General features: G+C 33.4%; 1 protein-coding gene across 2 annotated transcripts; it reads left to right on the top strand.

The window, feature by feature from the left end:
• The first annotated feature begins 28,643 nt into the window (after nucleotides 1-28,643).
• On the top strand, nucleotides 28,644-113,122 carry LOC143249409 (protein madd-4-like). 2 transcript variants are annotated; one of them, XM_076499209.1, is made up of 19 exons: nucleotides 28,644-29,303; nucleotides 65,815-65,907; nucleotides 69,784-69,942; nucleotides 82,661-82,891; nucleotides 83,220-83,364; nucleotides 86,532-86,661; nucleotides 90,963-91,164; nucleotides 97,161-97,314; nucleotides 98,105-98,207; nucleotides 98,318-98,448; nucleotides 99,923-100,165; nucleotides 100,673-100,802; nucleotides 101,895-102,105; nucleotides 102,586-103,489; nucleotides 105,087-105,739; nucleotides 106,933-107,145; nucleotides 107,832-108,014; nucleotides 109,564-109,711; nucleotides 110,115-113,122. In XM_076499209.1, exons 1-19 carry the CDS (start codon nucleotides 29,250-29,252, stop codon nucleotides 110,222-110,224), a joined length of 4,197 nt encoding a protein of 1,398 aa, XP_076355324.1. In that variant the 5' UTR covers nucleotides 28,644-29,249; the 3' UTR covers nucleotides 110,225-113,122. The 2 variants fall into 2 exon arrangements, with proteins under 2 accessions (XP_076355324.1, XP_076355325.1); XM_076499210.1 differs by having other exon boundaries at nucleotides 106,933-107,085; nucleotides 110,115-110,368.
• Nucleotides 113,123-122,423: the final 9,301 nt, after the last annotated feature.

Here is a 122,423-nt window from a genome sequence, read left to right as displayed (position 1 = left end):
CTGATGCGTTAGAGGAACTGACAATTAACTTTAATGCTGTTTTTGGTTATTATCTTAGTTTAACTGATACGCTTGAACAACAGACAGTATTTTTCTAAAGATAAGATTCATTCGGAGTCCCCTTCAAAATGTTCTCCTTTAAGTGTTTGCTATTTTTACAACTAATTAAATTGTTTTACTGCTTTTACTGTCAATGTTAAAAAGTGGGGTTAATTGAATCTTTTCTTATTTATGTCGCGCATTTCCTATAATGTACTAAGCTTTGTGTTAAGTTGATTTTTTTACAATTTCTATATACCATATAAAATTTTAGATAACATATGAAGAAACACTGAAATAATATAAGTATAGAGTATCAACCATTCGAAGACTATCAGTGTCTGGCACGAGCATTCCAACGCCTGACTTGTGTAAGACAATCGCTACAGACATTTTTTTTTTTCTGACGACTAATAATTCTTGCCGGGGAAGCCCAATCGATGGGAAGGTTGTGGTGAGTCAGGTCAGATTGATGCCCAGACATTCAGTAGTAGGCCGGGCACAAACATTTGGCGCCATTCTGTCGGCTTGGCAACAAAGACGAGTCTGGTCGCGTGTGCAGCATTGCAGAGAAGCTGAGAGTGCAGGCGTAATAACTATAAGAACATTAGCCTTTCTTCCTCCTTCACATGTCTTTTAATAGTAGCTTCAATTAATTGAGTTTCTCTCCAACGTCTGGTTGAACAAGCACTAAAGTTTTAAAATATTATTTTGTTTACCTTCGTTAAAACCTCTTGAACTGTAGTATTTTTCTATTAGTGTTTAATACATCTTACATTTATGTTTGTTTCTTGGTTCGTACAGAATAAATCATACAAACTACAATTTATAAATATTTTCCGTTTAGAAACTGATGTCTTTTATTTACTTATATACATTTATTTTTTGCCAAAACGAAAGGTAATTTTGTGTTTGTTTTTAACGAGGTGGGTCTGTTACGATTAGGTTGAAAACTAGGACTAAATGACTTTACATATAAAATATATATACGTGATTATAGAATGTAGTTGCTGGGCAGATAATAAACTAACGCTTTAAGAAACAGAAGAAAGATGATTTAATTCTACTTTTTTGTCAAAGTGCAGGGTATTTCAATATCGCATGTTTAAAACACTTTGAACAATACAATATTAGTGTCTGAATATTTCATTGAATTGAAGTGTTAAAATATATTTAGAATTGAGGAAGACAAAGATTATTATAGGTTTCATAAATATTTCATTATTATGATCATCATTTCACCTTTGAAAGAGTCATCAAAGCGAAACCATGGTTGTAATAAGGAGAATATTTGTAAGATGTATAGTTGTTTTTAAGTTCCTCAAATTTGTAATTACGAAATTTCATCAAATACAACGATTTGAAAATATTAGTTATATAAAGTGTATTAATCAGGGTTTTACTAGCGATTGACAATACATGAAAAGTTCTTTGCTGGTCAGGTAAGATTACAACTGCTGAGTATGATACTTAATACTGGCTAGATTAGTTTACGTCTATTCAGTACTGACCAGGTGAGGTTACGTCTGCCTAGTATTGGTCAGGGAAGACTACGTCTAGTCATTAATACACTTCTTTACACTGAAGAAAGGAGGTTTCATTTGATTGAACTTTGTGATATAATTTTTAATACGAAGTGACAGAGAAATCTGTTTGCTGACATGATGAAAAAGCAAACAAACTATCTGCATATGGAATAACAATCATTTAAATATACAGTGAATACAGTGCATTCAAGTCCAGCCTTGTACTGTTTAAAATTTTCTGAAGCAAACAGGTCAAGGCTGGACTTGAATGCACTGTATTCACTGTATATTTAAATGATTGTTATTCCATATGCAGATAGTTTGTTTGCTTTTTCATCATGTCAGCAAACAGATTTCTCTGTCACTTCGTATTAAAAATTATATCACAAAGTTCAATCAAATGAAACCTCCTTTCTTATAGAATAGTAACGTATTCATAACAACGTTAACAAAACTTAAATTATGAATACGTTACTAAACTTATTAGATAAACGCATATTTTGGTAAAGGTGAAAAAACAGTTTTCCCAATGAGTATTTTAAATAAAATTACTTTCAAAAGAACACGTTTCTTGAATCTAAGCCTAGTTTTAATCTAGAGCACAGAGATGAATGCACATTTCAGTTGTTCAGTGGGAATTAACTCCAAACTCTAATATTATGAACCGTCAAGCTTATCCTTGAGTCACTAGAGACCTTCGAGGCATTGCATCTGTTATTCGGTTTAATTGAACTCTTATGTTAGAATACATATAATTGTATTATCAAAATGTGTATCTTCATCCAAAACTTTATTTAGTCAGATGTGATTTTACGATATTACCGTTTTGTTTGTCTCGATTATTAAGAAGATTAAGTGTTTATTTTGTTCATTCTGAATTGTGAGTACCGAATTAAAATGTCTGATTCTAGTCAATTACCTAACATTAAAGGTATATCGTTCAGTACACTGCCCAAAGTGTTTGTTTACATATTCATGTTTCTCAAACTCAAATACTATTCTCGAACACTCTGGTTCTTTCAGTTGCACTTACAAACGTTGATCTTATGTTTGTTTAGACAAATGAATACATGTATGTATATAGCTACGTATATAATGATTCTTTCAACCAGGCATACAAATCATGTAAAACATTTGAATAATTGATTTCATGAAAAACAATCTTGCAATTTCAAATATCCTTGATGGAAACCCTGATGACTTTAATTATAATATCATTTACATTGTAAGATATATTCTTTATACACTTGGAAAAACTTAACAATTTGCATCTTTAGAAATAACTTTCTATCTAAAAGACTTTAATATTTTAAATGCATTTTCCTTCCTTCATTATATCCACCTGCTAGTACAGCGGTATGTCTACGGATTTACAACACTAAAATTAGGGGTTCTATTCACCTTTGTGAGCTCAGCAGATAGCCCGATGTGGCTTTGTTACAAGAAAACAATCACATTCTTCATTCATTATGCTTATAGTCAAATACCATAAACCATTTGCTATTCTGGAACTCTCCGAGTTACGTATTTTAAAATTGCTCATAACAAAATAAATTTTACTGTATTGTTATTTAAACTTCAGCAATAACGTAAAATACATTAAATTTACAACCATTATTACAATTGATATCTTAATTCACTTCTATGTTTTCTCTCAAAGCTTGGATAACACCTTGGGTAATAATAGTATGAACGATTTAAACATACCAACCTTTAGTAACAGTAAGAAAATAATTAAACACGAACTTTTAACAATAAGATAAACAATATTAAATATATCAATTTGGGTTAACAGAAAGAACAATAACACTATGTAACACAAATTTTGTTCCTGGATAGTATGTGTAATTTCTTAATTGCTTATGTTGTAAAAGGACAGAAAATGACCATTATTCTTTTCAAACTTTGCTTTTGTGACCTGTATAATGAAATTTAGAAATTAACCTATTTTCTATGTAAAAACGGGCAAATTTGCACATTTTCATTTACATAAGGTCTAAATAAAACAACATATGAATCAAGATTTACATGTATTTATACTAACGTTATACAAAAATGTTTAGAAGTGAGTGGTTTTTTTGAGATTTACGACTGTAATGTAAATCACTTTCACGTATCAGCCCCCAAATGTAGTCTCCCATCATGCTTTCGTTATACGCTCCTTGGTAGCGGCGTTCAAAGTCCAGTATATCTTGGTAGAAGCACTCGCCCTGCTCCTCTGAGTCTGATTCCATGTTATCCTTGAATTTATCAAGATAATAAGGATATGGACTTTTAGGGACGTCCTGCAGTATATTTTACCGTATTTCTTTACCAGAGTCTCAACCAGTTCCACATAATTTTCGTCCATGTGATTGCCCAAGAAGCCCCGAACCACTGTAACAAAGCTGCCCAAACATTTTGTCCTTCTCACTAAGCTTCTTGGGGAATTTTGTGTACTCCAGGATCTTCTTTATTTGTGGTCCAACGAAGACACCAGCTTTGACCTTTGCCTCAGACAGCTTAGGGAAGAAGTCTCGAAGGTACTTGAAGGCTGCAGAGTCCTTATCAAGAGCTGTGACAAATTGTTTCATAAGACCTAATTGTATGTGCAATGGTGGGAATAACACCTTCTGAAGGTCCACTAGTGGCTCACACTTGACATTGTGCCTCCCCACAGAGAACTCGGTCCGTTTTGGCCAGTGCTTCCTATTGTAGTGCGCTTTGTTGTCCCAAAGGCAAATATAACAGGGAAACTCGCTAAAGCTTCCTTGGATAGGTCTATCTATTCACTTAGGCAGCTAGAACTAAATTAAAATGGTGAGTGGTGAGCCCCTGTATATATATATATATTACTATAGAAAGTTCTATAGTAAAATTCTGGTAAATTCTACAACATTCTAGAAAGTTCTTGAAAATTCTACTAAGATCGAGAAAATTCTCTATCAGCTACTCAGCACTGAATCTATCTGGAATGTTTTGGAAAATGGGTAAATTTGAAAATTTCATTACTCAGGTCACAAAAGCAAAGTTTGAAGAGAAAAATAGGTCTTTTCCGTTTACTTTAGACATAAGCAATTGGGAAATAACCACTTTCTGCCCAGGAACAAGAAAAAGTAAAAATTTTGTTACATAGTGTAATCAACATACTGTGATATGTTTCCATCGATTGACATTCTTTTTTCTATTATTCAGTAAAATTTAGAATGAAAAGATTAGTTCACGAGTTATGACCAGATCGTCTTATTCCTTTTATCATGAATTGTTACGACTTTCTCTGTTGTTTTTTTCGAAAATAATATTTGTTGATCAGAGTAGATATTAACACAACAATTTTACTTTCTTGTTAATTCACTTACTATACAAAGCTTATGGCATACCTTCTTTTACTTATACCGAAACAGAAATCTAATAATTACCACAATATTAAACTCACAAACTTATGCAGATTCGATGTAACTTACTAATAGACTCAATAATAAACAATAACCTACTTAGCCTAACTTGTGTATTACACTACCAAAATTGTTCAAAACTTTGGACAAAATTCCAGACGTTCAGCCACACTCTCGTAAAGTGACACTAAACCTCACTCTGGCTATATAGCAACAACAACAAAACAACTCTAAATTACAAAACAAACGCAAAAGTCCTAAAAGAATACCAACTATGCGTAAGAGTAAGAGCAGTATTAAAAACATACCAGTCTTGGTTAACAGTAAAAACAGTGATAAAACTTCCAAAAAATAAGAACGAATTATAGTTTCAGAAAGCTGTGTTATGAACTTAGTTTTGCTCTGTTTTTGATAAATTGGCTCAAGGCAGTTTTTAATACATTTTTGATATAGAGAAGATTATTAATGACGGTATTTACTGTTTTCTATTTTCTTGAGAAACATATCTCCGCTTCTTTCATTCGAAATGTCAAATGAGTCATTCTTTTGTATTCCACCCCACAGCTTTGAATTACAGGAGAAAGAGGTTGACCATTTGAATTATTACAATATTTATTACAAACTAAAGTAGTTTTTCGCTATACAATACTAGCTGACGATGACCTACAAGATTAGAAAATGGTACATTCTGAAAACGTCAGAAAATTGTTTATTTTCACAGTTGGTATTATATTGCTTAAGTAAAGAGGCCAAATAAAACAAACGAAAACAATCAAATAAATAAAGACTTCGATATTTCTCTCATCGAATTAATTTCATGTCACATTCTGTTTGATAAAACAAAGACTAGTTAAACTTTTTGGATGTTATCAAAGAGTTTTTGTTTTCGAAATTAAAAACGATATACAAGTTTCATTAAACATAAAACTTGGATACCAGCAGTCTGTTTTTGTTTTCGATGCGTAAGACAACACACAAGTTTGTTTATGTCATAGTCGTAAGCGACAGGGTATGGCCTAGTTGGTATCATGTCCAAATTCTGAATCAGAGAATTCAAGGTTCGCGAATCGTCACTGTAAAACCACGCTCTGCATTTGGAGACTACATACTGATTAAATTTGTGTTTTTCACTGTTGCAGTGTTCATTTCAAAGAAATGTAAAAATAACGGGTGTGAAATCTTATTTTATTTATGTTAAATATACAGAAACCCTCGCAGCAATTTTTGAGAACAATTACAGTATTTTCAGATGTATGTCATTACGGACTCTAAAACCAATAAAGCCATAGACTCACAAACAATTTGTGCATAACTAGTCGAAAAAAGTTTAAAAAGCTAACGGAATCCATATAGATGGACATCACAGGTAATTAATTTTAAAGTTAAGCGTTTGATGTTTTATTACTGGGCATTAATATTCAAAACTGGAAGGTCGTATGGATAAGTATTGGCAAATACCAGGCTCAAGTTTTTGTACTTTGGTGTTTTAAATATAGTTTTATTAAATATGCTCAAAGTAAACATGTATTTTCTCAGCTTCTCCCATCATCTCAGATCCACATATTCAGCATTTCTTCCTTTCCATTAAATCACCCGTTATAGACTATAATGGCAGACCCATCGAAAAGCTAAGTTCAACATTGTTCTAAAATAGTTTATGTCAACCTGTTCTAAAATAGTTTAGTATTTTCTAACAGAGAAAACTAACTGTGACTAAATTATTTATTTTTCTTTTAATATCAAACAATTTGAAACATGATTTTGAAACGAAAGAAAAGACAAAAATCTGAAAATATGTAAAAAAGACAAGTCCCTTACTATTTTTAACCTACTCGCACATATAACCTCTGGCATGTCCTGGTGGTTTGGACACTCGACTTAAAAGCTTCGAGCTCGAATCCCATCACCGAACATACTCTTCCTTTCAGCTCGTAGGGGCGTTATAACATAACTGTCAATGCAGTTATTAATTGTTAAGAGTGTGTGAAGTTGACAAGTTGTCTTTCCTCTGTTTTGCCAGTTCTAGATTAGGGACTGCTTGTTCAGATTGTCTTAATGAAGTTTTGCACGAAAGTCCACAAACAAACAAACTGCTACTTCTGAGTGAACTGAAAAACAACAGCAAATTATCGTGTGTTTTTTAGGTTTAATTTTATAAAATCTTTATTTCCCATTGTTAAATGACGCAGACAAAAACAGAGTAACTTATCTAGGAGATATAATTATATTAGGCTTTTAAAAATGATGTAAAAACCTTTTTTTTACGGTTTCTGTCATTAATTCTTTTGGTCATTTGTCTTCATCAAAGCTATCACTTCAGGAGAAATTAAATTCTTGGACGAATTACTGAGGAAAAGAAGTGAAAACAACTTTCGTTGTTATTTTGTTTTGTGTTCAGGCATCTTATTAGTTTCAAATGGTTTTTCCAGAATTGATTTCAATGATGAAAACATAACTATATTTATTTATTTATTTTTAATATATCTATTAGTTTGTGTATTTCAAACAGTTGGTCGAATACAAAACTTGAATAAACGTAACATTCAAGAACTGAAGGATAACAAAAAATTAATGTTTTAAAATAACGTTTCAGAAAAGATTCGTTCACATATACTTATGCTATTGATTATCTTATCTTCTTGAAGATAAGTCGTGTCTCCAGCATAAAGGCTATTGATAAATGACACTTTGGTTCATTGAACTCTGAAGTTTGTTCTCTTTTCAGATTTGACAGAAGATTAAAACAGATCCATAAATTTAATATATTTAAACACAAGTCGGACCACAATTATTTTCAAAGAGACTTTGTAATTGCGTCACATCTCACAAACATATGAATTGTGTGATTTAAAAAAAAAAAAACTTTGGGATGTTTCGCTGAAACAGTACTATTATACTTATAATAATAATAGCACAGAAGGCGGGTGGCTCTCCACCCCAACACACTTTTCAGCTCTCTCAGTAACAGTTCATCAAAATCAGAAAAATTGCTCTCAAGGAGCATAAAATTTAATTAAGAATCCAAGAGTTTCCGGTGCCATAAGGTGAGCCCTTGGCCCTGGTCGTAATGAGGGGGCGTACGTGTTGCGCACATTATTCCGTTTCTCCTGGTTAAACAAACCTTGGCCTTCTCCTTGCCCTTGATTTGCCTCCTATATCTCTAAATAATGTGCTTATACTATGAAAAGGTAAGATATTTATTGTCACACGGATACACCAAAAAATTAAACTTCCAAATACAAACGAATTCCGAACGTTGATTTGTTTTCACCCTCTAGATACAAATACAGAAATAATATCTTTGTATGAATTTTCAATGCTGATACGCGGACACTGAGACCTGACGTTTACTGTCTGTGTTTCGTCCATCTGGTTTTAGAACGAATTTTAGAAGGGTTTAATTTTGTTTCTTTGGCAATTTAAGCAGTGTAGGGTTGATATTTGTATTGGATTGTTCGTGCCTTGTTTTTGAATGGGGCAATTTCTATGTTTCAAAGCTATTGAAATGTTGTTCTACACCAAGAATCAAGAAATAAAAATCCATTACTAATCCCAAACCTGTAAGAATGACCATTACTTTTGTTATTTTGAAGGTCATCTGGTTATCTGAGCTGAGAACTTTGACGCTACTTTAAAATATGAATATTTTCGAAGTAGCAAAAATGTCAAATTTTGAAGGTCCTGAACGTATAAAGTAATTGAGCAAAATAAGGTTTGAGTATGATCGAATTTAAATCTAAAGTCACGATTAGGAAATTGTTTAATTATTAAGTATGATGAGATCTTTGTAGCGATATCTGTTTTATAAGGTAAATTAGAATGAAAATTAAAAAAGCAATTTAAAACAAGAACATGCACCATTATATATATGTATATATATATATAAACATTCATGTATGTTATAGTAATTAATTGTGTGTTTGTGAACTTGCTTGTTTGTTCGCAAATTTCTCCCTCTGGTTTGAAACTAGTGAAGCCAAACTTGGTGTGTAAGCTCGAAGTGGCTTTAGATTAGTTCTTATCTGTATGACATAGTCATACACAATAAATATGTTTATGCGGAGTGCGAGGTGGGGGCTAAATACGTCCGAAAGGATAGTCAAGCATTGTAAGAGGTCTCTGTGGTCGCTGAACCCAAACCTTATGTATGATTTTGTGTTCCTTGCCACCCTCGAGATCCTGATGGTATCATGCTTGTCGTTGTGTTCGTACGCCTACTCACAAACTAGCTTAACCAAAGATGGCAGATGTGTTAAGCTACCATAAGATACCCCAGTGGTACCGCAACATGTCTACGGACTTCGAACTCTATAAACAGGGTTTCGATACTCGGTGGTAGGTAAAGCACAGATAACCCATTGTGTAACTTTGTGCTCAGCTTCAAACAATGAACAATGGGCCACATTCCTTCGGGAAGGTATAGAAACAACTGAGTTAATATGGAATTTGATATGAATCATAATGAGAGAATTGAACCTTGTAGAAACTCGAGTATTTTATATTAGTGTATGTTTTCAAGAAATGAAATCGCAAATGTGTATTCTAATTTGTGTTGAATAATTAGTTATTATAGGATGCTATAATGAGAAAATGTTTTTATTAATTTTAATTAGCTACTGTTCATGCTTTAGCAATATCGACTATTAGCCATTTACTCAAAGGGCTAGCACTGGCCAGGTGTTTAAGGAACTCCACTCGCAAGCCAAGGGTGGCGAGTTTGAATCCCCGTCGCATTAAACATACTCGCCCTTTTAGCGGTGGGGGCGTTGTAACGTGATGGTCAGTTCCATTTTTAGTTGGTGAAAGAGTAGCCCAAGAGTTGGCAGTGGGTGGTGATGACTAGTTACCTTCCCTGTAGTTTTAGACTGCTAAATTAGGGACGGCTAGCACAGATAGTCCTCGTGTAGTTTTGCGCAAAATTCAAAACAAACCAATTTACTAAAATGCTGCATCGGAAAGCTACGGATGGGTTTATATAAAAAAACTTAAATTTTGTTTTCTGTTTTATTTATAGTCTGGATTCCGAGCATGCATGAGTTATATCTTTTTTGTTTATTTCAAGACATTTTGCAGAATATAGTTCAATAAAGTTAAGTTAATGTATCAAAAAATATTAGAATATTCATACTATACTGTGGCGTGCTATTTTAGTCTTTATGGCGCTTAAAGTTTTGTTTAAGAAAGTATTTTGATTTATTATGTCTGCAACTTATCAGAGAGCCACAGAAGTAAGACATAAAGAACATTGGTGTTTTTACGCAATCGATTTTTACCATTTTTTATAATATCCATTTATAAAAAGTAAAGTCCTAGTAGATAAATCTTTATTGAACGTCATGTAAGTTTATTTCTAGCTTAGAACCACAGGAAATAAGCATATAACTTTTATAAAATGTATTTAAGAATTCTGCTTATAATACTTTCATATGAAGTGCTGTGTGCTTAATTATTTAAAACTTTCGTACGTACTTATAATTATTTTAGTGTTTTTAGGCATAAAAGTTTAAAAAACATGTTCAGTGTTACCTTTTAATTTTTAGTACTCAGTACAGATATCATTGTAACAGCGCCATATAGTGGCCATTGTTTTTCACATAAAACACTATTCAGTAGCACAAAAACAAGTAGTTAAATAATACTCACAACGAAACACATTTTTCTTAGCCTAACAAAACTATGTGACGAGAAAAATATTTTCTTAGGTAGAAAGCTGGGCCTGGCATGGCCAAGCGCGTAAGGCGTGCGACTCGTAATCCGAGGGTCGCGGGTTCGCGCCCGCGTCGCGCTAAACATGCTCGCCCTCCCAGCCGTGGGGGCGTATAATGTGACGGTCAATCCCACTATTCGTTGGTAAAAGAGTAGCCCAAGAGTTGGCGGTGGGTGGTGATGACTAGCTGCCTTCCCTCTAGTCTTACACTGCTAAATTAGGGACGGCTAGCACAGATACCCCTCGAGTAGCTTTGTGCGAAATTCCAAAACAAACAAACAAACAAGGTAGAAAGCTATCGCCCCCTGGTGGGATAGCTCTATGTCTGCAGACTTGCACCGCTAGAAAACGGCGCTTTCTACACTCGTGTCGGGCAGAGTACACATAACTAACTGTGCTGTGTAGATGTGTGCTTAACTTCAAACAAAAACCGTTCTAAGTTAAATAAACCAACACTAAGCACAGTAAGCCAAACAAATCGACGAAAGCATTTGTTGTTCGAAAATCAGAAAGTAACAAAATTTTTATATGTATTCACGTTACAAACTTTACTTCATTACTGATCAAATACTTTAATTTTAAATACTTTCACCTGTAATAATGGTGTTTCTTTTGTATCGTGCATTTCTAGATACATGACGAAATTGGGATTTAATCTTTTGACATTTATCATGGTATTTTCAGTATTACTTTTTTAAGTAAGTTTGAAACACTAATAATATAGTAATATAATATATATTGGATACACCCCTAACATTTACTGGATTATGTTAAGTTTTAAATAGGTTTGTAGGTGTATTCAAAAGAAATTGGAGTTTAGGTTACTTGTGTATACACTTATTTTATAGGTCTGAAGTTCATAGAAAAATTGTTTTATAAAACTACTTTTATAAAATATTCGAATGATGCATATGTGTGTGTGTTAAGCGTTTAAATAATATATATATATAAATGCTTACATTTTCCTAAGAAAATGGCTCAGATACCTCATGCAGTCATTATGTTTCCTTTTTTTTTAGCATGTAGGGGCGCCCCCAACCTTTTATTATTGGCACAATTCAAGCTCAGATGGATTGATTTACGAAGAGGGCCACGGTTATCTATATAAAATAGAAGTCCATAAAGATACTAAGAATACTAATACTGTTGTATTTAGTACGACTCTTTCGTGTGGGGATGGATGTTTACGTGATCAAGTGTACAACATTAACTCATCCAATTCAGATTTCCCTTAAGAAAGGATCAGGCTGACATTTTAGACTCTGCCTCTCAACGCTAGAAAATTATGCACGTCAGTTTGAGTTAAATGTTTCACACTCATGTGTTGATAAAGGTAGTGGACGTTTTAAACACTTGTAACGTAAGATTGGTTCACTTCGATACAATTAATCTTAATCAATTTACTAAATTAATACACAGGTTAAACAGCAAAAATAGGAGAACACAAGCCGTCATGTTTCACGATCTTTAACAGAAATAATAAAATTTATAATCATGATTTTTATTCATCGTTCAACTTTAATACCATACAATAAACCAAACATTTACTTTTGTAAGCCTCCTTAAGCAATGTGGTTATATTTTATTGACTAAAGTTTAAACAAAGTAAAGATACTGAAGACTAAACAAGCTGAGCATGAAAACATTGGAATCTTTTAAGATTTATAATATTTCATACATTAATATCATTGCAAGTTTCCACTGACCAGTCAAGATTAATAAACGTGTCGATACGATGATTTCTCATCCACTGTAATGTTCAACGCCATGTATGGTATTGAAATAAACATGAAGTTCCTGATCTAGTGGTTCCATTTGTATTTTTCTTTTTTGTTAAAATACATTTTAGGTGAAACTCACGACTTTATAAATTTTTCTCTGTACGGTTATCAATAAACAACAAAAAGATTGTTACCTGGAAAGATAGGCTGGAGCAACAATGTTGATTAAAAAACAGTTAAAAACTTGGAAATGTTACACAACTAAAAAGTGTTTTTAATAAAAGTACATTAATGAATTAATAAATGAGTACTGAGTTTCTATTCATGAGCAGCAGACATGAAATTGCAATTGTAACCGAAGAAAAATAATTTTAAATTGAAAATGAGATATTGGATTTCTTTTGAACAATTACCAAAAAAATTCAATTTGCAAACTTGGTTTTTCCTAAATAGAATCAATGAAGATTTCTCTTACGACCATTTCTCGTTAAAGTCGCTCATGGCGGCTGGTTTTATTTTGGAATAATATTAGAAAACTACGGTTGTCCTTCATACATCCAATAACTCTAGTGAGTGAACTACGTACTTTCTAAGTGAGGGATAGCTGTGGAATTCAATATAATGTTTATGTATGGGTACTATACACACACTTCAAAAGGATGTTGTATAATTGCTCTTATGAAGCTATAAAGTGGATGAAGATGGCGCTTATAGAAATATTAGAAAAATATTCGCAAAAAAATATTACAATGACATTAGAAGTATTCTAAGCGTAACTTTGGTAATATTAGGTTAATTTCATAAACGTTATGCTGTTGTTGTTCTCTATTTTCAGTTTAATACAGGATAGTTATGAGATAATTCACACTTGATAGGTTAATTTATATATATCTTCTCTTCTACCATTCAATATGGGTCTCGTTTTGTCCTGGTCATTCTGCCAGTCTGAATCTTCTATCCTGCACGATAGCGCAAACAATTTACAGCACGGTTCAATTCCAACTTTTATATTAAGACGTCGGTATAGAGGAATAAAAATAATAATTATAGGCTAAAAATAAAATTTGATTATACTGAAAAAAAGATGTACGAAGGTTTCAGCATTATTGTTATTATTATTATTATTATTATCATTATTATTATTGTCATTATTATTATTATTGTTCTTATTGTTATTGTTCTTATTGTTATTATTAATATTGTTCTTATTGTTATCATTATTTTTGTTCTTATTGTTATTATTATTATTGTTCTTCTTGTTATTATTATTATTATTGTTATTATTATTATTGTTATTATTATTATTATTATTATTATTATTATTGTTCTTATTGTTATTGTTATTATTGTTCGATTCGATTTTTTCTCAGGAAAGACAAAAATATAATTGACCTAATACAATTATTTTATGACAAGTATAATTAATTGTAATCATACTTTACCAGCTTGAAAAATAATATATGGCTGTTACGATGAATATATGTTTGTAACATAAAGTGCAATTCCTTTAATATGGGATAAGATTCCTTCCTGATATACCGCACGGCTCTTTGATATCTTGCATGATCCATGTTTTGTGATAGGATGACGAGTCGAGTGCTTTATTCATCTGACCATGCCGGGCGTCTCAGGTTCGAATCCCTGTCGCACCAAACATGCCCGCCCTTTTAGCTGTGGAGGCATTATAATATGCCATAGTTTTCCTTTCGATTTGCTAAAGGAATCATTTATGATATATTAAATGATTTTGTTATGTTTGAAACAATCGTTATCATTGTTCATGTTGAGGCGTGCGACTAGTAATCTGAGGGTCGCGGGTTGGCATCCCCGTCGCGCCAAACATGTTCGCCCTTTCAGCCGTGGGAGCGTTATTATGTGACGCTCAATCTCACTATTCGTTGGTAAAAGAGTAGCCCAAGAGTTGGCGGTGGGTGATGATGACTAGCTGCCTTCCCTCTAGTCTTACACTACTAAATTAGTGACGGCTAGCACAGATAGCCCTCGAGTAGCTTTGTGTGAAATTCAAAAAAACAAACAAACAAAATTTTGCTGTTATATTTAAATGAATAAAACTTGTGATTCTTTGTAAGTAAGGCGTTACCTTTGGATACAGTTGATTTAGTTCCACGTATAAAATATTTAATTACTAGTTGGCATATCCATTTAATGTACAAGGAGGAACAGAACTCCCGCAGGCGATGTAAAGGAAACGGATACAAGCGCTGATACCTTTTGTCATTCCCCAGGAGGTCTCAAGGATACATACAAGTTTGGTGACAATCAGTCCAGCTGTTAGTTATGATCAGACACAAATATACTTTTGTTGAATAATGGTTTAAATACATAACAAGCTTATCGGCAATTAATTTTTTTTAATGTGATGTAAACTATATAAAACAGTAGAAGATTCACGATACTCAAATATTTCGGAAAAAAAACCGTTTTAGTTAGTCTTGTATCGGATATTTTCGTCAAAAAATAAAGGACAGTGTAGTTATGAAAACAGTAAATTATGAATGTTTCGATTCATAATTTATTGTGGTTTTTTTAGATGCGTTTCATTTCATAATAATTTTGAGAAATAAAAACTTGGATGTATTCTCACGCTGATTTTGTAACTGTTACCAAGGCTTTATCTTTGCTGGTTTTGGTTTCTGTTATAAAAGGCTCATCTTTGTTAGCTTGTGAGTCTAGTTTCTGTTGGTTTAATTCTGAGACTTTTTGAGCACACAGTTAATGTCCATTTTGCTTTAAAATAAGGGATTACCTTATTTAAAAAGGTCATTCGAAAAGTGTTGTAACTTCTGGAGCCACTACTTCTATAACAAGATTTCAAAATATGTGGATTTGAGAAAATTATTGAAGTCTTAGTACATTGTTTTCGTTATGTATTCCTCAGTATATAATATGTTATTCAAAAATAGGGTCCTTCGTAGGTTAGAAAAGTATATTTCTTTTTCCTTCAAATATAAAGTTTGTCTTCGCCAGAATTCACCCTACAAACATTCATGGATGCTTTACAAAAACTACTCAACGTCCGTTTGCTTCGCTCACTTCATGTTCTTGTCCCCTGTCGGGAAGAGAAGATGTTATTATTGTATTCGCTATAGATAGGTCTACAATTAATATAAGGTCGTTTCGAGGTACAGGAACCCTCGTGAAGCAATTAATCTAGGTGGTTTGGACTGAAAATGGTTACTACGTCCATTCGGTTGGTCGCAACACCATTAGGTTTCCCATCTTTCATGCCGTTTTGACGATGCAAAATCTTTCATCCTAGTACTGGCTCTTAGATTGTGCTATTACGCTCGAAGTTCAATTTATTAGGTTATGTGTGGGTGCTTCGTTAATGGACGTGAGGGTGAATTTAAAGAGCTCTAGCACTCAACTACATTCGCTAATAGAACTTGAAAGATTTTTCTTCTTTATTAATATTCATTGATTTCTCTAAGCCGTACGTTCAATATTGCTTGAGAAAATAAAGCCGTCTTCTTTGGTTGATATGAATAACAAAATAACTTTTTTATTTTGGTTAACAGAAACCATTTTATTTTAAAGTCACAGGAATTAAAAATACGATAATGAATTTTTAAAAACGAGAAGTTAAAAAAAAGCACTATGGGGTGATATGCAAAGTTAAGATCATATGTTTATTGATATTCAGTGAGTGTAAATGTCAAATACACTCTTTTAAGCCCCGGCATGAGCAGGTGGTTAAGGCACTCGACTCGTAGTCCAAAGGTCGCGGGTTCTAATCCTCGTAATGCCAAACATGCTTGCTCTTTCAGTGGTGGGGGCGTTATGATGTGATGGTCAATCCACTATTCATTGGTAAAAGAGTAGCCCAAGAGTTGGCGGTGGGTGGTGATGACTACTTGCCTTCCCTTTAGTTTTACACTACTAAATTAGGGACGGCTAGTGCAGATAGCCCTCGAGTAAGTTTGCACGAAATTCAAACCAAACCAAATCACTCTTTTAGTTTAATTTTGCATAGATATTTTGTTGGTAAAGGTAAATTCTTCTCAAGTAAAGATTTATTTCAAGACTCATGAAAGGATAATATTTAATTAATATCTACAATAATATTCTTACCTTTTTAGAAGACGATCGAAGAATAAACTTATATTTTTAAAAGTTAATTTGGTATTTGATTTATACCACAGTAAAAATATTGACGTGTTTAAAACGACATATGCTTCTTTTATAGTATTGCTTTTACAAGACCCGGCATGGCCAGGTAGGTTAAGACGTGCGACTTGTAATCTGAGGCTCGCGGGTTCTCATCCCCATCGCACAAAATATGCTCGTCCTTTCAGCCGTGGGGGTGTTATAATGTGGCTGTCAATCCCACTATTCGTTGGTAAAAGAATAGCCCAAGAGTTGGTGGTGGGTGGTGATGACTAGCTGCTAAATTAGGAACGGTTCGCGCAGATATCCCTCAAGTAGCTTTGCGCGAAATTCAGAAAACAAACAAACAAAGCCTTTACAAAACAATACAAAATGTAAAATGTAAAATGCATGTTATTTTACTGATATTATATAGTTAAAAATGAATCATACAAAACAAAATATAAAAAATGGTAAACAAATCTTCTCATTTAGAAGTTTTAAGTGAATTCTGGTATTATCCAGTATTTAGGCTAACTTTTCCAATAAGTTAATTTCTTAAAGGTTATTTTATCATGTACAAAAATACCACATTATTGTAAATTCATATTAAGTCCTGAACATAACAAACTATTTATTGAGACAAACACTGAAAATCAACTCTGTAGCAAGCATAGATAATTACATATACTTTTCTTTAGTTCTTACTTGTAACAGTTATACAACAATAGGAGCAGAAAGCCGATAAGAATTTGTTAGATATCAAGATAATAAATAATTCATAGACCTTTATCTGGTATTGTTTGTTGTCTCCATTGAAAATGGTTTCCATCCTTCAGTCAGCATTGGAAACTTTTAAAAAGAAACAAAAACAGTTAACTCAGGAAACGAATTTAATTTATATTCGACGCGTAATAATAAAATTAAAATCTACCTGGATTTAATATAACGAGAGTAAACGAGTGTTACCATGGCGAAAAATGAGCCACGTAGCTGGAAAGAAAGAACTAACTTTTGAAGGCCCTGAATGCAATTATTTATGTTTAGTTGGCGAACCGCAGAAAATAACAGAGACAATTAACCGGAACGAGGGCGGAGAAAATCCAACCTTTGTTCGCATCTCAACGGCAGTACTCGTCATAATAGAAGCTTGTGTGCCTGCTGGGACTTTATCTACCTGTAACAGCAGTAGCGTGAAGCTGTCCTTATAGGCTCCTCCTGTGCCACACATCTAGAATGGAACAACCTAGAGGTCTGGTGGAGTAATAAATGTACTTATGTCTGTCGTTTCAGAAACAGTTTCACAGCCAAAGTTACATCCTCTCACACAAACTAAGCACCAATGGACACGTTAACTGCTCTGAATCATTAAGGTGAAGGGGACTATACCTCCACAAACTCGTGGAACTCCGTGAATCAATTGAGCCGCTGTCACGCTTAAGCCTATCTAACAGTAAATAAGATAAAAAATAGGTACTATGTCTTTGTATTCCTGAGTTTTGTTTGCTGGAAATCTATTCGTAAACGCATGGACTGGAATCATAAAAATAAAGAACGAAGAGGAGTTTACTTAGGTGACAGTCTTCGCGTAATCAGTTGTGTTTTAACTGCTTTTTTATCTTAGAATGTTTCAGTCTCAGAACTCATAAATCACTAGACCATTTACAGACATCTTAAGGTCGCCAAATTTCCATATAATTAATGATAAAAGTAATTGAAAAATCTCGTTCAAATATGTCACGAAATAATTAATGGCAAATGTAAATATATGACGTCAAAAGTGTTTGTTTGTTTGTTTATTTGTGAATTTCGCGCAAACCTACTCGAGGGCTATTGGCGCTAGCCGTCCCTAATTTAGCAGTGTAAGACTAGAGAAAAGGCAGCTAGTCATCATCACCCACCGCTTACTCTTGGGCTACTCTTTTGCCAACTAAGAGTGGGATTGATCGTACAATTATAAGAAGAGAAGAGACAGAAGAAAATAATTTTTTGTCTGAAAAAATACACATCAAAACAAATTTAGCACTTTCAAAACTTATCAGTAATTGAAGAAACAATAGAGCAAACGTTTGCATATATCTTCTTAGTAATTTTTGTTGTTGTTCATTATTTGTTCTTTTTCCAGGCTTAAACCCGAAAAATATTTTTTGAGTTATCACGTGTAACATAGTTAAGGATCATTTCGTGTTATTGAATGTGGTATTTTGTTTTATACAATTATTGTATGTGCATAGAGAAAGGCTCTATCGATATTCATACAGAAACAATGGTAAACACAATCCTATACTTTACAAAAGTAAACGTAGATACAGTTGCGTATGTTTCATCAAGTTCTCTTTATCACGCTTTAATATATTTTTGGTAGAATATCATTTGATATAGTCTCCATTTTTCAGTTCTTACATTAGCATGGATATTGTTTTTTAATATGTGCATTTCACCATTTTCTTTGCTAAGAGATAAATTTTGAATACAGTTTTCTTGGCCTGATTTCAAGCACACCCTATTCAGTTGAGTGTTAGTTATATGTAATAAGTGAAACAGAACGGTAAGTCTCGTATAAATATTGAATAGATAATGAAAATAAAACAATGATTTTGTGTTTGTCTGTTTTAGCGCATAGCCACACATTGACCTGTCTTATATCTGGCTACTATGAGAAATTTAGCCGGATTTTAGAGTTTTAAGCCCGTAAATTTACCACTGACCCACTGCGAGACACTACTTAACGGAGATTTAATCAAGTGTTATCAATGAATAGTAGTTTTGATTTGGTTTGAATTTCGCAAAAAGCTACACGAAGTATCGAAACAGACTCAACATACTAGCTCTAATGCTGAACACATGAGTTAGTCTTACTTTATCTGAACAGGGACTGGTAATTAAAAATAATCACGTGATGTTTGCAGCGGCCATTTGTATGAAACACTTACTTCAAAATATTTTAGTAAACATAAGAAAATGCTCGTAAACTTCACATTTGTAGGTGGAGCACAAAGTTTTCACATTCTACATTATATCACTGTCTTTTTATTAAAAAACTATATAAAACCTAAAAGAACTAATTTGAAGCAAAGTTAAACACATATTGATTGTGTACCAATAACCAACTTATTTTCTTACCAGTGGATCAGCGTTTCGTGAGTATGCTTATAACACTAAAAGTCAGGCTTCTATACCCGAAGCTTGCGCTTTAAAACGTAGAGTCAGAGAAAACTAATAGACTTACTTTTGTGAACTAAAATTTTCATATTTCGAAAAGAAAAAGTTAAAAATAAATAAAGAGAACACTGACGAAAGGAACTGGAGCTATCAACTCGAACAATATCTTATACATATTTGGCTTAAGTGACAGACCAGAAACATTCGGGTATAGTGAGCCATGAATTTGAACTACTGGTGAAAGTGAAGCCACCAACCAGCAGCACTCGTCGCTACAAGAACCTTCTTCTTCACATTTGTAATAAGCTCACAACTGAAAGGACAGAGTCTACACAGCAACATCACATTTCGAACCCCAAACGCTTTTCTATGCTGACTGAGCCATTCCAGGCTCAAAAGTAAAGGGAAATAACTTGCACTTTAATATAGCGCATTGATGTTTGAATTGAATTTAAAATGATGTATAATTGACATCTAAGTACAAAGAAAGTCTTAATACAAATTTTAGAACAAAAAAGTGTAAAGCAAAAAAGATTATTGCAGAGCTTGAATAACCATACAACAAAAATGGTTATTTTAAAATTAACCAGAAATAGTAATTCTGAGTTAAATGATATCAAAATTATATTTTGGTAAGGTTAAAGCTCACAGTTCCACCCAAACCCGGAATTTCGCCCAAAGCTACATGAGGGCTGTCTGCGCTAGTCGTCCCTAATTTAACAATGTAAGACTAGAGGAAAGGCAGCTAGTCATCACCACCCACCGCCAACTCTTGGGCTACTCTTTTACCAACGAATAGTGAGATTGACCGTAACATTATAACGCCCCCACGGCTAACAGAGCGAGCATTTCTGGTGCGACGGATATTCGAACCCTCGACCCTCAGATTACGAGTCGAATGGGCCTATGGTATTACTATTTAACAGTTTGCTTAATATATTTTCATTCACAATCTAACTTTTATTAACAGAACTCTTCCTCATCTATGTTATGAATCCTGGTTCAACTCCATAAAACACATTCTTTCCGTGTGTATATCATCTGCCAGATTAACAGACTATTTAAAAACATAATAATCTGTACTTTATATTTTCACAGGACGTTCCATGTTCTTCTGCCCCTTTTCCAGCTATCTTCCTACAAGATGCTTTAAGTATTTGTGTTAATTAAGGTTTGAAAGCTCTGTTTATCCCAAATAATGTGTGAAAACTTTCACGACCCTGTTTCACTTCTTTCATGCGGAAACAATCCCCATTACCCATTATGGGATTTTTTCATTTTGTTTCTGTTCGTACGATTCTTGAAAGAGATAAGGCTAATTATTCATAATAACATTCAAGCTCTTTAGAACAGTCACAGTGACAGATGTTTAATTTTTTATGTTGCTGTAATACCCAGACTTATGGATGAAAAAATGTACTTGTGGTTATTTTCATAGTATCAACTTTCATTGTTTAATTAAGATTATTTTCAGCTTACAGATTTCTAACGTTTTTCTTCGCCTTCTGTATTTTATCTGAATGCACTGGTGAAGAAAGTTTTCTTAAGTAAGGGGCTGTTTCCAATACGTCTTTTACTAGTCTTTTAAGAATATGCTGGTTTAGGCTGTACAACTTATTCTTACCTATCCGAGTAATCTCAAATATCACATCGCACTGAAATGCAATATTAAATCTAAAAAACTCATTTCAATTAGTCATTGGGCTTATCACCATCAGCAGTTGAACTTCAGTCAGGACAATTCAAATATTTTTCCTTTTTTACATTAAATTCAGATAATATAATATGGAATACAGAAGAACCTAGTTTTGTAATCTCCTATGGTAAAAGGCCATAAACGTCCTGTTTAAAGAGCTTGGGATATTTCTTACACTTTTTGGTTTATATTTGCGATGTGTTGTCTCTGCTTTTCAAATGACCATTTTTAAACTACCCAAACTGAAAAACTTGAACTTACACTGACATTTTATGTAAAACATTCTTTCTTTAACATCAACCACGTTCCCTTGACGTATTAAGAATTCTCTTCTGATTGTTTTAATTCATTCTTTATATTTGCTACACTCGCTGGTAATAATCACTAATGACATACAACTTCCGGAAACTACCTTGTTACTTGTCTAATATTATCAAATAAAAACGAATACTTTATTTTTCTACCTTGTTACTTGTCCAATATTATCAAATGAAAACAAATACTTTATTTTTCTAGAACTTGTTTTACACTAGTTGAATTACTGATATACTTATTTATGTATAGGTTCATGTTGACACAATTACTATTTTGAAGTTATCAATCATTTCTAAATCTTTCACACACTAACCTACTTCCTGCATCATTAAAAGCTACTAATACATGACAAATGCCAGGTAAATGCGGTTTACCTGGCATTTGCATTATACTGTTACCATGTACAAAAATATTTTGAGCGAGGATATGTATAACAGTAAGGAAATAGTTTTGGCCATAATTATTCCTCACGTGGACAGAGACCCCAAAACTGCTTGGTGATATCCAAGAGCCTTCTACAACGCTGTGGCTAACAAGGTAGTTATTGTTGTCTTTCTTGATATGCATTTTATTCTGTGTGGATTAATAACTTATAAAAGACGAATTTTGTTCCATTAAAAAGCTTTCGTCTTTGCCTTACCTCCATCTTCACGATTCTCTTAGAGGTCTGAACTGAACCTTTTTTTTTAATGTCATGCTATCCAACTCGGAAGGTATCTCAGAGAATAAAGATTCCGCTGGTGTTTTTGCTGATAATGTTTCTATCTAGTATAACGAAGTAACTTCAGTTTTGGTGTTTTCAGATTTTTAGAAATGCTTAAACAATTTAATGAAATGGCTCTCTGAATAAGGGTTTCAACTTTGCCCAACTAAAGTGCAGTTATCTAGATTTTCTCAACCCTAAATTTAAAACTTGTACAAGATTCCTTTGCTATTATCCATCTTCTCACTCAAAACATTTATGGACATCACCATTATTAAGAGTAATTTGAATCTCATCACCGGTTGTGAGTAACATTGAAACTTTCTAGATGCTTTTCTGAACGCTATTAAAGAACCGATTGATTCACTTTTCCTCTTCATTATTGATCTATTGTTTCACTATAATTGAGAATATGGTTTCATTTTTTATTGTACATTTTTTACTCTCTTGCTTAGATTTTTTTTAATATTTAGTATAGTATTTGTACTTCTTTAGCTGCAATGGACACTATATTTATGTTCTAGATTGTGGGCTATGAGCCTTTTCTTGAAATTCATTGCAATTTATTCGGAGGCAGGTTGGAATTCAGGGCCTTATAACAGTACAGTGACTCCATCTCTAACTTTATCCATTACTAGAGAAATAAACACATTCTTATTTACACTATATGTGCCTTTTTGTCATCTCTTGCTTCTGTTGATCCTACCTGTTGTGGATTTTTAACCTACTGTGCTTATCAACGATATTCAGTTGGACCTGTCCCTACGTCCTCCAGTCCATGACTACTATAAGCTCTTTTGCCTTCGTTTTTGTAAGTTATTTAAATGTCTCTGCTGATAGATCTTCTAACTGTTTACAGGGTCGGATTGCATGTAATTTTTTTGTCTTATAAGTTTTGCCTTTTGGACTTCACGTGACTTTTTTCATTGGTTAATAGTTTTAATTTTTTTATTCTTCTATATAGTAACTGATTCACATAACAGTCTCCAAATATCATTGTTTTCTTCTTCTGTCCAGGTTTAATACAAGAATGTCAATTTTTACTTATTCATTTCTATTCCTTAGGATGCTTTGTTAGTTGTTTTTTTATTACTGAGCATGAAGGACTTTTAATAGCTAAATTTTCCGCTAGAAAATTCAAGAACTAACTCCTACAAGAACTTTCTGTTGATAGTCCTCTTCTTCTTATAATTTGGTTTTATTGATTTTTCATTCTTTTCATAAATGTGATTCATTCTTGGGTACACGAGTACTATTGAACTTTTATTTAATATATTCTACCCATCTTGCTTCGCAGACTCCCTCACCTTATTCACAGGAAGCTTGTCATCTCTCTCATTTCTCTGGTTTGGCCCTGTATGGTCAAGTGGTTAAGGCATTCGACTCTTAATCCAAGGATCGCGGGTTCGAATTCCCATCACACCAAACATGCTCGCCCTTCCAGCCGTAGAGACGTTATAATGTTGCGGTCAATCCCACTATTCGTTGGTATAAGAGTATCCCAACAGTTGGCGGTGGGTGGTAATGACTAATTTCCTTCTCTCTAGTCTTACACTGCTAAAGTATGGACGACTAGCGCAGGTAGCCTTCGTGTAGCTTTGCGCGAAATTAAAAACAAACCAAATCACATCTGGTTTAATTCACTTTGCTCACCTCCTTCACGTGATAAGAGCCATGGTTTGGTTGTTAGTCAGCTCCTTCATGTGGTAAGAGCCATGGTTTGGTTGTTAGTCAGTTCCTTCTTGATTGTTTCAGCTATTCTACTTCCCATATCACATTTAAGCTTCTGAAAGATTACCACCTTTCTGTTACACTGAAGTCTTTCTATAGGTATAAAACTAGTGTCTTCATGATTCACCCTCTCTGTAATCTTTAATTGCTTTCCATATTGTATGATTTCCAATTTTTCTTTATATAAATTCATTATTTCGTTTTACATTTTGTAACCACTTATATTCTCAGTTTCTTTTTTTATTTTGCTAAGACGATGCTTGCTTTATAAACTTTGGAGATTGTGTTTTCGGACTTCTTTCGCTTTCACTTTGCGTTTTCAATTTATTTTATGTTTACATGCTTTCATATTTTATGAGTATTGAGATGAATTGTTATTTCGTGTCGTGAATGAGCCAGGAGGTTCGTTATACGTCAGCATCTCAGGGAAAAAGAAAAGGCATCTCCACTCACATCGAAGTGCTACAAGAAGGCTGTATGTTCACATGAAAGAACAGCAGCAATTCGACATTTACTCAAAGTCGGGCATATGAAAACATATGCTGGAAGACTTATAGAAAAAATAACGTTTCAAAACACTAGTAACAGCTCCTGAAGGGTAAACACTTTTAATAAAAGGGAACATCTTTATTTATAAGTTTAAAACCCAAATTTGAATAACGTTACCTATCAAAACCGTTTAAATGAAGAGGTTTATAGTTTAGAGAAAATTTTAATAAATAACTTATCAGGAGGTCGCAAACACAGTAAAACAATGTGTCATAAGTGTTTTTCACTATTTTACTGAAATTTAAACTTCATGTTTTATGACCTAGGAATAAAACTTTGAAATTTAAAAGTGAGCTCGGATTACCCGGATTTTAGATTCCAACACAGCAAGAGACAAGATACAGTATGTATAGAAATTTATTTCGTATGAAGTTCAATCAAATAAATTAAAGTATAAGAGACGTTACATTTGCATAACAGTAGACAGTAATTCCTACGGTGTAATCTAACACTGTATTCAGAACAAGTAATTTTAATGTTCTTCTTTACTACTCGGACAAATATTAGTTTAATGAAACTTATCACAAAGAACGATTGTTGGTACTATTTTAAAACTACATAATATTTGTTGTTTTATTTTAGTTCTTTTGTCAACAGAAGGTGAAAGATAGAGGCTTATTATAACTATGATTGTCTGTTTGTTTTTTGAATTTCGCGCAAAGCTACTCAAGGGCTATCTGCGCTAGTCGTCCCTAATTTAGCAGTGTATGACTAGAGAGAAGCAGCTAGTCATCACCACCCACCGCCAACTCTTAAGCTACTCTTTTACAAACGAATAGTGGGATTGATCATCACTTTATAATGCCCACAGGGCTGTAAAAGCCGGGCATGTTTGGTACGACCGGGATTAGAACCCGTGACCCTCAGATTACGAGTTGAACGCCTTAACCCACCTGGCCATGCCGGACCTTTATAACTATGAGCGCTGTTGGCAAGTGTTGATTTCATTGAAATGGTTAGGAAGATATAATTTTAATTGGGTTTTGATTGCATAGAAATGATTAGGGCGAGATAATAATATGATTTATATTATATTGCACAGAAATAGTTAGTGATGTGTATTATATTTTCTTTTCTCACCCATGATGACCACATCTATATGATTTTGATACGTCGAGTTTGGATCACTGATCATTGTGTCAGACATTATTAACAGAGATGGTCATATCGGACATGAACAAGGTAACAGCGAATAAGCTTTCCTGTCTATAACTGGGGAAATTATTTTTGTAGTCTTCGGCTGCAGCATTAATAATCTTAAAACGAGAAGTAACCATATTTTAACCGAAATTATCAGACATGGATAACACTCATTTGTCCTAAGTTCGTTGAGCAGTGGTCATCAATATTTTGAGATTGAATAACTTCTGTTAAAAAATATTAATTATATTATTATGACAAGTAATAGATATATAAGCCAACTTTTACTAACGATTAACCTTTCAAGTAAAATTAAAACTAGTACCGGTTCAGTTAATACATCTATCTGTCTATCTTTTGACCTGTCATGTAGTATGCAGTTCACATATTTTGTTGAACTTTATGCTTGGCTCTAGAAAATAGATAAGCACGATTCTACACTTTCAGTTTTGAAAGCAGATAGTTATAGTTACAGAATGTAATATAAGTGAGAGAGTCTGGTTAGAAGCTGTTTAGCAATAAGTCTAATGAGTCAGAGACAAATTAGACGGCAATTGAATAATGTCGTCATAAACAGGGACCCAAGGATGCATGGAAATGGGACACACTCAATGTCGTGTCGTTTACTTATTAAATGTGTGCCCCCAAATCTGGTCTTCCTTATGAAGAGTCGCTGTCAAAGCTACGGTAAAAATGTATTTTCCTTTGTTAACCTGAAGATGACCTAAGAAAGTCGAAGCATTGCTCTGTACTTTAGTTAAATTAAAGTTTTAATACCCATACCAGCAGTCTTGAGAATACAGTTTTACTTCAAGTGGGTTTTTCGTCATCACGGAAAGCTATGGTAAATTTATAAGATAACACAACGGAGGAGAAAGAATAATTACATTCTCTATGAAAAAAACAAACTCCATATTAAAACTGAGTCATGTTTTTAACCTGCCGTAACGGTAAGCAATTAAAAAATGAACTAGAAGGTGTAACGGAGCTAACATTTCTACACAGATAAACTAAAGGGTTATAAGAGCCTTAGTCCATGTTGTTCTGATACCTTGGTACATTCAGGACGTTTGAGATGGACTATCAATTATTATGTCAGGTGGAATATTAGTGATTGAACCAGTTTTTGTCAGTAACGCATTTGGATTCTGTCTTAGGTATACTGACAGGAATCTAGAAGACAACGTGACGATTGTTTCTTACCGAATCAAGTTGTTAAAAATAATGTATATACACAGGGGTCGACAAGAAAGTGCCCCATTGAAAATGTTGTTAATTTGTTATATATTTTATTAGAAACTGAAAAAATATTTAAAATTGTATGTTTTACTTCTTTAGTCATTTAGTAGGCTAGTTGGAATAAAAAGTTTTAAGAAAGTATAGCAGGTGCGCAATACTTGATATGATAAAATGTAACTAAAATCATGAAAAGTTCAGGTTTTTACGAAAGCCAGTGTTAATATCAGGATTTGAGATCATTTATGAACATATCTCGTCAACTGCGTTCTAAAGAGTATACAGTTTCACATATCTTTTTCTGTTGTCGAACAAACGATATATTGAATATAACGATATAACTCCCATGAGAAGTTGTCTCTTTCTTTATACAATCTAAAGAAATATTAGTAACGGTATCGGTACTACACTATTCTTCCACCGACGTGGAAAATCAACAATACATCGAAAATAACATGAACAACCTCTCTGAGGAACAAACCCCAGTTCGCTGCATAATAATCCTTTGGTCTTGTCAGCAATGGCATGTCCCTCACAGCGGTTGTCAAATGAGTTAGCCGGAGTGCGTCTTCTCGTACAAACAGAGAATTATCGTAAACTTTATCTCTGTTGGTAGCTCGGGACAGTTCGGATAGTATCCATAGTCTCGTTGTCATAAATTTAATTCAACAAGAACAAAATGTGACATCTCGTATGACTTTCAGTCGGTTATTTCACGAATAACGTTAAACATTATATGTCTACACATTATATGCTGGTAGCTGTTTTTTACGAAAAAAGCTCAAACATTAAGATGTATCGTAATCTACTTATCTAACTAAAGAAAAGGGCAGATTCCCAGAATAATTTGTTTAACATCCCACGAAGGGCGGACAAATATAGAATAACCACCCAGTGACACAGCGGTTTGTCTACTGACTTACAATGCTCGAGTCAGGTTTTCAATACCCGTGGTGAGTATAGCACAGATAGCCCATCTTGAAGCTTTGTGTTTAGCTTTAATCAATAAAAAGATTATACGGAATAACTTATTTCCATGATATTATATACAAATATAGACCATCAGAGTGGGTGAAGAAACTTTATTTAATAAACGTTATGTGCAGATTATGTTTTCAAAATATCATAATTTAATTCTAAGTTTAAATTTGAAGACATAGTTTCAAGCTTTCTCCTGTTACATCTTAATTTTCATTGGTGTTTTACTTTTATGTGTGTTTTTAATCCAGTATACAATATATATTTACTAGGTGCTAGCTCGAATTTTTTTACATTCTTACTAGAACATTTTCTGAAATTATTTTATATGATTTGTATTTTTGTTAAAAGTTGGGCTAAAAAAGATTACTGTTTATCGATGTATAGAGAAATATAAGTCACATCTGACAAACAATTCTAAAGGAGATATTCGTGTATAAAAATGTCAACTGGGCTCTGTGTTCTAACATGAAAAATCTCTTTAACATACAGATTGTCTCAATCTCATCTTCTTCATTGGAGAGACAATATTTTGAAATAAATCGATTTCTGCTGCTCTGCACTTTACATCAGTTTGTAAACGGGCAACTTGCCACGCATGCGTATGAAAAGCATTAGCGACAGGGTGGGTATAGAACCCGCCTGCTAGGCCCATATCTAGATGAAGTGGAGCAAAGCGAGCGGTAACAGTGGTCCCCACTTTACTTAGTTTCAAAAGTTCTTTCGTAGTAAGGTTTAGTGTCTTGACTGCGTTAGACCTTTAAGATCCCGTTACTTCAAGATAACTTGACTAAACACATATTTAGCTCACTCAAAGAACCGGAGAATGACCATTGTTAATCTCATACTTGTAGAATTCTTTAAGACAACTTGCCGATTCTTATGTCTGTAAATCACTTTTTTCTTTAAATATTTAAAGCTTTTATCAGCGCTGATCTTAAATTAAAATTAAACTCTACACAAATGTAGGTAGTATAAGCTCTGTTTTGTAAACTGACCAATTCTTTTAAGGGGGAATATAAATTCTCTTGATGTAAGTGTCAAGATCTTTACTTTTTAGTCACAAAAATCTTACAGAATATCGGAGAAAACTCAATAAAGCCTTTGATTCGTTATTGAAGGAATGGTTTGTAACTGAAACCAAGCACCTCTGAATCAAAATCACTATAACAATCAAGGTGTCTGACTCAAAACTACAAAAAAAAAATAAAACTTCACTCTGGCCTTCTCTGACTATAGTAGCAGGTGCAAGGAAGGTGACAGCCATGGTTTTGGAACAACCCGGAGCTTATCACGTTTGCCTTATCAGGACTTTATCAGTAAGTATACGTTCCTTTTACTTGTTATCTTAAACATCTTCGTATACAGATCATGTAGAGAGACAAAATTAAGTGTCTTAGATGCCATCAACGTGTGGGGAGAGGACTTTAAAATGTAAGTCAAAACTAGTGGAACTTGTTCAAATAGCACTGAGAATAAAAACAAGACCAGTGTCTGTCACTTTGATTGGTGAATGAATATTTTTAAACAACAGTATCTACCACTTGAAATACACATAGGTTGTGTGTCTCGAGTTTACTGGCATGTTTTTTGTTGTGTAAAGATTACTGAATGCGCCAAAAAATTGGAGGTTAAAGGTAAAAGCAAAAAGTAAAATGGAAAAGTAATCATTAACATGTCGTCATGTATATTACTCTTGATCATACACACAGTGTTTTTGTTAACATATTATGTGCATATCCAGATTTGTTAAGTTATGATTGGATCACTTAGTTACGTCACATATAACTTGTTATTTGCCGTATACTGTTGCTTAATGATGCTGGGGTAAACTTAATAAAACTAGATGTATATGAATAGCGTTTTTATGTTTTATTTCAAGTTTATAATTAAACCTTAACAGGAAAAATTTTGGGTATTTATTTCCACAAAGTTTATTTAATGTTAAGTTTGCTAAAACTGGTGTAACGTTTTTGATAAGGTTCACCATATCTTTAACCTAAACGTATTATACCTGCATGTGGTACACTTTGAGCCTTATTCAATCATGGTTTTTAAAATTATTTGATCCTACACCGTCTTCACTTGGGTACATTTTATTCATTAAATGTACTATAATTGGGGATATATTTTCACTAAACTTTCTAGGGTAAAAACCTTTAGATAAAGCAATGATAAATGCTATTTTTAGCTTTAGATACATTTTTAACAACTTATTGTGTAAATAATAATTTATTTATATGTGCTTGCATAATTATAACGCTAAACATTGGAGTTGTATATGCGTAACGGGCATATTGCAGATAGCCAGTTGTATGGTTTTGCGCTTAAAAATAAACAAAATCAATTACTTTAACGAATAAGTTGTAATATGGTTTGTTCTTTACTATGAAACAGTATTTGACGTACATTTATGTTATAAAGCGGTTTGGTAAAATTTATAACAAGTTTATGTGTATATAGATTTTGTTAAATTTATTTATGCTTAATTTTGTTAATAAAATTGTGGATAGATTTAACCCAAAGGAGTGTGTGTTTTCTTATAGCAAAGCCACATCGGAATATCTGATGAGATCCCCGGGAAGAATCGAACCCCTGATTTTAGCGTTGTAAATTCGGAGACATACCTCTGTACTAGTAGGGGGGCTTAAACCAAATGAACCAACAGTATGTGCAAGTTATCTTATTAGTAACATTTCTCCTGAAATAACACAGTTCAACTGTTATATAGTGTTCCACATGCCCAAAGCACGTAAATATTGGCCAAACAATGGTAAGAAATTATGAAAATCAAATGAGCATGGCAAGTGTCCTAGGAATAATGGTAATTGACTTTATTTTAGTTACAAATGACAGACCGTATGAGTAGTCTGATGATACCAGGAATAATGGAGGCGACTGTTTTTAATTTAGCCAAGCCTTTATCCCGAGGAAGGCTGTTGCGTATTATAATTTATCTCGGACGAGCCTCCAATTTATTATATCACATATTACGATTTCAAATAGCCCGACACTGAATTATTTTTGAATTTGAATTTAGAAGTTAATTAAATGTAGAGTTGTATCAAATCTATGATATTTGCCAACAAGATTGATACGCACAGTTAACGGTTATTACAAATAATGATTTATATATGACAGTTTTATAAACTTACAGAATATTGAGTCTTTATCCAATCTGGAACTCCCTTGATATCCTATTGAGGGTTCACGATGAGCGAATTAATTTCGAGTTGATATCAGTGCAATTCATTTCACAGGGAGCTAACGAGCACTTCATTAATCACTCGCGAGTTTCTTTTACAGACGAAATTATATAATGCCTTCGTAAAACAAATACTAATATCTGATGTTAAACTGCCAAAGTTAAACCGTTTGTAATGTTCGAAATCTATAAACTTTCCTGGTCAAATTCTGTAGTTTCTCGATTAATAAGCGTTAGTCACAATTATAACTTTCGTGGTTTATAGTATACCAACTGTAGCAATCCAACAATATATACTGTCTTTTGTCGCCTTGTGTTGGCTAATTTTATGAGCTTCAGAGGAGAGTTTCTAGAAATTTGAGGTCAGGCAACAATATTACTGGAATTTAGATACACACAGTACATTGTTGATTCTTACACTCAAGAATCTTCTACAACTTTAGTGAATAGGCGGAAATTTCGCAACACAGATTTAACAGTATAAGTTATATAAATTTTTAAATATATATTTAATTGAAACAAACATCGAGATTAAAATAAATATAAAACAGTAAATCGGTCATAGGTCAAATCTAAATGTCTTTCCTTGGAGTCGAGATTACTTTTAATAACACAAGACTAAGTTTAGAAGAATTTTATGTCGAAATTATTTCATAAGGCGTAAGTTACATGTATCTGGAGGTGATGTTTTTTATTCATATAAAAATTAAACATAAAAGACGGCGAAACTATCTTATTTTCATTAAGACGAGATGAAACATCACAGTTGTCAGAATTATCTTTTAATAAACAGAAATAGGTGTATATGAAGTGTTTTTGTTTTATTTTTTCACTGAGACGAAACGCAAGTTCAAAATTAGCCTTTGTTGACATTATTCCAGTAAGCAAATTTGAGATAAACAGAAACGGTGGTACCGTTTTCTTATTGATTAATGGCTCGACATGGCCACGTGGGTTAAGGCGTTTGACTCGTAATCCGAGAGTCGCGGGTTCGAATCCCGGTCGCACCAAACATACTCACCCTTTCAGCCGTGGAGGCGTTATAATGTGACGGTCAATCCCACTATTCGCTGGTAAAGGAATAGCCCAAGAGTTGACGGTGTGTAGTAATGACTAGCTGCCTTCCCTCTAGTCTTACACTGCTAAATTAGAGACGGCTAGCGCAGATAATCCTCGAGAAGCTTTGCGCGAAATTCAAAAACAAAAAACAAACAAACTTATTGATTAGAGATTTTCTAATTATATATAAGAAAGGCGGGTACCTCATTTTCGGTTTATCTTTATGGATCTAAGAAATGACACCTGGTTTTGATTTTGTTTAAAATCTAAGGATAGAAACATTGTAATCAAGTTTAAGATTAGCTCGCCTGCTTTACAAGTTAAATGTTTAACTTTATTATTCTCCTCCAATCTACATCCAAGATAATAGCCTCAGTATCGTTTATATTATCTCCTAAAGATCAAAATCCATTCCAACAAGGAAATTAAACAATGAGAAAAATCAATGCACATGACATACAATCTGTATAACGTAAATAAATCTACGTGAGTACAAAAGAAACGTCTAGTAAATAGACATTTCTGTTTTTGATACTGGGACATCACTTATATATTAACGTTTTTCCATCGAAGGGAATCGAACCGGTAATTTTAGCGTTGCAAATCCGTACAATTACCCCTGTACCAGCGGGAAACTTATAATCCCTTCTTTTAACTCAGTTTCCAACATTTTCTGTTCATCGTGAGTTCTAAGATGAACATATATCAGTGTATGTATGCTTGCAGTTAAAACAACTCGTAAGTCTTTGGTGTAAGTGATATATAGCAAAGATCTCATCTAAAAACATACCACGTAAGAAGGATTTATACAAGTTTATAGTTGCGATTTTTCTATACCACAGACGACAAGATAAATGACCAAATGGGAAAATCAGGTAACTCAATAACATTATATTGGTATCGCTACATGTACAATCATAGTTATGGACGCCATTTTTGTCTATAATGAAAAAGGTTTGTCCATTTTATTGCAAGACTATACATTGGGCTATTTGCACTATGCATACCAAAGGGAATCAAATCATGTATTTTATACTTATAAGCTTGTAAACTCACCTGGGAACAACGCAGATGCTAAAGATAACATACAAAGACGTGATCTAAGATACTCCTAAAATGTATTTGTTATCTAATTTAAAATGAAAATTATTCAGTTTATCCATTTTTTCTGACTTACAAATAATATTAATTTTTGTAATGTAACATATTAAAAACGATTTGGAAAATGGAAGGGGGCAATATGGTTTCGGCAAGAAATAAATACGACTAAATGAGAGGGGTTGCTAAAGGGATATAATTCATCATGATAAAGCTTTTTTACAAAACGTCCGTCTGCAAACGAATGTATCTGGTTACAGTTTCGACATCCTTCCAATAATTTATGACAATCTCGTTAAACTTGTAAAGAGAGTCGTTTGGTGAACAGTACCCTCCCCCCCCCCTGCAGAAGTGAGGGGCCCTGAAACCCTCCTTTTCCAACTATTCGATTAGGTGAAAAAAAAAAAAACGGAAGGGGACGTATATCGAAGTGCGTGCGGGCAAACTAGTTGAAACAAACATTTCAATTAACGCCAAACAATCACGCCAGAGCAAGTCGATTATGAGTGCTCTGTGCCACGCCTTAAGATTTTGATTCTGCGATTAGTAAAGAAAAATTATAAAATTATTTAGTTTATGACTAAAATAAGATAAGACTTTTAACGGTAAATTCCTGAGCATTATATAGACTAACAGTTTGTTATGTTGCCATACTAGTGACCATTCTCTTATGAAAGACTATGCAATGATTATTTATATAGAAATATTACGTGTTGAACCATAAAATAACATTTTCATAAAAGAAATAAAACTTTCAGTTATTGTGATTTCGTGCTATCTCTTATCGATTTTGCAAGTGGCGCCTAAATACTGTGATAGCTGAGGCTCTTGGCGTCATAAAAGCATTTAATAATTTCTATCCTTTCTGCCAGTACATTTTAAAATAAGTAGGAAGAATGTTACTCGCGGGTAGGGACATAATTTGTTTGCGTAACAAGTTGGATGTCAAGACCGGCTTATTCTTCATCCATTTGCTTGTTTCTCATGCTGTACATCTTTCTTAATCTCGGAATATCATGCGACAACCAAACAAACCTAAAACGCAAACCTTGAACGTCAGGTGGACATTTTGAAAACTAGTTGATAAGTTAACATACGAAACTACAAATATCTATAGAGCCAGAATTAGCAGTCTGATCACTTGTTCTTCCTACTTTACAGCCTAAAGAACTCGAAGGCGACAGACGTCACTGACTTTTTAGATCTGATGCCGTGAGATCAATCATTTTTCTGAATTGCTTCTTGTTCACTACGTCTTCTGCAGTCAGCGATCGTTGCCCTGTTCCATAACTGTTGTTTTATCTAGTTCTTCGCTGAAAAAGAACCGCATCGTTACATATACATCCAGATGAAGTTGTCGTTCTGTGTCCCTAAGGCATAACTTTTAAGGCTTGAATTTATTCAGTTGTTAAAATTTATTTTCTAATACAATTACTAGCATGAACAACGCCGTGGAACGTATTATAGTGTGAAGTAAATTAAGCTGTTGTAGTTTTTTTTCAAATTTGTTAAAATTATTATGATTTGAAGTAGTTTAAACTCTGTTTTTTAACAGTTGTAGTTTTGTCTTTTCATATTTGTTAAAATTCGAATCAGAGTATCTGACATCCTTTCCCATAACAAAAGGCCCAGCATGGCTGGATGGTTAGGACACTCGACTCGTAATCTGAGGGTTACGGGTTCGAATACCTGTCGCACCAAACATGCACGCCCTTTCAGTCGTGGGGGCGTTATAATGGGACGGTCAATCCCACTGTTCGCTGGTAAAAGAGTAGCCCAAGAGTTGGCGGTGGGTGGTGATAACTAGCTGCCTCCCCTCGAGTCTTACACTGCTAAATTAGGGACGGCTAGCGCAGATAGCCCTTGAGTAGCTTTGCGCGAAACTCAAAACAAACCAAACCAAACCATAACTAAAATTGGAGAAAGTATTTGGCGAGTGGTGTCCAAATGACGTAAGTCTACGCTCAGAGATTTCTTAATGGATATCAGTCAGCGAAGATATTAGCCTACGTCATTATTAATGAGTTTTATATGTATTTATTTTTCCAACTGTTTCTTCGTGGGTGTTATCAATAGCTCAGAAAGCGATGACAGTTTTCGACGTAATTGGTTGTGTTTTCAACTCTACGTGATCGTAGTAGTTTAAAGCAGACAAAAAAATCCGTCCATGATTTTTTCTCTTCCCACCGCTGGTTTAGCAGTAAGTCTACGGATTTACAACACTAAAATCAGAGGTTCGATTCCCCTCGCTAGACTCAGCAAATACCCTGATGTGTGGCTTTGCTATACGAAAACACACACAAATTTTTTTTTCTCTGACGATAAACAATAAAAAGTTCAATCCAGCTGAAATTATCTGTCTCTTAAACGCTTTTATCTTACTTTTATTATAATCATATTTGTATAAACCAACACATTATGCTATTGTATAGGAAGTTACGTGATAAATTGTATAACAGAAGTTATTTTGTATTTGAAAGTACAATTAAACAAAATTTATCTGCTGCTGACAGTTTGTTCAAGGTACGAGTCCCTATTATGATGTCACTATAAAGTATTGCAAGTGATATTTGGGGTGATGTGGGATCGCACAGGAAATTTGTGCTTCAATGTTCTGCCGGCGAGCACTTCTGTAGTTTTTAGTGCATTAATTGGAAATTACCACGTGAAAGGATGCCAAATTTGCTACAGGACTTACAAGTTTTTGTAGAGTTTAAATATGGATTCGTAGATTGAGTAAATAATGTAAACACTGTTTCCAGCCTTGTTTGTTTAACGTTTTTTTAGAATTCCTAATTGTAGGTTTGAAAGTACAATATTTACTTTTTGATTCACTTGTTTCTGTATCTTTCGATGATACTTATTTCCCCTTTTTAAACTAAATATTTTTTTCTGATCTTGTATATTGATTCATGACGGATTTCTGATCATTTATCGCATGCCATGTGGTTATGGCGCTCGACTCGTAATCTGAGAGTCACTGGTTCGAATCTGCGTCACACCAAACATTCTCGTTCATTTGGTCTTGAGGTGTTATAATGGTTATTCGTTGGTAAAAGAGTATTCCAAGAGTTGGCGGTGGGTAGTCTTACCTTAATTTTATAGCTAAGGCAGATAGCTGTCGTGTAGCTTTACGCAAAATTCAAACCAAATCGTCAACGTTACATTTATGGCTGGGAAATATTGTTAAAGACAGTATTTCCAAGAAAAATGTTAGTATAGTTAAATTATTAAACAATATAGCGTCAAATAACGTAATATTTTGAAGAAGCGAGCTTTCAGTGCTCTCCATAGAAGAGGGGAAAATTGTACAAGAAGTTTGTGACAGCACTCAACTCCAAAACTACATCCCAAGCCCATTCGGAACAACGCCTCAGGAACAAAATGAAGACTATGATTCCGAAAAAGAAACCTTATACACAACCAAGACATTTATACAAAGCTGAGTGTATCTCTTAAAAATATAATAAATAAGTTAGGGTTTCAAGTTGATGAGGGACTCACAAGTCAAAACTTTCCAAGTTTCGAGTTGTACCTTGAAACTAATTGTTGATAAATCACGAGAAAGATGGCTGAGGGAAAAACTGACAGCAATCATAATCTGTCACATACACGCTAAAGCTTTCGATAGGTTATCAATAAACTTTTGTGTTTTCCATTTGATATGCAGAATTAAAACCTGATTTTAACTTACAATGGAGCATCTATGGAAAGAAAGTTTGTCACATTGTGTTTGGTAAGAGTGTCCTTGCCATTCCATGTAGTAACTTGTTAGAATGATGTTTGTGGTATCCACTACTACAGTGTTGTAACCATGCATCCTCGACGATAAAAGTGATTCGAATGGCAGCATGAGACCTATAACACCGTTGCTTTTTATGAAATGTTATTAACCCTTACTACTGTTTACGACAGTATAATAGTCATTACACGTTACATTTATTTCTTAACTTTTTCATATGATGTTTTTTCATTCTCCATAAAAAGTGCCTGTTGATATGTTGTTAATTTCTCTGTTTGAGATAAATAGTGTTTTAAGTAAACAGAGGTGCTGAGCTCAAAGAATGATTGCAAAATTGACAATGCATAAATCTAATACTTATATATACACCGCTGGCCAAAATGAACATAAAAAATGACCAATGAACATAAAGAAAAAATATGCATTTTGCGTTGTTAGACTCAACCACTTATCTGAGTAGAGCTTCGAAAGACGAAAATAAGAAAAAATAAAAATAAAAAACTTTTTATCATTTAATAGGAAAATGTGAACACTATGAAATTAGCCTAAATACTAGCTGGTCAAAAGTTTAAGACCATACTGAAACGAAGTCCTAAACAGGGTAGGAAATGACCAACAAGAGGTTTCAGTAGTAAATTGCACGGTCGTCATTGCGAATAACTGCAAACATTCGCTTTGGCATGGCCGATATAAGCGTTTGCAGAAGGCTGGCTAGAATGTTATTTCAAGTGGTGAAGATGGCTTCACGAAGATCATGCACTGTTTGGAATTGACGTTCATTTCTATAGACTTCCCTTGCCATATACACCTAAACATTTTCAATGGGATTCCGTTCAGGCGAACAAGCTGGGTGGTCCAAAAGAATCACGTTATTCGCCATAAAAAAAGTCCTTTGTCCTGTGGGGGCTTTGTGGATTGCAGCGTTGTGCTGCTGAAAGATCCAGTCATTTCCACACAAGCGAGAGCCTTCAGTCAATAAGGATGCTCTCTCCAACATGTCAATGTAGCCAGCTGCTGTTTGACTACCCTGTATAACCTGAAGCTCCATTGTTCCATGGAAGGGAAAATCACTCCAGATCACGATGGAACCTCTTCCACTGTGTCGTGTATCTCCGGTGGGATATCCTTATCGTGCCAGTAACGTTGGAAGTCATCTGGACCATCCAGGTTAAATTTTTTCTCATCAGAGAACAAAACCTTTGTTCACTTTTCTACGTCCCATTTTTGGTGCTTCTCAACAAAGTTTAACCGAGCTGTTTCATTGTGTGAAAGGAGGTGTGGCCTTTGAAAACGTTTACAGTTTTTAAAGCCTTTCTCTCGTAGATGCCGTCTTATTGTTCTTGAGCTACATTCTGCGTCCGTAAGTGCCTTAATCTGGTTTGACGATCTACTGATGTCTTGCCGGACAACCCCTCGAATCCTCCTACTCAATGCCGGCAAAATTTTCTTAGGCCGACCACTTGAAATTCTCGTTCCGTATCCCTCAGGGTCTATTAAGAAATTTCTAACAGCAGTTTTACTATGCCCAGTCTCCATCAATGGCACGTTGAGAGAGACCTTGCTTTTGCAGCTCGACAATTCTGCCACGTTCAAACTCTGTCGACTTTTTAGCCTTTGCCGTGTTTTTACCTAATGTAACACAGGAGATGTCAGTGGGAGATGTTGAGAACGCTAATGCTTGAACACAAATGATTAAATTTCGTTACGTGTTTACCGATTAACGCTTCGTTTTAGTATGGTCTTAAACTTTTGACCAGCTGGTATTTAGGTTAATTTCATAGTGTTGACTTTTCCCTATTAAATGCTATAAAGGTTTTTATTTTTATTTTCCTTTTTCTTATTTTTATCTTTTGAAGCTCTACTAAAATAAGTGGTTGAGTCTAATAACGCAAAATGCGTATTTTTTCTTTATGTTCATTGGTCTTAAGATTTTGGCCAACAGTGTATATATAAATATATATATTAAAATACATAATGGAGGATTTAGCATTTTAGTTTGATGTTTTTGTGTTTTATCTGTGATTTGGTATGTGATGTGTTTATTATTTAATTTTCTGTTTTAGAACAAAAATTTTGCAAAGAAAAGACATAAAAAACGTTGTTCTTCACAAATTGATTTTTTGTATATTATCACAAAAAATATTTTAGGGAGTAAAATTACGATTGCAAGAATATATTTTTCGATTCTTAAAACAAGTATTTAAAATCATATCATAAATTATTGGTAAAATATATTGAAATATAATTTATAAAATACCATCTTTAGGCACTTCTAGAAAATGAGCAAAACAGTGTATGAATTCTTCGCAAATTGAATTTTTATTAACGCAGCTAATTTTGTTAGGTTCCTTCTTTATTTATTTGTGTTAATCACAAAGCTGCTCAGTGAACTATCGGTGTCGCACCTTTCATGGATATCCATTACTGGTTTGTAGCGTTGTAAGCTTTAAGAATAACCACTGAGGTACTAGAGGTATCCATGGCTATTATTAAGGAGAATACGAGTTTACATGGAAACAAAAAAAAAACAACAACAAAAATACTTATACCGTTTCTTAGGGCCTGTCTGTCGAACTGGATATATTGTAATTTAGAAACATTTCTTACTAGATACTTATGATATTTTGTGTATTTTAGTAAGTAATTATCCAGTTTCCAGTTTCTTGATTAGCATTTTTATTCCTCAAATATTAGAGAAAGAAGCTCCAGTCTTTTCAGTAACATTGTAGCAACAACTATCTTAACATGGCGACTGTTACTGGGAGTAGCTTTAATCTTTATATTGATATTGATGAAAAAAAAACTATATTCATATAACGAATATTAATGGAAGTAACTTGTATTGACATTGTAGCACTAGTCATTTTCTTGTGGTACCTGTTAGGGGTTTGGGTGGCTTCACTCTATATTAATATTAAAAGTTTAAAGGGGGAAGCGTCAGAAGATCTTTGTTGTTTCAGAATAGATTAAGGCTACTGAAGTTTGAACAACTATCTCATTTGTTTAATTTCATTAACTTCCCGTGTTTTTGTCTTACTATTATTGTATGACTAAGTGTCTACTTGAAAAAAAAAACAATAACAACGCGTCATTGCTGTAATTGACTTAAGGACATTTTAAACTACCTCTTTAAGTAATAACCAGTTCTTGGAACGAATTGTGAAATTTGATCTTTCTTAAGAGAACCTATATTGATCATAAACTATACATGATATTAAGAAAAGACACTACGCTTTATTAAAGCACCAAATGTCATGATAAATAAGTATAGTTTACAACCTTAGAATATAGAGACCATTAAACATTTCTGAACACTGTTGTAAGCTGTTTATGTGCCATTGCTTATAATTTCATTATTGTGTTGGTAAGAAGCGTCTGCTGATAACATATAAATCAAAATAAAATATGTAAATATATCTCTTAATGTCAAAATTAATCAAATCATTACTCATAGATTTTCGAAATATCTTCCAAACATACCAAGTTATTTAACTCATCTTTTGTCAGTTCTTTACACTGAGTGTTTTAACAAGCAAAAATATAACATGGTTCAATATTGTTGTAGATCGCTTTGTTACGATCCTGCTATACTTCCTCTTGTGATCCACAGACTTTATTTAGGTTTTACTTATTAATATCATGCCAGTGTGAACATATAAGTTGTTGTTTATTATTATACTCAATAACACAGAGATGTATAACTAGGTTTTGTTTTTTACTTAGCAGCATATTACTTTCTTCTTTCGCCTTTCTCAACTTATTAGTTTCTCTCACATCTCCTGGTCTTTATATTTTCGTTAAACTCCTGTTTTTTATGTATTCTTTTCTCAAAACCAAGCCAAACAAGTCCCATTCTTTCCGACCTTGCAGACCTGTTCTGTATAATTAGGAACATAACGTTTTCATAATCACAGAAAGATTTATAGTATCCACGCTAGCTGAGCAAGAGAAGTGGCTACTCGCTCAAATACCTTTCTAACAACTTAACGTGCTAAGTAATTTCTTATATATTGACCAAAATTCTGACACTTTTTCACCTTTCTGAACTCTGACGATATTCTTTATATTTTGCTCTATACCAAATATGTGGACCTCATCGGTAGTGAATCTTATATAAACAAATCAGTCATTTACATGTTTGAAGATTTTAAAACATTATTTGTAATACTTCTTAAATATAGGACTATCTACATCCTCCAAACAGCCTATTTGTTTTACGACAAAGATGTAAAAACAATAAGTAGGCTTACGAAGTAATTCAAAATTATAACCATGTCTGTGTGCAACATTTCAGAACAGGCAAAATGTAAGCGGTAAAATCCAGAACACAATAACGTCACATATGTCTACTTTAACCTGTTTACATTATAGTGGAGTAATATATAAAACAAAAACGAGTTACTAACTTAAAAAAAAAAACTCGAATAAGTATTAGATTAGGACTCATAACAATATTCTAGACTCATATGTCTATTACATAATTTTTCAGGTACAAAGGAGAAAATCGTACTTCTGTGATTCCTGATAATATGTGGCACTTTTCTTTTAGCTGTTTGGTGTTGGTAGTAAGTTTGGTTTTCTGAATTTCGCGCAAAGCTACACGAGAACTACCTGCGCTATCCATTCTTAATTTAGCAGCGTAAGGCAGGGAAAACAACTAGTCATCACCGCCAACCGCTTGAACTACTCTTTTACCCATGGCTGAAAGGGCGAGCATGTTTGGTGTGACAGGGATACGTACCTGCGACCCTGAGGTTGCGAATCGAACGCCCTAACCACCTGGCCAAGATAGGCCTAGTAGTAAGGACATAACGAAAGATAGATCATGTTTCGTTTGGTGTAGATAAAATACTAAGTGGAATTAAAAACGTCTTTCATAAACGTTTGGTAAATGTGTGATTTGTATTAATTGGTGAGGATATTTTCTGTTTCAGAGTTATACAACTACACACAGATTTTTGTGCACTCCTGATATATTTCCATCTTGTTGGCCTTGCAATACTTGATGAGTTGGTACTTATGTATGTATTTACTTTTACGCTGCTGACCAATTTTCGAGTAAAGTTTAAATTCAGAGCGTCTCTGATTTCAAATTTACCGAAGTCAAACTTGCATTTGGACTTGTTCACTCTAAAAACTACCAAAAAAGAAACTACATTCTGTGACAATAGTACCTAGTTTTAAATTTCTGTATTTCACAAAAATACAAACAAACTAAAGGAGGCAGTTACTCAGCTTACTGCACATTAGGGAATGAGCTGAACATAATGGGAACAATGATCTCTGTCTGTCATCACAGAGTGAAAACTAAAATGTTTCCCGGGTAGGTTACTGAACCAGTACTATGTGCAATTACCCACTTGTCAAAAACGATTAAACAACATCTGTCAATAAAAAAAAAAACTATATCCGTCTGTCCAAATCAAGACAAATTATATTTTGAATCTAGTTAATTATGTCATTATAAACTATGTTTGCATGTTGTTTGCTTAAATATCAGATGACAGACCTAGACTGAAATAATAAAAAAATACAGGCTTCCTCGTGTGTGATTAGGCAGACAGTAGCACTCCTAGCAAAACTTCTTCCTGAGGTGATAAATGGAATCTGCCAGTTTCCTGTTACTTTGTTCCTCTGTATTATATCTATTCTTTGTTGTCTCAAAAATCAGTGTTCTCCCTATAACCCTCGTTAATATTTGTTTCTGTATATTTATGTACATACACATACTTATTTTTGTTTTCATAAAGTTTTTGTGCAACATTATACAAATGTTATTATATCTGATGGTGATTCTGGCAGAGACAAAAATGTTGTCACAATTTTCAACACATTTAGTTGAGTGTATAGCTATGCGTTATTATAGATTTTAATAAGTTTTATATCAATTGTTATGTATAGATGTATGCGTATTAGATCAAAAGGTTTGGAGGTAGTTGATTTTTATCGTCTGTCTCCTTGGGTATGTGTTTTCCTATAGCAAAGCCACTTCGGGGTCTCTGCTGTGTTCACCTAGGGGATTTGAACCCCTGATTTTACGTTTGTTAATCAGTAAACTTCCCGCTGTCCCAACAAGGGACTGTCCCTGAGACAAAGATATTTTAATTCTTGTTTCTTTATTTTTGAACATTCGTGCAACACTACGCAAAGGTTACTTGTGTTAATATCTCTATTTTTGAACTGATAGACTAGAGGAAAGGCAACCAGTTAATAACACCCACAAACAACTTACTAAGATACTATAATTTAATGGAGGAAATTGACTGTCACTCTTATAGCGCACCCACGGCTCCAGAGTGATGAATTCATTTTTGTATTTTTCTTCCTACTGGATCTCAATAATATATTCACAAATATACAAAGGTCAGGCACAGCAAATTATTTAATATGCCTTAATTACAAATCCGCAAATTTTGAGTTGTCAGATGCACAATACAGGCATTTTAACCACTTTGCCACGCCTGACCCCATACATTTGTGACTATATTACCAAGGTCCATCATGAAAACACAAATATAAAGAAAGATAATATAGAAATCATAACACATTTGATTCGACTATTTTAGGCAGGGACCGACTGTTTCTCTGTTGTTTTTAATTTCGCGCAAAGCTACACGAGGGCTATCTGCGCTAGACATCCCTAATTTAGCAGTATAAGACTAGAGGGAAGACAGCTAGTCATCACCACCCACCGCCAAATTTTAGGCTACTCTTTTACCAAAGAATAGTGCGATTGACTGTCACTTTATAAAACCCCATACGGCTGAAAGGACAAGCATGTTTGGTGTGACGAGGATTCGAACCCGCAACCCTCAGGTTACGAGTCAGTTGCCCTAACCACCTGGCAAGGGACCTACTGAGTAAGCAAACATCATTCGAAGAACCGTATACCTTATTCAACCAGTATAAAATAATTTAATATGGGTAAGTGACAAGTGAATGAATTTAAATTAGTAATTAAATTGTCATAACCGCTTTAATTCAGAAATTATTATCTTATTTTTACTACACTAAGCAGTTTTATATTTGTATCTATTATACCATTCAATGTAAAGAACTGGCTGAAAGTGAGTGAAATCATTCGTTTTCTTTAATAAAACATATCTAAAAAACCGAAACAGTGATTAATGGGATTAATGCAAAATTGGTGTTGTTTTTGTTTAACATTTTATGTAGTTCAAAAGTTATTACGAATTCTGAAAACCACAAACAATTTGTGTATATAGAGTTTTAAAAAACGTGGTTAAAAACCAGATGGCATTCACATGCACCTCACTGGTAATTGTAGAGTTAAAACTTATTTGATTTTAAACCACTAGAGGCATGCACAAATATTACGAAATTTTATTGAACGACCAACTTTAATAAAATGTCTGAAATAAGAGAAGTGAAAGCGAAATTCATTAATAACATTTAGCATTTGTTATAGCTGCTTGGTGCACGAGAGATTTGACGCGCTCACATAGAAATATTTATCAATAACATCTGTTCAAAAATAAACTGACATTGTAGGTCGGAACTTAAGAAAATTAAATGTTGTTAACCTACTAGAGGTATGTAATATTGTGAATCAATATAAAATAAAACCAAAACCTAATATAATTAGAATACATCGATTTATCAGTTGGGTACTCTCGTGATTAACAATATTTTCCAATCGTGAAACTTCGAATATCTCAGAATGTTAGACCACTGGAAATTTAAATTTGTTAAAAACCCACATGTTAGGTTACCAATACAGAATAATTTCTATACGTGTACTAATTAAAATTATTTTTAACATCTTAACCAATAATATTAGTCAAACTCTATTTAAAGAAAATGGATTGATTACAGTTATCATAAAAATATTAGTTTGATATTTAAATGCGATTTACCTTATAGTTGTCTTGGTACGTGAAACTACACCTATCAATTCGAATAGCTTATGAGCAAAATTAAAAAGATTATATCATAATATATCAGTCATACTAAATCCTCCATATCAATACCAGGACTCAGCAGGCCGACTTGGATGAATTAGACATTATATTGGTTTTTAGGCGCTATTTGTGCAAGCAGCTTTTATTACTTAGTTTGGTTACGTTATTTTAGAGCAATTAGACTATCATCTGTGTCCACCATAGGGAATCGAACTCCTGATTTTAGCATTGTAAGTCTGTATACCTATTGTTCTCCAGTCGGAGGACCGAATTGTATGAAAAGCTGGTGTTATAATATGAAATTACAGGTTTGTTTTAGATATATCTAGTTTCATCCATTCATAGGCAATAATAAGGGTTTGAACTATTTTCAAACACAACAAGTTTAACGTTTAGGTAACATCTATAAACCTATCTTTGAAAGAATTTTATAAAATTATGTCTTTATGTTTTTGCTAAATTAAAACATATTGTTCTGGAAACGTATATGAATTTTATGATGTGTTTATAGGGTAATAGGAAAAATATTGTAACTACATTGACATGTTTATTTATTTTATTTAGATATTCAAGTATTATCATCAGATTATGATACCTATTCTACTTCTCTTCCGTCTTGCCACGCATCACCCACTTTACTATGTAATCTTTACCTTATCGATTTGTTAGCGCAAAACCACACAATGAGCTGTTTACTCTCTATCATAAACTTACCATAGTCTTTAACATGATTTGTATTTCAAAGGTAGACCATTATACATTTAGTAGGACCCTTTACAGATATTTGGGCAAGTTGAATTGATGCGGTTTCAATTTGTTATGAGATAGCCATTGATTTCATAGCAAGTTAAGAAGTTTGCAAACGTTTAATTTGGGAGCTTTCGTCAGTCATATATATATCTATTATTTTACCAACGCTATCAGAAGATATACCCAACTTCGTCTTCATTATACAAATGATAGTTTGGGATATAGTTTAGAAACCTATTGTTGCTCTAATTGCTTTTCTGTGCCTTTTTCTTTTTTTACTTCTTCGGAATATTGGGTCCTTTGGCTGAACATTGTTTATCAACTACACATTACGAATGTCTTACCTCAGAGATGTATATGATATGTAATATCTAACCATAAATTTTAGTGTTGTGGCATTGAAAGTCCAATGGTGGGAAATTCAGTGAACCAAGTACTGTGTGTTGTTACAAGCTGTGGTACATCTTTAGCGACACATAACTGGACGAACACATGAAAATCATTCTTTTAAAGTATTGCTAATCCATTGTATATAAGTTTTCTCTTCCACTCGTTATTCTCTAAGTTCACAGTAAATCTTTTTACATTAATGCTAATTTGACAGTTTGATATATATTATTCACGACTAATTGATCTGGTGAAATAATAGACTAAAACACTCTTAGGTAACACTTATTATAAACATTTCTTTCATTTTTCGAATTTAACTTGTTGTATACTAAAACTACAGTTCCATAGTTGAGTAGTTTACAACTAACCACTTGGAGCAGAAAAAAATAAACAAAACTTAAATGATTTAGTTGCACGAGGTTTAAATAACCACAAATGTCCGAATACGTGTAATAAAGCACTCTTCGAAATTTGCGTTTGTAAATGTATATCTACGAATGTTTTTTTATTTACAATTTTCCTCATACAAAGTGTTAGTTATGATCAGAATTAAATCTTTAGTACTATGATGAAAGCCTCTACAAGTAGATATGTTTGTTTGTTTTTTTAGTTTCGCACAAAGCTACACGAGGGCTATCCGCCCCTAATATAGCAGTGTGAGGCTAGAGGGAAGACAGTTAGTCACCACCACCCACCGCCAACTACTCCTTTACCATTGAATGGTGGGATTTTAGTCACCACCACCCACCGCCAACTACTCCTTTACCATTGAATGGTGGGATTGACCATCACATTATAACGCCCCTACAACTAAAAGGGCGAGCATGTTTTGTGTGATGGGGATTCGAACCCGCGCCCCTCAGATTTCGAGTCGAGTGCCTTAACCACCTGGCCATGCCGGGCCGGTAGATATTTAATGTGTATTTTTGACATAATTCTTTAACATTATAGACTAATTTTCTAAAACCAAAATAAAATACAGAAATTTAACCCAGATATTTATTTCAATTCCTTTAAAACGGTGAACTATCTAACGTTTTATACTGACAAACTTAACACGTAACGTTTCACTTTTAAAACACATAGCATGTGAAAGGACGTTTTTATTGCTTTTACAACTTCTTGTCTCGTTTTTTTTTTAAAATAAAAACACACATATATACGTGCTATAAAAAATATTTGCGTCTATGATTCATATGAATTTTATTTGTTTCTTTTGGTCAAGCATTATGAATCCCAAAATGTCTATAACACTCACCATTCATATACAAACGTCTTTCGGAAAATGCCAAACAGTAAAGATGCCAGGACTTTCAGAACTAGTGCGTCCACACCTTTTCCAAATACAAGCTTTGTGAAAGAAATCATCTCACTAACTGAAAGTGATAACAAACATAGCACACTTTGCTTTTGGTGGCGTTTATCCGAACCACTCAACTTGTGTGTTTGTCTTAAACTACTATATAATATTTTTGAATTTCTTCCAGTTTATATGTAAGACAATTTTTAAACGTTTTGCTCACAATTTACAGATGTTAATTTACAGTTAAGTTCACCCAGTTTTCATATTATTTTTGATAAAGTTACTAATAACTGCTTTACTGAATATTTCTTGCTCTTAAAGCATTATTTACTTATGCAGGACTCAGGAGAAACTTTACTATCCATGGGAAACACTGGAACACCAGCCCCACATTTACAAAGTAAATACAAACAGTCATTGATTCTTATGTATTTATACAACTATAATATTACATTTAAATGACAGTTACGTTAAATATTTGTTATGCTTGTTATCGATGTTAAGAGGGAGACTACTGCGTGTATAAAGCACGCGCTATCGTCGTTGTTTTCTTTAAATCATGCGCTGTTCTTATCATGCTCTGAAATTAAAGGTATCTAGATCACAGCATCGTACATGATTTGGTTTTCTAAAAAATCTAAAACTAATTTAGTTTTCTTAAAGTCTTCACGTCACAAGTGCATCATCTTATAATTAATGCAAAGCAACAAGTATAATCATTAACTTCCACGCATTTCAAATACAACGTATCAAAAGTTCAAAAGCCAGATTGGTTTTTATCTACACATACCGATAATCATAGATATGTAAATACTCTCTGGTGACTCAGCGGTAAATCTCTAGGCTCACTGCTTGTTTGGTTGTTTCTGAATGTCGCGAAAAGTTATACTAGGACCACCTGCACCAGCCGTCCCTAATTTAGCAGTGAAAGACTAGAGGGAAGGCAACTATTCATAACCACCAATCGCTAACTCTTGGTTTACTGTTTTACTAACGATTAGTGGAATTCACCGTCAAGTTATAACGCCCCTATGGCTGAAAGGTCGAACGTGTTTGGTGGGACAGGAGATCGAAAACGTGACCCTCAGCTTGATAGTCGAGCGCCCTAACAATGTACCCATTCGTACCTTGTAGGCTCATAATTCTGAAACTCTCGTTTCGATACCTGCGGTAGGCTGATCACAGATAATCCATTGCTTCGGTTTGTACATAGCAACAAAAAAATAAAAAGACACATAAATATCGGGCTTTGGAGAATCTAATATTACTTTTCTAATTGAGTAAAATGCAATACCTACTGAAACAGCTTTCATAATTAATTAAAAATACCTTATTACCACAATGTTTTAAGATAAAAGCAAAGTATTTCTATGGTCTGACTTACAGGGTCATTTACACAAGGGGTGGTATGGCCAAGTGATTAAGGCGCTCGACTCGTAATCTAAGGATCGCGGGTTCGAATCCCTATCGCGTTAAACATGTTTGTCCATTTCAGCCGTGGAGACGTTATAATGTGACGGTCAATCTCACTATTCACCGGTAAAAGAGTAGCTCAAGAGTTGGCGGTGGGTGGTGATGGCTAGCTTCCTTCCCTCCAATCTTACACTAGTAAATTAAGGACAGCTATCGTAGAGAGCCCTCGTATAGTTTTGCGCGAAATTCAAAAACACACAAAAATCCACACAAAGAAGTAATATAGAACTATGAAAAAATAAACAAGAAGTCGTGGAATGACAGAGAAAAATGCTCCCAAACGTTTGAAAGAAGTAAATTTCTTTTTAAATTAATTCACACGAATTCAACTCTATACGTATATGTATCCTGTACGTGAGTGTCATTTTATCAAAAGCATTTAAAATTTGACAAATAGTGATTATGGTTTAGCAAAAATAAATAATCGTGTGTAAACTTAGAGAAATGTGTAAACTGAACCGTATAATTCTTAGCAGTACTAATACAATCTGAATTCTGCTATCAAAGAAGTAAGGAAATTAGTTAAGTCATAGCATTAAAGCTGTTTGTTTGTTTTGGAATTTCGCACAAAGCTACTCGAGGGCTATCTGTGCTAGCCGTCCATAATTTAACAGTGTAAAACTAGAGGGAAGGTAGCTAGTCATCACCACCCACCGCCAACTCTTGGGCTACTCTTTTACCAACGAATAGTGGGATTGACCGTCACATTATAACGCCCCCACGGCTGGGAGGGCGAGCATGTTTGGCGCGACGCATTAAAGCTAAGTTAACCAGTACATCAGAGACAGGAAGGTTCAAGAATCTAAAATATTATTTTTTACCGGCTCTTAGAATCTAATACTGGATCTTATAGACACAGCTGAAATTGCAGAGCGTGCTCTGTGGCATCTTTTCTCGAACTCTGGATCCTTCTATCCTCTGTCTAATATGCTAGCGACTGGGCCAAACCCACCACAAAGAATAAACAAACATCCAACACTTTTACAGAAAAGATCTATAGACTGGTCCCCTATGATAGACGAAAACATTTTAAACAGAAGCAATTAACTATTTTCTAGAATTCATTTCCTTCATACATTTTTATAGAGTTTAACACGCTCTTGACTTCAGAGGGTTGAATAGGTCTTGATAAAGGTCATATTCAATTTAAATTTAGAAGATCAATTACAAGCACTCTTAACAAAAATTATTTTGTTTCGTTGGCTTGGTTAAACCTTATAGACTTACAGACTGTAAGACTGTACGTCAGTTTAAGCACTGATTAGTCACTAATTTGTATTTTGTTGTATACTAATTAGTTTATTCCCCACGTTTTGGTTGCTAATCTATAGGTAGATTTTCGCAATCTTATTATAAAATGCACAGTTGGCTATCTGTGCTCTGTACACTGCGCATATCGAAACCCGATTTTTAACGTTATAAGCCTTCAGCCTTATCGTAAGCTTTTAAATTATCTTGTTTGTGTTTTGTTTTAACGCTAAGCCGTACAATTCAATATCTGCGTATTGTACACTTACGATGATCGGAGTCAAATTCTAGCGTTATAAGCTCTGATACTTGTCGCTAAGCCTTAAAAAAAGTGTTTCTGTGGGAAATTTAAATTTCAGATCTGTTTTTTTTGCGATAACTTCCTTCCATCAAAATTAAGTTTGAAGGATAAATCAAAGTTACTAATACTCAAACGGAAGTTTAAATTATTGCAAATGAACTGTGTTTAATGTGATATAATAAGTCATTACAGGCGCAAGTTTCAAAGATAGTATAATCGCAAGGTTGAAAATAATGTCATAATAATTAGATAAGGAATTGACTTGGCATAATACGTATCTCAGATCACTATAACATCTGATTTTCACTCCAATAACGTGTTTCTTTCTCAATCATTCTAATTTCTCTGCCTCCCCCCTTCAATAGAAAAAAGATTATCACATCACGGTCCTTGAAGATTTTTTCATACTCTCAATTATTTGTAAGATTTTTATGTATTTGAGATAAAGCAGTTAGTGACGAAAAATGGTTTGGTTTTTTTTCAAATTCTTGTTTCTTATTGCTTATAGAAGTTACTTCATAGAGCAATTCTTTACAAATGTTAAACTGCATTAAAGATATGATATTTCAAACTTCTAAAAAACAAAACACGCTGAAACATTTTCATACTTTATAAAAACTACAAAATTAACTTTTCGATGTTATCTTGAAATATTGCATTAAATTAGAAGCCTTATTCTTGTTGTAAACATATTAGCGCTTGTAAATATTATTGTCATCTGTATACATTTGTCTTAAAGTAGAATATTTCTAAAGGACCTCTTATTAGATTCAGTATAGGTAAACTGTACCGCTAGAACAACCGGTTACAGTCCATTATCATAAGATCATCCCTACTAAACACTGGTCGTTTAGTGAGGCCCTTGACATGAAAACTATCTAGCTAATAGTACTTGTTTTACTTTTTCCTACAGTTAGGCTTAACATTCCTTAGCTCAACACCTAGCGGCTATTATTAACAGTAAACTAAGATCTTTAGTGAAGGAAACTGTACGGAATGTGCTTATCCAAAGCCGTAAACAGGTCTGAACTCTTCTTAATTGTTAGCGAAAATAACAAACACGAAATGTAAAAGATTGTTCGAATCTTAACTACGAACCGAGAGGTATCCATAGGGGTCACTAGGCAACTATAGGGTTAATTTAGCTGTATATAATATTCCATTATTACAGATAACGCACTTTTTGTGGTCTCATTTACGTTGAACATTAAAATGCAAAGCAAATGGATTTTAAACTATGAACTAATTAAAACTTCACAATAATGTCAATCGACCATTCAAGTTTAAAGTCTTTCAATAAATGTAACCATATTGTTCAGTTACTAACTTTGATAAGTCTGAAGTCACGTATTGGGGATATTTAGTTTTTCATATGACCCTATGATTGCTGAAAAAATTGATTACCTAAGACCATATTTTCTTCGGGTACATAATACGGTAAAATTATAGGATGTGTGTTTCTTTTAAACAGAGTAATTTAGGAGTTTTGTTTAAAACATACCAGAAATATGGTTAATGGCGTTCATATCAACAAAAAGGTTTAGTTTAAGAAACTCAAATATTTTACAAGAAATCTGAACATACCCCCCTCGCGCTCACAACGAACATTTTCTAGGATATAAAGCACATTAGGCTTTTCAAAATCTTCTGAAAAAGATTTTGTTTGTTTGCTGTTAATCGCAAAATTACATAATGGAATATTTGTGACGTGCACACAAAGGGTGTCGAAACCCAATTTTAGTATTATAAGTCTTCAGATTTACCATTGAGCCATTGAAGAGGGGGGTAGGCTTCCGAGATAGAAACTGTGTTGTTTTACCAGTCCATATCCTTCTATAAAAAAATATTAATCTTCCGTGGCTTAACGGTAAACATAAGGACGAATAACGCTAAAAATTAAAGCTCGATGCCCGCAGAGAACAAAGCGCAAACACAACCCTTTGTATAGTTTTACGCTTAAACACAAGTAAACAAATTTATTTTGAAAATGACAATAGGCTACCTTAAATAACGACTTAAAAATATTTTAAATTAAGATATTTCTACGCAAGCGCGTGTTTGGGGTGTTTTAATAAGTTGATATTTAGCCACTTCGGCAATGACCACCCAATCCAATCACGTGAAAACTAAAGCGAGTAACCAGTAGAATCCAAATATTTGCTATATGAACACACACACGTGTGAATATACCAGTAACCCTTAATTAAACTGTTTTATTTATTTGTTTGATGTTAAGCACAAAGCTACGCAATGGGCTATCTGCGCTCTACCCACCACGGATGTTGAAAGGCGGTTTCTAGCGGTGCAAGACCGCAGATACGCTGCTGTGCCACTGAGAAGGCTAACTAAACTATGGCATTGTTTTTCATATCCATTATAATGATTATAAAGAATTCTGTTCTATGTTTAATATTGATATTCTTCTGACTAAAATCTAATTTATAAACCACTCAGAGTAAAAACAAAACAAAAATAATTAGAAGTCTGTTCAGTCAATATTTTAATTTTTTCGAAGGTCTGAAAAATTTTAAAATTTGAGTATTCTGGAAAGAAAATGTTCTATGAAGTTAATAACGATAGTGATCTCTACATTTAACGTAGTTTTGTAAACAAAGTTCACATATTAAAAACTCTAAAAATTAAACCACATCACTGTAAATTGTATATGAACAAACTGGAGGGCCCGGCATGACCAGATGGTTAAGGCGTTCGACTCGTAATCTGAAGGTCTCGGGTGCGAATCTCCGTCGCACCAAACATGCTCGCCCTTTCAGCAGTGGGGACGTTATAATGTGATGGTCAATCCCACTATTAGTTGGTAAAAGAGTAGCCCAAGAGTTGGGTGGTGATGACTAGCTGCCTTTCCTCTAATCTTACATTACTAAATTAGGGACTGCTAATGCAGATAGCCCTCGTGTAGCTTTGCACGAAATTCAAAACAAAGGAAACAAACTGAGGATTCTGTTATTTATACTGTAACTAGAAAATCATATTTCCACACCTGAACAAATTTTGGCCAAGGTGGGAATCTATAGTATTAAAGAACAATATTCGTTTTAGTTAGCTCTGCTAAAAATATGTTTTGTTGTTGGTTTTGTCTATTTTTCAAACCAACAGAAGAGCTATCTGCCTTAACCAAGTCTAATTTTAAACTGCAAAACGCTGTTTAGTGGCAACGGGACATGAACTTTAAACCCTCGGAACTATAGCTCTGTACAATAACGACTTGGGCACGCCTGGCCTTTATTCTTCATTCTAGCTCACTTCCTTACATATAATAACAAATAATGTGTTGAAAGTTCTGTAACGTTTACCATAAAGTTCCGTAAAGATACAAAATAGATTATTATTATGGCATTTTCTGCCATAACTGTGTGTGTTTGTGCTGCTGTGTCCACCTAGAGGAATCGAACCCCTGATTTTAGTGTTATAAATCCTTAGAGTTACCACTGTGCCAACGGGGATTAAATCATTGTTAGTAGGTAATTTTAAACTGTGCTAACCTACGCTACAGGGTAATCAATACTATATAATCATGTTCTTCAAACACTGCAAATAGCTCAGTGCAAGTGCAACATAACATAGTCACATAGTCACACACATGTAATAAACAACTTTACAAAGTTTTCTTCATAATCGAATTCCTTTTCTAATACAAAAAAATACTAAACCTTAAGATACATTAATCTACCATAAAAACATGGTTACAAAATTAGTGTACGTTACAGAAACTAATTTTTTGATATAATATTAGCAATATGACAAGTGAGATCAATGCATTTCATGTCAAGCATTTTTTTGCTCATTTGTAACTATCATGTAAGATAAATAACTTCTTGTTTAAATAATCAAGACAAATGGTACAGTTACAAATATGTTATTGTAACAAAATGAGTGCCCCCCAGTTGCACAGCGGAATGTCTGCGGACTCACACCGCTAAAAACCGAGTTTCGATATCCGTGTTGGACAAAGCACAGACAGCCCATTGTGCAACTTTGTGCTTCATTCCAAACAAGCAATACAAACAAAACAAAGTATGTAGCACAGAGTCAACTCAGAAGACAAACAAAAGTAAAAGGAACAACGTAGTTTTGGTTTGTTTGTTTGTTTTGAATTTCGCACAAAGCTACTCGAGGGTTACCTGTGCTAGCCGTCCCTAATTTAGCAGTGTAAGACTAGAGGGAAGGCAGCTAGTCATCACCACCCACTGCCAACTCTTGGGCTACTCTTTAACCAACGAATAGTGGGATTGACCGTCAAATTATAACGCCCCCACGACTGAAAGGGAGAGCATGTTTGGCGCGACCGGGATGCGAACCCGCGACCCTCAGATTACGAGTCGCACGCCTTAACACGCTTAGCCATGCCGGGCCCGCAGTTTTGGTTAAATATGCTATTAACCGAAGATTTCTTACCCTTGAGCCAATGTACAAGACAAGGGTTAAAATCAGGTATTGTTCTAAGGATAAAACGTATCGTCTTATACACCAACAAATACGGTACGTAAAATAAGATGTTACGGCTGTCTTATCGATAATGATGTAGTGTTTAACAGCTTATATCAGTATTCTATATGTTCTACCACTCCGTAATGATTAACGTGTCGGTTTTGTCTAGATGAACCCTTAACTCCTTGCACAAAAGTTTGTGTTACATTATGTGAAACAAAAACTGCCTGCTTTTTTAAAACGTGTAATTCTTCAGACGACGAATATCGATTTAAGTAAATATTTGTTTTCTTTTGATGTCATATGAACCTAACGCTTTTTTGTGACTTATATACGTAAATTGCATATATCCAAATTTATTAGAAAAAAACGAAGCTTTACAGAATCCTATAAAAAACGCGATATCAGACACTGTACCCCCAATTCATAATATGGATTGAATGTTTTACTATTTTTTGATACTTTAAAACAAACGTCTAAGATACCACAAACTTCGTAGTGTCTACATACAGTTTACGCTATTTAATGGGTATGTCCGGCATGGTTACGTTAAAGCACTCGATTGTAACCAAAGGGTCGCGGGTTCGAATCCCTGTCACACCAAACATGCTTGCCCTTTCAGCAGTGGAAGCTTTATTATGTTACTGGCAATCCCACTGTTCGTTAGTAAAAGAGTAGCCTAAGAGTTGGCGATAGGTAGTGATGACTAGCTAGCTGCCTTCCCTCTAGTCTTACACTGTCAAATCAGGGACGACGAGCGCAGATAGCCCTCGTGTAGCTATGCGCGAAATTCAAGACAAATTTAATATGTGAAAATAACTTTCTCCAATAGACCAATAAAGCCAACGTTCAGTTGGAAGTTATTTATATATGTCCAGGATTTAGTTACTTGCATTTATTTCATGTGATATCAAAATAAGTTAAACATGCTGCTCAATAATATTACACAATCTTATCTAATCAAGGTTTTTATACCGCTTGAGAAAAAACTGTTGTCATTGTGTTTTCACAGTTATCAACAAGTAAAATCTTGACGAATGACTTAAAATCAACAAAGTTCGAGTTTCAAATCAACTCATTCCAGTCATGGATTGACATAAATCTGACCGAGAGAAAGTTGGTTTAATTGTGTTGAATGTAAACTGCCACTGAATGTACAATATACCTACGTGCATATAACGTAATAATATTAAATTAATAAGAAGAAGAATAGAAAAAAATAATTCATAGAATGAAAATAATAGACAAGGAGTAAAACGAAATTCACAAATCAAGAAAGTTAAACAGCCATCAGACTCTATAAGATCACGTGCTCAGGATCTGATATTTCATGATTTGAAGTGAATTCCATAGAATGGTGAAGAACCTTTACAATATTCAGAGACATATGGTAACCAAATTATTCTCCACAGGTCAGGAATGTGAATGGTTCGATGTTTCGAGTGCAAATATTTACTTTAAGTCAAAGCAGAAGACGTTGAACTTCACTTCAAAACCCCAAACAAATGCAGTCTACAGAAAATTCAACACAAAATTGTCTAAAATAGTCATATGATATAGAAGGAAGAGCAGCTGTTGTTTGTATAATACCTGTGTTAAAAATCATTTACAGATTCTGAAATATTAACAACAAATATAAATTACAATATTAAACATTCGCTTAAACTTAAAGTTACCTGAGGATGTCTGTTTGCTTAGAATTAAGCACAAAGCTACACAATGGGCTATCTGTGCTCTGTCATCTACGGGTATCAAAACCTGGTTTTAGCAGTGTGAGTCCGCAGGCTACCTAAGGAACGTTAATTTGATGGCCTAAGTCTTATATAGACTTGATAAGCAAAACGTAACCATGACCAATACTTGGTATAACGCTATTTTTTCAGAGAAATATTTTAGCATCATTTTATAGTGTCTATCTCTAAATATTTATAATTTGGTAACCAAATTTGAAAAATATGTATGGTGACATACATGAGCGAGATTTTACACCAAAATGTAAAAAGGCAAAAAAAATCTAATATAATTATTGTGAATGTGATATATATATTATATTCCACAGAAAAAAATGGGAAGGGGGGGTAAATGCTCCTCCTTGTTTTCCCGTGATCCTATCTCCTGTTACATGATTCAGCTCTTTAGCTTTAAATTCAACTCACCGGGGCGACATCTGGTGTATATCTAATAATATCCAACGAATATTCTTATAAGCGAACACATCGCTTTACCATGTTTTATTTCTGAGTATTTATTTGGTCTAATCTTGCCGGTTTAGCTATTTGTTATAAACTGATTTTAGAAAAAAGTTCATATGATGAAACCCAAGTTGTAAGCAATGAATCGTGTCTTCGTTACCAATACGCAGGAGAATACCACTTGCTGTTCTTCAAACCTGAGAGCTTAAACAACATTATTTTACTGTTTAAAATGCGATTAGAAAGGAAAAACTTCGCATATAATAGCTAGACGGTGGTCTGACCCTGAGATAACCTATAACCACGCAACACACATACTTCTCTGGTGTTAGCAGATGTTATTTTATCTAACCTGCTCCTCTCGGAGAAAATGGTTATTCCTTTACGCTGATCACGGAAATTTAATTTTGTTTTTGTTAAAAATAGACTCTTAATGTTCAACAGTTTAGAGAATATCTATCTCCGACCTGCTTTCAAGTTGAATGTGTGTGTGGTTGATATATATCAGTGATGTAACGTACGTGTATAAAGTACATTAAAATATTATGTTATCAATATCAAAATAAGCTGTTAAATGCCTGAAAGATATCGCAGCTTTAACTGTTATCAATTTGCTACCCCTTCCGCCCTTTTTCTTCTCGAGTTCTGGTGAGGTTAATAATATATCCGTTTCAACTCATTGGTTTGTTATTTTATTTCTGAATTTTCACCAAAGCTACAATGGGGCTATTTGCGCTAGCTGTTCCTAATTTAGTAGCGTAAGACTAGAGGAAAGAGTAGCTAGTCATCACTACCCACTACCAACTCTTGGGCTACTCTTTTACCAACAAATAGTGGGATTGACCGTCACATTATAACGCCTCCATGGTTGAAAGGGCGAGCATGTTTGGTGCGACAGAGACTCAAACCCACGACTCTCAGATTACGAGTCGAACGCCTTAACCCACCTGCCCATGCCGAGCCTGAAATGAACTAATACAAACACAGTTTGGCCAATTTTATCTAAACCTACAAGATTAACTGTTAACAACTAAACCACATTTGATAAAACACACTGAAAAATATTTAAACCCTGAAATGAAAGAGTAAGTTAATATACGAATATAAGAGTTAAAAACTGCAGAAATAAACGTGATATCAAAAATTACTAACAAATGTTTAGTCCACTTGTTTTGTCTGTGATATAATGTGCACATTGTATCCAGAGATTTAGTTGTAATTGTTTGTTGTTAAGCACAAAGCAACAGAAAGGGCTCTCTGCGTTCTGCCCGCCACGGGTACTCAAGTCCGGTTTTTAGTAGTATAAGTCCTCAGGCATACCACTGTGGGGTGGAGGGAGTGTATCTAAAGAAGATTAATGTGTTCTACAAGATTTTATGAGATTTGTATTATACCTTCTCTGTCAGAAATAATTTTAGTATTAAGCTAGATTTACTCTTTATTCCTTTTAATGTTTAGACGTCTGAGAGTAGAAAGTAGATTTTACTGGGTTTTTTTTCTTTTTTATAAACCTTTTTACCAGTCATGTGTCTTTGTCGTGGAGTAAAAATTGTCCAACCGCAGTCCCGTGTTAAACGAAACATTGACAACTTGCCGGTGCTGTAGACATTCTCAGTTACCCATAACTTTCGTTCTTCCATGTCAGCATCTACATTTACTTCTGTGATGTTATCCGAAATGTCCATTTCCCTTTCTTGACCTCCTGCCGCGACACACAAACCAATTTATCAGCTCTGTCACTTAGGGATAAGTCTAGTTAATAATCTGTGCTTTGTCTGTAAAACAGTTGACCTCCATGTTCCAGTCCGTCCAGGAAATTTAACGTAGAATACTAGTTAGTGTAATAGCAACTTGCTACTGTTTTTTTTTTAAGCCTAATGAATTTAAATATATTAATTTGTACCAGACTTCAAACACATATAAAATACTTTATCATTTTCACCTGGCTCCAGAGCTTATAGGCCCAGCATGGCCAGGTGGTTGAGGCACTCGACTAATCTGAGGATCGCGGGTTCAAATTCTCTTCACACCAAACATACTCGCCGTTTCAGCCGTGAGAGCGTTATTATGTGACGCTCAATCCCACAAGTTGAAAAATCCCACTTTTGAAATTCGCACAAAGCTACTCGAGGGCTATCTGCGCTAGCCGTCCCTAATTTAGCAGTGTAAGACTAAAGGGAAGGCAGCTAGTCATCACTACCCACCGCCAACTCTTGGGCCACTCTTTTACCAACGAATATTGGGATTGACCGTCATATTATAACGCCCCACGACTGAAAGGGTGAACATGTTTGGTGCTACCGGGATTCAAACCCGCGACTCTCAGATGACGAGTCGAACGCCTTAATATGCTTGGTCATGCCGGGTATGTGGCACTATGTTAAAGTTCTTTTTGTTTTTAATATGATTAAGCTCTAATGTATGTCTAAGAACTTTGAAGTGAAAGTAAAGTGGAATGCATTATATTATGCACAATCGCATTTCTTCTGCTATATAATTGCCAACGAGGCCTTTCGTCAGATACCAGGAACCATCAGATGGAATGGGATAGGACAAAGGCAGTAGTGATGTAGACATTGTCTATATTATCAGATTTCAAAATCATACAAGTCCGGTTGATATATAAAACTTTGTTTTTTGCTAACTTTATAAAATATCGATCAGGTTTTATTATAATAATAATATTTTTACCGTCAAAGCTCACATTATATCGACCTTCAACTAACAAATGGAGAGTTTGATCATATTGCTGCCTATATCTATGACTTAGAAGTAATGTATATACATATACGTTTCTCTATATTAACATAATATCCTTAATGCACGACTTTTATTAAAATCGCCACCTAGTGGCTCAGCGGTATGTCTGTGGACTTACAACGCTAAAAATCGGGATTCGATACCGTGGTGGGCAGAGCACAGATAGCCCAGTATGCAGCTTTGTGCTTAATTCAAAACAACAACAATTTTATCAAAATCAAGTTAACAAAGTGAGGTAATCCATAATACTAATCAACGTCGTTTTTAACCCTTTAGGGCAGAAAAATATTTTGTGTTTGACATGGTGCATTAGTCATGTACTTGGGTCTTTGTTTATGTTTAACATATCATGTTGACCAGCTACTGCCTAGCCTTGGGTCTTTGTTGATCTTTAACATAATATATTTACCAGCTATTGCCTAGACTTGAATCTTTGTTAATGTATGACATAATATATATAGTAATTATAAGTATTTACGTAAAACAATACAAAAGGGTAAAATATTTTGCTCTTTCAATAATTTTGTTTCGAATGTGTGCATATTGCTAATCATTACTGCATTGTTGACTTGCTTGTTTGTTTTTTTTTTTTAATTTCGCGTAAAGCTACAAGAGGGCTATCTGCGCTAGCCGTCCCTAATTTTGCAGTTTAAGACTAACAGGAAAGCAGCTAGTTATCACCACCCACCGCTAACTCCTGGGCTACTCTTTTACCAACGAATAATGGGACTGACGTCACATTACAACGCCCCTACGACTGAAAGGGCGAGCATATTTGGTGCAACGGGAATTCGAACCCGCGACCTACCTGGCCATGCCGAGCCCTGTTGAATTGCATTTTTTTGTTTATTAAATTTTAGACAGTACCGATTTCTTGATTACGCTTACAGGCTTCATGATTTCTTTACTTGTAAAAACTGAAAGAGTCCTTATCTTCCTCTACTCAACTCCATTATTAACGTCCTGCATAGTAATTGATGTAATTTTTCTTTCTCTCTCGCGGAAATACCTCAGGGCCGGGTAGTTAGGGCGCTCGATTCGTGATCCGAGAGTTTGGGGTTCGAATTCCCGTCACACCAAACATACTCGCCGTTTCAACCGTGAGAGCGTTATTATGTGACGCTCAATTCATTGGTAAAAGAGTAGCCCAAGAATTGGCGTAGGGTGGTGATGATTAGCTGCCTTCCCACTAGTCTTACACTGATAAATTATGGACGGCTAGCGCAGATAATCCTCGTGTAGCTTTACGCGAAATTCAAAACAAACTAACTCTCATAATTATTGTTTTTTTATACCTCAAATTAAACTAGGTAAACGATTACTCCAGCGCCGATCACGTGTACGTGATATCTTTTTCTAGATCACTTACTTCTTAATTATCAATATATAATGACATAATAATGATATTTTTACATTAAAAAATTGTAACTCAAGCAACAACAAAAAATCAAATTTTTGGGTTCGATTTATTTATTTATTTTTGGACGAAGAAGTTCTACTTAATGTAGTACCGTGGGAACTCTCTAGAAGTAAGAATTAATAATTTGATGTCCAGACACTCAACTAGACATTTGTACAGGCCGGGTTCTACCCAGCGACTAGGACAGGAATTAACGGCTGGGCTAGTCATCATAATCATCACATCGTTGCTCTTAACCACAGAACGGAAGTGTTGGACGCTAGGTCGTGAGAAGTTGTAAATTATGACCTGATGGTCTACAGTTTTAATATTACCAAGTTATTTGTGACCACTGAAGCCAATTATCTAAATGTATCTTTACCGGCGTCTCGTGCGTAAATTTTTTGTGACATAAATTGCATTTGAGAGTATCACATAAAATCGTACAACATAAAGCACAAATCGTGTTTCACAAACATGTAACGACTGGCGACATCTCGAAAAAAAATCAAGGAAATTGTGAAGTAAGACGTGAGCGATAACGTTCGTAAAATTATACAAGCTGAACATAAAACGTGTTTGCCATTATCTAGAAAAGAGATACAAGTTTTGACACAAACGTGTTTATAATTAATCATACAGGGTCCGGCATGACAAGGTGGTTAACGCGCTCAACTCGTAATCTGAGGGTCGCGAGTTCAAATCCCCATCACACCAAACATGTTCGCCCTTTCAGCTGTCGGGCCATTATAATGCGACGGTCAATCCCACTATTCGTTGGTATAAGAGTGACCCAAGAGTTGGCGATGGGTCGTGATGACTAGCTGCCTTCCCTCTAGTCTTACACTGCTAACTTAGGGACGGCTAGCGCAGACGGCCCCCGTATAGCTTGCGCGAAATTCAGAAACAAACAAACAAATAATCGTACAGTAAAACTGTATAAGCTCAACATAAAACATGCTTGTCGTCAGTAGTTTAGCCAAACTAATCAATCGGGGGCGTGGCTTAATTTTGATAAAAGTTTTGTTGTGTATTAGATCACTTAGAGTCGTTTATGTTTTTTTTTTCCATTTTATATCTGACTGTGCTAATTTCATATGCTTTACAGGGGTAGTATTTAGAAAACGCATACAATTTCCTTCAATCTCACAGTACGATTTTTTTCAACCTTAGTAATTGTATAAATGATTATAAAAATTTAGATGAATATTAACAATATACTTGCAATAAATTTATAAGTTCACGTTTTGTAAGTAAGGAACACAACGGTTTATTAACAACATATTTTTATTTCAACATACACGTGTTTATTCAAAATGATCACACGTCCCCATTTAATCAATATTACGTTTCCTATTTCCTGTCGTAGTCTAAGAAAACAATTTCAGAAAGACAATGAGAGATGTAGGCTGTTATGTGACCCCTATAGTCTCGGACGGTGATTCGATTTTTTTTTAGTGTATTGGCTCTTCGTCACCTTTCCCCGTCAAGCCACCTTTACTTACAAGCTTACTGGGTATTTAATCTCCTGAGATGATTTCTTGAGTCAGTACAGCACTTGGTATGCAAATACGTTAATTATTTTTAATGAGTAAACAAAATATAATTACAACTTCTCCAAATTGCTGGAAAGATTAGAAATAAACAAATAAAAAACCAAAACTCGGAATGACAAATTGTGGAATGTTTAGAATACTTATGTCGAAAAATCATATATGCCCATGTTTTCAATACTTACCATTAAGAAGTTCAGAATTGGTACCAACGCCAAATATAATTACAAATAATAATCTTACTTCTTCCAAACACATCTTTTTGTTTTTAATTTTCAAAATTATTTAATGACATGTGTCTGATTTTTCATAGTAAAGTCACAACGGGCTGTCTATCGTGTTCACTGGGGGAAATCAAACCCTTGATTTTAACATTTAAATCTCTAGAGTTACCGCTGTCTCAGCGGGGAACATTCTTTTACTGACTGAACAGAAGCGAGTATACGAGATTTATATTTCCAACTGAAATCTTATTTGGCGTCAAATTTTACAACTCTGTATTAATGTAGGGTAATAAAAAATAAATACAAATTGAATGGATCAATTACTGAAGTCATTTATTTCACCGCGGAAGAGAGTACTGGGAACCTGAGAGTTTGACGGTTCTACCACGGTGACTCATTCTTCCACGGCCGTATAAAGTGTAACATGAAAAGTATTTGTCTTCGATTAGTAACGTTATGCAAGCTGCAATATAAAACGTATTTGCTTTCGTCTAGTAAAGTCATTTAAGCTGTGAAATAAATAAAACGGATTGGCCATCGTGTATTAAAGTCATGCAAATTATAAAATAATCATGGAACTTGTAGACTCTGTATCTATGGGTGATCAAGACACTGAACAAGCATAATACAAATATTTACACTAAAAATCAACAATGACAGAATTTTAATTTAAAAATGATATAGCTGTATAGGAATCATCCCTAAATGACTTTCAATATTAAAGTTTTAATGTTGAACTATCAAATGCATACTCGACTTGAGTCAAAACATGTCTTGAGAATTACAGACTCTCGTTACGAGATCGGTCAATTCGATCGATCTCGTAACAATTTTATGATAAAGTATTTCACAATGAACATTAAATTTTTATACTGAAAGTCATATAGAGATGGTCTATGTATAGCTGTGTGATACCTATATATTCTTGTTTGCATTTGTGTTGGGAACTGCATCTCTTACATCACTTTATATTATAGAAATGTTTTTGTTACTTGTAGATTTAAGTACCCTATATAATGTCTTCCTGAAGCATTTTACGCTCTTTGTATTTGGTTTACCAATGTTAATTATCATACTATAAGTAATATAATTCTCAAGCTAAATGTTTTCATTTTCACTTGTAAAAGTCTGTCATAAACATTTGTAATATATTATATATACCTTTCAAAAATACTTTGCATTATAAGATAACTAGGTAAGATTGTTTGCACTTTGGGCTGATGTGTGTGTGTTACAGCAAAGTACGAAATTCGGGCATTATGCAGAACACCTAGGAATTTTATACATTGCCAAATTAGTTTAGGCAATGTACGAAGCAAGACAAAATGAATACTGTGTGACATATTTTAACTAAGAAGTGTTTATAATTCCAAGAATGGATTAGGCAATGTGGAAATCAAAGAAAAGTGTTTGATACTGTATTATATTCCTTAGGTAAGCTTTGTATGAAATTTCTAATTCATCGTGTTGCATCAAAGTAAGTATATTTGTTAGACAAAAATGCGTTTGTGATCACCTAATATCTATATTCTATATAATACTTAAATTTCATATCTTGTCTATAACATATACACTTGCTTTTTTCCATTGCAAGACTAGGTGTATGTTTTGGAACATTAGTTGTTGTTGTGTTTTTACTCTTTATTTCCTTTCATTTTAAAGTAACATAACAATATAAGAGTAAACGAGGTTTCTAATAAAGAACCATTCTTCTAATATTGTACCAGTTTCTAAGACAGTACCATGTTTCTTATATGGTACTACGTTTCTCATGTAGTTTTAGGTTTCTAATAAAGAACCGATCTGTTAACATTGTATCAGTTTCTAAAATAGTATCGACTTTCAAATAAAGTATTAGATTTATAGTATAATACCAGGTCTCTAACAAAATACCAGTTTCTAACATAGCATCAGGTTTCTAATGGAGCACCAGGTTTATAATAAAGAACCAGTCTTCTAATATAGTACTACATAACAAAGTACCAGCTTTCTACTATAGTATCAGGTTTCTTATACAGTATCCGGTTTCTAATAAATGATCAAATTTCTAGTAAATACGAGGTTTCTAATATAACTGTAAAATTCTAAAATAGTACCGTATTTGGAATATAGTAACGGATTTCTAATAGGCTTTTTATAAAGTATCAGTTTCTAATACAGTACCAGCTTTTTTTATATAGCACGTGGTTTCTAATACAGTGTCAGGCGTTTCTGATATAGGATTAGATTATTCTAATGTAACAACAGGTTTCTAATACAGTACCACTTTATTGTTATTTTGAAGCTCTAACTCAGTGAAAATGTATTATATTAACATCCAACCAACACTCACACAGATCGAACTACCGTTTTTTTTATAAGAGTGTAGTGTACAATGATTATACTTTATTTTGCAATAATATTTACTATAATAATCTTTCAAGATAAAGAAAAAAATACTACATTACATTTTATAACCGTATAATTTATGTACTTTACAAGACAACAGGTTACTTGTTGAATAAAGGTCTTGGTTTAAGAACATTCCATAATCACATAAGGACTTCTAAGTTAAAAAAATATGGTACCTTTCCTTAGCGTATATTGTTCCATTAAAATTGTCTTAGTATCGTTATTTTTAATATGAAGTCCAACATCGAATTACAATTTCAAAACATACTCATACGAATTTCATGATTTTGTAATTTTAAACCATTATGCGCGGAGTATTTAGTTACTCACTTTTTATTAGTTTACTTATAATTTGAAATTATCTTTTACAGATTTTGTTAGCATGCCTTTCTGTCGGATTACGTGGAGAGCAACTTCGTGATGTTGCAGAGAAAAAAGTTTCAGAATTTAGACCAGAAATATTCGTAAGTTGCCAACCACCATTTAACTGTAGTATGTTAAGTGCGTTACCTGTCGGTAATACTATGGACTAATTTTGTGGACATATTAGTTATTTAATAGAGGAATTTTGTCAAGCAATGATATCTACTTTTCACCTTTCGCCAAAAAAAGATATCTTAAACCAAGGTAATATTTTTGTTAGTTGTGTTCAATAGCAAAAACTTTATTACATTCTTTAAAATTCCTTAGAATAAAAATTGTTGATTTTGATATCAAGTATGTTTTGTATCGTTTAATTAGCCAGTGATTATTTAATTTCTTATGCCATCTCAAAAAAAGGTCATTTTTACTCTTATAGTTTAGTAACTACTTATGTACGATAAGGTATGAAAATAAGCTACAAATCGTTGTCATGGGAACAAGTAACTTGTCTAAACAATCACCTAAGCCTTATTATTTATTTGCTACTATATTTCTGTTGTACTATGAACTAATTATTTCGTATCCAACGTTTCGACTGCTAATCTGCTGCCGTCTTCAGGTAACTAATTAGTAATTAGCTGAGCATACGTTACAAACCATTACAACGATAAAGTTTATTATTTTAAAATACTAATTAACGTTTATTCGTAAGACAAAGCAACTCCGAGTGTACTCATTCATGACTGATAGAGATGAAATTATTATGTAGATTACGGTTTAAACGACAAAAGATAGTGAAATATTGAAAAAAGGCCTAGAAACTGTTATAAAAAAGAAATCAACTTGATGTTGCTATATTGACATTGTTGCTTTCTCTTGTTCCACGCAGAAGGATAGTCTATTTTGATTGGATATATCATAAGCCCCTCATATATTACTATTGGTTTTTTCTTGTAAGAGTTTATTAGACGTGTTACTAAGGTCTCCCTAATGGAAGGTTTCTTCAGTTCTTTACATTTTTATCCTACTTATTTAGTTAGAAACGTTAAGTAAAGGGTTGCACAAGCTAGTGTTTGTTTACTTATAGCAAAGCCACATCGGACTATCTGCTGAGTCCACCGAGAGGAATTGAACCCTTAATTTTAGTGTTGTAAATCCTTAAACTTACCACTGTACTAGCGGGGGACTACGCAAGTTAGCTAAAGCAAATTTTAAAAGTAATAGGCTTAAAATACTCTAGATGCCGTTTATTAGAGTTTGTTTAATCCGTGAAAACGCATCTTGGACATAAGTATTAAAAGAGTTAATGGGTACTGTTGATTATCACCCATCTTTATTCTCTATAATTTTAAAAATAGGGACAGCTAGCCCAAATATCCATCATGTAGCTTTGCACGAATATTCAACACCAAACCTACAAAAAACAAAACATCCTACCTCTTAGCAATTACATAAAAATATGAGAATTAACAATAATTGAAATATATAATAATAATAATAATAATAATAATAATGCGTACTAAAATTGTAAGCCTCATGTTTATACACAGAAATAAATAAGTTAAAAAATGCTGAAATATATTTCACCTCCACAAGAATAAACATACCTTAAGAGGATAAATCTTCTTAAAGTTAATAACTTTAGCACAAGCGGTGCTTCTGTTGATTTAATACGTGATTCAAATCTGCAATTATCAAACTCACTCAAATTTTTCATTGCTACTCATTCTCATCAAAGAGTTCTTATTAGACAGGAACTTACGCCTTTGTTTTTAATACAGCGCCACCTTTCCTACTTCTTTTAGCTTTATATATATATGTATATATTAAAAGGGTATCACGTTTAATCAAAACAGAATCCATCACAGTAAAATAAAAAGTGTATTCTTTGTGTAAAATATTTTCACACAGCGTACAAATGTAGCGTATTTATACATTTATGCTGAATGAAAATATTTCATATCACTGATAACGAAGACTAAACGTGCTGTTTTATTCCACAGCGGTGATCCTGTTTCTTATTAAACTTCGTTTTCTGTCTAACGATTCTGTAACCAAGAGGTTTTGAATACATAGCGGACTTATTTAATTAATAAAACGTTGGAACTACATGGTTCTGAATACATAGTGGACTATTTCTATCTAATATAAAGCTGTCGCCAACCAGTGCTGAATGCATAATGTACTATTATTGTCATTATACATATATTACCAAATAATTGTCAGTACCATAGAGGACTATGGTAACTATTGTAATTCTTACCAAACACTGGACTGTTTCAGTTCTTCTAATTTTACCGCCGGGTGCAGAAACGTTTAGCATTACAGATGTGTATCTTTTAACATTCGTAACTATATGCTTGTGAAAACAATTAAATTGACTGTTTTATCACTATATTATATTATTACTCAAAACGAATGAATAATTTTGGAGTTGCTTGAATTAAAGGACTGAACACACTTTTTAACAAAGTTTCTCAAATTTGAAATCCCCAACTTTTAACGGTTGACAGCGATAAACTGCTTTTCCTACGAAAGTCGATGAATGATATATCAAAAACCTTATGACAATCACACTAGAATAAATCAATGAAGAACCCTGAACTCGCTGTCTCTTAACGTGACGACAGGGTACAAGGAAAACGTTTTCTTATTAGTCATTTCGTGTGCCTAAAAATTGCCGCAACATGACAATCCCAAGTTCGAGTCGCTTCTCGTTGATCGATAGCGTGAGTGTATATTCCACTGTGACTCGCTACTCTGGTGTGTGAATATAAAAACTGAATATTAGTTATAAATACTGCCACAGCGCATACATTTTTCAATCTAGATCGGACACGAGCCAATGAGTGAAAAAAGTTAAGTTTATGAAATTGAAAAAATAGATATTTAAAGGGTTGTGAAATGATTAAAAAAGTTGCAAGATATAAGAGAGGTTTAACAACATAGATCTTTGTAGTTAGTTCAGTAAAATATTAATAAAACAAATGCAGCTAGTAGAAGCCATAATACTTTTAATTTGTTGATAAATGACATATATACAAGCTGACTATAAATAAAACCGCTCACTTTCACTATTGTCATGGAAAATCATACGTTTTATTCAAGAAAGTTCGAACACTATAAAGAGTGTTTCAAGGGCTGTCACAGAAGAAGCTTAAGATGTTTCTCGAGATTCTCAAACACCATATCGAGCCTACTGCCTTAATTACTGCAATCATTATATGTTCTAGTTAGTGTTCATTAACCTTTAATTATCTTGTATGCTAATACGTATTTTATTCCAATCACCAGATTTGTATTTGTAATAAATAGGTTCTTTATTTGATTGTTTATAGCAAAGCTACATTGGGCCAATTACTATGTCGATCGCGAAGAGTCAAGCCCTAGATTTTAGCGCTGGAAGTTCGAAACTTACCGTAGTCTCATCGAGAGAATAAAAAAGAGAGAGAGAAATGTAACAAATTCCATATTTTTTTTTCGAGAGAGGCAATTTAGATGCTTAATATAATGTCCTTTGAAACACCCTATACCATCTCCAAATGTTTCTGAATAAAACCTATTATTCTCAATGTACCTGTTCCTCTATAAAAGCCGTTTTTCAGTATAAATATGTTAGTTTGTTGTTGTTTTTTCAAAATCGTTCTGTAAATGATGAGCCGGACGTCACTATTCTTGGTCGGATATATCTAAATTTTTAGCCATTTAAGTTTCATTATTATCTAAGCTAAATATTTTATTAATTAGAAATAAAAAGTTATCAAGGAAAATATGAAATAGTAATTCAGTAATCAGTGTTACCCGACGAATACAGTTGGATGAAAAGGTATTGCAGTGAAAGAGTATGAGAGCCTGTATATAGAGAGCGCCACTACTGTTAATATTAGAAGTTAGTATTCTTTATTAGATAATAAAATAAGTTAAAATTAATTTTCAGTGTTGTGAAAGTTTCATGTTAATGGTTGCGATTTCTGTAGAAAACCAGAGATTCAGAACTTATTGGCTGGTCTGAATGGAGCGACTGGAGTATGTGCTCCCGCAGCTGCGACGGTGGTGTCACCTACCAGCTGCGAAGATGCATTGACAAGTCAGAATGTAAAGGCAATCCAGCGAGATACCATATATGCAATATGGAGGTAAATATTATCAGGCATAGTATGTAATAGAACTATTTCTTTCATTTTGTGAACAAAAAGGAAAACCAATTTTTTGAATCTTAATATGATATATATAGATACTTATTTACTAAAAGTACTAATAAACTCCATCTTGGAAAGTTCAATAGACTTGTTTACTGATGACATAATGGTGGGCTTGACTTGGTGATTAGTTTGCTGGGCTGCGTAGCGAATTGTCTGTAATTCAAATTTGTGATACACTGTTAAACATGCTATTATTTTGAGAAATGTTCACGTTATAAAAGCGAAAGTCCATCGTACTATTGGGTTAATAGTATCCTTGTAAATGGTGAGCGCCACTTAATAGTTGTCGTCCTTTTTGTCAGCAGCTTTAAATTCAGAATGATTATTCTTAAACCTTGAGGTCTCTGATCTGGCATATTAGCTCATGTACCACAAAAGATGCGGAACAGGTAGAAAATAGAAGAAAGTTCAAAGAGTTCTATAAGGCTTAAAAATTTTCTCATTTTCTAATCTCAAACTTTTATTGTTTAGAATTACGATAATTAAAGATATTACGATTGTTAAGTATTATACTTTAGTACGGACGAGTCTCTGATTTATTATTTTATATATATTAACGTATTACTATTTCAAGTAACAGGAAATCTGAATTTGAATTTATTAGTTAATTAACTGTTAGTATGTATCAGATTTTTGTTCTTTGCCAACAAAATTGATACACACAATTTCCTCTTTTAACAGAAATATATTTTAATATATAAACATAAAAGCAACACAGCTTATAATAACTGTCATTACTAATACTTATTACATATAGTGGTTCATATACAACAGATTTACAAACTTACAGACAACAGTGAGTCTTTATATCCGGTCTAGAACTGGATATTTCATCGATGGTTCAGGTTCACGAAGAACAAATTAATTTTGTGTTGACACTGTTGCAACTTCACTTAAGCCAGCTAGCTTGATTAGCCTCATACCACTTACAAGTTTCCTTCTTTAGAAGAAAAATATTTAGTGTCCTCGTACAAATACTATCGTCCGAAATATATAGAAACAACAATAGGCACTAAAATAAATGTACAACAGCAAATGTGTTGCAATGAGATACTGCATTTCCTATTTCATGTTGCCAAAAGATAGATTGCCACATAAAGCTATACTTACGACAAGTTTAATCAGGATACATTTGCATTATTTTTTACTCATAATCAAAGCCATGCGTTTTATTTATTTTTCAATAGAAATTTTCGTTTAGGCTTAAGAATAAATTGGGTAAGTCACGCATATTTAGATATTAATTTATACTATGGAATTAAAGGTTTTGGAAGTCTATAACATTTAGTGGTATCCTTTTTATCATATAACCTAACAGAAGCTAATTTAGAATCCTAATCACTCTTTTTGGAGAGTAATTAATATAATAATAAGAATACGAGAATGATACACACACACACACAAAGACTGCAGTTTTCGCGGTTACTTTAGGCCAAAAAGTAAGAAAGCATAGGTCTTAAAGTTTTGAAAACCACTAGTCAAAAAGGCATTTCATGTGCTGTTGTTTTTTTAATCTTTATATTAACATGTATTTATATAATTGCAAATTGCTTGATACATTTGTAGCTATGCTTCATTACGGCGGATGGATAGTTGGAGAACAATCATCTTTATTTGTTTTATTACATATGTGTTTTTTCTTATAGCAAAGCTACATCATGCTATCTGCTGTGTCCATCAAGAAGAATAAAATCCCTGACATTAACATTGTAAATCCGTAGATTTAACACTATTCCAGGGGGGGGGGCATTTTATTTCTTTATATATTTGAAACGTTTTAGGTTCAAGTTGATATATATAAGTTGATAGTTATGCTTATATACATTTCAGTCTTCTGTTATTTGAGACGTATATATTTTAATTCAACTACAAAAGTAATGTAGAAATTACTGAATTTATAAAATCAGTTAAAACTCATATTTTTCATGAATGACGATTCAAATCTTCACATTGATTAATTATTCACGATACAGAAAATTAAATAAACTTCCTTACTTCTTCCCCTCGACCTCAGCATCAAATTATATATACAAAACAATCAAAAGAGAAGTCCAGAAGCATCTGTGATAAAACTCCCCTAAGCACGTTTTTAAATGGAGATCTTTATCACGCGCTATTGACTAATAACATGAAATTTAACGATCACTTGTCGTTCTACAATACATTCAACTCATTAGATGTGCTTCTGTCAGAACTCTTGTAAAGATGTTATTCTGGCTTTATGTTATATATATATCAAAAAAATACTTAAACACATTTATGTATCTTTAAGTACACTGTTTTAAAGATAGATGAGGAAATTAGTTTTCGATTATCTTTAATAATAATAAAAACTATTTTTTGCTTTCTCAAGTACTTTATTTTTTCCATCCATCGATGGATTACTTTTCAACAAAGTAAAGCACCCAAACAATTTGAATCAAAGATTGGTCAAGTATTAGTACAGTTAATCAAATTTCATAAGAAATATCTTCCAATTTCTGAGCTGTTTTAGTAACGATTCCCTGATGACTAAGATAATGTACAATTGCCTAACAACGTATCCAAAGCTTCTGTAAAGAATGGCAAAGTCAGTCTTAGGTCACATATCTTGACAAACGTTCCACAGACCTTTCACTGTATTTGGATGTGTACTTTCAAGACAGTGGTTAAAAAATTAAAACTACTTGGATGGAGTTGACAGGTTATGCTGTTAAATAAGGTTGTTGTGATTCCAGTTTCTTAGACCATTTTTTTTATAAAAACTAGCTTGGATTTAAGAGTATGGCTTCTCTTATTTTATCCACTTTAGATCATTGTTTATCATCATGTTAATTATACCAGAAGGTATGTTCGCAGTAGTTTTTGTATCCATAGCCTTCACTTTCTGAATGAGGGCTCTGGTCCTGATTGTTTTATGATATGGTTTCGAAACTTGATGCTGACCTAATTTGACTGTTGTACAATATTTTCAGCTTTGACTAAATCGTTGAAATGTATTTCTCTCAAATGGTATGCCATGTTAATCTACATCACTCAGCAGCTTCACTGTATGGATATCGTTCCTCATATAGAGCTATGACATTGTTTCAACCATAAGTCTTTCGTTGAATAGTTTGTTAATTCTCAATAAATATGTACGTACGCATAAAAATTAACAAAAATTTGATTTTTTCATGCAAATACGATTAAACCTCTTTAAAAGACAATGTTTGTATAATAAAAGTAATCTGTATCCCCACTCAAACCTTGTAAATATCATTTCATTTATTTTTTTTCATCATTTTACTATAAACGGTCAACCCAGTGAATCACGCTTACAATATTCGATAGAAAAATGGTAAGCCTAACTCTTCGGGTTTAACCCATGTTTCAAATTAATAGTATAATAACTATCACAAATCCTCAAATAAATTCTCTCCTCTGTTAATTCAACTCAGTATGGTAAAAGAAACAGTTGAGAGTGTAACATTACACTCAGTCTACACATGGTGTGTTACAGTTATCGTATTTCCCGATCTCAGTAACACGCAGGCTTAGAGGTTAGCATACCAGATGACGGATCTAAAACTTTATGGATCGTGTTCTGTTATCGTAAACAAACAAGAAAAATTGTGCTCCGCACTTAGGGCCAACGAGCACATTATAAGAGTGACAGCCAAATCACACAATTATATTAGCATAATCCAAGAGTTGGTGTTACGTAGCTACTCTCAATCCAGTCTATCAATTTAAAATTAGGCACAACCATCACAGATAGTCGTCGTGTAACTTCAACAAATATTCAAAACAAATAAAAACATATTAGTGTGCATTCCTTTCAGTCTGAGAGCCATGTGTCCCAAAGGCCTCTAAAATTAATTTTCATAGCCCCCCTGAAAAATTACTTGTAATGTATCACAAAAACGACTATAGTCTCATGAGTGTTTTAAAACCAGGAGTCACTTTCTATGTACACCCTAAAGTAAGTTAAACAACATTTCACGAACCTACCGTATTTGAGAAATAAATGAAACAAGGACACTTGTCATATGATATATGTGTGAGTGTGTGTTTACTATATACTTATAATTCACCATACATTATGATAGACATATAAAATGCAATTCCTTAAAATTAAAAATAGCGTCTGTTAAATGTTTCCACTGTATTTGATTACTATTAGTCAACATCTAATGCTGGTTTGACGCAATCAATAGAGTAACTGGATCTACTCTCTTTATGTAAGGCAGTACTGTGAGATGCTTGCTTGAGTTTCGACAAAAGATTCTTCGCATTCAAGCATTTGATTTAGTCTGAAGAAGACTTGGTAAAGAACAGCTGCAGTGTATCTGACACTGATATTTTTGCAGGCACGTGTTATTACTCCTACAAGTGCTTTCTGTGCAGGGTCTTGTGTCATTAGTTTAAGCTCCATTTTGTCTCCTTGCATTTCCCATCCATTTCCGATGGGTGATCGGCAGGATGGACTGGCTATAAGTGCTATTTTAAAGATAAATGTCTGGTAATTTGCTCGATCAAAGTGGTGATAAAGACACTGTGCGAAGGGAGAAAGAGACTTACTCCTGGTGTGTTTTATACAGAAGGCTTTTATTTCTTTCACATCGGCTCCTGCACACTTCGTATCATACATTTTCCAAATTATTTTGTGGCAAGTTTGAATAGCATTTCCGCTCATGATGACAATGCTTTCAAAATTTTCAATGTAACAGGCTATCTTGAATGTTTTGCCAGAGGTAATTCACATATTTTGCCTTTGCTACTAACAGGAAGTCAGTGGTTAAGTCACAACCTTTGAACGCATTTAGTGTTAAGAGGAAAAAATGGACCTCCTAGTGTAAGCTCTTCAAAGAATTGTGGATTCAGAAATAAAAATATCGTATTTATCTTCTATACTCGTTTTAAACCATATATTTTCATTTAGACATTTAGAGATGTGAACAGAAAAACTGCTACTTGTACCTGTGTATGTCAGGGGAACAGACAACAATATGATTTTGCTCTGCCACAGTATCTAAAGTATGCAGAATAAACGTGGTTTGAGCCTGTTTCTGGATGTGACAGAGATGTTCCTCTGCCACTAACTTTGGGTTTGTTACTCGCTGAACATTCTAACCTTATTCAAGTCTACCAATAATAATAAGGAATGTCTCGGAGTTTTGTCTCTGCTTTGAACAGTAAACGCAAACAGAACTCAAAGGATGTGAAGGGGACGGGAAACGTTAGAGCTAAACAGTCAATAAGAGAACTGCACGGCACTCATGATCAGGGTGCTGCGAACGTTTACCTGCAGCGCAACCATTATTTACATGTGTCCCTTTAAGTTACACAATCTAAACATGCCACAGAAGTATTTTATTATGTTACCTACACAACCACATATAAAAACCAAACTTCAATAATTCATTGTTTTATTTTTCTGATTTCATTCTTTTATCTCTGTTTATTTTCATTCTTTGTTAGTTCAACTAAACCTGTAATTATTTAACACTTTTACGATTAAATAAGAATTCTTCGCCCAAAATACGTACATACATTTGAATATATATATATATTCACATTAAAAAACAACAAATTCCAAAAATCACTCTTTCAATTGCAACTTGTTTTCTTTTGCGTTTCGTGCCACTAGAAGTGGGGGGGGGGGCTTCGTACAGTGAGGTTATGAAATTTGTACACCACAAATGACCACTCACATTTAACAATCGCATTTTAAAATCAAATCAAGTATTGTAGAAACATGTTTCAGCAATTCATTTAATTTGGATCTATGAATATACTTTTCCTAAGGTTTTATTGTGTGTAAAATTTGTTTGTTTGTTTGTTTGTTTAGAATTAAGCACAAAACTACTCAATGGGCTATCTGTGCTCTACCCACCACGATTATCAAACCCCGGTTTTCAGTGTGTAAGACCGCAGACATACCACTGTGCTACTGGGGGGTTCTGTGTAAAATAAAACTACGACTATTTGCGTGCAACATAATGAAGAAAACCGGTACCAAATTAAGTTAATTTTATAAACCTCCACATCTTTAATAACTTCTTCGTGTAATAAAGTGTAAATTTTCAGAATGCAATGCACTACGCCCAATAAACCAACTTAATTCTAAACGACTGTTTCGAACTATACAAATATCATAAAGTGGAAGCTCATTTTAAGCTCCTTGAATTACATACTTATGGAAAGTATTAAACGACAGGATTATATGTTCATTTAGAGCCAAAATTCATGGCAAAATATCATAAATTATTTTTTCTGCTTGCTTCGTTAAGCTTAATGGTGGCCCGGCATGGCCAAGCGTGTTAAGGCGTACGACTCGTAATCTGAGGGTCGCGGGTTCGCATCCGCGTCGCGCCAAACATGCTCGCCCTCCCAGCCGTGGGGGCGTTATAATGTGACGGTCAATCCCACTATTCGTTGGTAAAAGAGTAGCCCAAGAGTTGGCGGTGGGTGGTGATGACTAGCTACCTTCCCTCTAGTCTTACATTTCTAAATTAGGGACGGCTAGCACAGATAGCCCTCGAGTAGCTTTGTGCGAAATTCCAAAACAAACAAACAAAGCTTAATGGTTGGTGTTTGACAAAAGTGAACTCAGGAGGTAAAAAAATTATGTGTTTAAAGGCTGCTCATAAAAAATATACATACTTAACAGTGTATAATGTGTCAATAAATGTAACTAAAATACATCAAATTATTTTTGGGGTTGTAGTAAAGTGCAAAGCTACACAATGGGATATCTGTTCTGTGCCCAGCACGTGTATCGAAACACGATTTTTAGTGTTAAAAGTTCGTAGACTTACTGCTGGGGCACTTAAAGAGATACCAAATCAGTCGTTAGGAAAACTTCTGAATAATCGCTAATAGACTGCGGTGTTATATCTGATGACCCATGACCTCTCTGCTTAATTTGTTTATTACCTTCGAGTTTTCTGTAAACGAGTTTTAGAATGTTTTAAGAGGAAGTTTCAGACACGTTCCATCCGTTCTCTATACAATATTACGGAGGCATATACACAAATATATATATATATATGATATATCAAAACGCTTAAGCTTGTACTTAAAAGTGAGCTTCCTGTGGCTCAATGGTAAGTTTAAGGACTTATAATGTTAAAATCGAGTTTAGGTGCTTATTATAAAAATCATAGATAGACCATTTTGTAAAGTTATGCATCACAACAACAAAAACTACAACATTTTAGGAGTTTTGTTGTGTTTTTCAAAGCAAGAGATCGAACCCTAAACTTATGCGAAGTTTTATATGGAAAATTGGCCTATCGAATTTTTAATTCAAAATTACCACCAAAACATGGTAATTTCAGTACGATCGATCAATAATTATAGGTTTAAATTCAATATGAAAACCAGGTCACGTAAACGTATTTACTCATGTTAATATAGCGTTCGTTGTTATCACTTAATTTAGCAACAAGTATTTCTATACATGAACCGCTATTCTTTCTTCCAAACATGTTCGTGCATGTGGCATTAACAGTTTTGTATTGATCGTACTTCTCATTCCCCCTGAATTGCATCTTTCCTGTTTAAAGCATTAGAAACGACGAAATTAAAACCTAGTAAAAGGAAACGAAGACAAAATGGATTATCTTCCTTGCTACGTTTCCTAATTAGGAAACGTCAGTCTTCTTATTAGGACAAAGAATTTTAATTTAACCACTTTAATGGTTTCATTAGTCCAGAACACATATCCAGGGTTTTAAAAGAAATGTACAAACAATAATATCGTAATGTTCCCAGAAAATAACAATTAAAGTAAATTTAAACAAAGTTAAGAGAAGTCTTTCTCAAAGGTAAACGTGTTTTCTTTTTACTTCACACATAAATTATATTAAGTTCACTACCCCGGTGTTCAATGATAGTATAGATCGGAAGTCAGCACATATACTGTACGTAAAGAGCTCCATACTAATCTGTTAGCTTGTCTTAATAGCCATAAATAGATGAAGAACAATGGCAAACCACAAATATGATGCGACCAATCTCGTTACTCGTGGTTTATCTTGGACAAATTGGCATTGGTTTGGCAGCGACCTATAGAGCACCTTGAATGTTACTGTGTTGTCTCAACCATTAATAATGCATGGTGGGGTGGATTCGTGTTGTTCGCTTGTCTTAGTTAGCATTTACTTAATCCACTGTCAAGACTTATTTTCACATTGGGACGTTTTGGACAATGTTGATGTTGCATTGTCTACTCTGAAAAAATTTTATTAGAAAAATATTATAACTTTTCTTTACCATTGCACCAGTCTAAGTAGCATCTTGAAACTTCATGCTTTTTATTAAGAGGCATCGATTTATTTTAGGAAACATAATAAACATTCACTAAATGTAACTTCTATCACCACGACATACGCATTTTTTTAAAAAAATGGCCAAGTGGGTTAAGGGGTTCGACTCGTAATCCGAGGGTCGCGGGTTCGAATCCCGGTCGCACCAAACGTGCTCGCCCTTTCAGCCGTGGGGGCGTTATAATGTGATGGTCAATCCCACTATTCGTTGGTAAAAGAGTAGCCCAAGAGTTGGTGGTGGGTGGTGATGACTAGCTGCCTTCCCTCTAGTCTTACACTGCTAAATTAGGGACGGCTAGCGCAGATAGCCCTCGAGTAGTTTTGCGCGAAATTCAAAAAACAAACAAACAACAAACAGTATTATTATTATTATTTATTAACACTACTATATAACACATACATAATCTATTTTGATATTTGTTACTATATGTCTGAACAGTTCTTTATCACAAGGACTAAATGGCCAGATTAGAGTTATTTTTATATCAAGGTTCAGGTACTGACATTCTTAACTTATCTGATTGAAAGAATAAGAACAAGTTAGTGACTTTAAACCCATAAGCCGCTACTGTGGAATTTATAACAGGATTGACTATTACTGTTGTGAAACCCCTAAGACTGAAAGTGCGGATCGAAATCATTATCTTTGTTTGTTTCGTAGTTTTCTCGTAACGTTACACAAATGGATATATCTTCGTAGTTATCCCTAATTTTGAACTGATAGTTTAGAAGGAAGGCAGTTCCATCCAAGCCAACTCTTTTTTGACCAAACAGTGGGATTTGATCACCACTTTTGTAGTTCACTCATAGTCCCACAGTGCAGAACGCGACTTCACTGAATGGAACAGCGAATCGAGCCTGCTAATTACTAGACTAGAACCATGGGCCATTCAATCCTTAGCCCGGCACATTAACCACTGTAATATGATGAATTCATGTTTATGTTTCAGTTGACTGAGAGGGGTAAATATATATTGTTATAACGTAATATAGCATACATTTGTGCATACGTTTCTATAAGATCTTTAAAACAGGGACGGATTTAGAGACAATTCTTTGAGACTCGAGACCTCCACGCAATTGAATGGGCTGCAACTTTAAATCCAGCTTTGTTTTAAAACCACCAATATGTTTAAGCTTGAGCTCAGTGGAGACAACTTTAGTTTCGTAATTGTTTATGAAATCATAAAATAATATGAGGTTGTTTAACTGCTTCGTTTCCTCATATAAATAGCATTTGGACAAAATATTTTTGAATTTGAACATTGTATTGTCCTTAGACTCGTGTTTTAATACATGTATATTTATAAAATACGTAACAGAAAACACAACTTAAATATTTGTTGCATAACATTTTTTTAAAGACGCATGAACCAAAAGATTTATAATTTCGAATTTAATGGAATTATTATTATTAGATTATTGAGATATGATTACTAGCCCTACTAAGTCATTGACTTTGAGTGTGCTTATTCACATTTTGAAGTTTTATTTTTAAAGAAATGTGTGTGTTCTTATAACAAAGTCACATCGGACTATCTGCTGAGTCCATTAAGGGAATCGAACTCCTAATTTGAGCGTTGTAAATCTGTAGACTTACCGCTGTGCCAGCGTGGGACTTTATTTTTAAGAAAATAAGACAAACTATTCCATATGATTCGATGAAAACTTTTAATCAATGACATAAAAATAAATCCTCTCATTGACAAATATTTCTTAATCAGTTTGGACAATATAATAAAGAAAACAACTAATGTATTCAACATTCATTTGATGGAGACTTTGAATTTGAAATTGAAATATGTGAAGAAAATGCAGTTTCGTTTCTTACAAATTGTATAAAAAAGATAAACCAACATTATTCAAAATATCAGGCCCGGCATAACCAGGTGGTTAGGGTGCTCGAGTCGTAATCTGAGGGTCGTGGGTTCGAATCCCCGTCACACCAAACATGCTCGGCCTTTCAGCCGTAGGGCATTATAATATGACGGTCAATCCCACTCTTCGTTGGTAAAAGAGTAGTCCAAGAATTGGCGATAAGTGGTTACGACTGGCTGCTTTCCCTCTAGCTTTACACTGCAACATTAGAGACGGCTAGCACAGATAGTCTTCATGTAGCTTTGCGTGAAATTAAAAAACAAACAAAATTTTAAATATATTTTCAAGGTAGCTGGTATGGGTATTAAAACTTTAATTAAAATAAAGTACAAAACAATGTTTCGACATTCTTACGTCATCTTCTTAACCTGAAGGTCGAAACGTTGTCCTGTGCTTTGTTTTAATTAAAGTTTCGATTTCCATACCAGCTGTCTTGAGAACATATTTTTACTTCAAATTTCAGATGTACATTTAGTAACAAACGCCCCTCAGTGGTGTAGAAGTAAGTCAGTGGACTTAAAGAAATAAATAGACAAATTATTAGTCAGTTTGTCGTTAGTAGATTTTCTTAAACCCATTTTAAACACGCATTTGAGGTAAATTGGAAAGATCAAAGCTGAACATGTTCAGTAATTTCCTAAAACCAGTTCAGAATTTGCTACAGTGATCAGTTGTTTTCAGCATCGTGTTTTAGTATCAGAAGCTTGTATTCCTGGCTTTAGTCAGGTCTATTTTAATGTGTTTTGTGTTTCCAATCAAAGGGTTTGGGATTCGATGATATCTGTGAATGCATCATAAAAATGACAACCAATCTTGTTATTGGTTAAAAGACACCATAAAAATGTCAACCAATCTTGTTATTGGTTAAAAGACACCATAAATATGACAACCAACCTTGTTATTGATTAAAAGACACCATAAATATGACAACCAGTCTTGTTATTGATTAAAAGACACATAAAAATGACAACCAATCTTGTTATTGGTTAAAAGACACCATAAATATGACAACCAACCTTGTTATTGATTAAAAGACACCATAAATATGACAACCAGCCTTGTTATTGATTAAAAGACACATAAAAATGACAAACAATCTTGTTATTGGTTAAAAGACACCATAAAAATGACAACCAATCTTGTTATTGGTTAAAAGACACCATAAATATGACAACCAACCTTGTTATTGGTTAAAAGACACCATAAAAATGACAACCAATCTTGTTATTGGTTAAAAAACACGAATAAGACCCTTGTGGCGAGGAATGCTGCTGGCCAGGTGTCTTCCATCTGCTTAGTTCATCAAAATTAAAGACGGCTATACCTAAATACTAGGGACCTCTAATATGTCCATTAATAGTCAACTTGAACGTAGAGAACCATTCACGGTGAAAATTTTTCAAATCCTAGTAGTTTCAGTTGTCCCTAATTTCAGATAAAATAACATAGCTTTCTAGCAAGCCAATGCTTCTTCTTTGTCGCTCAACAGCCTCCACAAAATATTACTTATGATCTATTGAGGTCACGGGCGCAAGTCTACTTAGTAATTAAACAGTTAAGGAATTATTTAACAGCCCTATGCACCAGTACGTGACGCTTACCTAGTTAACGGACATTAACGACCACAAAAGGCACACAACTGCGAGGTATCATTCCTAAATGTAATGATTCAAACGAATAATACCTTTACAAGACTAAAGGCCGTATATTTAAAATATTCTCGTTTGCACGAATTTATTGCGTGTAACCTCAGCGAAAGACAACTGATGTTTGAATTATAAACCACTTTTAATTCATCAAAAACAATTCAGTTTCATGTTAATCTAAATAATATTAAAAAATGAATGTTATGCAGATACTACCTACATCATTATTTCTCAAACTGGTGTCTACAGACCCTCAAGGGTCCGCGAGTCATGTCCGAAATTTCATTAGAATATTTTTAAGAATGTGATTTGCAGAATAAAAAATATTTTTGTGAAATTAAATTTATATGTTTTGTCTTGAATTTCGCGCAAAGCTACACGAGGGCTATTTGCGCTAGTCGTCCCTGATTTGACAGTGTAAGACTAGAGGGAAAGCAGCTAGCTAGTCATCACCACCCACCGCCAACTCTTGGGCTACTCTTTTACCTTCGAATAGCGGGATTGATCATCACATTATAACGCCCCTACAGCTAAAAGGGCAAGCATGTTCGGACAGGGATTCGAATCCTCGACCCTCAGACTACGAGTCGAGTGCATTAATCACCTGGCCATGCCAGGCCAAATTTATATGAATTAAAACATTTAATTTCGGAATACAGCTTTTAATATGCACTGACTATATATATGTTTAAAACAAAACACATGGATAGGTTTAAGGGTCCGCGACAAAACTTTTAATTAAAAGAGGTCTTCAGGGTTACTAAAGTTTGAGAACTGTGGATCTACACTATAATTTTACGTGAAGAACGTATGAGTGATATTTTTTATTAAAAGGGTTGTCCAGAACAGAAGGACTTTCGAGGCACACAATGTACAGCTTTTAACGACGTTCCATATCGTGGACAATTATATGAATGGTTTCCCTTCTACGATTCTGAAGATACATGCGCTTTGACTTGTCAAGCTAAAGAAAATGAGATTGTCGCTAAACTTGCCCAAAAGGTAAAAGACGGCACCCGCTGCCGACAGGGGTCGCTAGATATGTGTGTTGACGGAAAATGTATGGTGAGTTTTTTTTTTTGTTTTATTTTAAAAAGTAAATTGTTAGAATCTTTCTCTTTATAAGAATATAAAACATTTAGAAATAACGAGTTAATTTTAGACACAATGTAAAACGTCTTTAATATTTATTTGGTATTGGTGAATGATACACTTTTACAGTAGAAGTCGGAGATTTGGGATCTCTACCAAGCGAATACAAGTGTGTGGGAATATCACCATACGTTTTTTCTTTAGTCTCAAAAATATAATTTTCTCACAGCTTTTTATTTTATTACGATATTCAGTTTAATTTAAATCAATTATTAAAATGCATTCTACTTCCAATATTCAGTCTGTAGGATGTGACCTTCAATTGGGATCTAACAAAACTATTGATAAGTGTGGAGTGTGTGGTGGAGACGGATCAACGTGCAGACAGCCGAACTACGTGTGGAAAGAAACACACATGTCCCCTTGCTCAGTAACCTGTGGTGGAGGTACATATTACCATCTGGTGAATTTTCTTTTAAACGTAATGCTTTTCTCTAACAAACACCGATAATTTTGAATAACAGTTTTATGTATGTATGTGTGTCGGTGTGTTTTTATTATAGCGAAGCCACATCGGGCTATCTGCTGAGCCCACCGAAGGAAATCAAATCCCTGATTTTAGCGTTGTAAATCCGTAGAGTTACCGTTGTACTTGCGGTGGGTTAGTCTTATATATGTGGAAGATTTATTTCTTCTTCTTTATGATTTTTTAATCTATAGAATTATTGATATTATAACAATTTCTTCGGCTTGGGTAAAAGTATAGCCATAAACACCCTCATAAACTTGTTAGCTAACAAATATTGAGACTGTCTTTTGTATTGATTTACAAAACATGCGAAACTAATTTATGTTAAAGTTTGGGTTGTTTAGAATTTCGCGCAAAGCTACACGAGGGCTATCAGCGCTAGCTTTCCTAATTTTACAGTGTATGACAAAAGGGAAGGCAGCTAGTCATCACTACCCACCGCCAACTCTTGGGTACTCTTTTTTCAATGAAGTGGGATTGACAGTAACATTATAATGCCACCACGTCTGAAAGGGCGAGCATGTTTGATGTGACTGGGATTCGGAACCCGCGACCCATGCCGAGCTTTGTGTTAAAGAAACGTATTCCCAGATTTTTTCAGCTTAAGGATATGTGTGTGTGTGTTATTTTGTGCATGAACCTAAATAAAAGTAAATGCATTTCACCCTACATTTATCTCGCGGAGTTTTTGATCTTGAATACAACAAAATGACTAAACATTTGTTACAAGAAATGTTCTTTCCTCGTGGCTTAAAATGTAAATTATTGATTAACATTTTCTTGGAAAATAATGTATTAAACCATTAAATAATTTGTTCTTTTATATTTACAAGTTTATAATAAACTATTTTAATAAATAAAGTGTTCAACTGAAGTGAAGAAGTTCTTAAACCTGATTTAGTAGTCTTCTTGGTATTTGTCAAAGCCCTTTTTAACATAAAAGTGTTTTAACTAGCGTTGAACAGGTCAGCTTTGCTGTAGTTGATTTTCAGTTTCTCAAGGTAACTAATATATTTGAAGAGAAATATCTGAATGAAGCTAGAACATAGGTTCTAATTGTGTATTTTGTCAATATGTCACATCCACACCGTTGTGCCTCAGGCAGCATTACTAACTAAACGTAATTCGATATTGACTGAAGCAGCTTTCTAGAACACCTTTACATTGCTAGAGCTAATACAGTATTTGTTATTGGTAGAACTGATAATTCTTCAAGAAAATGTAAAAAGGAAAACAACCTTTTGTCGTTCTTAAAGGCTAAAATAAATTAAACGTTTGTTAACACGTTTTTGGAAGTTTTTTCTTACACTTTTACTATCATATATACGTACACGTTGTAAGAAAGAAAAAAGTAATGAACACAAACAGAAAACCACAAAGACGAACACAATAGGATTACACAATAAACAAATGAAAAATTCTCCTCTTGTGGCAGCAGATTACTAAAACATTACTTACCATTTATTTTGTAATTTCACACTTCTAAAACTATTAACTGTACAATCTTTTATGTCTCCAACACTACAGACTCTCCAGTCTTTCATGTCACTGCCTAATAATTTCTCTTTCTGAACAACAGATTGCTCTATCTTTCAAATTACTTAACTATAAATTACACAGAATTTTCTGATACTGAACAACAGATTGTCCTGTCTTTTACTACCTAGTATTTGGTGTTATTAAATAACAGGATTCACAGTTTTCTTCTTATTTAACTTTGAACTATATGATTTTTTTCACAAATTACAGGAAGTCCTATTATTCAGTTATAAATTTTTAAACGCTCCAGTCATTTTCTATTCATGAACTATAAAGATTCCAGTATTCCTTTTTGCATAACATTAAACAGTCCAGAAATTTTCAATTCTTGAACTATAAAAGAGTGTAAGTAGGCCTAGTTACAGACAGTCCAATAATTTTCTCCTTTTGAATTATAACATGTTCAGTATGCGTAGTTAACAGAACTTTAAACAGTCTAGTAATTTTACATTCCTGAACTATAGAGTTCGGTAGGCTTAGTTACAGAACTCTGAACAATAATTTTATATTTCGCAACTTAGCAAATGAAAAGAATTTTTTTATCTGAAGTATAAAATAGTAATAATTTTTGTGGATAAACCATAATGTGCTCAATCTTTTTTATGATAAATTAATATTTACTGTTGTTTTTACAATATTAGACTAATATTTTGTACAGTTTCTTGATGTTTAAAATTAAACCGTTCGATTACAATCTTCCAGTTTTTATAAGAACCATTTATGATAAGACAATAGAATTAGTCTTACTGGGTTTCTTAAACGCTACATTATTTATTTTAATTATATATCAGCCGTTTGTGTTGAGCTTCATTAGTTAGCAAAACATAACATATAGAGAGAGCATAGTGTGGTTAAAATACCATTATATAACAGACTTGTACGCAGAATATTTAAAAGGGGGGTTTATTTGTGAGATCAAAATCCAACACGTATTGTGCGAAGCACAATCAGTATGCTAATGCTACGGGCGTCTGGAGGCATGCGACTATTTCAAGCCATAAAATGCTAATGTTTCTTCAAAAGAATCAAACAATATGGAAAACGTTAAATATCATGGGCAGCTGCGCTATAGTTACACAACTATACATTTTGTACATAACAAAAATAGGGGGTTTGGTCGAGCCCCTCCTGCGCGTGAGCTTGTATAATTTTTTCGAAAAACTCTAAGGAACAAAACATACATTGTTTAAAAATCAAATAAGCCTAATACTGTTGTCTTATTATAAATACGATTTATTATAAACACGTCTCTTCAGCGTTCACAGCATAACAATGATAATAAGCCAAATAACTTTTTAAAACTTTGTTAGGATTGTTATTTATCAATACATTACCAAATAGAAAATTCTTTTAAAAATACACTTTGAAGGTCATGGAGATCAACAAATATTACAGGGAAAAACATGAGGATGAAACACTTCTATCTTCAGTACTGACTAATTAATCAACTTCGTGAATTAAGTGAAAATTATTTATGTATAACGAACACTATTGGGAGACTTTTAAATATTTACTCTCTCAGACACTAACAAAAAATTTTTACAGGATTCTTGATGTCAAGAGCTGTTTGTTATAATGATGTAACCGGAAAAGAAGTTACAGAAATGCTATGTGATCCAACAGTTAAGCCTCGCCCCCAGATTCAGAAGTGTAATACAGAACAGTGTCCTGTAGAGTAAGTCAAAAAATAACACTTACTTAGTTATTTTCGTATAAATATCACTTACATATACTATTAACAGAAACCAGAATTTCACATGTTTTAAAACTAGTACGTAACTCGAAGAAAATAGCCTTACTGGTCACTGAATAGTAGAAGATTATCAATCAAAAATACGTTAAGAAAGCGTAACGTTGAACCCATAGATATATATAAATAACACTAGACTTGATGTCACGTGATTTTTGCCATGTGCAATCAGCCGCCATTGCTGTGTGTTGACCTTTAAAAGCCCGCTAGTTGAAGTGAAAATAGTAAGACGATCTCACCTCAGAACTTATGGTCGTTTTCCATCTAACTAGGTGTTTGGATAACTCTATTATTTGATTTTGATAAATTTATTAAACCAAGATGATCTAAGCCTTATTTCAACTTGAAATCAGCGCAATAATCTGTCATAAGACACATATTTTATCTATCATATGAAGAATGCATTGGATTTTAGCCCAGAGGGAGTTCTTGAGATTAGAATCTGTTAATCTTCTCTAGTATTTATTATGAGTTACAGAAAAATATGTATATCAAATATTATTGCCAATGAACAACAGACGGCGCATCATGTCTTTTTCTTAGGGGTGTGGGGTGGAGAGGAAAATAATGTTATTTATGTATCTACACAATCCTCCGAACAATCAATGCTCTTAATTCAAGTAGATGGAAATAATTAAGAAAAGTTGTGATAAAATGTAATGAAATTTATTCGGATTTATTTAGGATTTGTGGATAAAATTGACACAAGTGCTTTAAAACTGGGACATAGCTCTGCATTTCTTAACTGAGTATAATATACTACAGTATATTAGTTTCAATAACCTTACAGGAACATATTTATCTACAGCATAATCTGCTATTTTCACCATTAACTGTACAATTCGTAATAATATGCCAGCCGAATTATGATATTTGAAACTAAATATAAGTATGATCCATGCCACATTGATGTCGCTACTAAGTCCATGGCGATTTCGCCCAATATAACTTAGTATATTATAGAGAGAAAGAAAAGATTTTATTTATTTGTGAAATGCAACACCATCCGCCTTCGACTTATGGTTACAGCATGTGTAACAATTAATGACATAGCACTGTGCTCCCTTATTCCTTTCAGGTCGTGGTTTAGACAGGTGAATGCCACTCTCAGCCATTTAACATTGTCTGCCAGTTCGAGCTTCAACATATAGCAATGGTAGCCGCATGAACATATGCTCTTTAATGATGAAATGTAGTGACTGGCCAGTCTAGTGTTATTTATATCTATGATTGTACTAATAAGCATCAGATACACCTAACACATATTAGGCTTACTTTATATTCATGAATACTCTGTAAAGTGTTTTATTATAGTGTAATTTTTAGACACTATAATCTATTATTCAAATGTCTGATTTTGAAAGAAAGTTTGAAGTTATTCAATTTCCAGATAAGTTTAATATACTATTACGTATTATACTTTATTTCGGACGAGTCTCTGATTTATTGTGTTACGTACGTTACTATACTGTTAATATGTATCAAATTTATGGAATTTGAAAACAAGATTGATACATACAGTTTCATTTTTTAACACAAATTATTTTAATATACAAAAACAAAATAATACACTTTATAATAACTGTTATTACTAGTAGTTATTACAAATGATGGTTTATATAGAACAATTTTAAAACTGAATCCTATATCCGGTATAGGACTGAATACGATGGGCAAATTAATTTTGAATTGCTACTGCCCCGCCTTGTTTAAGCTAGCTAGTCCGGTTGGCCTCTCACGCTCACAAGTTCACTTCTTACCGAGGGAGATATTTAATGTTCTCGTGGAAATAATAGCTTTCGAAGTAATTCACTGAAGTTGAAAAACTGTATTGTTCGAAATCTATAAACATTCCTGGTCAAATTCTGTAGTTTTCCTGTTAATAGACGTTAAACACAGTTGTAGCTTCCTAGGCCTATAACGTGCTAACTGTAGCTGTCAATAATATTATCCTCTTCCGTCTCTTAGCTAGCCACTTTTTATAGGAATTATGCAAGGTTTAGAAATTTCGACATTGTTCTGGTGCTCTTTCGTCAAACAAGTATTGTTAATTTCTACACTAAAAAGCGTTTTAAAAATTTCGAGAACAAACGGGACTTGTGCAATACAGTCAAGAATATACATCACATGCAAAAAAAAATTATACAGAAACAAATGTACAACAGTAAATCGGTTACAATACTGAACTGTTTTCTACAGTTTGATATGGTGAAATGTAAAAAAAGTAAAAATATATGCTGATATTAATTAACAAACCCAATCGTCGGTGCCTTTAACTGGAGCTCAGTGAAAAACCTGAAAGCTTCTTTCGAAATAAAAAAATACGTGATATTTTATGTTTATCAAAAACAAACATTGATCCATTATCTACTTCTTAAGCCATATAAAGTTTCATTCGATAACAATCTCTATCATCAACCAAGTTGAGCAAACTTCAAACCTTAGGTACTTTTGAAAGTTTTGGTACTGTTTTTGCTATTAATGTGAGCAAACACACGTTTTCATGTTTCTCCACAACATTGATAAATGTCATTCTCCAAAACTCTTGGTGTTTTTGTATTTGAAATTTATTGTCATAAATCTTAAAAATCTTCATTGTCCCTTCGAGTTATCTAATTTAATTATCCATAATTAGAAAAGACAATAGTGAAACTTACTAAAGTACTGAAAACGTATTATTTGAGGTTAAAGTAGAAACTTGAAAAATAATGCTTTAATGTGAAATATCGATTGAATCAAGAAAGTCGTTCTTATGCAGTTTATATCTGTTGTCTATTACTTTTTCATGATTTGGGTTTTATATCCTTGAATATGTCGTTATGTAAACATACTGGTATGATTTATATAAATAAACTATTGTGCATATGTTTGAATGTATTTAAACGATTTTGAAACATTGAATTTCTCTATTTTATTTCTTAAAGAACACCTTTATTTTACAATATAAACAAAAAACGTAATGATAAATGTTTAATAAATACTAATTATTTAGATAACAGGTGGACAATTTGATAATTAATCTAATCTAGTCAAATAAAGAGAAATTACAGAAAAAAATGTTAAATAAGTTGAATAAAACGTTTGCCCGTTGCTTCATTCCATTTTACCTTCTGTGAAATTAGTTAATTGGTCATAATTTATCATGTGAAATAACACTCTGTGATTGGTTTGTTTTGAATTTCGCACAGAGTTACAAGAGAGCTATCTGCTCAAACCGTTCCTAATTTAGCAGCAGAGTGAAGTCAGCTAGTCATCACCACTCACCACCAACTCTTAGACTACTCCTTTTAATAACGAATAGTTGTATTGACCGTCACATTATAACGCTCTCCCCGGTTGAAAAGGCAAGCATGTTTGGTGAGAGTGGGATTTGAAGCCGCTATCTTCACATTGCGAGTTGAGCACCCTAACCACCTGGCTATGTGTGAATTGGTCCAATAAGCTCTGAATATAAAGATTTGTTGTTCACGTTCTAAAAACACCTTCCTCACTTTGAAGCAGTGACTGTATTATAACAGTAATAATTCAAGTCCTGCTATCTGCTATCCGATTAGATTATCCTAAGCGTTGGCGGTTAGTGATGCTGAGTGGCTGCAATTTCTTTGGCCTATTAACACATAATGGGGGTGACTAGCTTCATCATGTAGGTTTAAACGTATTTCTGAAACAAATTTTCAGTTGTAGGAACTTTTTTGTTATTATTTTACATTTGTAACTGCTCTAAACGCTCTCCCCGGTTGAAAAGGCAAGCATGTTTGGTGAGAGTGGGATTCGAAGCCGCTATCTTCACATTGCGAGTTGAGCACCCTAACCACCTGGCTATCTGTGAATTGGTCCAATAAGCTCTGAATATAAAGATTTGTTGTTCACGTTCTAAAAACACCTTCCTCGCTTTGAAGCAGTGACTGTATTATAACAGTAATAATTCAAGTCCTGCTATCCGATTAGATTATCCTAAGCGTTGGCGGTTAGTGATGCTGAGTGGCTGCAATTTCTTTGGCCTATTAACACATAATGGGGGTGACTAGCTTCATCATGTAGGTTTAAACGTATTTCTGAAACAAATTTTCAGTTGTAGGAACTTTTTTGTTATTATTTTACATTTGTAACTGCTCTAGAATGAATGGATTTATGATCATCCATTATTTCAGATTAATGAAGCAAAATATTTTAAGCATCCAGTTGAAGTAATTTTCCTATTATTGACGTTTAATTAACTTCTGTAGATGGATAGCAGAAAGCTGGGGATCCTGTAATACGTCTTGTGGCGGCGGGATTCAAATCCGCTCAGTCTACTGTGCTCAGGGTGGATTTAACGGTACCAGATCAAGCATCAGTGACACCTTGTGTTCAAAAAAGAAACCAATTAATCATCGAAGTTGTAACATACAAAGCTGCACACGTTGGACAATGAAAGCATGGTCAGGGGTGAGGATATTAATAAGTCAATATCTATAGCACAAGCAAGATAAATTTTATCTATAACGTCTATCGACTGTCATTTAAAGTCATCAAAGTTCACAGTTTAAAACGCTTTCACAACGTATATGTTAAAGGTACCAATTAAAGAAAAAAGTCAATGTTACTGATTACTTTATTCACACAAAACTACACAAATTATATTCTTTAAAAGACAGAGTTCATAGAGAGCAAAAGTCACAATAGGTTTGTTTATGTGTCTACATCATATGTCTATATTGTAAAACCAAAAACTGTTTCTGACAGATAACACTATGTAACACAAATTTTGTTCCTGAATAGTATATGTTATTTCTTAATTGCTTATATTGTAAAAGTACAGAAAATGGCTATTATTTCCTTCAAACTTTGCTTTTGCGATCAGGATAATGAAATTTAGAAATTAACCTATTTTCTATGTAAAAACGGGCAAATTTGCACATTTTTATTTATATAAGGTCTGAATAAAACAACATATGAATCAAGATTTACATATTTTTTTACTAAAGTTATACAAAAATGTTTAGAAGTGAGTAATTTTTCGAGATTTGCGACTGTAATGTAAATCACTTTCACGTATCAGTCCCCAAATGTAGTCTCCTATCATGTTTTAGTTACACGCTCCTTGGTAGCGGCGTTCGAAGTCCAGTATATCTTAATGGAAGCGCTCGCCTTGCTCCTGTGAGTATGCTCCCATATTCTCCTCGAACTTATCAAAATGAGCATCAAGAATGTGGACTTTCAGGGACATCCTGCAGCCCATTTTGCCGTAGTTATTCACCAAAACCTCAACCAGTTCCACATATATATGTAAAAACGCCTAGTTTGGGTTGAGAAAATGTTTATGTAGAGGGGAGAACAACGTTTTGACCTTCTTCGGTCATCGTCAGGTTCACAAAGAAAGAAAGAAGTAACTGGTATGCAGCGGTATATTCCTGACATGTGCAGAAAAATAACCAACATTTGGCAAAAACTAGTAACAAAATATGACATTCCAGTTAATACCAAATTTATTCAAAAACCAGGCACAAAACTAAGGTCTATACTATGTAAAAACTACACTGACAAACACCACACTAACGTTATTTAGAAAATACAATATGATAACTGCCATGACTTCTATATTGGAGAAACAAGTAGAAAAATGGAAACCAGATTCAAAGAACACAAAATGTCACCTTCACACGTTTTCGAACACTGCAAATCAAATAAACATAACATAACCATAGAGAACACCCAAATACTAAATAAAGAAACAAACATAAACAAACGCAAAATTAAAGAAGCCTTACTTATACAAAGGAACATCTTTATACCTGTATTAATAAATATAATCAAACATCCAAGCACTCCCTCTACATTCCTACACTCAGTTACACAACCCCCTTCAAACATGTGGTCAGCTATCAGTCAGTTACTTCTTTCTTTCTTTGTGAACCTGACGATGACCGAAGAAGGTCGAAACTTGTTCGCTTCTCTACATAAAAAAACTTTTCTCAACCCAAACCAGCCGTTTTCACATATATATTTTTCTCTACAAGTGGGTTTTCTCGTCATCACTGATTATTATTTCAGTTCCACATAATTTTCGGCCTTGTGATTGCCCAAGAAGCCCCGAACCACTGCTGCAAAGCTGCCCCAAGTTTTTTCTTCCTTCCTACTGAACTTCTTGGGGAATTCTGTGTACTCCAGGATCTTCTTTATTTGTAGTCCAACGAAGACACCAGCTTTGACCTTTACCTCAGACAGCTTCGGAAAGAAGTCTCAAAGGTACTTGAAGGCTGCAGACTTCTTATCAAGAGCTGTGGCAAATTGTTTCATAAGACCCAATTTTATGTGCAATGGTAGGAACAACACCTTTTGGAGGTCCACTAATGGCTCACACTTGACATTATGCCTCCCCACAGAGAATTCGGTCCATTGTGGCCAGTGCTTCCTGTTGTAGTGCACTGCGGTTTTCCTGATGTCCCAAAGGCAAAGAAAACACGGAAACTTAGTAAAGCCCCCTTGGATACCCATCAGGAATGTCACCATTTTGAAGTCTCCGATAACCATACTCATCATACTTCAAGGCTTTTATCAAGGTCTTGACGCCGTTGTATTCCTCTTTGAGGTACACCGAATAAGCCGGGGGAAGAAACAGTACTTATTCCTGTTATGGAGCAGCACAGTTTTGAGGATTTTGGATGAGCTATCAAAAAAGAGGCGCCATTAATTCAGGTTACTGCCAATTCCAATTGCCTCGTACAGACCGGATACATTGTGGCAGAAGCAGAACCCATCTTGACGAGTAAAGAAGCTTGAAAAATGTCGGTGACGCTTCATCTGACTTGTAACTTGCACACTTTCATCTAACAAATCCCATTCCTTGAGCCTAGCTGTCAAAAGCTCGGCATTCGACTCTGTTAGACCAAGGTCTCTGATCAAGTCATTGAGGTCTCTTTGGTTGGGGTAGTATGAGTTTCTCTCACCAGTTGAACCTCTGAAATTGTAATCTGGACCTTCTAAGTCTATCTCCTCTTCTGATTTGCTACTCTCTTCTGATGATGGCTAGTTTTTTCTGGCGGAGTGAGTACAGGGAACTCAGGTCATTGGCACTGGGGTGATGGATGATGGAAGGTCCGGATACATGACGGTAGATGTATTCTTGCCAGCCCGATGTTTGGAAGGGTCCACTATGAAGAAGTAGCAATTGCTTGAGTGGTCAGTGGGTTCACGCCAAATTTTTGGAATAGCGAACTTCATGGCTCTCTTTTCCTCTCTGTACTATCCTGCAAAAAACAAAATAAAATTGTTGTTATGAAGAATAAATTTATTTCATCCACAACTAATGTGTAAGAGATTCATGTAAAATATTTTATATGTGATATTTTTACTATACTATTGGAAATTTTAAAAAATAATAAATTAAAAGATATTTAAATTTTAAAAGGTCTAAAATTTGTATAATATAAAATCTTACTATTCAAGCAAGCAAAATATGTCCTTCTTACCTTCCAGAGTTTTTTTGCAGTGCTCGCAGGTAAAATGAAGGTTTGTCTTGATCCCTGACAGGCATGTTGAAATATGCCTTGTAGGCTTCACACATTTTAGCAGATGATGTCACAGTGTACTTTTTCGCACTTGTCTAAATAAATTGGTCACATACATAGCAGAATGCATTTGGAGAGTGCTTGCTGGTTCTTGATGACATCTCTGATAAATTCAGATATGTCTATGTGTTCACTTAGGAAGCTAAAACTAAATTGAAGTGGTGAGCGGTGATCCCCTGTATATATATGTTACTATGGAATGTTTTAGAAAATTCCAAAAGATTCGTGAAAATTCTCGTAAGTTCTACATTATTCTAGAAAGTTGTTGAAAATTTTTGTAAGTTCGAGTGTAACAGCATTGAATTTACCTTGAATGTTCTAGAAAATTGGTACATTTGAAAATTTCACTATCCAGGTCACAAAAGCAAAATTTGAATAAAAAAATAGGTCTTTTCCATTTACTTTAGGCATAAGCAATTGGGAAATAACACTTTCTGCTCAGGAACAAACAAAAGTTGATAAGATGTCCTTATAAAGTAATAAAATTCTTTAAAGTCCGGGCACTCACATTCATTGGGATCTGCCCTAACAATGTATTAAGTATCGAGTTTCTGAAAGTTAACGGCACATTTTTATGCACTATTCAAATGTATTGCCAAAAAATAAAAATAATAATAACGGAACTCACCATCGGATCTTGAAATGAAAAGAATAGGAAATGAAGTATTGAGTATTGGCAGAATTTGACTACTGCTCTCACGACATTTATTGTCTTATGAATATTCTGCCGCATTCACATATCCACAACGTTTCAATTATATTCTAAGTAATTTAATTAACATGTAAATATAATTCATAACTGGTTATGTTAATGAAGTCGTTAATTGTGGTCCACATACTCACTATTTCTGAAAATCAAACATTCTTTAATATTATACAATAATATTAACACAATATTCCAAGAAAGATCATGTCTGTTTTATCGCAAAACAGAGTCTGTTCATATTTTTAAATATTTTTTAGCATTTTGTATTTGAGCCTACACAATCTTTAAATTATAATGTCTTAAAGACTACATAGGTAGCTCAGTCGTATACCTTTTTATTGTGTGCTATTTCTGTTCACATGTTATAACTTTTGCAACTTGACCCTATTAGACCATAGACTGTATTTACTGAATTGTTTTAATTCAAATCAATTAAGACTGTCTTAATATAATCCGTAGATGTTGGTTTTCAGTGTGTATAATGGCATTTTTATTAGCGTTATCAACATTGCCCTTTTAATTTTATGAATGGTTTCCTTTTCATTTAGTCCATCGGTGGGTCAGCAATAAGATCACGGACTTACAATTCTAAAACGTGGGGTTCGATTCACCGCGATGGTCAGAGTACAAGTAACTCATTGTGTATTTTTTGGTTAAAAAACAAAACAAAACTCATTCTTCAATAAATGAAGTTCTCTAACGGATATTTATTATAAATCGTACTTATCCACAATTGCGAGAAAGATAATATCATATAAAATAACGTTTTTAATATTTCATAGTTTATTGTTTTTTTATGACTACATGGTCTAAAAGAGTTAGAACTTTCATATTTGCATTTTAAGTTTATTTGTTTGCATTCATAGCGTTTAATCCTTGTGCACTGTAATATAATATTTCCAGGTATAAAGTATTATTTCAGCTGTCGAATTTCTCGAAAAATAATTTTAAATACTAGTCCTAAGTATTAATGACTAGCAGCATTATTTGGCGTTGTCTGGGTTTTCGAAAAACTTCATTCTTTATGTCCCCTCCTTCCATTTTTCGATAGGTAAAAAGTATTTTGAGTATTTATGAAGATAAACCACTTTAGGTCTGATATTTGAAAATAAACTACGAACATGTTTTGAATTATGACTTCCTCAGAAACGATGTATTTGTTTTTCCTTCGTTGGCAAAGATAAACAGGCCCTCATGGAAAACATTTAGACTGTCTCATATACGTATGAGTGAGTACCTGGCGAGTGTGTGTGTGTTGTTCTTTTAGCAAAGCAACATCGGGCTATCTGCGGAGTCCATCGAGGGGAATTGAACCGCTGTTTTCGTATTGTAAATCCATAGACTTACCGCTGTACTAGCAGGAGACTTTATCCTCGCGAACATGATAAATCTTAACTCTATTTTCCCCATTTGCATTAAAATTTCAATTTTATTTTATTTTATTTTATTAATATTTTAATATTATGTTCAATTTTCTTTAATGTAAATTTAATATATTTTTTATGAATATGATACCGTATTCACACTGATGTATGGAACACACGACAAAAATAATTCAATATTTTATTTTATAATGTATCAAAAGAAAAAAATCTACTTCAAATAATGAAACCACCAAAACAAAACAAAGAAAAACCTTAGAATAAAGTACATTAGCTGACGTGATATTAATCTCATTATATGCAATAGGTATTATAATGTTCACGTATTCTATTTTTTGGCAGACGGTATAATTTTATTTTAATTCTGTATACATTTCTTTTGTGTGTAAGATTTTAATGATATATAACTAAACAGACCTATAAGGCTATATTCTAAAATAAATGTTAACTCAAACCTACGGAAAATATCAAGTCTGCGTAGGGTTTGTTCGTGTAATGTATTAACCAGCGACGAACTTTCCGGTTCGTTAGCAGCCGAAAAATGCATATGTCAACGAAAGACTCTTGTTTTTGCAACTTCACGTGAGGAAAGTGTGACCTGCGCAGGGAAAGAGGCAGACAAACAAGCAAACAAACAGAGAGAGACTTTGAGTTTTATATATAGATCAGAAATTATCTGAATTTCTTAACTCAAATAGAAAATGTCCGTGTACATCGGCTTTTACGATTATTTGTTTATTAGCTTCCCTGTTCTTCTCTGAATATACATGACTAATGTTTTTATAGTGCTCAGTGACGTGCGGTCATGGTATTCAGACAAGAAGTGTTATCTGCTACGATCACAAAGGTAATATCAGCGGAGAATGTGATAATAGGACTATGCCCGAGACGAAAAAAACATGCACGAGCGGAATTGTCTGTCCATTCGACGAAAAGTCTGGTGAGTAATCAAGATAAGGTTTTGTCTTTTTTTTTATGATCACCATTGAACTATTTGCCTACTGTGAGTTACCTCCTTGCCAATCAGTTTCTTATGAATATGGAAAAGAATTCTTTTCAAGATCTAGTCTGTAGTGAGAACGTTAATTAAGGGCACAGTTTTGTCTTTTATCTTGGGGAAGACATTCTTGGGTAAAACGATATGTCTGGTAATATCATCAGTTATAAAACCTGAAGACGTAAACAGCTGAAACAAAATTGGAAGGTAGTATAAATACATTACGTTCGTGTAAGATGCAATTTTTTACGTATTTTCTGAGCAGATGAAACGAAAAACTTTCGTTTCTTTACAAAAGTGACTACAAATCAAGAATATCGTTAGTAATGAGAATTAATTTGAAAATTGTTATACTACAAGAGAAAATGGATAAGAAATAAGCTCATTAAGATATTGTCAGTGTAAACTATAACAGAAGTTATATATGTCAGTACGAATACTGAGCGTTTGACTCAAAAAGATGTATTCGAGATATGGAAAAGAAAATCACTGCCCTAGTTCATACTCAAAGGGTGATTTTATTCAGTCCAAAACTATGACCATTAACTACATTTTCGTATTTTATTAATTGAATTTTATTTAAATGTAGAGCAAAAATGTGAAATAACGTTTTATCACCTATATAAAACCGTTAGAATACAAAGCCAGTACTGCTAATCAAATGAAAAAAGAAATGTGAGGTACAGTTAACAAGAACATGAAGTTTATATCAATTTGTTTTGTTTAATTCTAGTTCCAAACATCAATCCTCAAGAAGATGCTCCACCCGAACACTTTGACACCATTCCTTGGACTCAGCAAAGTTTTGATCCATCAAAAGTCTCCAAAGATCCATGGTATATATGAATCAGTCCAATTTAATATACAGATAATTTGAGTAAATAACTAACTACCAAATTATTAATAAAAAATTTGAATTACATCAATTAAAAAAAATTATCCGCAGGTTTGTAGTGAGTGACTGGCAATCCTGTAGCGTCACCTGTGGTGAAGGTATCAGACGTCGGTTTGTGGAGTGTAAGATCTTTCTCGAGTTCTCACGTTCAGTGGCAAATTTACCGGACCGAGAATGCCCAGGTAATGTTTTATTATACATGATATAAATCAGTGGTTGTCAACCATTTTGAATCCATGGAACTCCATGGCGTCAAATTTATGTCACGGAACCATTTACTGCGTTTATTACAAAATACAAAACAAAAAACGTCACTGCAATACTAGTGGTGGATTCTACTTTGTCTCGTTAATTAATGTAATACAATACACTGGCTTGTTGTTATGTTATGTCATTAAGAAACCTATTATTTTCTACTAAAGAAATATGATGTATTCGGATGGCAACTATGTGACTAGCATGTATTCACATATTACAATACAAGTGGTGAAACTCTTGCATTCTGCGAAACTTCTAGGAACCCCAATATCTTTCAGAATCCCTGGATATCTTTAAAGGAACCCATAGGTTCCACAGTATCCCGATTAAGAGCATTGATTTAAATTATTTCGTGCTCTCTAAGTTTCAAAGAAGAACATTCTGTCTTCGCGCAATCATAATTTATCCATTTATTTTCATATTCACACACAAAACAGTATTTTATACTCGTACGCTCAAGAAGTATTGTGTTGTTGTACCAGTAATCAACAACTGTTATTTTATCTGTGTTTAGCTAATGTTGTGTTATTCTCCTTTGTTTCGACACTATTATGTCATTTTATATTAATATTCTTGATTATATATGCTATTTTCTCATTGACAAGGTATTTCTGTTTTTACCTAATCTCAATTGCATCAGTGTTTATCTTGCTTTCTCATATTCTTTAATGTTAGATGACTTTGTGTTCTTGTTTTAGTGTCAAATAATACTAAGTACTTTTCGAAAGGTGTAAACATTTATTTTTTTTACAATATTATAGTTTTATATGGTTTTCTCATTTTCAATGTAATTTTTCACCGATGTCTGAAAGTTTTGATGTATTTTGCATTTCTCGTTATTCTAATTTTTTTCTAGTTTCTATAAGTGTTTCAAGCTAACTTTATACGTCTCTTCCAGTATTCGGTTTCTAATTCCGTGCGGTACTATATTATATTTTCAATGGCTGGTCTGTCAAAATTACAGTTCTAAAGAAAAATAATCAGTCATTTTTTAGTCGCGGCATAACGGCTCATAGAATGGCTCTGATTTTTCAAGTATAGACTTTTAACTCGTATATAGCTCTGTCATCTTTTGAATGATCTGAGCTCTAGAGTTTTTTTTCAGTTGAGTCTAATTATAGTTTTAGACTCAGGAGGTCAAACGCTTTCAACTGACATGTTTGACCACGCTCAAGTTCTTATAGACTGATGAGTAATTGCTCCCCACGTACAAAAGTACAGCTAATAAAAAAGAAAAAAAGTCTTGCAGATTAATATACTCTAATCCTACCTAAAAGAATTTCAAATGCCGCGACTGTTGAGGATTCCCTCTATTTTTGTTTCTCTGGCAAAAATATTCTTATATAAAGTTTCTGATTGTGAATAACTGAAGACTTTTGTTCATAAATGTTTCATTAGGACGTCGGCCTTCTGACGTAGAGAAGTGTTTTCCACGTCCCTGTGCTCTAGATCAGAATAAAGACGAGGCAGACAACAGTATCGACGAAGAAAAAAACAAACCAGATCTCTTCTTTAACAGGAAACATGGCATCCCTCTTGATGAAACTGTTCAGTCCAGGCTAGGGGGAAAAGTTGGAATTGAAGTTACATATTCGTGGCGTAAGGGTGGCTTCACGCCTTGCAGTGCTTCGTGTCTAGGAGGTATTATCCTTACGTTCTCATAAACTTTGGCTTAACTGGATACCTAATCAAGTAAAAAACTGGTTTTATACACTGCCTCTGTTCACTAATTGACTTCCTCTTTTTGTTTTGTTTTTTATTAGTAAATGTGTGGAGTAATTTATTTTGCCTCAAACGACATATATATTTTACAGAGGGACTTGAAGAGTAAGGAGTTAAGTTAATAAGGCTGATGGTTTAATTAAGATATATTCTTTAATTCATACTTTCTTTACGTATAAAAGCTTCAATTAGTAGCTTGTAGATATGTATACTAAAACTGAGTTTTTTGTAGAAAAACAAAAAATATTTTCAGGATAGATTTGAGTAATTTTGCACAGAAACATTCTAGTACTTTGCAGTTTAAAAACCTGAGAATATTCAAAAGTATAAGCTTGTTGAGGTTCTTTTATGAAATAAACAATTTCAGATCAATGCTTTTCAATTCCCTTTTTTATCATGATTATATTATCTGTTTTTATGATTTAGGTATCCAGGAATCTATAATTCAATGTATCCGAGATCACGATCAAGCCACAGTTAGTTATTTGCTGTGTGACATCAATAAGAAACCCAGAGCCATCACCCAAACTTGTAACGACTACGCTTGTCCTCCTAGGTAATGATACACGTGTTGTCTTTTTATGATTACAAATTTTCACATAATAGTTAAATTATATCTTGGGTTCCAGTTCAGTTTAATCTAATTATCGTGTCGGAGGTTCTAAGCTTGTTCTAAAACAACTCTTACTTAGTCCAACCATAAGATGAGAAAGTATTAGGTGATAACGACCTGGCAGTTCATGGATGAACCCAACATTAGTCTATGAATTTAGATAGAATCTTGTAAGCGGCTACCGAGTTCCCAAAGAGCTTGCTTCTTCACGCTCAGGCCCACATGACCAGGTAGTTAAAGTCATCGACTCGTAATCCGAGGGTCGCGGGTTCGATTCCCCATCACACCAAACTTACACAAAGGGAGGGGCGTTAAAAATTGACGATTAATCCCACTATTTGTTGGTAAAAGAGTAACCCAAGAGTTGGTGGTGATGACTAGGTGCCTTCCCTCTTGTCTTACACTGCTAAATTAGGGACGGCTAGCGCAGATAACTCTCGTGAAGCTTTGCGCGAAATTCAAAATAAATCAAACCAAATCTTTACGCTCAAATCTCTTCTGTATGGTTAGCCTCCGATTTATAGCACAAAAGCTCGATTGACATTTGTCAGTCTGTGTTCCATGCTTATGTAGTATTCACACATCTTCGTACGTAAATGTGAAACATATAATAATTTAAAAGAACTAGCACACTGCTCCAAGGTGACTGTCATTGGGTCATTCTGTTATGCTTTGAAATAATCTTGTTTCTTAATATAAATATATAATTTAATTTTCCAACTGAATGCGAAACACAATGCATGAAAATTCAAGTTGATAGTTCAGGTCGTAACATGAGCCTTTATTGTAATTTTTTTTAATTGCTAATGACTTTTTTATTTTCTTGTTCTTTGTTTGTTCAATAATGTACAAGTTTTTATCTTATTCTAACTATCACAGAATTGTATTAGAACCTTTTTTTAAACTTAGGTAATGAAAAATCTCAAGTAGGACAACGATATTTGGTGTTAAAAACTTACGAGTGCTGATGACATTGGTCATTTAATTTGTAACTCGCATTTGGCAACATGGTTTAAATTTTTTGTGCTTTGTTAGATGGAACGTGTCCGATTTCTCAGCTTGTTCTAAACCCTGTGGGGGTGGATTACAAAATAGGGGAGTTCAATGTATCCACGAAGTAACTCGAGGGTCAGCGAATACTCTGGTTGTTGCCAGCAGCTTATGTCCTCAACCTCCACCACGTGTACAACAAATATGTAATGTTAACGACTGCCCCAGCAGATGGCGTGCTGAACCATATAATAAAGTAAGAACCATGCAAATAAAAAAAAATCATTTTTCAGTTTCATTCACTAAATGACTTTTTGAGCACATTTTGATAATTATATCCAAGCTTTAATTGGGATTACTTAGATTTTAAACACTGAAAGCTATTTTCTAAGGTTGAAAATATATAAATACTTGTAGATGTACATTTATTACGTAATTATATGTAATCCAATTTTTTAAAGGTTTTTCGTTTGCATTGATTTCTGATTGAGTGCTAAAGTAACAAGAGTTGTATGTAATCACATAATATTTTTAAAAGTATATTTTGCAGTAATTTACATCAATATATTCACAATCTATTTGATATTTGAACACTTTATTGTTTGAAGGTGTTCATATTGGTAGCAGTTCTATTATATGTTTTGAGTTTTGTAATTTTTATTTTATTAATGACTTTGTTCTAAAAGTTATAAGTTTGGTTGATTCTAGCCAATTCATATAAATTTTGTTTTTGTAGTGCTCTAAGCGATGTGGCGGAGGGGTCAAGACCCGAAAAGTCAAATGTGAGAAAGAATTAGCATTCGGTCGCATTGTTAGCCAACCCCCCTCCATGTGCCCTAAAAAGCGCCCGAGAACTGAAAAATATTGCAATGTAAAGAAGTGTAATAGTGACACTGGGAAAGATCCATACATCAAAACTTCTGAGCAGAACTATGTTCAGAAAAATCCAATAAAGAAACTTAAATTAAAGGTTGGTGGCCATGCAGTTCTGTTTGAAAATACCATCATTAAGATTCGTTGTCCAGCACGAAACTTCAATAAGTCGATGATTATCTGGTACAAAGACAAACATAAGATTGAAGAAAGTAAAAAATTTAGAATATCTCGAAGAGGTGCCCTTAGAATTCGTCATCTTACTCCCGAAGACAACGGTAAATATTCCTGTGTTGCTGCTTCAGCCAAAGCTAACATTATGCTTGTCGTGAAACCACTTCCACCTTGGTACGACGAAGAGAAAACAGTTGAAAAACTGAACAACAAGAGTCATTGTAGTAATTCTGCGTGTTCGAGTGAAAATGCCCAGATACCTTCCATAGAATCAAACAAGTTTATTCAGCAGTTTCCAAAACAAAAAGTATATTTGAAAACAGGAGGATATGCTTCACTTTTTCATGGTACAAAATTGAAACTCCGATGTGCCTATCCTTCTAAAAATAATTTTCCTGTAGAATGGTTCAAGGACAAAAAAAAGATCCAGTTAAGTCACAAGTATAGCATCACTCCAAGTGGTAAACTAAAAGTAAGACATTTGGTGAAAGAAGATAGTGGTAGATACACCTGTATAGTTGGACCCATCAAAAGCGACATTTTTATTTCTGTCAAAAATTCTTCTCCAAAATACGGATTATCGCGTGAAGCAGGCAAGCAAACGGTTTCAATATAAATGTTATAAATGAAACTATTTACAAATAACTCATTTTTAGTCAGTTAGTTTAGTTCTAAGAAAACAGTGTGTAAGTATGAAAGTAATTTATGTCGACAGTTGTAGATGTTTGGAGACTTAACAACCCATGTCGCAGTAGATTTTCTAAACATTCGAGCTATGCGAATTTTGGGCTAATACCAAAACTTTCAAGCCTTTTACCATTTAAAAAGAAAAACAGTTATCATTGTTATAGTGTGATTGTAATTAAGAGTGAAAAAGGATAAATGAAACTTTTCCAAAAATAAACGAAATAGAAAATAAATACTCATTAGTGCTTCTGTTATTTTACCTTTAAGCCTAGAAATAAGAATAAATACAAAATTGTCAGGTTATAATTCCATTAAATGGCAGTAGTTTAAGCTGTCTTTCATAACTAATAAAGTGTCAGGTACCATCTTTGTCGCCACCTGGTAGCAAAGCAGCATTTCTGCGGACTTACAACGCTAGAAATTGGATTCCAATACCCATGTTGGGCAGAGCACAGATAGCCCATTGTGTAGCTTAGCACTTAAACTATAAACAAACCATCTTCGTCTGAATGAGATCCATATATAAGAAGGGATTTAGCACTTTTTTAAGGAATGACATTAAATAATTGGAGTTATCTGGTTCGTTGAAAAGTGTTCACTCTTGTATCGCATCGACAGTTCTAAATTATCGATCGTGTTTTAGGGACAACGGGACAAGAATAATCAAATATACATTAGGGCATACTAAAAACTATGAGCCAAAAAACTATTTAGTAAAAAATGAGCTAAGCGTGAACTAGTTGTTAGTATGCCCAAATGTAAATTTGATTATTCTTGTCCCGTTGTCCCTAAAACACGATTGATAATTTAGAACTGTCGATGCGATACAAGAGTGATGGTCAACTCCCACAGTTTGATCAGACAAGAGTACCCGAATATAGGGCGGTGTTATTGTTAACTATAGTTTATTGAAAATTAGGGACGGTTATGCGCAGATATCCCTTGTGTTAATTTGCACGAAATTTCTAAAACAACCAAAATTCATGTAAAATTCTTTCTTCTAGGAAACTACCTATATGGTGTTTAATATAGACTTAATTTTTATGTCACTAAACAAAAATTTCAACATTTCAAATATTTCGTTAATTATTTTTAGTCAAAAATCTACAGTCTTGTCGATCCAAAGCAAATTTGAAATCAAATATGACTGCCCGTAAAGCAAGCGAGTTTAGATAGCATAGTAACTCGACAAGCAACTATCAATGAACTTCAAAAAATGTCCTCTATTAGCACAGCAATATGTCAGCAGAATTACGATGCTAGAAATCAATACCAGCGGTAGGCAGATCACAAATAGCCCATTGTGTAGCTTTGTGCTTAATTACAAACAAACTAATTACAAAAAAATCAAACTATCACTTCACTAACAATTTTTACTGACGATATCTTATAAAAATTAAACTGAACTCATGAATAAACTAAAACTTTTTATAGCATAGGTTATTAATTTATTTTATAATAGCACATACCTATAAAGTAATAATTATAACTACGTTTTTCTAGAAAATAAATATGTTTCGAAGATGAAAGAAGACAGTTATAGTCATGAAAACAGCGATCACGATTTAGCTGGAAAAGTTCACCCCAATCGTGCCAATTTTGCTGACCTTCCCAATGTACAAAAACCTGGAATGAAATCATTCTTTGGCAAAGATAGTCGGGAGAGATCTAAAAACCGGCAACAGGGAAAATTTCTGACAAAGTCACAAAGATACCCTTCCTACTCCTCGCCCACAGAGGATAAGCACTATCCAAAAATATTCGATACTTGGGAATATCAGAACGGTGGTGCCCTTTTTTCCGACCAAGAAAGTGATGACGTCAATTCTGGTTCACCTCACGGCGGCTACGGGATTCTCGGTGGCCCTCAAGATGAGGACGAAGACCAGCTTCACTCGGGAGCAGCCAGCACTCACTCTTTGCCACATCTCAGACAATTATTAGTTAACCTAAGACAAACATTGGTAGGTAGTTCGATATTAGAATCCATTGATGACTTTAGAGAAGAGTCGTCAACACAGGAAAAGGACAGTCCAGTTGGTCCTTTAGCTAATAGTATTTTTCTTGGAAATGGAAATCCAGAAAACTTGAAATTTGACTGGGATGTAACCGAATGGTCACAATGTTCACACAGCTGTGGAAGAAATGGTTATCAGGTAAGTTTTAAACATAAGTAAATGAACCGTGTTAATAGTTACACACTGAATAGAAATGGCTTGGAATCTAAGGGGCGTAGGTTCGAATTTCCGTTCTACCAAACATACTCGTCCTTTAAGCAGCGGGGGCGTTATAATATTACGGTCAAACCCACTATTCGTTGATAAAAGAGTAACTCAATAGATGGTGGTGGATGGTAATGACTAGTTGCCTTCCGTATAGTGTTTCACTTCTAAATTAGGAGCGATTAACGAAGATAGCCTACATGTAGCTTTGTGCAAAATTCAAAACAAACCAACTCAGAGAATAAAAATAACTTTAAATGCACACTATATCGTACATCATACGTTTCTGTATTTTCACAGTTTTGACCTTTGGAAAATAAAATACACGAAAGCAGCCCCAAATTAAATAAAAATTTAAAAGCAAATTATATCTTATTTTTATTTACACCTTATAAAACAACTGTGGAATTAGTCTAAGAAAATATTGTTATATTTTTAAAATGATAATAAAACACAATGATTCTCGTATACGCTGTACCTAATGTTTTATATTCAGATGTAAGTCTTCTATTATTACGACTATTATTTTAAATTACATATATATGTATGTTTTTCAATTAAAACATGTATAAATAAATCTTATATTAGAATTTTACATTCTGAAAAAAATCTTAGAACAACGAGGTAGTTTAGACATTGATTAAAAACTTTAGAGATTTTAACTTAAAACTTTATTCAGTTCTAACAAGATTATCCCTAGAATCTAAAAAAAACAAATCATGGTAATTTAATGAAACTTATGTTTTCATCTTTTCTTTAGGAATATATATAATAAATTTATTTCCGTGATGTCGGTTTCATACTTCATACAAAATTTGAAAGCATGGACTGTGATCATGAATTGTAACTACTTTTAAATTTTAATATCGATTTTTTTTACAATTATTCGCAGGATTTAGCATTGGCTTCTACAAGGCTGAAAATCAACTGGCTTTTTATCATGTATATGACATTGACTGATTTTGGTAATTAGTTTTAGAGTTACAAAAGCAGAACCTGCTTTACGTCTAACCAATCGAAGACAAAAACAATGAACACAGAAATAGATTATTTCACATAAACAATGTATTCTTGCACAGTTTTATGAAAAGCGAATAGATGCATTTCTTTTTAATTTTTCACTCTAGGCTAGGACAATTCAATGTGTTGTTCGTCTTAACAACGTATCTAGAACCGTTGAAAACAACATCTGCGCTGATGCGGGACTTGATCCTCCATTGACGATCCAGAAGTGCGGGCTGGACAAATGTCCACACTGGGAAACTGGACAGTGGTCAGAGGTAGAGGAGGAAAGCTTCTTCAGTGGGGAAACTACAACTCAAATATGTGGCAAGGCAGAGGTTAAGATGTATATTTTGGGAGAATGCACGGAAATCTGAATACTTATAAAACTTTCTTTGTCGTAACTATTGATCTTAAAACTGTCTCTGCTGTAACAGCTTTCCCTTCCTACATATTGAGCTTTGCTTATGAATAAACATATTTTGCCATTGAAGCTATAATACAATAATATAAATTTTATGAGAAAAAAGTGAATTTAATAATTTACATATTTTTGTCCGAGTATATTATTTATAGTTTTAAAACAAAGTTACTAAATATTAAAAAATACTAAAAAATGTTGTGTTTATGCTGTTTCTCTCCTATTCTACCAATTTATCTTTCATTTCATTTACTAGTGTCACAAAAACTATAGCAACTTCTATACTACCTCATGTCTGACCATTTTGTCTAAGATCAAGTTTACATTAATGCAACAAGTTGCATTTAAACTTCATTGATACACTTGTTTCTGCCTTTGCCTTCTTGAATTTTAAACTACTGTTACTTACTTTAGGGACAATTATATTATTTAATAAATAATACAGAAAAGTTCTTGTTAGTGTTAACCCAGTGATATTTCTAAATTTATTCTACAAACTTTTATCTTCCGTATTTATGGGGATAAAGTATGATATATTTTTATAAAGTAATTTATGGTATAAGGAATGTTCATTTCCTGTAATATCAACTTATTATCATTCAGTGCTCAGAAAATAACTGTTTTAAACGGAATACTGCTTATCAAGAAAGGGAACTTCATTGTCGACTCCTTAATGGCACGGAAGTTGATGTTCATCACTGTAAAGAAAAAACAAGACCGAGACGTAGGAGAGAGTGTTATAATGATCAGTGTAAAGGTGTTTGGAAAGTTGGAGAGTGGTCTGAGGTAAACTATGATAAAACACTACGTGCAATCAGAGACTTTCCTTGGTGATTGTTTTATTACTAAGCTCGAAGCTACATATTGGACTATTTACGAAGCCCATCATGGCCAGGTTGTTGGGGCGCTCGACTCGTAATCTCAGGGTCGCGAGCTCGAATTCTCGTCACACCAAACATGCTCGCCCTTTAAGTTGTGAGGGCGTTATAATGTTACAGATAATTCCATTATTCAGTGGTAGAAGCCTTTCCTCTAATCTTACTTTGCTATAATTGTGTAGTTAGTCCTTGTGTAGCTTTGCGCGAAATTCGTAAAAAAAACAAAACAAAATTAATCAGACTATTTACGCTGTACTCATCGCAGATACTGAACTGCGAATTTTAGCATTTTAAGCTTTCAAGATTACCGATGAACTACTGGTGGTGGAAGCATTTAATCTAGAAAGTAAAGTATTTATGTATCACAAAATAAACTGGTAAAAATAGTGTTTTTTCAAATTGCTAAAAAGTCTATATTTTATTGAAACTCAGTGTGATTCTCTTTTTTCATTCTAAGAATTATCAAACTTTAAAATGTAAATAACGTTTAAAGGCTTGCAAGCCGGGATATTTTATTTCGGCCTCAATAATAATATTTTGTTTAATTAATTTTCCAAAAGAAGACAAACTTTCGAAAGGTTGAAGTTAAATTTGCTTCATACTCCAAAATATTTCTATTTGCTAACATTTTACTGAGCAGCAGAATTTATATTAATGGCAAATTTACTGAGGCCGTCTTCTGCCATCCATAATTCTGAACCACTGATCAGACGTAAGACAGCCCTATCATCCACCATCCACGCTAAGGCAATGATTGTCACTCTTTTAACGAACCCACAATTTAAAATGCGAAATCCTGGAGTCTACCACAAGTAACATCCTATAAGCAGTAGATTAGTTTTCACGTTAAAACTCCAAAGATTGAACTAAAGCGTTTTTTTTACTACCATGTTTATTAGAAAGCCTGAAACAGGTATTCTTATAACTACAAAATTATAATTATTTTAATTAATAGACCTTGATCATTTTAAAGTCAAGGTAATATAATAATACAGTTCACATATTTTTTGTTCCAAATATAGTTGAGATTCATTGTCAATATTGTACATTTTAAGTTTATTTTACCTGAGTATAACTAAGTGAAAAATCTCATTTCATTCTTACTATTTGGTAAAATTAAGTAATATTGGTTTGAAACATCGCCCACAAAAGAATTCAAACAAGTAGATAAAGCGTGATGAAACTTACAAGGTGTTCCTATGAAATTAATGTCTAAAGAATACGTTATCATACTAAGAAGCATTTCACGTTGTTTATTATCTTAACAGAGTCCACATTATAATAAAATACTCATACTGGGTACATCTCATACAATTTAAAACTATACAACGTGAATATTCATATAAACAAGTCACAAGGCATGTGATTTGTGTATGATTAATTAGATATAACGATTTTGGAATTAGAATATTTACTATTTTAGATAGACATTTATTTGGCTTTGGTTTCCTTTGCAGTGTACAGTAACTTGCGGAGACGACGGTTTTAGAACTCGAATACTTCAGTGTGTATGGTTTGGTACAAAAGAAGCTGCTGGAGATGCTTGTCGTGAGCAGCCCCGCCCTTCTGTGATACAGAAGTGTACAAGACCTCCTTGTACTTCAGGTAAAATCATTTAGTACTGCCTAAGCCTCTTGTCAAAGCTCTTTCCGTCTACTATTACCTTTCAATATGTCTTGAGTTTAATAAACCTTTATTTTGATTATCAAAAGCTATTACTTCTTGGAGCCAAGATTCGTTTTTACCTAAATGCACAATACTGCTATCTGTTAAATTAAAATTACAACATCTAAGGAGGTGAAAACATCCTCGACACTTCACCAAAAACATCTACTTGTTTCAGTGTGAAAGACAAACACTGTGATAAAATTTTGTAATTTAGTTTGTAAAACTCTGTTCGTTATTTGGAGACGTTACAATAAATACTGCAGCAAAATTAAAGTAAAATTATTATGTAATCTTTAGTCGAATAATATTCAAATTGATTTATAATGTACACATTTTGCAGGTGTCCTGTGTACAGACTTATCACAGTACTGCAGACGTGCAAAGATTTTAAACATATGCAAAATTTTCAATTATCGTCAACAGTGTTGCAAAACGTGTACAGGAAGATAAGATGTTTAATTTAGAACACCGACTGAGCCATCTGGACAAAGAACATATTACGGGTGTTTAACGCGCTATGTTGCATCAGACGTTACCTAAAAATATGTTTATTTCATTTTGATGTCAACATTTACGAATGTCGAGATTTAAAAAAAATAATAATAACAAATGTCTCTCGTTTTTGAGTTTATATAATAATGTGCTGCCTTTAAGAATTTTTGTTCAAGTTAACTATAAATTTCTTTGCAAGTATCTTGAGTAAAACCCTTACGCATTAGTCTTTCTGTTAGGCGAAGTTGTACTCAATGTGTATAATACGTTTTCTTTACTCTTGTAAATTTTCTCCTCTGTCATATATAGATTATTTATCTTAAATCTAAGCACAGATGACACTGCTAATTTACCCTTTCATAGTGAAAGTGGATTTCAACAAAGAATTTCGCTTTTTTTACAGCCTATAGATTGCAGATGAGCTTTAAAAATTTATTCGTGAAAATATCTTTATAAATAAAAATAGAATAACTATTCTGAAAAAATAACAACTGAAAAATAAAATGTAAAATTGTAAGTATCCAGAAAAAGCAGTTTAAATACAAAAAAGTAAAAAATGAAATGATGGATAACTGTGAAAGATAATGAAATAAACGGAACTGTTCATGTTTGTAAACACTTTATTTTTCAGTATTCTTATGTTTAAAATCATGATTTAGATCGACCAAGAGAAATAGTGGAGATCCAACTAATTTTTTCTTGTGACTATAATATAAAACTATTCTAACATTATTATTGTTATCATTTAAGATTCTAAGAGAGAAAGTGTAATTAACTGAACTTAGTCTACGTGTTTCCTGACCGAAAACAAAAATCTACTTACTGTCAAAGTCACCTATCCTGCAAACACACACACACATCTAAATATTTATCTTCAAAGCTATATTTGAAGATCAAACTGAAATAAAAACAAAAAACCTCAGTAAAAGACAACAATTAGGAACATAGAACTTCAAAAATATTTATATTGGAAATTCAAATTGTTAGTGTTGGCCTTTCAGTAAATATGTATCATTTCAGTGTTAATGGAATGACTGTAGGAGAAGATACTTAGGAAGTTAAAGTAATTTGTATTTTCTCATTGTAATGAAAATATCTAGTGAGTATTACATACATGTGTGACACGTTTCATTTAAGTTGTTGATTATATTGAAAGGAAGTATTTATGGATAAAATACATGGACTTGATCAAATTATGTTTATTTAACTGTCTAGTTGTATCATATGTAATTATTGTAATATTAAGTTTTTTGGCCAAATTGTTGGTGTTTTGGAAATAATATGGTAAGTAATTAAACTTCTAGTAAATCCATAAAATCCTATTTCTAAATAAACTTAGACATAAACATTTTTAGTAACAATGATAAACATTTGGAACATTTGCCTACAAATGGGGAAAACAGTAATTCACTTTTGTGTGATTAAGCCTGAGCTGTTCTTTGTAAGTGATTTACTATGTTAGTTTAACTTAGAGTATTTTGAAAATGTTATTGTAAAAAAACAAAAGAATATTGGTTATTTACAATGCCATTTTTCGAAAGAATTCTATTTAACAGATACGAAACAATTTCTTCTTATAAACAGTGTAATATTAAGTATATTTTTCTAAACTACTGTCTGTATTCAATGAGTATATGTATGCATAAAAGCGCGTGCTACCCAATGTCACAGCGATAAAATCTGAAGGCATGTAACTCTAAAAACCGGGTTTCATACACGTGGTGCCTACAACATAGATAGCCCATTGTGTAGATTTGTGCTTAACTGCAAACAAGCAGAAAACACTTGATCTACATTAGTTTCTGTACCCTGCCACCGGTCATGTGTTGAATGTATCAGTGGGACTTATAATACCTTGTGTTTTTGTGTATTCATATCTTAGGTTACCTCTACAGAAACTTTTTGTGTCTTTCTTGCACAACAAATACTTATGTGGGCCCACAAAAAACTTACAATTCTGCGCTAAAAAGTTCCTTTCAAAATAGAATGGTATAAATTAAATAATGTAGCAAAATAATGCACAAATATTTTTTTAAACAGAAAATGGTTGACTAACTCAGATTCACCTAAGTTTGAGCACAAATATAAGGACATGAGTTTTAAACAACTTATAAGATAGAGTGGCTGATGTTTTAGGGAAAATCATCGAATCAGATGCAGAGTATAGAAAAAATTGATTTGTGTGAAAATACCGAAAGAAATACGATTTGTTTTTTGAATCATTGTTTTAAACAGGTCACAATGTTCTTAATATAATAATGTTCTCTAAAACTTTTAATAAAGTGAACACTTTTTTAGCTTGTAGTCTATATGTTAATGAGCAAGGTCATTGGGTTAGGCTTGGGAAATGCAAAACATAATGTCATGAAATCAGCTTATTTATAAAATTCATGCCAGACCGTTTTCAATAAAGTTTTACAATAAACTTTATTCTAAAGCGATTTCAATCTCTGTGTAAAACTTACAGTTTTAATTATAATTTAAAGTCCACTGCCAGCGTAAAAAAATTTTGCATATCAAAAAAGATAGAGTGCAAATAAAAAACAAATTTCGTGAAATAAGTACTATTATTATTATTATTAACTCTTTTCAACCTAAAATCCTCTGAAGAGGGCGTCTTTGAAAGAGCTGTACTGTAAAAAAGTGCCTTTTGCATAAAAAACGTAAACATACTATTAATGATTTTTGCTTACTCCAACAATTTATTAAACGAATTTCTTTTTATTGATTTGTTTTCTAAATGAACAACAAAATATGTTGCTAACAGTAAGGAAGATATTGAATAAATTCTTCAAATTTAAAAGCTCGAGAGTAATAATTCACTTAATAGCGTGTTTGCAAATGGAAAAAAAAAAATCTTTCTCATGCAGTATTAGTTATTGGTGTTGTTAAAGTGACACGTCGTATATGGATTATGCTTACATTGATGTCTGAAATGGATAAGAACTATACCTTGTATCAACACTATGCATTTAAACATTTAAACATAAATAAATAAAATGTTGATGTCATCGAAGCTTCGACTTGAGATATTGTTTGTGTTAGACATAGATCGTTAAGAATCATGGACTTTTAAAAAAATATATATAAGCTGTTGTTTCCTACTGCAAAGTATTCAACATTTGCGCATTAAAGAAAAGGTTTGGCTTGAAAAGGAATCACACACAACGTATTTCATAACTTTACGGTAGATCAAAAATTAAGATATACCGTTTCAAGTATACACTCTTCGGCAAATGACAAATTTATGAAACTTTGAAGCTCATTCTTGTTGTTTTTCTTTAAGACTTGTGTTCCTTCATTTTCGGTTATATATGCTGTACTATTACAAATTATTTATTCATATTGGATAACAAGTCGCACACAAGTCTAGAAGTTTCACGATATGTCATCAGGTTCTCATCAGCCACGATATACCGGTGATAGAAACTATTATTCCATGAAACTTATATGTATTTACATAAAGAGAGAAAGAAAGGGATTGATATAAAATTTTAAAGTCATTTTTCCCAACACGTAAAGACTCATAAAGCTCCTTCAGATAACAACCCTGTTTGTTAATCGGAGTTGATATAGTAATTTTTGTAAAATTACTATATGGGAGTTTGTGTTCCAGTATGAAAAAAATTCATTTATTTTACACATTTGTAAGTTTGATGACGTCATCGTTTTCCACTCCAGGACTGGCTCAGACAAAAACCTCGAAACATTATGTAGTTGTGTACTTCTGTGTCCTATATATTTCTAAAATAAACATGAATTTGTGTTATAAGTATGGCTATAGGAGCACACTTAAAACATACATAGGCTAATCACAAGCAAGCACAAGTAACTCAGTAAGGTAATATAACAAGTTGTTGGTGCTTTACAAAGATAGGCCTAGTGGTATAACTGTATGTTTGCGGACTCCCACCATTACGAACCGTTCTTTCACTTTCAACGTAACTAGGTTTAAGTTAGTCTTCGAATGTTTGTAATCTGCAAAATAAAAGTTAAATAATAAAAGGAAGTTAAATTTAAAATATGTCGTGAAAGAGCGTGTGCGTGTTTTTTTATAGCAAAGCCACATTGAGCTATCAGCCGATTCCACGGCTACTTTAACTTTCAAGCTACTTTAACAGAAGTGATTGCTCTAGATATTGCTATGGCATAGTACCAAATTTCATTTTTTGTTCTGTATTTTATTTTGAAAATTGTATTAGTTTTAACCGAGTTTTTAATATCCATTTCCATCGAAACAAACATATAAATGTATTAAAATAAAATAATTAATTCTCATTGAGTCTGAGGTACACTATTGGCCAATCGAAGCTGTAGTTACCGTAATGGTAAATGTGATACCTAAAATGTGATTGTTAATAAAACGAAATATTCTGTTTCAACTTAGTTGTTTTAGTAATTTAATTTTTCAAAATCGAAGTTAACATGAACAATATTTTTAATGCTAAAGTGAGATATTTCAAATCTTTGTGTGTTAATTTGAAATGTTAAATTATTGGAATACCTAAAATAGCAAAGTACAGAAAAGGTTTACTTTGAGTTTCGCGGCTATAATCAAGTAGGAAATGCTTTAAAAGGCGAGTGAAATATTACAAAATAGATAAAATGTTCCGAAGTGGCAATTTTTCAGAATGTAGTTGTAAAACCAAAATATAATTCGCTGTTTATAAATAATCACATTAAAAACCTTTTAATTAATTACTGAACACCAAAATAAAACCATGAATAACCTTTCCTTGGAATGTTACTAAATTAAGCCATTTTTTTCATCGGCACCTTGTTTTATTTTAGGAAAAATAATTCGTGTGTTGTTTACTAAACCAATTATATATGCAATTTTATTCTCTGGGGTTAGTGTTAAACAAATTTCTCTTTTTAAACATATTTTCAACTAAAAAAGTGTTTACAGAAACAGGAATCGCCAAACTTATGTACATCTTCTGTTCTTCTGAATTGGTTTTATGATGTATGTTATTCAACTTTAGATATGAGGTATATAAGTGTACATATCAGTTATTTTAGTGCATGTGTTTTGCATCTTTTGTTGTGGTCCTAAAAACACACACATACACACATATATATGTGTGTGCAATTTTTAGATAGCCTTCAGGTTTTAAACTGAAAAACATCAAACTTTTTTGCTATAATTATGTTTAGTTTCAAAAGTTGTTTTTTATAGGTCGATTTTTGGCTTATTATTTGGAGAAAGTTTAATAAATCGATTATAAAAAGCAGGATAAAACTAGTCAGCGTAATGTGTAAACGTAGTATCAAATTCTATAAGGAATTAGTAAATGTAAGGTGATTGTCTGACAAATATATATATATATGAATATTATTGTTTATTTAATATTCAGGAAATATATAGTATGCTAATTTTTTAATATCTCTCTAAATATGTGCGTTGTTGATTTTAAAATGTTTGAATGTGCTCTTTTCATAACATATAAAATGAAGTTCTAATTGAATTTTTTAGCATTATAATTTTATGTTGACATTATCATACAACATGTTTAAGTAAAATATTCCATACAGTTTTACCTCATTATGATTCAATTAAAATAATAAATCAATAAGTAAGGATCAAATGTTCTGAACAAATATATTCATGTATAAAAAAATTAACAGGTTATACATGGTTAAAGAGCAAATGTGTTTTATAACAAGTACCATTTACCTTTCTGAAGAATTACGTGCATGTATAAGAAATTTAACAGGTTATATATGGTTAAAGAGTTGATAAAGAATACCATGTACTTTAAAGATATATTCTCTTAGAGCTTGTTTTTCACTAGCATTTCTGGAAAGCAATAAGTTTAAGCAAACAATCCTGCAGAACGTTTGTTGCAGGATAATCAAAGAAAGGTGCCGCTGTTGTAACAGGATAATAAAATTTACTAAGTGGGTGTGTGTTACCTTTAAAGTTAATGTAATATGTGTTTATCGATTGTATTCATGCTGTTGATGCTTGCATATGAGCTTTACATGGTACGAGTCACGACATTCCAGTGTTGTTCTGATGTAGTGTTGTATATGTGCATATATTTATGTTTTATTTTATGGCATGTTGTAAGAGTGCGCGTATGCGCGAAAGGATTTCCATTAGGTCAATAAAGTTCAATAACGTAGTTAAATCATGATTAAGTTGTATTTATTGAAAAGTGATAATACCTCTCGTTCATGACGTCAAAGCCATTCATTTAATAAATTACATTCTGTTGTTGTATTTTTAAAGAAAGAAATGGTTAAATGTGGAGTAAAGCTTTTGCACACGTTTCATAACCCACGTTACGTATAATCGTGGAAGGCAGAGCACCGATAGCGCGTGGAGTAGCTTTTTTGCTTAATTTCAAACAAACAAATAAACGTTACCTATAATTTTCAGTGTATCTTTTAAAAAATAAGCAATATTTAATTATAAGGAATTTGCTTAATAGACAAAAAATACAACACAGTACTTAAAGCTAAAAGAATATAAACTACAAATAAATTGCATTTTCATATTCTGAAACGTCAAATATTGCGACTATTCGTCTTAACTTTAGTATTTGCTCTCTTGCAGCAGTGAAAATTAGGTACTGTGAGTATTATAGGATCTTAAAGCCTAACCCCTTTAATATTGCTTCGGTGGTTGATGAACGTTGCGCAAAGCTGGGCGAAGGTTATCTACGCTATCTGTTCCAAATTTTGAAGTAATATTCTAGAGTACATCTAATCAATACCACCACCCTCCCGCCAACCCTTGGGTTACTCTTATCAGACAGACAGAATACGCCTCTTTTCCTCTTTTATAATACACCTGCGGCCTAAAAGTGCCGAACGCGTTTTCTTGAAGAGCGGGGGAGAAGGTGAGACATGAACATTGGACTTACCAAGTCATAGTTTTACACGCTAACTGCTGAGCCACGCTCAGCCTAATTAGTATAACTTTATAAGATTCATTTTTCTCTATTTTTATTCTTACCAATAAATAATTTATTAAATTTTGTGTACATTTAAATTAGAAATTGTATGAAATAGTAGGATTGTGGCCCTTGGAAGAAATAACAGCTTTTACTGGGTGTTTGTCATTCTGATTGCACATCTCTACTACATAAAGAATGGGTACAGATTAAAATTATCTCAAAAAGCATATATAACTTGCATTGTTTTTTCTTGTTAACAATAAGATAATATATCTAGAAAATCCCTCGAAATCAAAATAAAGCAGAATGTTTTGGCTTCAAACAGGAAAATGATTGGATACGATAACTTTGAAAACAAAAAACTCGAAAATTCATAAAAAACGAATAAAAGTATTTTTATTGTTTCCTTCAATAATTCATTGTAGATATTTCTAAGTATTAAATTTAAATATGTAACAAAGCGCTTCCTAACGCTTGGGTAAACTATGTTGGAACATAAACAAAGTCTGTGCTAGAAAAATAATGTGGAGTTTATTGTATAATATAAAAATAAAACTTAAAATAAGTATACGTTCTTACGGTAACGTAAATGAGTGCCTAAGAACTTAATATTTTATGTTTTCCATAGAGTATAAAATTTAGATAATAAAAACATAAAATCTTAAAAACAACAATTTATTTGTAACATTGATGGCCGAAGTAAATTAACTTGGATTAAACTGCGTAAATTATTTTATGCTTCCTCAGATTATGCACATGTTACACGTTGTGAGGAAAACTCGTCAGTGAAACTGCTAACACCACGATAGTAAATTCTGCATGAAACTACCTAATGAATCAACAACCCAATTAGCTAAAACCATCGGTGATACTACGAAAGAACTGATTTTAAACTAACGAAGTTGTTGAAAATACTTCCCATAAACTGATATTCAACAATATTGCCAGAGTTATTACATCGATTACTTACGATATATAAACCAATAACTGAGACTGTCCTTTAACTTTTTACACAAAACAACAGACTAAAAACATTTTTTTATCCATATAATTAAGAATATTGGAGATGCGCTCGTAACACCTAAAAATATTTTTCTTCAAATTATGGGCGTTCCTTTACATATTATTTTTTTTATATATTTTATAGGTTTGGATTCCTAAAAAAAATTACTTACAGCTTAATCACTAAATCCTAATCCAAAATCATTGATGTAATTATTGTTTTGTTTTGTTTTCATATACAAATTTAAATTTATTTTAAACGTAACCAACAGACCAATGTTTGTGCGATGGATATCAAACTGGCATTTAATTTTGTCAACAACTGAAAAATGTGAGCAACAGAAAAGTCATGTGAAACCAAAGTCTTGAAAAATACATTTATGTCAGATATCTTTTCATTCAAATAGTCGGTGCTAAATAATTTAATAACTTTACGTCTGGTATTAACTTGTCCAATAGAATAACAAAGTTGACGAAGACGAATAGAAAGACCACAGGTATATAATTATTAAAACTATAAATCATCCTCATTGAACGAATGATTACTCACAGAGAATTCTTCCGTGGGAAAACGTCACTTAAAAACAACCGTCGAGGTAAAAACCCTAAAATGAAATATGGTATAAAGAAACACACAGATTCAAAAACACTGAAGTAAACCAAAAGTCCAATAGAAAAGCTATCACTAAAATGTAGATACATTCTAACAGCGTGCATGTGTGTTTGCTTGCATTTAATGAACGTTGACAACACAATTTCTTTTGTTTCGCGTCAGAAAAATAAAATATTTCAATTAAATCTTGGCAAATGCAGGTATTGGTTACATCTTGCTACGGAATGATTGCCACCTAGTGAATAAAATACTCATAAAAAACTATAAACATCTTGTATTTGTTTGTTCGAATTTCGCGCAAAGCTACCTTAGGGTTATCTGCGCTAGCCGCCCCTAATTTAACAGTGTAAGACTAGAGGGAAGGCAGCTAGTCATCACCACCCACCGCCAACTCTTGAGCTACTCTTTTACCAACGAATAGTGAGATTGACCGTCACATTATAACGGCTGGGACGGCGAGCATGTTTAGTGCAACCGGGATTCGAACCCGCGACCCTCGGATTACGAGTCGAACACCTTAACACGCTTGGCCATGCCGGGCCCAAACATCTTGTGTGACAAGGATACTGAAAACAAAAATATTAAATCGTTAAACAGATTACTTTTAAAATTTTTACTTCCATTTGTAAATAATTTTGTATAAACTATTAAAATAGTTAAGGAATGTTTCACTGGTGAATTTTCAGCAACGTAAAAACAATTTTCAATAATAAATACATATTACCTATAAGTTATATCACTGATTATAATACAAGTAGCACGATCCTCACATTTATTAAAACTGTCAGTTATATATGTATAAAAGAAAAGTTGCAAGTAACATCTGTGATCTTCATCTTTAATTTATAATCTGTCTTTAAATAAATACTACCAATAATAAATCTTGTTTTCACACATAAACAAACAATTATCACCTACTTTTATTTTACTTGTTCCCCGCTCGTACAGTGGTACATTTACGGATTTACAACCCTAAAATCAGCGGTTCGATTCCCCTCGGTGGGGAACAGATAGGCCGATGTGGCTTTGCAATAAAAAACACACATACTTTACTTTATTTTTTCTTAAGAAATCGTTATTGGTCACTTTCTAACCTTAAAAATTAAGCGTTATAGGAGCATTAGCTACACAACAGTTGCTATAAATAAAAATTTAAACATAATCCAAAATAAAGTTGTTTTATAAGACATTGTAAATAAATGTCTTTAACGCCAACATTAAGAAGTGATTTTTTTTATTTATCTGCAATTCCGATTTAAAAAAAAAACACGTTGTTTTTTCACTTATAGATGGGAAATTCTCACTTTTTGAGTGTGTTCTAATTTGAAGGTGACTCATTATTATGCCCTCTGTAATAAATAAAAATTCGAGTACGTATATACCAAAGAAGAAATCTAATGACTTGCCTCAAGACAAAATGAAGGAGACAAGCCAAGTGTTTGCGTTCGAGTAGAAGACAAAAACATTATTTCAATATGGAAAGAGGAGACTTGCTAACAAAGTATTGGTAGTAAACTGTTGTTTGTGAAGTAAAGAAAATTTGGAATAAAGGGGGGGAGTTTAATACCACAAAACCAGCAAGTTAAAAGGAAAAAAACAACAACATTAGGATTATTTGTTTGTTTTAACTTTTGCACAAAGTTACTCGAGAGCTACCTGTGCTAGCCATCCCTAATTTAACAGTGTAAAACTAGAGGGAAGGCACCTAGTCGTTACCACCATCTCTTGGGCTACTCTTTTACCAACAAATAGTGGGATTTACCATCACATTATAACGCCCCCATGGCTGAAAGTGCGAGCATGTTTGGCGCGATGGGGATGAGAACCCGCAACCCTTAGATTACGAGGGGCACGCCTTGACATGCTTAGCCATGCCGGACCATATAACATTAGGAACAAAGACAAGACTTAAACAAACACAGTAACTTTTTTAAAAATAAAATTATTTAAGCGTGTCAAACTTCATTCACAATAACCTTTGTCAATCCTCAGCCGACCAGTTGGAAGAATCTCTGTGTTATGTGACAATCGTATAGTGGTTCTTTATACAGAAAAGACATTAATAGACAACTATCCCATGATACAATAAACAGGTTTTGTTTAACATACCAGTTACAGAAAGAAACCCCTTAGGCTAGACTTAACACATAATTTTAAGGGGAATTTGCATGTTTTAGATATGATATTAAGAAAAAAATATGTTATATATATGATATATACGATATATCTTACTAAAAGTTTTCTCCTGAAGGTTAATCTGAGGGTCGAGGATTAGGATTCCCCTCCCACCAAAACATGCGTGCCCTTTCAGCCATGTGGGCGTTATAGTCGTTAGAGTATGACGGCCAATTCCTCTATTTCCAGCAAAAAAATTGTTTGTTTGTTTGTGAATTTAGCGCAAAGCTATACGAGGGCTACCTGCGCTAGCCATCCCTAATTGACCAGTGTAAGACTAGAGGGAAGGCACCTAGTCATCACCACCCATCACTTGGGCTACTCTTTTACCAACGAATAGTTGGAATGACCATAACATTATAACGCCCATCCGACTGAAAGGGCGAGCATGTTTGGTGAGACGGGGATTCAAATCTGCGACTATCGAATTAAGAGTCGAGTGCCTTAACCACCTGACCATGACGGGCCAGCTGCAAATAACCGTCTTGTGGCTTTGTGGCGATATTTAAACCAAATAATCGCTATAGCGCTTTTTTAAAACAAATTGCTGTATGAATTTCATTTTATTTTTTATAATAAGAAATAAAGTTTTAATAGTCATACCAGCTATCGTATGAATACATTTTTACTTCAACTGAGTTTCTCGTTATCATGAAAAATACTCAATTATTGCAATACTTTCTGTCATACTGCAGAAAAGAAATCACCCAGTTCAAATAATTTTATTCTAGACAAATATATATTGATCTAATAAATTTTAAAAGACTTTTGGGTAAATGTGAATGAGGTGAAACCTCGTATGAGACTGTTTGTTCAGTTGCAAATGTATTACTTATGATGTAGTATACCCTTAAATTTTACACTTATAATAATTTATATGACATCCTTGTAAGTTTTTTTTAGGAATTAAATATTCTCGTGCATTGCAATATGAAGCATAATTGAAATGTTGTCGTATTATTTTATTTTAATGTTTGTTTTGTTTATAGTAAACCCTATATTGTGCTTTGTGGTTATATGTAACCGAACCCCTGATTTTAGCGTTGCATAAAAGTCCAAAAATACCACTGCCCCACAGTGGTAATTTAATTAATTATTTTGAAGTAATAATATACTTTAATAAAGACATTTTAATCATATTAAATATTAAAATACATTAAATATATATTTAATAAAAATGAATTACATGAGAACATTTCATTCTTTAAAAATATAGATTTAATCCCACAGCCGAGATTCAACTTACAAACAGAGCTTTTACAACCGGTCAATTTCTGAATGGACCTGTATTATCACTTTGTATTTCTACATGCTGTAATTCTCATGAAAATTATTCTTTATCATATGTTAAAAAATCTACACAACAAATTTCTAGACGTAAAATTGCAACTTTAAATACTTTTCACAGCTTCTTTGAATTTCGCGCATAGCTAGACGAGAGCTAACTGCTCTTGCCATCTCT

Source organism: Tachypleus tridentatus, chromosome 4, assembly GCF_004210375.1.
Source record: "Tachypleus tridentatus isolate NWPU-2018 chromosome 4, ASM421037v1, whole genome shotgun sequence".
NCBI classification, from domain to species: Eukaryota; Metazoa; Arthropoda; class Merostomata; order Xiphosura; family Limulidae; genus Tachypleus; species Tachypleus tridentatus.
Note: the sequence above shows the minus strand (reverse complement) of the source record. Positions and strands in the feature narration are given on the sequence as shown.

Bases quoted from the DNA above. Each gene is read 5' to 3' on its own strand.
- LOC143249409 (XM_076499209.1), top strand. From the start codon at position 29,250: ATGGTTTTGGAACAACCCGGAGCTTATCACGTTTGCCTTATCAGGACT. The intron at 105,740-106,932 runs GTAAGTTTTAAA...TTTTCACTCTAG, and splicing joins GTGGAAGAAATGGTTATCAG to GCTAGGACAATTCAATGTGT. The intron at 109,712-110,114 runs GTAAAATCATTT...CACATTTTGCAG, and splicing joins AAGACCTCCTTGTACTTCAG to GTGTCCTGTGTACAGACTTA.